The following is a 144,179-nucleotide window of genomic DNA, read 5'->3' as shown; positions in this document are numbered from 1 at the left end:
CTACAACAGTCTAGAAGGCTATGGTCCATCACTCCCTAGCATTTTATGAAGTTACATGTGTCCTTCTGTGTTTTACACAGAATTGTCATTGTCTTACTAGCAGCCTGCAACTTGAACTTTAACATACATCTTCACCATGAACTAAACTGCAGTGTAGTGAAACAGTTCAAATTTATACAAACTCTGTTAACAGCCAAAATATAATGTAAACACATATTCATCTTGAAGAATCCTCAAATGCATTGCAGAAGCACATTGCGGAGATCTACCTGTACCATTCCAAATAGAGACCTAGAACGGAACAGACTGTTTCAGTTCACTATAAACCTCCTCTGGCACAGCTTTGAACCATTCTGATGCATCCTATCACTGGATACCAGTGAGAAGAGATCAGTGTCTCCCTCTCCACTTCCCCTCCTCAGGAAGCTGTAGAGATCAACGAGGTCGGTCCTCAGCCTCCTTCTCTCCAAACAAGACAAATCCATAGTCCTCAGCTGCTCCTCATAGGACATTCCTTCCAGCCCTTTCACCAGCTTTGTTGCCCTCCTCTGGACACATTCAAGGACCTTAAATTGTGGGGTCCAGCACTGCACACAGTACTCCAGGTTAGGCCACACCAACACTGAATACAGCAGGATAATCACCTCTTTTGACTGGCTGGTTATACTGTGTTTGATGCACCCCAGCATGTGGTTTGCCCTCTTGGCTGCCAGGGCTGCATCTGCATCTGAGGTAAGAAGTGGCCAATCCTTTAAATAAAAACATCACAGACAATGGATAAGAAAGAGCAAGAATGAACCTTTCTACTGTTAAAACAAGTGCTTACAGAACATTAATGTTAGCAAGAACACAAAAATATTCTTTTATGCCTCGTCTGCAGACTCAGATAGATGTGTTCAGGCAATTTAGCTGTAGTAATTGAAGATACTGTCCTCCCATCCTAGCAGGCTATGCCAACCTCAGCTGGATATTTTAATATTTTTCTCAAGGCTGGTATAAGAAATTACTTTCTGCATGTTAGTGGCTTGAGTTCAGAGTCTGGCATCTTACCTTAAATTGCTAATGAGATGAGTGAGCAGCAAAGGCAATCTGAAAGGTAATCTCAGGGAAATCAGAGTAGTAGTAGTAGCCTCTTTCATAAAAGAGCACATCCTCACGGTGTAGCCATGATAGTCCAGATATAATCAATGAACTGAGGTCACAGATATTTATGTGCATGTTCCATTCTCCTGAACCTTACACAGCAACCACCCAAAGGAAGTTGACAGATAGCTATGGGTTCTAATTGATCATACCAAACAACCATTTGCCTGAATGTTTGAATGAATATTTGCTTGGTGTTAAGATCCTCAGATTCTGGGCTTTGTATGGAAGCAGCTGAGGTGGGAGCACATGTTTCCTTATTCCAGCTTTGCTATGGCAGCAGTATGAGCTCCTCTGACACGTGAAGCAATCATTTGGGTTTATTAAACCACCACTAAGATTGGGCAGATTTGACCTGTCAACACCCTAAAGACTAAGTCAATATCAACTTTATCTAGTGCATGTCAGAAAGCACAGGGTTTAGTACCTATAATTCCAGTAAAGGAAAAAAAAAGATCAATAAAGAAAATAAAAATATATTTTGAATGGGGGGAAAAGTAATAAACAATGAAATCACTGTTCTTGTTTTCCATTTTTCCTCTGTATTGAAGTGGGGGTTAGGTCCAATGTCAATAGAGATAGATCCATTTTTTTCTTCAGTGCTTCATTTGGCTTTACACATGGTGATGAAAAAGACAGCATGGATTAAGCACCCATTAAAAAGAACAAAAACAAGTCATATAAGGGCAGTATAAAGCTCTGAGATTCTCTAGTTGCATGTTCTAGACTACTTATATGCAGAGTCACTGCACTTACAGCTTAATCTTTTAATCTAACTATTCTAGATATTGCTAGGATGCCTGTTCCTCTTTTTCCAGGAAGTTCTCTATTTGTCTGATGTCGAAGCATTTATCAAAACCTGACAAGCTCCTTTCAAAAGTCAATACCCAGAGATAATAAAATATGTCAGTGCTAATCTACAACTGCAAAGAGTCCTGTACAAAGCAGAAACATCTGGCAACTAGAAAACACAGGAGAGCTACAACAGTTTAAAATAGTTAGCTTTAATTGCAAATTTCTGAAAACAATGCTGATTACCCACTTGGAAAATTTCCTTTTAATATGCTGATTTTCTCACTGAATAGATTATTATAAAAAACGGGGGGGGGGGGAATGATACATTTAAAAGCAATAAATTACAGTTTCCTTTCATTTTATTCTTAGCATTCTGTATAAAATATGGGAATCTGATTTATATATAATTAGGTAATTATTGCACTGGAACATATTAAGGTCTTGAAACACATCTTGAAGTCATTCTAAATTCTGCTGATTTTGTAGGAATTTCTTTTACATACATACTATCGTGTAAGCATGGGACTGGCAAAACTGTGACTTCTTTAGTAGTATAAACTCTTTAGCCTAGCTATGAATATGGATTAGGGAAGACAACTCAGCCTCTCTGAGAAAATAACCTCAAAAGGAAGAAGACTAAGATACAATAATATTTTTATAAGACACTTCAGTTTCTAAAGCATCTTAAAGACAGACATGAGGATGAAGTCCTGCCTAAATTAAACATAGATAGATGTAACTGAATAATAGAACTAAGAAAATACTCTTCATGTCCCACAGTCTTTGACTTTTTTGAAGGTGTACAGTATGGGAAGGAGTTAGGTTTGGCTTTTAGTTTTTGTTTTTTTATCCCCAGTGACTGCTGAGTAGTATTAAAGTCCCCCCAAAATGCATGTTATGTCCAGGAAATGCTAAAAGGCATAAACATTTTGCCTTCCTTCCCACTCAGACTTCCTCGCCTTCAGCTCCACTCCCTATTCCTCCTCATCCTTTCTTCACATAACCTCTTTTCTCACCTGTTATCTGTGCTTATTTTGTCAGCTCTCCACTCCTTTATTCAAATGTTTTTTATTTATGCCGGTTCTCACTTCAGACTTCCCAGTCCTGCTCTACTTTGGCTGACTATTCTGCATTTTTGGGGACAAAAAGTTAATGAGGAAGGGAAGGTGTTTTGAAGGTTAAAAGCCATTTTACTTTTCCTTACCTAAAGGCAAACGTACTCTATTTTTAGAGAACTACCCACCTCATACAAGGTTGATAGGCACCTTCAAAATAAGTGAGTCTTCCAAATATATCACCTCTCTATTCTCAAAGAAAAACGAATGTTTGCAGCTTTGCTTAGAGATTGTATTGCATTTTCACAAGCCTTACAAGATAAATACAATTTTAATCTAGTGGGGAACCTAGGTCAAACACAAATTATAAAGCTTAATGCATAAGGAGAAATCTGGAAAATGTATTTCTCATTTTAGCTTCATAAAGACTTTCTCTCTGTATGTTACAGATTCTGCTTTTTTTCCTCTGCCTGCCCAACATGGTGTACTTCTTTCAGGTAACCTATTACTGATGGTAATTTGTTACAAGTTATGCCATTAAGCTTTTTTTTCATTATTACTTATGGTCATAGCATGATAAACCTTTTGGGTCAGAAAAAAGGCCATCCTCTCCGAGTTGCTCATCCCCCTTTCTGCACTTTCTTCCCCCTCCTTGTGTTCACACACAAGTTGTTGCTTGTGCAGTCCACGCAGAAAATCAAATAGGAGAATTAGCTGTGTTTATTTGCCTTTTCTAGCTTAAAGTGTTTGTTGAACAACTGTCTCAGCCCATAGCATAAGAAGTCAGATGTCTGACTAAGCAATTTACTGCTTTTAGATTTGTATTCTGGAATACAGAGTCTAAATATAAAACAGAGACAGAATTATGTGGGCTGAGGGAAATACACAAAACTGATTTGGGGAAATACGGGTGTCTGTCAGGTGTTTTTTGCCTTTAGGCAGTGGAGAACATTTTTAGAAGAATTGCTTGTCATTGCTCTGTCCTATATAAAAACAGTATTAAAAGATACTCCGTACAAAAGAAAAAATAAAGGCAAGTTTTTCTCTAAGTATGTGGATTTTTCTCCTTTTTTTTGAAATGCAGATGGCCTCAAATCATTCCTTTCTTTTCTATCTTCCATTCTTATCTTCTTGAACTAGTCTTCATCTTACTCCCTGAACCATTCTGATGGCATGCAGGGAATGCTTTCTTTCTAACCTTGCCTCCACAAAGCAAACTATAACAAAGACCTTTGTCTTTGGAAGCTAGGAGAATGGTGATGGTGTAAGAATGTTAGGCCTACTTGCTTGCTGTTTAACAGTCAGCTTTGATAAAGTAGTCAATTTGCAAAGCATAGATCAATATCTCTGAGGTGATCCTCACAGCTGCTAGAGACTAACTAGTGCCTCCAATCTAGTGCTTATTGCAGCCATGTCCTGCTCTCATAGCTGAGCTCTGCTTTGTGGATAACTCCTTGTTTGCATAGTTGCTCTGCCTTCCAGATGGTGCAGTGACTGGGCCTCTTGCAAAAACTGTAAATGAGCCTCCCACTATTGTGCATCCCCAGTCCATGGAACTGTGTAGCCTGGGCTGTAGTAACCATGAAATGGTCAAGTCTGAGATCCTCGAGGCAACGACGAAGGTATGCAGCAAGCTGACCACCCTCAACTTTGGGAGAGCTGACTTTGGCCTCTTGAAGAATCTGCTTGTTATGGTGCCATGGGATGAAACGCTGGAGGGAAGAAGGGCCCAAGAAAGTTGGTTAATATTCAAGGATCACCTCCTCCAAGCTCAGGAGCGATGCATCCCTACAAAGAGGAAGGCAGGCAGAAAAGCCAGGAGGCCTGCATGGACGAACAAGAAGCTCCTGGACATGATCAAAAGCAAAAAGGAGGCCTATAGGGAGTGGAAACAGGGGTGGGTAGCCCGTGAGGAATACAGAGGAATTGTTCGAGCAGTCAGGGATCGGGTTAGACAAGCTAAAGCCCAGATAGAACTAAATCTGGCCAGGGACATTATGACATAGAAAAATCCTTCTTTAAGTATGTCAGCCAGAAAAGAAAGACTAGGGAAGATGTGGGCCCTCTCCAGAAGGAAATGCAAGAGCTGGTTACCTGGGACAGAGACAGAGCTGAAGTACTCAATGTCATTTTTGCCTCAGACTTCACTGGCAAGGACTGCAGCCATACTGCTCATGATGCAGAATGCAAAGGCGAGGAAAAATGAAGAACCGCCCACTGTAGGTAAAGATCAAGTACGAGACCACCAAGGAACCGGAAGGTGCACAAGTCCATGGGACCTGATGAGATACATCCACATGTCCTGAGGGAACTGGCAGATGAAGTCGCTAAGCCACTAGCTATCATATTTGAGAAGTCGTGGAGGTCTGGCAAGGTTCCTGCCGACTGGAAAAGGGGAAACATAACCCCAATTTTCAAAAAGGGAAATACGGAAGACCTGGGGAACTACAGGCCAGTCAGTCTCACCTCTGTGCCTGGCAAGATCATGGAGCAGATCCTCCTGGAAACTCTGCTAAGGCACATAGAAAACAAGGAGGTGATTTGTGACAGCCAGCATGGCTTCACCAAGGGCAAGTCATGCCTGACAAATCTGGTGGCCTTCTACAAAGAGGTTACAGCAGCAGTGGACAAGGGAAGAGCAACTGATATCATCTACCTGGACTTGTGCAAAGTGTTTGACACTGTCCCACATGATATCCTGGTCTCTAAATTGGAAAGACATGGATTCAACAAATGGACCATTTTGTGGATAAAGAACTGGCTGGACGGTTGCATTAAAGAGTTGCAGTCAATGGCTCGATGTCCAAGCGGAGACCAGAGATGAGTGGCATTCCTCAGGGGTCCGTACTGGGACCTGTACTGTCCAACATCTTTGTCGGTGACATGGACAGTGGGGTCAAGTGCACCCTCAGTAAGTTTGCCGATGATACCAAGCTCTTTGGCAGGGTAGACACGCTGGAGGGGAGGGATGCCATCCAGAGGGACCTGGACAGGCTGCAGAGGTGGGACCAAGCCAACCTCATGAAGTGCAACAAGGCCAAGTGCAAGGTTCTACATCTGGGTAAGGGCAATCCCAAGCACAAATACAGGCTCGGCGGGGAATGGCTGGAGAGCTGCCCTGAGAAGGACCTGGGTGTGCTGATTGACGAGAAGCTCAAGATGAGCCAGCAATGTGCAATCACAGCCCAGAAGGCCAATCGTATCCTGGGCTGCATCAGAAGAAGTATGGCCAGCAGGTCAAAGGAGGTGATTCTGCCCCTCTACTCCACTCTCGTGAGACCCCACCTGGAGTACTGCATCCAGCTCTGGAGTCCCCAGCATAAGAAGGACATGGACCTGATGGAGCGTGTCCAGAAGAGGGCCACGAGGATGATCCCAGGGCTGGAGCACCTCTCCTATGAGGAGAAGCTGAAAGAGTTGGGGCTGTTCAGCCTGGAGAAGAGAAGGCTCCAGGGAGATCTTATCGTGGCCTTCCAGTACCTAAAGGGGGCCTACAGGAGAGCTGGGGAAGGACTTTTTACTAGGGCATGGAGTGATAGGATGAGGAGGAATGGCTTTAAACTGGAAGAAGGCATGTTCACATTAAACATTACGAAGAAATTTTTCACTTTGAGGGTGGTAAGGCACTGGAACAGGTTGCCCAGAGAGGTTGTTGAGGCCCCATCCCTGGAGGTGTTCAAGGCCAGGCTGGATGTGGCCTTGGGCAACCTGGTCTAATGGGAGGTGTCCCTGCCTATGGCAGGGGGGTTGGAACTCGATGATCTTTAAGGTCCTTTCCAACCTAAACTGTTCTATGGTTCTATGATTCTATAACTACACAGGGCTCTTGTCAAGCACACGTAGAGTGTAACAAGTTTAGGAGACATGAATTGAAATTATTTACTGTTTATCTCTATTTCCATTGAATTCTACATAAATTTTTAGCATAGTTATTAGTCAAAAGAGGTTTGGATCATGTGTCAAGTTTTTCCTGAAGTCTGTTGACTGCAAGGGGATACTTTAAAAATAAAAAACTGCAATGAAATTAAGATCTGGATCTTTAGATAAACTGTACTGGCTAGTGTCCAAGTGACATAACTGTTCTCAGCTAGGAACAAAAAGAATACCAGGTCTCTCTATGCATGTACCATTAGCTCATGGAATGCTGCAATTAGGAAAACTGCTTAACTCAGGTGGAATGGTTTGTGCTTCTTTGTTTGTGACTGTCATGCTACAGATGACTGCAGATCTGCTGCATGTTCGTTGGCATCATTGCCTCCGCATTTTAATGCAAGAGAGTTTTGAGTGGGCTTGCAAACTCTTAACAAGCAATAGTCAGGATTTTCTTAGCACTGCTGTTTACTGCTACTGTTTTCTTGGATCGTCAGGTACAGTGCTGTGTGCTAGCGTCATGCTGTCATTGGGCAACTCTGGAGGGGCAGAGTTGGCCCCAATACAATGTTGCAGTGAAGGATCCAAGTAAAGCGATGTCTGGATTTGAAGTGAAAACTATTTCTAGCTTGTCAAGGTGTAAAATGACTGTCTGGTCAATTGAATTACGGAATCAGAAGTTCATGGCTTTTCATGCACTGTCCAATGATCTGGAATCAGGATAGATCACTTACGGTCTCTCTCTAATGTGCTCCAGTGAGTTTTACCACATCCAGATTGAATTTTAATCAGTATGCAGCTACAGTTCCAGATTAAAAAGGTTCTGGAAGACAGACCCAGTGCTTTCACTACAAGTTTTTAGTAAAACAATATGTGAAGTTTAGGATTTCCAAAGTAAGGATTGAGACAGTGCAGGCAGTTCCATTAACATAGCAATTGTTGACCTAGATATGTATGTCTTCATCTCTGTCCGTATATCAGATATTCAGTCTTATGCAGTCTGAGGAAAACATTCAGCTAAAGTTATTGTAGAAAGATGTACTAACTGATTTTTAGAAATAATTATACACAGCAATTCCTGCTAGATCAATGATGTGCTTAGCTGATGCTCTCAGTAGGTGTGTCTGAAAGTCAGTTTGTTACTGTTTAATAGCTTTTATTGACTATGTGAAATTGTATGCAGTTCCATAATTGATTTTTTTTTTTTTGGCATTCAAATCTGATTATATGTCATCGTTATTTTTTGGAACAAAAGACAACTGTCTTGTCTATCAAGAGAAACTGAACTGAGAACCATGGAACACGTTTTTCACGATGTAAATATTGAGAAACAGTAAACAATATAAATTCACTGTGAAACAGTCAATGTAAAGTACTAAAATCAGAAAGTAACTGTTGGTTCACTTAAAGCAAAATGAGAGCCTTGATGTGTATGGACTCGTGAACATTTGACGTAGTAAGGAAAGTAAGAAATATGAGAAGAGTAGTCCATTTTTAAATGGACATGGATAGCTAAAAAGTTTTTACAAAACATTTTAACTAAGCTGGTATCAGGGCCCTCAGTGAGCCCATAGATTCTACTTGCCTTGACCAGCCTGTAACCGTCTGTCTCTGCAAGCCTCCTCAGGAACCCTTTCCCCATCTCCCAGGCTTTGGCTGCCTCTGTGCACAGGCAACTGTGGTGGGGCGCAACTGCGCAACACTGGATCAGACTGCTCTGTAATCAGCTAGGTCATGAGAAAGAGCTGTGAGAAACCTCACATGGGACCAGGATGCGCATTTCTGTTCATGCACACTCCACCCATTGGCTCAGGAGATGCATTTCAGCCCAGGCCTTGCTGTTGGTGCCTGAACTATGGTGCATGTATGTGATGCCTGGCCTTGTACCTTGCCAACCCTGATCTTGCCTTCCTGACTTGTGTCCCTAGGTTGACCTTGGACTTGCCAGGTATCTGCAGAGTGGACTTTTGGCTGAACCTGGTTACTGTCACTGGATGTGCTTTGCTCTTCTTGCTCATGTAGTGTGAGACTACGCCCTTGTTAGGGAGGGCATTGCTCCCATATGCTGTCATCCTGGCTTGTTCCTCTTGGCTCACCTTCCTTTGCACAGCAGCTTATTCTTGCTGTTTCCTGACCACTAAAGCTAGAAATATTTTTCTACGCTAGCTTTAAAAGCTGTAAATACACAGACTTATGTAGGATTCACTCAGCAAATGCATAACTGTTTTCTTAGTTATGTGGATGCACCTGTGCAGATCCTGCATTGCAGAGAGTAGGGTTAAGACTAATAATGGGACAAAGATCAGCTGCACAGAAAGGCAATTTACTTGTGTTCCTGTCTGACTTCGCTCATTTGAGCAACCGCAGAGCCAGTTTATTTGAGTAAAGTTATGCAGGATTAGGGACTAGGGCCACAGTAAGTAACAATTAATACATGACTCACTCATACGAGGAAGGTAAGTACAAAGGGCAAGTTATTCCAGCTTACAAAACTATTTAAGACTGAAAGTGAAAACATATTCTATTCCCTTGTTGTAGAATTGGAGCAAATCACTCTATTATTATGTGAGATCATATTAAAAATAAATCAGGTAGGATGAACAAAATCTGTGTCTATCACATGTTATCTGAAAAATACACTCGACATGCCAAGTGAAACTATTATGGTATTTAGTAAAAAGCAGCTTACTAACTCTTCAGGCAAAATGTACGAACTCCGGCAACTATGCCAGCCAATGTTTCATTAGCCACAAAATATAGAACAGACATAGAAACACTGCCTTAAGAGATTCTTGGGAGACAAGAGAATCAGCTTTTCCGATGGCTCCACCTGGGCAGTCAGGCTGGTTAGTTAAATCTCAGGTGATGTTCTCATAATGGGTGATTCTTTATAGCAGGGAGGAAGTTTGTGAGCCTTTGAGCTGAGTACCAAGCCAAGCTGTTTGGGGATGAAGACCAGGTTGTGGGGTAGGTCGTGGTGTATGGTGTAAAGCCATACAATCTGCAGGAGTTCTACTATGTGGGACTCACAGGGTGCCATTGATCTCAGGAAAAAAAAAAAAACAAACAACCAAGTATAGGCTACAGGAGTAAGAAAGCCAAATAGTACTTGGTAGTTGCACTGGAGTGGACATGTCATTTCTTGGCCCCACTGTCTCCACCCCTACTATCTGCATTGTAGAGACCCTAATTCTCTGTATTCTGACTTTGTGCTATTTTAGCTTGTGCACTGTACAGAAGTCTGCCACGTTGCAATATACAGAGACATACCTTGCTGCTATGGATCTGCATAAGGCATGTATTTTGCCCTGTGCTTGTCTGCTTTTTAGTGGCTACCACATACACTACCAGAGGGGCAGCTTGTACCTCAGCTTCTGCCCTTAAGACAGCAGAGCAGCTGGTTGTTTCCTGTGTTCATCCCTTTTCTGTGTAGTAGGTCATAATAAGTGAACCTATAAAGGTTTAAAACCGCATATTTTTGGACACCAGATCGTTATCTAAGTTTTAGAGCATTGTAACAGGAGTTTCTAGTGAGATCTTTTCTATAAACCCCATTTCCTATTCTTTTCCACCCCTAGTGCTTAGTGTATCTTGTGGAGGGAGGGCAGCTCTAGCATTGCAGGCTAGTCACCTCTCTGTGATGGAGGTAGGAGAGCTTTCCTGCTGCCTCTGGTCACCTTTAATGAGATGCAGTCTTATTTCTCACCAGCAGTGGGCTGTTTTTTTGCCTTTACCACTAACATTCGTGCTTTTTCATTGCTGTGCATCAGAAAACAATGCAAGCTGTGCAATCCTAATGTGTGCAAAGCCTCTCTGCATCAAGAGTGACAATCTCCGTAACCTTTATGTACAGTATGTGCAGTCAAATAGTACCAGGAGCATCCAAACCCTGTTATCAGCATACCAAGCCAGCATGGAATGTCCCCCGTGGAACCGATCTGCCACAGCTAGTTTGTAACTCAAGGGCGTAGGACTTTATTTATCTTATCTGCAGAGGATAAAAACTCCCATGAGGGTGTTCCAACTTTCTGTTTTGTCATTCTGTGGTAGAGTCTATGCATATTAACCTCCTGAGTATCAACACCTAGGACAAATTTAGCATCCAGAGTAACTGTGACTGATTTCAATGTTTTTGTTTAGTTGGAAATCATACACTTGCCATAAATTGTGTAAGGCCAAGGGGTTCTGAAACAGCTTTCAAAGATGGCAGCTAGCCAGCTTTAGTGCCAGTCTGATAGGGTCTGAATATGTAAATCAAAGCTTTTCAGTGTTCTTAATATCATTCGTTTCAAAGAAAAACATCATTCGTTTCAAAGAAAAAAATCATCAGTGCCCAACAGTATCCTGCTTTGCAAGCACAGAAGTGTTTTTTTCCATTAAATTTTAGTGCCTGCTAACACTTGTGTTAGCAGATATAACAAAGCCCCATAACAGTAGAAAAGACTCCCAAATGAAACTTTGTAACAAGAACACAATATTAATCAGCAAAGAATGACTTTCACTGGAGATTAATTTAGTGTGCTGTGAAGGAGGAAGCTCCTTTGGCTCTAGAGGGAGTTGCTGATTCCCAACAATACATCCTATCCCATGCAGCTAAAGTTCGAACATACGAGCTTTTATTTACTGAGTTTGTATGCAAACTGACTGAGCAGAAGACCAAGATGGAGACAAAGGAGGCATTAGATTGAACATTTCTGCACAAGATGTGGCACAAAACAAGTTTACAGCCAGTTAATGTCAAGTTTTTACTGCAATTCTTAAAATTAGTAAATAATTTGAATTAATCTCTGACTTTGGACCTAATTTGAGTCTCCACCCTTTATGTTTAAGAAAGGCTGGGATGTTCTTCATAGCAAAACTATAAATCTATAGTTTATGGATAACTTCATTTGTTTTAGCGGCTAGCTTAGGTCCCTGCTCAACAGAAGTGTTTCCAAAAGAGCTGCTAGTTCTGAATTCCTGAGTGATGCCTCAGTTGGTTACTTGGGTGTGGGAGAAGCAACAGGAAAAAAAAAATCACTACAAGTTTTAGAAAAATAATGATGAACTATGATGATGTTAACAATTTTACCACAAGTTTTGATTTTCTTTAATTTTGGGTAGAAAAACTTCATTGTTTGTAAAGCTTATGTGTATCAATGTGGTATTCAGATCTAAAATAATGTTCTAGAGCCTGAAGTACTCATCCCCAAAGCTCATGCAACTTAGTTGCGGTGGATAGGGTGTGCCAGGCGTAAATGATGGGTGTATAAGTTGTAATCATGGTGTTTAAGAAACAAGAGGAAGAGTTGAGTTTTGATCACTATTGGTAGGAATGAAACCCAGTAAATATCAGTAGATAGATATCAATAGGTATCACCAGATATCAGTAAATATCAGTGGATATCTTTCAGTAGAATTATTTTAATTTTGAATGTGCACAAGGGATAAATCCACTTCTATTTACATAAATCCACTCTGAGAGTCAACAGCATGCCACAAACTACTGCCTCAAAAAAATAGCTGTCTTTTTATGTAGACACTAGCACTGTTTGACAGTCTAATTTGTATCCATTTGGTTAAAGAGGAAAATTCTTTACAATTATTAGCACAAAGAGACTATCCTCCATATAGTTATCCCCATCTCTGCAAACTTGTCTCCTCCGCTCTGATATTCTAGTTTATACCTAATACGTAAGAATGGATACCAGGGTGGTGTAAAAAACATTTGGACTGAAGAATAAATTAACACAGTAGGTGATGAAGCCTCTTCTCATTTATATTTGTTTTGTCAACTGCTATAAAACTTGCTGCATCTTTTAGAAGAAATATTATCAGTTCTCTTGGAGATCCAGATCTTCATATTTGCTGGTAGTAGAGATGATGTACTGTCTTTCTTTGTCTGTGCACCCATCAACTCTGTTGCATGACTAATTAATCTGCTGTAATAACAGTGAACTTAGTAATGGAGTTTATGGCTTAGCTTTCAAGTTTGCAAGAGTATTTATTTGAAAGTTTTTAATTGTTTAGTGTGTTGACCTTGAAGGCACTAAAATGTGTGGAACGCATTTTGACCATTCTAAATTCATCAGTAATACAATTAGAAGTCTTCTGAAGTGTGTAAGCTATCCAAATTATAATGAAATGGAAACTTGACTTTGTAGTCATTAGTTACCGTATTAACTGGCCACTTTCTTGCACCTTTAAACCTTGGAGATTTTATTAGAATATTGGATTAAATGAAAATAAGATTTAGTCTTTTCTCAAAGGGAAAAGTGAAATACATGAGCTTTTCAGGATAGGAAGGTTTTTGAGAATGCATTCAGTGAAGAGAAGTCCTTGGCATCATGTTCCTTGAATGTTCCTTCTCTTTGAGGAAATGGAACATGTTCCTTTTTTAAATATTTGCTTAATTCTTTGGAATCCATGCCTGCCTAAGTGGAATTTTTTTTTTATATGATGTTTAAATGCATTTGCTCTTTTGGTTCTGTTCGCTCTGTGACTCCAAAATAATGCATTCGGGTTTTCTTCTCATGCTATGTTAGGCCAACAGGAACTTTCCTGGAGGCATGAAATGTGAAGGGCTTGAATTTCTCCAGCTCTTTTCTACACTCTGAGGACTTCTACATTCTTTAGGAAGGTGTCTTCATAATAACCTGAATTATTTTGCTTTCCCTTTGCCTCTGAGTGTGGCCTCCTTAGTGAGACCAAGGATGTTACTTACTTTTAATCCAAAAGCTGGGGCTATTTTTCCTTTGACGCTGTTTTAATTCATAGAAATGTAACCTAATTAATATATTATGTATGTGGGAAAAGCTAACCACTGTGAGATCTAGGTTCTATTGCTTATTTTCTATTATTAGTGGCATTTTATTAGAAACACTGCAGTTCTGGCAATACACTAGTTTTAAGCTGAACACTGGTGCACAAAGCAATACATTTCCCATTTGCTTTCTATCTGACAGTCCATTCATTTCCTGGTACAACTCCTGTGAGGAATTAATCAGACTTAATGGGGCCCTCATCATCTCATTTTTGATGTTGTGCACTCTGCTGGTGCACCCTTGCAAAATGACATAACGTATTACATTTTTTGCTTCTCTTTCTACATATGTTTTGTGACATGTTTTCCTAGATTGTGCTGGCTATCACAGAATGTAAGTCTTCTTGTGTTATTTTGCTTGACCTTGATTTTGAGCTTTGTATGCATATTCCTTATTAGCCCTGCGGATGTAAGCTTCATACCTGAGTTGTCCTTTTTGCTGGCATTTTGAATTTTCAGACATGTCTGCTGAATTAGACTGCCATCCATCTGCTAGAAAAGCGTTATTCCAGACTGAGTAGATCTTGAGCTAACTCTAAATCTGCCAGTCTTTTTAGTGTTTTCTGAAGCTTTTTAGTTGTGTCCTAGATGCAATATTTTTTTCCTTCATGAGAAAACAAATTTGATTCTTCAGTTTTCATTCAACCACAGATACTTCTGATGTAACCTTGCACCATACATAAACCCACATTTTTGTATTTTATTTTATGGCACAGCTATTGTACTTCTTACATTTCTATGCTGCCATTTCACTACCTCCTTTGACCTATATTAACAGGAGATGCCTAAACATACCATGTGTTTCAGCACCAACCACCATAAAAAGGTGACCTTCTCAATTTTTTCTTTTAATGATACCTGTTGCTTTTGTACACACAGTATAACAGTGTTTTAACTTCCTTCCATTGTCTGCTGTATTTCTAGAGAGTTACAGCTGTGACTGAGCCTTTAGGTTATGTATTTTAATTTTATTTCTGATGTTATGCGACATTAAGCAGACTCTGGGACACAGGATGCATAGCAGGAATCAACTACATTACTAAGTGCTTTGATTCCAGTTGGGCTTGAATTTCTTGATATTCTCTATTATATAGTACAAACTTCTCAGAGGCGCAGCTCTTCACAAAGGGTGCCACTAACAGTACAGAGAATGTGGGGGAAATTCAGAAGCCAGTGAAACAGGAAGGTACATGCTTCCTGGTCAGTCCTTCCACGTGTGCATTCCCAGGTAGCTAAGAACAGCATTAGTGAGAAGAAAATAACTTTATTCTCCAAGGAAGAAACATCAATTGCATTGTGCTACAGATTGCAGATGAAAAGTGTACTGCCTTCACTCTTTGTTACAAATGGTTATTCATCCCTTTTTTGTGAACTGATACTGTATATTGCTTGCTGTTCATTTCTACCTCCCCAGTCCAGGTTGAAGCATACTGCTCTTGGCCAAAGAAAAGGTTGGTAACCTTAGGTCTCTTGACTTGAGCCAAAGTGGAGAATTTTCCTGAGAAAGAGGCTGATGCATGAGTGTTTTTCTATCTTTCCCTCACTTTTTTTTTTTTTTCTTTTAGCAAGACTCAAGCCTGAGGACCTGTACTGCATTTAAACAACTTCATTGAATTTCCACTTTTGAGAACTGTGCTAATTTTACTCTAGGGAAATGTTAGGAAAAAACAAAGTGGGAAGAAATTGCTTTGTGTATTTCTTCCCATACTTATTAATTAATAAGGCCATTAGTACCTCTGAATACACATACACCATTCCTATCCTCTGTGAAGAAAATTACTTCAGCGCAAGGAATGTGTCAGAAGTGTTATGCATAAAATTTGTGTAGATAGGAGTGGTATTTTCCCTCAAAACCACTAAACTAAAGAAAAATATTCTTAAAACCTATGGCATCGGGGCATGAGTTTACTTTCATGCAGGGAAAGCTTTTTTTTTTCCTTAAACCCTTCTCTTTTGTTGTGCGATGGCTTGAGTTGGCTTTCTTAGGTCCGCTTCCCTTTGTTATATTTTCCTAAGATTCAAATTACTCTCAAATGCTTGGTTATCTCTGTCTGTGGTTGATGACCTCTGACTTATTTCTGGTGCACGGCGTCATCAAACAACATCAGTTCTCCTTCTGAAGCTCTATGAGAGTGAGAAAATCCTGTGGTTATGTCCGGAGACTTGTCTTCTATTTCTCCCTGGGTTACAAACTTCCTGGCAGCTAACTTCCAGGATTTTGACACGTGTGGTTTATGTGCAGCCTCTGAAGGCTGCATCTAACCTAGCCTTTTTTGGCAAACTCCCCATTACACTCTTAGGCTGACACTGGAGCAGCTCCACCTCCACTGGGAATTCTAAAGTAGACCAGCCGCTTGCGTTGCTATCAAAGTGTTGTCTAAACTTGGTTAGAACAGATCTTGCTGGCAAAATAAGGCGATAGCAACTGCCAAAGACCTTGCTGGTGCTTCAAATGTGGTGTGACAGTTCTCATTGTCGTTAGCAAAGAAAAAGTCTAAACCTCTTTCAATCTGACTGATTCTTGTCTTTGTTTCTGCCTGTAAGTCCCATTTTTCCCTGTCAGCAATAGAGATCCACACCTTTCTCTACTAAAAGCAATATGGATTTGATTTCTGACATGAAGGAATCTGGGATCAGATTAAATTCATAAATTAAATGGGCTATGTTTTCCTATAATAAGACCCCATTCCAGTTTATGAAGCACATGCTCTGTATGAGTTTATTTATAGCTTTTAGATGATGATTTTGTTCAAAGTCTTCCCAAAAAAAAAAAAAAAAGGAGGTGCATGATCTTTTGAAGACCTTTCCTGTTCCCTTTGATATGTATACGAAAACCTCAGATCCTTTCTATTTGTGTTTCATAAAGTGTTTTGAAAATTATGTGGAGAATTTACGGAACTTTTAAATCTGACATCAGATCATGCAAAGCCTAATTTGGATGGGAAAAGTTCTTATTGAGACCCTTCAAAGCTTTGTTATATTGTTTTTTATTGAAATTTTTATTTCTGATGACAGTTTCAAATATTTGTGAGAAGATTTTTTTTTAGAGATCTAATGCCTGTCTTGTTAGTTAAGGGTTGACATCTCCTGATCAGGATTTCAAGGTCCCCCAGAATTGGTCTCTGTTTTTCCCCAATTGGATAGTAAGATTAGACATTCCTTCTTCATTTCACACAAACAGGATGTCAGAAAAATTAAAACAAATTTCTCCAGTCTCCTGTGTATCTTCTAAAGAAGGAAGAAAATCATCTGTGTGTGCAAAGCCCCAGATTCTTCCTCTTATTGTCATTTCAAGTTGTTAGCGTCTGGAATCTGTTTTATTAACTTTCATAACTTTAATGCTATCTCATTTTCTGAAAGCATAGCCCTATTTTTAGGCTGTAACACAGTATCGCTATAGTAGAGGGAAGTTTATGATTGATCGAAGCTGGCAGAGCTCAGAGTTTAGAATGTCTGGATTTGTGAAACTGCAGCGAAGGAACGCCTGTTCCAGGCATCCTCTGTGGCAAAGACCAAGGTCAGGAAAAGCTAAACTGAAAAATGACACTTTCCTGAACTTGTAGTTTGCTTATTCTAGAAAATTAACATGTTTCTACCTTTGAAATCATGGCAAATACTCTCATATCAAGCCACGTATGAATGCACATTCAGTTTTGCAGAATAGGCTCTCAAAAGTCAAAGATCAAAGCTGACAGCTGAGTTTTAGAAACCAGAGAGACGGAATCATAATTCAGCTCTTTGCATATTTGAGGTTATCTCCACTGGATACTCCTGTCAAGGCTGAGTGTGATATGAGAGAGCAAGCATTACAAGTAAATTCACTGGAGAAAAGGGAGAAAAAAACATGGCTGTCTCTTTCTGTCCAGCAACCAGAAGAGGATTAGATAAATGACCTTGTCAGGCTTTTATAAACCTCAGTTTCTACTGTTCTTCAGAATCAGTGAAGATAACAGTCAATTCTGTGCTGTGGGGTCCTGCTGAACATAATGTTGCCTATCTGTTACATCAGCATTAAACATGCAGACCACAAAAGAATTGGCTCAGCATTTGCATGAATTAGGCAATATGCAGCACACTCCTTTTATGTTTCTTTTTTTTAACTAATCTTATTTATTGTAGTATGTAAGATTTTTTTGGTTCATGTGTTTTTCACAAGCTATTATAATTTGTCTCTTATCAGCCAAATTAAAATCACTCAGTGGTGAACACTGGCAAACAAAATGTCGTCTCTAGCTTGGGATAATTGCACACATCACACGTTCTAGAGTTAATCAAAATATAACCCCCAAGACTATAAACCCCCAAACTGTAAAAAATCTCCAAATTTTACTGCCTTTTACATGCTTATTGACTGGTTTTATTGTTGAGAGCTAAAATTTAGAACTGAATGGCAAAATATATTTCAGTTGTTTATTGAATTTACAAGAGATTTATTTTGAGAGTAAAAAGCAGTTAAAATATAGGTATAACGATTTGCTCTAAGGTTCTTGCATTTTGTGTCAATATTACTCATACAAGAACTAGGAAATCTCTGCAATCTGCCCAGCTTCTAAAACATTGTCATGAAAAAGGGAGTGAACATTATGCTTGTTTTAATATGAGGTTCCAGTTTCAGAAAGTGTTTCCAACATACTTTGTCTTTTGTCATGTCTATGTATTTCAGTCACACATATTGAAATACCTACCAGTATTTTTATGCAGATTTGTAAGTAAAAAAGGAGTCAGTCATGTTGCATTAGAATTTTGTATTTGTTTCAATTAGGTTTCTGTAGATAAAACTGTTTGCAGAATTGAGTCTAAAATTAGTAATCTAAAGTACTTTCTGCATAAGTAGTTGTTAGAAAGTTTTATTAGCTGAATTTTTCTCCCTTTCTCAGTGTGAAAAAAATCTTAGATGTTTGTGTCTTGTTTTTAATTTCCAGTGCATAGTTCCTTCCTTTTTTATTAAACTGTCATCCCAGTGTGTGGTGGATTCTGACACTACCTAAATAGTATTTTTACAGATGACATGAGTAAAACACACCTCTGCTGTGGGTGAATAAGGCGATTAGAGAGGGGTCCAATTTGAATGAGACTGGTTCTTAAGCCATAAGATACTGCATGCTATTATCAAACAAGTATACAAATTGATGTTGGTGGAGTATGAGATCAGAGCCCAGGTGGCATAAGGTAGCATTATATTATCAATAAATATACACTCTGCAGTGTAAGTGCAATACTTTTTGGATGTAAAAAAAGGTTTTGCAAACTAGGCATAAGGTTACAGGTGCATAGATATTTCATTTACAAATTGGATGGACATTAAGCTGGGGGTTTTTACAGTAATATACAGCCTCATGCCTTATGAATAATAAATGTTGAAATCTGATAGATTCTGCTGGAACCACTCAGCTCTCCCAAAAAGGGGGATAAAAGAGAGCTTGAGCAGTGGTTTGAGATACAATATAAGAGAGTGGCATTGAGTAAACTCAGCCTGGCCTTGAATCTGAATTTGACCCTTAGTGGGCTTGCGTACTTTTCAAATCTCTAAATGTTTAACTATAGATCTAGAAAAACAGTGGGTAAAAATGTCTGCATACTGTTAAGGTTCGATATATCAACATTTATTTGTAATTCCAAATCAAACTGAAAAGGGTTGCTGTTATCCAGCAGGTTATGGTAGATAATCTCAGTGTTTTCTTCTGGCCTCAATGTATGAATGAATCTATTTTTAAAAACTGTATTTGTGACTACCTATAACAACTGCTAAAACACTAGCTGGCACAGAATAAGGCTGTTCCCACTAGCTAAAATACACAATATATAGTGTCAGTTATATTTATGCTTACTTAGTTTCTTACGCTCACTTAGTTTCTTTATGTGCTGGCTTTCTATTTGTTTCCAGTTACAGTTCAAAGGGTTGATTCTAGCTATGCAGAAAATACCTTTTGTCATGGTTGTTGTACACATCACTTCCTCATGCACATTTAATGACATCCAATGCAAATATATATAATACGCATAATATAAACTAATATTCTCTCCAGATAACCATCCCGAAGTTTGTATTGCAGAGGCTCAGACATTTTGATCAAATTTTGTTTCAACTGGTCTAACCTGCAAATTACAGACCTGTGCACTGTAAACAAGCTATGAGAGTCTAGCTGTGGCAGCACAAACCTCAGTCCAAATGAATTTGCAATGCCTTGTGGTAGAGTAAATTACCCTGCATGCAAGTCTCTGTTTCTTAGGCTCGATTGTTTCTGGCAGCCAGGGTTGTCTGGGTACTTTTGCCGTATGCAGTTTTGACTGTTTCCCTGTCACCAGCTTTAAGTGAAGTGAGGTTTAGGAGGATGGTTATGCTAGTGGATGAGAAACCTGGATGAGAAGCTGCTGACAACAGGATGAAGTATGGCAAAGAAGCATGTTTAGCATAGTTGCAGGCTTACAGGCACCAGGGAGGGAGGATAAGATGCATACTGATTTAACAAAGCTAATGCTAAAGTTGGTAGACTGCAAAATTAATGGTAGTTTCTCTATGTTCTTGAAATCCTCAGGGCAGAAGTGTTTTACTCATAGATGGCATGCTGGCTAAATTTAAGTGAAACCATTAGATAGAACATAGTAATTGTATTACAATTTTTGTACCGTGTAAAGAAAAAGGTCAGATTAGAGGGGTCACTGCCTCTTTTAGACCTTCAAGTCCGGGAATCTATGGAACTGGATCTGAAGAAGGACCACAGGACATGCTGCTGCTGTGCACTGTTCCACCTGCTGCATTCACCCTCTGCCAGTTGCTGTAGATAATTGGGGAAGCATTACTGAGAGCAGGCTCGGTGCAGGTGTGACTGTGGCATGAACTGAACTTTAGGAAACGTGTGTGAGTCATTCCACTGCTGACACCTTTAGACAGTGGTGATAGAGGTGCACAGTGGTATGCTTTTGCCCTAAGTATTGCCTGCAGTTTAGTGACAGATGGCTTTAGTCTCCAAAGCTCATGGGAAATGCAGCAGTGTATATGTGTCCTAGGGACTGTAGGGCAAGAAGGTGGTGATGGTAAAACTGAGCAACCCTTGGGGCATTTCCACAGAATAGGTTCAAGGCTTGAATGTAGACTGGGCAGAAGTGTTTCTGTGGACCATATAGTTAAATTGCTCCACATAATTACGATGGTAAGAAGTTGTGTGGAAATCTGGTGGGGGGAGGAGTTGGAAAAACAAATTAGAAAGTAATTCTAGAAAACTGTTTGCTAGGGGAGCATTACAATGTATAGAAAACCAAACCAAGATGACCAGGAAACAAAAATTGGCAAATGGATTGTAAGCTGACCTTGTTCTAGAAGCTAAAACTGTGTAGTTTAGCAAAGGATGGAGAAACGTCTCCATCTCCTGATAAGGGCAAACAGTATTGCATGTTATCTGACCAGATGTTTTGGTTTCTAAAAGGTGGAATAAACAATGAGTTATTTTGGTTCTTTTGGATACTTAATGAAAGAGGCAAAATTTTGATTTGGCCAGAGTGAAAGTAACATTCTAAAGGAGGACTGTAACATAGCAGCTGTGTTACCATGGAAACAGTGAGAACCTTCATTAGGCAGGTTGCTGTTAATAAACACCTAATTAAGAATACGTGTAGCAAAGCATACATCATGCAGAACTGCATCATGCTATGTCAGTGTGTATTACCCCAGTCTAGCTCTACTGGGACAGACCATTAGCTAGTAAAAAAAGATAAATACAGGTTCAGTCATTTTGAAGAACATTAATAACTTTAACTGAGGATAGGGGCTCACTGATACCAAGATTGCTATGAAAGGTCATCCAGCTCTGTTAGATTGAAGCAGTAGGTATGCACTGGCAAGGAAAAAGGGACAAGAAGAATTACATATTCTTGTGCTTAAATACAATTGAAAAGATGCAGATAGTGCCAGTGTTTGACTCAAAAGGACCTCTGGTTAACCAAAGGGAAGGAATCCTTAGTATATGAACAGCTGCACGACAGGTTAAACCAGAGGTCTGTCTAGTCCAGTACTTTATTCCTTCCACTAGTAGGTGCTTAGGGAAAGACTCAAGAACAGGGCAGGGATTTTTTTCATCAATAATATAAACAACGTTCAAGGAGGCAGAAGTTTAGGGCCTTTCTGAACTTCAAATATGTCCGAAACACTTTGGTCAACCTTGTTTAAAGGTTCTTCAAAAACAACTGCTTTTTTAATCTTTCTAGACTTTTGACATCCAAACCCATCTTGTAACAATGAGTTTTACAAGTACAAATCATGTGAAAAAGCATTTTCTTGTGCTTGTTTTAAACCAGCTGCCCCATAGTTGTTATTGAGAAACAGTGAAGAATCGTTCCTATTAACCAGAATACCATTTTGTGTATTGGTTGTCTCTTTTCCAGCTGAAAACCCTGTTCAGTTAGCTCTCTCATCATAAAAAAAGGTGGGGTTTATAACTTTTCTATTTCTACTCTGTCCTTTTTGAAGGCATATTATAAATGCACAGTATACAGACACTGGCTGTACTATAGATTTATACAGCAGCATGCTGATATTTCTGTTTTCCTAATGAGCTCATCACAGCTGTTTGCTTGATTACCCTTGAACACCAAGATGGGGTTTTCAGAAACTATTTAAAATGACTTCAAGATCTCTTTCCTGAGAGGCTATAGCTAATCTATAGATCATCATTATGCATGCATAGTAAAAGCTATTTTCTCGCTGTGTGTTTTACTTTGGTTTTTTTAGCAACATTAAATTTCAGTTGCCATTTTATCAGTTATTTAGTCACTACTGTGAGATCCTTCTGCTACTTTTTGCACTTGATTCTAGTTTTAACTATGAGTGAATGAAGGGATTATGATTTAAGAAGGTACTAAGTAACATAGATCTCAACTCTATAGTAGAGTAGTGGTTCCCCCCTATTTGAAAAGCAGCCATTTATTCCTGTTTTGTTTCCCACCTATTAACTAGTTTATAATCTGTAAGAGGACTTTCTATGTTATCACATCACAGTAATCCTTCTAGCAGCAGTGAAGAATATTTTGGGATTTTTGCGAAATTCTCCTGGGAACATAATACACTTACAGCCTGTTGTCCCTTCCGTTTCAGAAACTCCTTGATGACCACACCGATGTTATTTGAGTTTTGTTGTATAGAAAGGTATGGAGAGGCTTCTCTGCACCTGTGTAAGAAGGCTTCTTTTCCTGACATAATTCCCCTCCGATAAATTCTGTGGAAGGCAGAAAAAATTACATTCATATAATGTAGAACATAGATAGGTAATGTGTTGCAGGGCCTGATGTGATGCCGCTTATTTCATGAAAGCATTTTGTTCTACTGTTCTTGGCTGTCATTGTAACTGATTATGAGGAGAAATGTGGGGGTCTCATGCTTATCTCAAGTGAGCAGGGTCTGAGCTTCCTTGAAGGAGCATGCCTTGCTCATTCCAATGTCTTCTGAAAACTGTGGTCATCAGAAGTAGTGGAGTTGAGCCTAAGAATGAGGATTTTCAGATTGCAGTCACAGAGTTTCTTTCCATGGTAAACAATGATTGGGGAATTTTACATGAACATCTTAATAATAGCTCAGACTGGGAAAATCAGTTACTCTAAAATATTTTGTTTCAAAAAATAACTGAGTTCATAATCTTTGTCTGTGCTGCAAGAGATGTGCATTAAATGTTCCGCCAATGAAATACTAAATTAAAATTCAAGTTTCCAGACTGCAGTGCCTCAGTATTTAGCTACAACATGAGAAGTTTAACTACCCAAAACTCGGGATCAAATTGCCCAACATTTCAGCTACCCAACCACAACACATATGGTAGGATTTTCCAGAGATAAAACTGGGAGAATCTAAGTTAGGAGCCCTCCTCTCTATGATCATTTATATGGGGAACGAAGGCCTCTAACTCTATGTAGATTCAGATAGTTCGAGTATCTACTGAGGTGCAGAACATAGAGGGCGCATGATATTCAGTGCACTCCAAAAATCTCTAGTGCAAAACTTTCCACAGGATTAAAGCACAGGAGTTCAACTCAGTTCATATTTTGTCATAGACCTCTATATTTAACAGTCGCCAGTTATAAAATGACAAGAAGAATAACTACATCTCCGGTGCGCTCTGAAAATATGTATTGTAACAAAACTGAGGCGCTTGGCAAGGATGGCCATAGAATTGATTTGAGAGAAGAAAACCACATAGCTTTGTGCTGAACTGCCTGTGCAAGGACTTGCTTAGCTTTTTGCAGTGATCTTGAGGTTATGTCCTCTGCTGTATTCAGGAGATGTGACTTAACCCACAATATTTTCGCAAAGTCTGGATGAATGATAGGACTGATGTGGTATGTTGATATACATTATGTGCAGCAGTATATGCTGTGTGTCGGGCAAGACTGTTGTGTTCTTGACTGCTGGTCACACCGCCTACCTACCTCTCGATTTTTGGCTGTCTGCGGGGACTGCCCTGTGCTGCTGGAGTACTGTATCATGGACACTCGTCTCCTTGGTGTCACGCTCTGTGGTAACGAGCAGCGGCGTGCATCAGCCTGTCCCAAGAAATCCTCTGTCCAGTGCTACGCTTTGTGCTCCGGTGGACACAGCTTTTGTGAGTGACAGTCCTATGCTTTGCAGCCTGGGCATCCTCCTCTCCGGTGGTGTTTCTGTGCCTATACCCTGCACGCAGCCACTGCTTTCCTTGCCGGGCATGCGGCGTGCCTGAGGCCTGGCAGGGATGGAGACGGTGTTTGCCCAGCTCTGTGTGCTGGACTCTCTCCTCGCCCGCCTGCCACACGCCCGAGGGCCCGGCAATGTGCCTGCAGGGCACCCTCTCCCACTGCCATCAGCCTGCGCGCGTGTGGGTCCCCACGTCCGCCCCTCGCCCTGGCACGCTTTCCTGTGGGGTCCCCTCTCCCGTGTCACACGGCACGCGTGTGCCTGGCACCGCTCGGGGTGCGTGGGCGCTCCCGTGTGCCGCCTCGCCGCACCACGCGGTCCGTCTGTACGTCTTCGCTTTTCCCCCCTTCGCCCTGTGTCTCCGCGCCTGTGTCCGTGGCACCCGCCCACGGGCAGGGGCCTGCGCGGCTCCCGCCGCCGGGGCAGCGCCCTGCCCCCCGGCTCGGGGCAGGCGGGGCGGCCGAGGGGGCGGCCGGGAGCCCGCCGAGCCGCGGGGCACTAACCGCCGCCCAACTCCCCTCAGCGACTCGGGAGGAGGCGGCGCGGCGGTTCCCTCGCCCGGCGCGGCCCGGCCCCTTCTCCCTCGGGCGCCGCCCCTCCTCCGAGCCGCCTGTGAGTCAGGGCTTTGCCGGGCACGGGCGGCAGCCGCGGCCGGAGCGGGCTGGCAGCCTCCGCCGCGGGGCTCCATGGAGAAGGCGGCAGCGGCGAGCGAGGGCGGCGGCAGCAACAGCAGCAGCCGCAGCAGCAGCCGCCCCACGTCGGCGGGCTCGTCTCCCTCGTCCTCCTCCGCCAGCCGCGGGTTGCCGGGCCGGGCGGCGGCCGCGGGGAGGCTGGATGGAGGCGGGGGGGCCGGCGGCGGCAGCAGCAGCCCCGGCTCGGCGGCGGCCAGCCCGGGGGGCGCGCAGGCGCCCGGTGGCGGCGGCAGCAGGCGGCGGGAGCCGGTGCTAGAAGGGACGCTGAGCAAATACACCAACCTCCTGCAGGGCTGGCAGAGCAGGTAAACGCTGCGGGGCCGCGTCCTACCCCAGCGGGCGCCGGTCCTCACCCCCAGCCGCCCCCAAGATGGTGTCCGGGCTGTTGGCGCCGCCGCCCCGACCCGACCCCTCCCCGGCCGCCGCGGGCAGGTAGGCCGGGCTGTGCCGCCAGCCCTGCCCGAGGCCAGGCTGGCTTCCCCTGCCCGCCCGCTTTCCTCTTTTTTTTGTTGTTGTTGTTTTACTTGTTTGTTTTCCCAACCAGGGGAGCGGTTGGGCGTAAGGACGGGGCGGGCGGGAGGCGGGGGGGGCGGCGCGGCCGGAGCGGTGGCCACCGGCGTTGCCGCCGCAGGTACGGGGGGGTGGGGGGGGCTAATGCTGCACATGCTGTTCTGCCGGCGGCATGCCGTTTTTAAGCTCCTTTTTTGTCACGTTAGCCTCCCTTCTTCTGTGAAGTTATCCTGGATAACAAAAGAATGAAAAACTGGGTGAGAGCCTCCCAAAATAAATGGGGAAAACCACCGCGCTTGTGATTATTCCCATTATTTTTATGCTACGGGGTGGGACAGTGGAAACAGTTACCTGTGTGTTTAATAAGATTTTTTCTGTTGGTATGTCCTTCCTGTTTGCCAAGTCCTAATTTATGTTGATACAGTGACAGGCCCTGGTCCTGCAATTTGTTGGGTGTGGACAGGCTGATGTGCATCTGTGGAAGTCCCGGGGAAGGTCTGGTTTTGCATCTAGTGTCTCAGTGCACAATTTTTTACAGAGTTGAAGCCAGGCTCTGGAACTATTAACGTTGTATTGGGATCTGTTGAAATCAAGAGGGAAGATTTTTTATTAGCGTTTTGCTTTTCATTATTAAACTTTGTCCTCTTAGTGGATGGAGGAGGATGAGTATCTAAAACTCGACTTTTTAACATAGGGTATGACAGTGGTGGTTTTGAAGAGAAGCAAATGCTATTGAGAGAACATTTACAGGACTAGTTACAAATCTCCACACAAATCTTTAAGAAACAAAAAAAATCCCAAACCTACCAAAACCTGCTGTGGCTATATTAAGTGATCCCGAGCAGTAAGAACATGGGAATGGCTGCGTCCTCGATGTTCTAACAGTAATTTTAAAACATTTGTAGGTGACAGAGTAAAATGGCACAAATGCCGATGAAGCTATGATGCTAACTCACATGGGGCTAAATCAGTGGTAGGAGCACTGCAGCAATACTTCAGAAAAGTTTCAGGGGCTGGTCTAATTCCATACACTGGAGGGCATGCATAGGTAGGCCAGCTAAGAGTGCTTATGAATATGTCTGGTACGATTTGGATACATGCTCATCTCTGTAAAGCTAGACTGCATCAGTGTTGGCATAGAGAAGGCCCTTGTCTATCATTTGGTCACTTCAGTTTTGTGCTAGATTTACATTAGACTTGTATCTGTTTATTGATTTATGCAGTCCTCCTGTAGTTTTGTTTGCAAACCAAATAAACACATTTTTATGCCTAAAATGTAGGACTCAAATGCATCACTAAAAATTAAAAGCACAAAAGCACACCCTCCTTTCCCCCCCCCTCCCCTCCCCTCCCCGACACTTCCATCTCTTTTTGCAGAAACGGTAACTCTTTTACTAATCACACGGGTGATTTTAAGGGTCACTTTCATGTAATCTGATGAAATTCCAAAATAGAGGTCTTTGGGTCTAGAACTGCCTGTTTGATGTGTTTGGGCACTGATTAAATCTCTGATAAGGCTGACAGCTTGAAGTAGCACATATAATCTCTGTGTCCAAGGAATTTACCTGAAAACATCATGGAAAGAAGATAAATGTCACTTAAACAATTCTACCATAGCACTTGGAAGTCAATGTCCATTTACTTTTAGCAGTCTTTTCTAATACTGCTTTATCATGCTTTGTCAATTGCTAATTTTATTTTCTGTACATCTGACTGTTTCAGCAAGTGGTTTATGATGACACAGAGCTCTTATGCTAGGTAACCTTAGTTTTTTCAATTATTCCGTTCTGTTAATGGATGTATCAGTTGTTTGGGATGGGGTATCTGATACAAGTTCTAAACAGAACAGTTGAAACTTGAGGCTTACCAAAGTTGGTCTGATTATAACACTCAATAAATGAAGTGTGATCTGTGGGTTTGAGCGTGGTTGTCCATTTGACCTTCTGAGTACTTGTCGTAGAGTATGTTTTGTGTGAATTGGAAATCAGTCTGTAAGATTTGATAAGTGACTTCATAGCTGGCACCTGCAAATCTATCAAGAGCGTATGTGTTATTGAATGATCATACAAATTAGTTTTGAATTTACTTAATCTGAAAAAATACAAGATTGTTTAACCGTATGATCAATACAGCCAGATGGTGTGGATATAAATAAAATGGAAAAATAAAGTGAAAACTGACAGAGTTCAGCGATCATAGATTTGGAATGTTCTTCTTTAAAACTCCTTATCCATTAGCCTAAATAATTTAAACGTATTTAATGTTAGTTTATGCCATGTGGTATTATAGTTGAAAGGCTTTCTTGGGTTATCCAACACTTACTGTGCAGAGTAGCCTCCACAAGTCTAAAGAAATTATTCTCATTTGAATTACAATAAATTAGTGTAACTTTTTTATCAATTGTCCTTTAACAGGTGTATGCAAAATACTCTTTATTTTGGATGAGGCAACTGAGTATGAATATTGAAGCATAACACTGCATTTATAAGCATTAACTGAAGTAATTGAAGGCCTTAAATGCAGTCAACCTGGAGAGCTGCATTCTTTCTTATTTTAAGAATTTTGGACAGTTTGTTGTTTATTACTAAAGAAATCTTATTTGTTCTGCTCTAGCAGGTCATGAACAATCTGATCTGGAAATGAGTGAAGTTTTTCACCTTTATAAGGAACAGAAGGAAACACTGCTTTTTTTTGTTTGGTTGTTTTGAGACAGTTTCTGTGATAAAGGTGCTAAAGGGGATAGGCATCTAGAGTGTCTGCACTAAAGTCTAACTTTTTCTGGATTTACACCAATATGAATGCAGAGAGCGGAGCTTAATCTAAAACACAGACACTTTGACATAAGAACACTTGTGTCTGGTCTGAGACGTCAGGGCATCTGACTGCCTTTACTATGAAATTAGAAATAATTATGTTATCAGAATTGAAGGACTGTTACAAAGCATTTCTATGGGGATTTACTTGTTCTACATGTATGAGGAAGTAGTAGCTTGTATTTTAAATGGGAGTTGTGTGGGTTTGATGGACAAATACGTCTCTGTAGAATCATCTCATTTCATGCAAAACCTATTTTGTATGAGTTAACTTGGTATAGTGAAATATTTATTGCCTGTGGCATTATTATCCTGCTTTTGAATAGAGCGATAAGATGTTGTAAAAATTTTTAAAACTCCGTTTGCCCAAGGTAGTGTGGAACTCACATGTGGTCTGCCTCCCTCTCTCTGCTTTTTCCTTGAAAATGTTTTTAGTACTTGTGCTTGCAGTATTTTGTCCTGCAAGCATGTATAAGCCCTTGGATCATCTGCGTTTGGGCTGGGGCTTAAATTTGGATTTGTAACAACAACAAATGGAGTCCCAGCTGATGGCATGTTGTTGTTGCTTTTCTGAGCTGAACTGCTCTGTGTGAGTTATTCTATAGCTCAGGTGTTTTCTAAAGCATTACTTTGGCCTATTCCTGTCTCCTCATGGTTGAGAAATATATTGTGTTACCAGTCTGCGTGAATCATGTCCGGTGTACTGCTTGTGTTTGGACACTTCTTTTGGGAGTTAGCTGCACTCCTTGGATATCAACAAAAAGTGTACTTCGGGACAGTTTGGGGATTTTTTGCGGTCAGTCTCTTGACTGGGCTTCACAATGCTGTAGTGTGGTCTCTTCACTTGTGTAGTTGCAGAGAACAGTTGCAATCTGACTGCTGCCACCACAGAAAGACCCTTCCTTATTTCCAGTGTCCCAAACAGCAGCTAGGATACCATCAGAAGAGAGGATGACTTCTTTGGCTCCCAGAGGTTATGCTGCTCTGGCCATAGCTGTTACAGGAGGGTTGTTTTCTAAGTATGTCAACAAAATGTGTCAACTATGTTTTGTGCTATAGCACCTACAAAAATCTGCATGTAACGTTTTTGATTTTTTAAAAAAATTATATATATATTCTGGAGAAAGCGATTTAGACCTCTTAGAAGGGGAATTGATGAAGATACTTCAAACAGTAATAATCCCCCTCTCCCTCCTTCTGAATTGGCTGGTTTATCTTTTGCAGAATGTTGGGATTGACAAATCTGCTTGTGGAGCTCTGGGGTAATTAATACCTCTAATAATTGCTAATTCTTCAGTGGTTCCAGTCAAGTTGTACTAGTGCTGAATTGTGGCCTTTTTCCAGTGTAAGAAATGAGTAGGTGGTTACTGAACAAACTAGATGGCTGTAGTTGTACAGGTATACCAATATAGCTGCTGGGAGGGAATTCTGTTGTAGAGAAATAAACTGTTTTTTTTTTAATATAAAATAAATCATACTGTCAGGATTCTAACAGTAGATAGTGTCTGAGAAGGAGAAAATAACCATGTCTTATTTAATATTTGTGAAGTTTGCTGAAATGGGAATTTTTTGTGTTTTTACTTGAATCACATTAACACCAAGCCCTCCACTGCGTATCTTTTAGTGTGTTTCTGACGTATCTATATGGGGCTTTGTGTAGTGTTGTAATACCTTCAAGGATTTATTTGCAGAGTTTGGGAAGGGGGAGACTGTTTTAAGGAGCTGGAGATGCAAGTCTCTCTCTCTCTTCTGTTGCAAGTCTGCTCCTTAAATTTTGGAATCTGGTTCATAATTTGTTAGGAATTGTGGAAACACTTTAAATTTTCAAGACATTTTGATAATATCGGGCTAACATTCTGTTAAAGATTTTACTCGCAAAATAGATTTTACTAGAAACTCTCTTGTCCCTTTGCATGTAGATTCTGTTAGCGGTAGGAGGCAATGTGGAAAGGAAGAAAACTACTTAAAAGCGATGTGTTTTAGTTCTGTTGAACAAATGAACAGGATCTTTTCCATGCTGAACACTCAGGAGTTGCATATCTTACGTTATTGAAATTAAGATCTATGTTATTAGTTTCAAATAAACTTGCAATTTAAAATGTCAAAAGATCAGTTATTAGTAAGTTCTGTTCTGCATTAAGGCACTAATCTTTTTTTTTTTTTCTTAATCCTGAAATCTCTGTAGTAAAAACAGTCTCATTGAAATGTAAGCTTTCTTTTTTCCTCTTCCCTTTCCTTTGCTTTTTGCTGTTGAAACTTTTTCCCCATAAGTATTTATCATTAATGTTCACTTAAAAAAGAAAAAAAAGGGAAAAAAAAAGTAATCTCTTTAATTGTACATCCCTAATTTCTTTGTAGGAAAATTGGAACTTTCAGTTAAGATGGACTTTGTCTTTGTTTAGTTAGTGGTTGATTAAACCTAACTTTTAATCACGAGCTGGTTGGTTTAGTTTGAATAGCTTTTGCTGTTGCCTCTAAACCAGCTGGTTTGGGAGAATGGAGAAGGCCGTTCAAATGGTAAAGTCAGAGAAAGAATTTCAATAAGTTAAGAGGGAGGTGGAGAAATCCATCATTCTCTGCCCTTCAGTGATGCTTACAAGAAACATTTGGAAGAAGACAACTTTGAACCTCAGGCTGAAATTGAAAAGGATGGTCTTGTGGTTAAGGAATTGGTTTCCACTGTGGAGATGTGGATTCTGGTTGGAGAACTGCCATGGACATTTCTCTTGTCCCCAGGCAGGTAACCCAAGTTCTTTGTTCCTCAGCTGCTTGTGTCACATGGTGTCAGGGCTGCTTATGCCTATGCAGAGGATAAATTAATATAATGTATAATAATCTGATGCATAAGATGCTTTATGGTTATGCAGGAAAAATCTGTTTAAAGCAAATGAGACTCGGGCATTTTCACCCGATTTGGGATTTGCAAGTGCACTTCAGAGCTGAGCAGCAGTCTTGTACCAGAGGGAATGAAGTGACAGGCAAAATAGAGCGTGGTCTTCCTTTCACCCAGATGTCACACTTAGCTTTCAGACAGTGAAAAGAAGTGGCAGTTGGTGCTAACACTGAGGCACTTACTTACCCTTATCTGGGTTTTGTTATTACTAGCTCATCTTGCTGCTAGCTTTTTGAATGGTGATTTCTGTGCTTACCAATGCAGTGATACATGTGGTTAGAGGGAGCACACATGCACTTGCTGGCTCATTTAAAAAAATCAGCCAGTTTATGAATATGGATTTTGTCTTGTAGGAGAAGTGTTAGTAAGTTTTTAAACTAAGTAATGTGCCTGGAGTCTTTCTATGAGTATGTAAGAAAAGTATTTGAAAGACTTCTCCAGTCATTTTATATTTAAAAGCAATTGTTTAATAAAAATAATTTATTTGGGCTTTAGGTTCTCCTTGGTGAAGTAATCCTAAAATTCTTACTTCATCCTTTATGATGTATTTAAAAGACTGAACCTTCTAAGTGAACAGGATGCTAAAAATTGCTGTAACTGTTGGTTTTAATGTAAAATTATATTTGTTAAATCCATATTATAATGAATGATGAAACAAAAAGTATTGAATTGGGTTCAATTAAAAATGCTGAGTTTGTTCTTTGATCCTAATGCAGTTCCTCAACTTTATTTTCAAATATGATGGCATTGTGCTTTAGATCTTCTAGGCTTTTGTGGATATCTTACCGAGATGTTTGATTACTTTTTGGAATTTAATCCAGGGAGGCACAGTTTGCTTAGTATTTAACTGTTGCATATAAAAATGTTTCAGTAAATGCTGTTTGAATGCTACCGCACTTCTCTTTCCAGGGTGGCATGTAATTAGTAGGTAATTTAAAGTTGAAGAATGTAGGTCCTTAACTACCTGTTTCTATAGCACAAGCCATAGAATTTGTTGTGGTTTCTGTTCCACTTAGACTTGCGTTTCTCTTTGGATGTCTGTCTGAGAGTTTTTCTTCCACTTATAGATGATTCTTCACCTTAGCCCTGGGAACAATTTGCCCAGCTTTAATAATTATTTAAAAAATTGCCTGTTGTTCTTAATACACGTCAGCCTTTGACTTTTCACTGAATCTCATTATGCTGGTTGTGTACAGGACTGAAGATACCTCTTATCAAATTTAATTACTGTGTGCAGTCTTTCGGGGCAGGCTGTTATCTTTTGTCTGTACTTGGAGTATCTAGACCAATGGAGTTTTCTTGCTGCAAGTCAGATCTCCCGTTAATTTTAATAATTTATGGGAGTTCTGATAACTATTGGGTATTTCAGTGTTTTTCTTCACCTGTGGACAGAACTGTGTACACTTCAGTTGTGGTTGTAGTGGGGATTGAATACAGGGGTAACGCATCCCATTGGATGGGATGATCTCCATTGGACTAGATGATCTCCAGAGGTCCCTTCCAACTCTGACCATTCTGTGATTTCCTCCAACTCAATATTCCCTGCTTAAAAAGTTCAAAGACCATTAGGTATTTAGCTCCCCATCATTATTTTTTTAAAACTAGGTTGTTAATTTTGCCTAATTTTGTTTGTTAGTCTACTTACCCTGAGACCTCATGTTCCCTGGTTCTGCCTGGGTTCTCCAAACAGGTATCTTCATACCCACGCTCCTGGTTATTTCCTGCTTGCTTTGCACAACACCCTGGGGCTTGTTGTGCTCTTTTCTCCTGGCACCCGGTGTACTTCTTGATCCAGTAACACATGGCATAGTACAACCAAAATGAGTGCCAGAAGCGTCAAAATGAAGAGTAGCACATAACTATCCTTTTTTGGATGGGGAAGGTGATGAAAAGGAGTGCCGTGGGAGCTGTCTCCCTGCAGTATGCTCTCTCCATGGTTAGCATGATTTTGCATATACCCACTGATACTTCCTGGGCTTTCCTATGGTGTGAAAAGGGTAGTTAATTACTTGTTTACAGAAGACAAATATAGTTGAGGAAACTGATTATTAGTTGGAAGTATTACTTGGACAAAATAATCAGTAGATTTTCCTTACCCTGAATTTCTATGAGTCAGTGCTTTTCCAGGTAAATCCTCTATCTTGTAATTATGACTTTTTTGTCACTGGATCTATGATTTTATTTTGACAGTATTGGGATGCACGTTGTTTTTTGATGATAGCTTGTTTTCATGTCATCAGCAATCTTTATGGAATTTTTTTTCCATCTGGGTCATTGCTAAACACTCCAAATCCAAGAACTGATTGCCAAGAAACCCTCTTAGAAATACATTCACTCAAAGATACTAATTTAGTTATATTTTGAGGCTGGCTCCATCTTTTAACTGTTTTTCAATGCATTTAATGTGTCTTGTTCATTTTTTTTTTAATTGTACTTAAAACCCAGTGCTGCCTGCATTAGAACATTGCTTCAATGTTGTTAATATTATGAAACAAAGTTGTGATATCAGAAACCTAGCAGGTTTACTGGAGGAAATTTGTTTTTAGTAAATCCATACTGACTGGTGTTAATTATCTTGCTTTAAATATCTTCTGTTTGTTTAAAAATGTACTGTATCAGCTGTTGTGTTATTTTATTGAGCATTGGATAGGCTGAGAGGCCTATGCAATTAACTAGACTCTTGCATTTATACTTTCTAAAATGTTTGCACAGTGTAGTTTCCTTCCGTTTCTTTCCCATTGGTTTTGGCAGAAAGGAGCTGGATGCACCACATGTTGATGAACATTCAGTATGTGTTTGGTGAAACCTATCGATTTTGTTGATAATATCTTCCTGATAAAATTACGCTTTAAAATTTGGAGTACTATTCTTCAAAATAGAAGATTGGACTACATTGCTAAGTAGTATTAGTTGCTGTATGCTTGTTTCAAGACTCTTCCACAGGCTAAATGCGGTTGCTATTGTGTGTCTTAGTCCAGTGCATCCACTCAAGAGTGTTGTACAGCAGGTGCCTTAAGGTATTTGACTGAAAAGACCTTAAGCTATCAGTTGGATCATTCTAAGTTGAAATCCCTAAATTAATATTTTTCTGTGGTTTTGAATGAGTTACTACTACATGTTCATATATCAAGTACATATTTCTCAGTGACCTGGGAAATAGCTTTGTTTCAACTACACAGCCTTTTAGAGATTACCTGGTGCAGTATTAAGAGTTGCACCTTATATAGTGTGCCTTTTGTCAGGTCCCCGAGATTTTTTTACAAATGAATGGACTTGGACCACAGTTAAGAATTGTGACAGGACAACTTGTCTAGGTCATTCAACAGCATATTTAAAAGTTAGAGGAAGTGCATAAGTATAAGTTGGGACTCTGTGTTGATAAAGCTTCTTCTCCTTAAATTTATAAAATAAAAAAAAAAAATGGGGGAAGAGGGAAAATGGCCAGTTTTTTGTCTTTTGCTGTTATTTGGAACTGGCAGGGAATTGAAGAAAGGTTGTATCGGGTTTCGCCATACTGCTTTTATCATGGTGATAGGAGGAAGATAATCAACTTGATCATGAAAAAGGTACTTAAATATAGGCAATATGGAGAAACAAAAAATGTGTTATTCAGTGCTGCAAGCAATTGGGGATTTTGCACTGGCAGAACAACCTTTCGTGAAGGTGTTTTTTTTTGGTGCCCTATCACAGTAAGCTTTTTATAGAAGCTTCTACTCTTGAAAACAGAATAAAGAGATTTCTCTCTCTGTATTCTTTTTTTTTTAGCTGGAAGGTTTGCCTTCCACACCATGAAATGTAGTGTGGGTTTTGTGTGTTGTATTTTTTTTTCTTTTTTTTTTAAACTTTTTTTTTTTCTTTTCTTTTGCCCGTGTTTTATCTTACCTGGTTAGTAGGCTTTGATTTTTTGACTGTTGGGTTCAAATGTCAACCTAGATCTTATTTTTATTAAGCAAGTGCACAGAAAGGGTGGTTTGGCAATAGAACAAGGGAGGAAAGAAGAGATGTAGAATGGTGGGAGAAGTTTAGAAAAGGAGATAAAGCCTCTGGAGGAGGACTGAGGGAGGGAAAGGAAAGCGAAGAAACAGAGGAGAGAAAGAAGTAGATACTGAACTGAAGACAGCACAAGGATAGACCTTTACCACATTTAAAAAAAATAAAGTCTGAAAATCATATAACATGAATTCAGAATGAAGTCTTGGAAACCCAAGTGGGAGAATTTGCTCTTATTTATTAATTTTAATCCTGCCATTAAGGATGGAACCCAAGAAGTAGAGAGGAAATTATTATTTTCTAAATTGCAGAACGTGTAGTGCAGTGAGGATTTTTCTGGTTTTGCTTTTTTGCTTTCTTCCCTTCGCCACCTTCTGTATAAGAGCTCGTTGCAGGCTAGTAGATGACTGATGTGAATAGCAGCCAGAGGAAGCTACTGACAGTGTCCACCTGGATATATATTAACGTGCCAGACTTACCTTTGCCCTTTTAAACACAGTTTTGTTTATGTGGGAATTCAAGCATATGTGATGATGAAGCTGTCTTCCTGTTAAATGTTATAAGTATTGTTTCTTCATTTTTTATTAAAACAATGAGGGTCTGGATTTTTGTAGAACAGTGTTTTTAGAAATATGCATATAAACCATCAACGTAATGCTTTGGAAGTAATTGTTGCTCACAAATCTAAATACGCTTTCTTCAGAAGGATCATGGCTAATACACTGCATATCTCACAACATATTGATGAAACCACCCTCTCATGGACTCTGTGGACTCTATACATATGTTTCTAAGAAACAGTGTTGACAAGATACTCTGTTGTGAAGGTGGCTGCATATCAACTGTCAGGATAAAGACCAAACATAGAAACTTAAATTTCTCATTTCACTCAATGAGTTGATAGTCCTAAGAGTAAAGGCAAGGCAAACCCTATTGAACTGCAAGGTATTGGCGCAGAAAGCTGAAAAGTTCTAACTATCCTAAGATGATCCAGCACGTAAGAAAGGTCTGGTTTCTGCAAAGCTTTTTTTGAACTAGCTGGGGTGGAGAAGAGATGGACATGAGCCACCAGGCTGATCTTGCAAGCAAGTTCCTTACTTTGTATATTGTATTTTCTTCCATATGATGCATAAAGAAAATAATACATCGTCTTGGATATGTTTATTCTTTCCAACCAGGAACTTTTAGACTATGGATTAAAAAAAAAATATCAAAATTCAGAAGCTAAGAAGGACAAGCAGAAAGGAAGACATAAAATTGAGAACTTAAAAAATTCCCAAAGCAGGAGCTTAACTTGCCTTTTGCATTTTTTTTCTTCTATGTAAATATATACTAAATATATATGCAGCTCACAAAAAATGACATTAGTGTAACATAGGTGAGTTTTCCTCCCCTTGTATATCAGAGTGTGAGTTCTCAGCCCCTTGTATATGGAGTGAGTTCTCAGCCCCTTGCATATGAGAGGAATGAATATTACTTGTTGAACAGGTTCTGTCAGTGAAATAGTATTTTAAATTAAACTTGCAGCTGGGAGAAATGCCAACATTCATGTTGTTCAATTTTGAGAACCTAGATGATAAATTATCTGCATCTTGAAAGTGAAAAATAACAGCTGCTATAAACACTACGGTAAAAACACAGAACAAATTTAAAAACAGATGTTTTATTCCATCAACTTGCACAAAAATTACTGTCCAAACAGATATGTTCAGAAAGCATTTGTCTGCTAGAAAGTGTATGGTAGTCCATGTATTCACTTAGAATATATCATAATAATTTGTGTCTAGAACAGCTATAGAGAATATATGCTCAGTGAATTATATAAGAAGTAGGAATGAAGAATTGGTTTGAGGACTGCTGTCTCCTGGCATCATGTATATGTATTTCTCTACCTTTAACATTTTTGTGTTGCTTTTTCAGGTGGTAATCAGCTCTTGTTATTATGTGTTTCTTCCACATAAATTATATGAGTAATGTACATATGTGCACAAGCCAAAAGCAGCTAGGTGAATGTGACGCAGTTATCAGAAAAAATCAGGAAGCCACATTCTCGAATACAGAAGCTTTATGCTGGCATTGTAACTCTGACCTAGACTGATGAAGACAAGCATACTTCAGCTGAAAAGAAGTTTCAAAGTGTTTTACTTGTATGTTTTGTTAAAAAAGCTATTAATACTTTGAACACATCATAATACATTAAAGAAAAAAGCTGTCAGTGGGCTTGCATCCTTGTCAGTATTGGAGTACATTACTCAGTAAAAATAAAATACTTACTAAAACAAAGCTGTAGCACAAAGGTTCTCTTTTTTAAACTTTTAATACCATATTTTATGGAGATAGTGTTTTCTTTTTTAAAAAAAAATTATTTTGCATCTGCGAATGCCATGGCTATTACACAAAATTTGAGCAAGCCTCAGATGTGATGCTTACAGTACTGAAGTTAGAGGAAGAGGTGCTTGATCTCTAAGCATGTCTTTCCTCATTAAATCATTGCGATGTGCAAGGTATAATTTTTTCTTTTCTTGGTGTAAAACTGAGATCTACAAGTGGCTTTCATTGATTACAAGGTAATTTTCAAATCTAAACATTAATCTTTCAGATTACAGGAAGGTTATTATATCTTGAGGTCTCTTATTCTTTGATATTTTTAGCTGTGGACTAGAAAATAACACTGAAGAGTTGCTGGCTCCTGGCAATGATTCTTGCTGCGGACAGGGCATTGCAAAACAAGGATGAGCTATGAAGGTCTGGCAAAGAAGTCAGTGAACTGTGGTACAACCTCTATAAAACTTTGCTGACTCAAGGCAGCTAATTGAAAATTTATGCTATAATATCTGTTGATGGGATGTGGTTATGCTTTGAACCTCACTGGATTGCATTATTGTAATACAGTACAGTCAGTATCTTTCTCTTTATATGTTCTTGTTCTTAAGAAGTTGGCTTCAATAAAATAGCTTCTGAATATTGAAAAGATGTCAACTTGAAAGCTAGTTGATCTAAAAATAAACTACTAGTAGTTTTGGGTATAGTTGAAACTTTTTCTGCCATTTTTTAAACATACAATGATAATATGAATTACTTATACTGGCCAGTCCTTAATATAATGTGTACTGAGGAAAAAAAAATATTCTTACATAGTACAGTAATCTTTACTAATACAGTTACTTCCTGTTGTAGAAGATATCTTTGTAAAAATTCCATGGATTTATTTTAAATGGACTGTGCAATCATGCTTTACTTCCTTTCCATTTCCACTCCTCTGCTGCCAGTGCCTCTGTGCTCTTTGGTTTATTCAAGCTTTTTTGTACATGCTAAGGCATTTCTGTTATTTTGTTTGTAAAAACTACTGCTATAATTGATGCAAGTCTGGTCCAGTTAAGTCTACATATACATTTTTTTTAATGCTTACCAGGCTTCATACAGTATGTCTGCAATTGTTCCACACCCAGTAAGGAATGCAGTTTAGCGTGCCAAGTAAATTCATCATCAGGGAGATAGTGAAATGCAAGGGATCTGAAGGTTACTGATAAAATGTGTGGTTCACATTTTTCTTTTACTTTTTTTCTTTTCTCTCTCTGTCTTTCTCTCTGGGAGAGCACTTTAATCTAAACATGCTTTTGATGCTTATTTCAGAATATCCTCTTCTCTTCCCAAGTCCCAAATTGCTCTGGGTAGGGGAAGGTTGGTAATTTTCCCCAAAACCAAAAGCCAGTGCACCTGACCTGGGGGTGGTTCTGTCTAGCTGTTTCTTTACTCCTGGATGAGAAAAACACAACCAGAGACTGGAATACCTGAAACTTCTAATTACTCAGTTTTCTTCTGTCATTAAATAACTTGCTTACACGACTGCTAGTTTTCCCCCAGTTATATTTTGTTAGTAAAACCCTAGTGAAAATGTAATTATGCTGGGAAAATGATGACTTCAGTGGTACTCGTATTCTTTTTTAATTAAGATACTAATACTTGATAGTCCTAAGGAGCTATGAGAACAGCCAGTATCTTGAAGCAGAGCTCTCAGATGTGAGTACAAACGTGAGAATCAGTTGCAAACAGTAAACAATTGATAGCCTGTCGGTTATGACAGCCTCATTTGGCTGCTCTGACCTTCCCAGGGAGTTGGAGGTTCAAATTGCAAGTTTCATTCTGCAGCTTTCTGGAAATCCAGTGCTTTTCCATCCTTTATGTCCTCGCGTGTCCTGTGCTGCTGACAGGGCGTAGGCGGGTGATACTTGCGTTTTGGGACACTCTGGGGTGTTTTATGCGGTGGTTTCTGACAGCTGGCATCGACGGCTGCCCAGAGCCCTACTTTGGTGTGCTTAGCTCTACGTGGCCTGAAGTTCATCTGTGCCCACGGGCTCAGACTGGTCTTAATTGTTGAGCTACACTGCATTAATTCACCTGGGCCCAACAGCAAAGGACAGGTTGCAGGTATGGCATAGCTTACTTCATTCAGTATGGTGATTTAAATGTCATTGGCCAAAAGAAATCCTGTAATATGTGTTGTATTTTTGCTATGCTGTGGATTGAAGGCTGGCAGATCGTTCAAACCTAGACAGAGCTCAGGGCTCCTCATAGCACGCTGTGCTCCTCTGAGTGTGGTGTGGGAAAAGTGTTGGGAGTGCAGGACCTTCTGTATAGGGGTCAAGAAGACTATGAAAGCTGGCAAGGATGCTCCTTGGGCACAGTGGTTCTGGTGGGGATCTCTGAGTTGAGGGATGGACCTTCTAGGCAGACTGTAGCAGCTTCCAACTGTTAGCCTCATAACTTAGGCTCTTATCTTTTCTATATGCTGTTTTTTAAATGGAAGGGTTACAGTCTTGAGGAAAAGGGCTGAACAGATGCCAGGTATCATCTTGCTGCTTCTTGCACTGAACAAACAGGTTAGCAGTTGAATATGAAGCTTTTCTGTAGGATCACGTAAATGGTATGAATCTACCTGTTGTTCTTCCCATGTTCTAAGGATCTCCTTTGCTATTCATTTGATCTTGCTTTTGATACTGTGATAGCAAGTGTAGGGGCAATGGTGCTGTAGGAGATGGACTGAAGAGAAGAAAACATTTGAAAGTATGGAGATCAGATATGAAAATGTTACATGTGCTAAAAATTAGAGATGGATGATCTGGGACCTCAGGTTCCAGAGAGGAGCCTAATGACATGAAGCCTTTTTGGGTTTTGTTCCCGTTGAGCTGAAAAAATTGATTTTTCAGAAGTGATATTTGAACAGATTGAACACAAGAGGCGTGGAATAGGTGTCTCAACTGAGGGAGCTGGAAAGCTTAATGGAACTGTCAATAGTAATAGAGAAAGCAGCTGGTATAGGAAGAAATATAGTGCAGTTTCTCACAGATTGCTTATTTGAGATGGTGTCAGGACATCAGGAACAGATGTCTGAGAGACTGAAAATACCTACTCTGCTCATGTTGAGTTTTAACTTTCATTAAATAATTCCTTCAACTGGATTTAATTATTGGAATGCTGAATTGCATGCCTTTCTAAGGGAAAATATCAGAAATACAAGACTAATGTAGCTCTGGAAATATGAAAACTACTGGATCTCTGCTCTGGCAATTTATTATCTCCACTTGTTCTGTGTTTACATTTTTGTTGTTGTTTTTTTTTTTTTTTAATTATTATTTATTCCCCCCCCCCCAATGGCATTGTCATCTACTGGGTACTTGGACTAAATATGATGGATCTCCTCTGTTTTAAAGGGTATTTTACACTTATGAGTAGGTTTATTGCCCCCCTGCGGCCCCCTTTCTTTATGTATTTTCCAGTGCTCAGTTCAGAGATTCAGTTAAGTTGTGGCATGTTTATACTGCTGAAGGAAAAAACATCTTTCCCTTCAGGGGAAGAATTTCTGTTTCTTGAAATCCCTGCCACTGAATTTCTTCCTGAAATTCTTTTTCTGCATCATTTCCTGCTCTGTCATTGTTTTAGAGACTGCATAGTAGGCAAGCTGGCTATTGCAGTTCTAACAGCAAGCATGGGTTTACTAGAGGAGTCTAATGAAACACTTAAAATTATTGCTGGTGTTTTAGTCTGCTATTAAGGACTTTTTCCTCCAAGTGTATTTAGGTTGTGGGTTTTAGGTTTTTTATTATGGTCCTTTTGTCACAGTGTTGGCTTGTCACTGCTCAGAATGAAACGAAAAGGAGAGAGGGTGCCTTGTCAAATGCTGCAGTGCAGGACCAGTGTGAGTACTGAGGAGTGTGGTGAAGGCAGGTCGTAAGGTACCAAAGAGTGCTGCAGAGCAGAAATGACCTTCCAATGTCAAATCTCTGTTAGAAAACAGGACTTACAGTTCATGCTTCCTAAAGCGAAAGTGTTATACTTCTTTACAATGGTTTCTTTTCAGAAATAGTAAGTTTTTAGAAATGGCTGTTAAAGAAGAAAAGCATCTCTGTAGTTACAGTTTTCAGTTGAGACTAACATTTCTTTGGGGTTTTTTTCCCCCTGTTTTTTTGCATTTCTGATTATAATTTGAGTGTCTCAGATACAATGAGTGAGAGGAGTTATTTTGTTGGGGAAGGCGAATAATGGTATACATTCTGAAACTCAAATCATACCTTGTCTGAGGTACCAGGTAAGAGAAACTAACAGCTAAGCAGCAGGTTCTATTAAGACTGTTTGCAAATAGTTGGTAACATTTGGGAATAAACTAAAAGAAAACTACAAACAAGTGGTTAAATAGGGAAGTACACAGCATTGATTTTTATCATAATTAGGGACAAGGGAAAAAGCTAGAAGAGAGAGGTTTTTGAACTGCACTTGAGGGAAAGAAATTAAAATAAATTCTAAGTCATTACTGAAAAAAACTTAGTGCAGTAGAGTAATTTTGCTTGCTTCTGATATTTAAAGCAGAAGACTTCTGGTAACTGAAGGAAAACATACTGCTTATAACTGCTAGTTGACAAAATGATTAAGGTGTATCAACTTGATCTTTCCTTCTTCCAAATCTCCCTGTAGCCTTTCATTGTTGTGACTATGGAGGTTCGTGAGGATGTTCGTAATGTAGCCTAAATATTCAGGTAGTAAAAATAAGATTTGGGGTTCTAGCTGGTGTTGGAACCATTAAACTTCAAGTTTAATAGAAATCTCACAACTTGATGTTACTTCCCATCACATGGAAAAAAGCCTGCTCTTTTGCTATAATATATTTGATGCTGGTTTTACCAAAAAGAAGAGAGCACAAACCTGACCTGAGAGAATCTACAAAAATCTGAAATTGAACTAGAAGCAGACTCTAAAAGATGTTTTATTTGTCTCATTAAGTTGATTCATTGTTCCATGGTTTGATCTTCTACAGGCAGGTGATTCAGCTTTATACCATTGATAAGCAGTACCATTGTCAGCATGTTTAAAAGAAATTGGTTTTGCTATAATATTTTAATTATTGGCATTTATTACAAAAGTGAAGAATTCAAACTTCTCTTTTGCAGCTGTTGGTTCGTAGTTCTTCATAGCCCAGAAGTTCATAATTTCAGTCATGGCAAAGGAGCTCTTTTTATTTGTGTGGGAGGGTGGATTAGATCAGCAATTTCTGAATTGCTTTTATAACTAGCATGATTGTAACTATAGGAATGACAACAGAAATTATGTTAAGCTTTTAAAAAGTTACTAGTATGTTTGTGCCTCACTGTAGAGCAGACTGATTGCTTTTGTATTAAGAATGATGTCAAATTTTATTTAAAAGTACCTGTTTGCCAGCTGATCAGCCAATATGACTCTTCTCTAATTCAGTAAGATGTAACAAGGGACTTGGCAGAAACGTATATAATGTAGGAGACTCCTGAAAAATACCATTTTTCATAATTTTAAAATTTAAATTTATGTTGTGCTAAGTACAGTGGAAACTAATTTGGCAGGACTGCTAGTGCTGAGTGGTGTGAATTGTTCTGTTTTCTTTGACCATCCAACTAAGATTTGTATTAGTAAAGTAGTTGCTAGTGTGGGAGAAGCTGTGTTTTCAGCCTGGGAGAAAGTTGTTGTGTGTAACTGCATAAAAGCTTACTTTCCAGGAGTTTGGAGTAGTTGAGAGTTGATAATGGGGCAGCAAGTGAGCTTCTCTGTGTGCTGGACAAGCTGTCCAGTCAGGACTGCTATGTATGATGACTAATGTGTGCGACCTTGTTGTGAATGAGTGGAATGCACCTCACTCAAAAGAGAGAAGTGACAGTATGTTTTATTGAGGTAAAATAATCATTTGACAGAGTTCAGTAAATTCGATGAAAGTTAACAAGGTTTACCAATGGTTTTACAAAGTTCAGTAAGTTTGATGGCAAGGTTCACCTTATTAATTACTGCATGGAAGAAACATATAAAGGAAAATTGAGTTACAATCAAATTAGAATGATTCATAGAGATGCAAAGAGTAAGGAAGACCCTCCTATTGAGTCATGAGGTTCAGAGTGGATCCCCTTGCTTTCTTAACTCTTTATAGAGCCTAAGTGTGTCTAGGTTCAATCTTAGTCTCAGACAACGGTTTATGTCTAATGGAATTATCTATACAATATTTATAATATAATTGAGTGGCTGCATGGAGCTGTTGGAGCGAGTCCAGAGGAGGGCCACAAAGATGGTCAGAAGGCTGGAGCACCTGTCCTGTGAAGACAGGCTGAGAGGGGTTGTTATGCCTGGAGAAGAGAAGACTCCAGGGAGACCTTCTAGCAGCCTTCCAGTACTTAAAGGGGGGCTTAAGGGAAAGATGAGGAGGGACTCTTTATCAGGGAGTGTAGTGATAGGATGAGGGGTAATGGTTTTAAACCGAAAGAGGGTAGTTTTAGATTAGATATTAAGAAGAAATTCTTTACTGTGAGGGTGGTGAGATGCTGGAACAGGTTGCCCAGGGAAGTTGTGGATGCCCTATCCCTGGAAGTGTTCAAGTCCAGGTTGGATGGAGCTTTGAGCAACCAGGTCTAGTGGAAGGTATCCCTGCCTGTGGGAGGGGGGTTGGAACTAGATGGTCTGTAAGGTCCCTTCCAACCCAAACCATTCTGTGATTCTACGATTCTATGATTAGTAGTGTTTCATTAGTATTAATTCAGCACTCTATCAGTCAGTTACCAGGGATCTGTTGTGGGTAAGGGATCTCTCTGCCTTAGGTAAGGAAGGATCTCTTAGTCTCATGTAAAGAATCTCAAACCTTAAGAGGCGTCCTGCTCAAGGGGAGAGTCACCTGGTGTGCAGTCCAAGTGCAGTTCAGGGAGAGGTCCGGTTGGGCCCATCCTGATGGTAATACTTACAGAGTGAAGTAGTTGGCTGCTAGTCAATAGTATAGACAAGATAGATGTCTTCATTTTAGCTCTGGTATCTCGTTCTGTACTTTGGTTATCTTGCATTTTGGGGTTTTGAAACCACCTTTTAAAACCATCTGTGCAACTTGCTCTAGGTGAACCCACTTTGCCAGGGGCTTTGGACTAGGTGATCTCCGAAGGTCCCTTCCAATCCCTACCATCCTGTGATTCTGTGAAATATTTTTCCAAGGCACCTTCACTCCCTTGTACGTGAGCCAGGAGCTTTCCAGCTCTTGGGTTCACCACAGGGTGAGGCCTGTTCCTCCTTTGTCAACGTGAACCAAAGTATGGCCAGGGGTCACGTGTATCCGTCGCAGACCTACAGCTGAAAATATTGGCCAGTGATTTCCATGTAATGCTTGTAGCTGCTGAGGAGATGGATCTCTTTCCTGCTGGATGGATGGCTCTGCAAAGTTCCTATTCTACCCGCAGACTGATCTGGCTGCTTTATTCTTCAGCTGACTACAACTCTTGTTATTGTATAGGCTATACTGGGATGTGGTCCTGAGTACTGCTACTGGCCAGTGACGGGAACAAAGAAATGAAGATGACAGCAGTAGTTCTGATGTGACACCAAATAAGGAAAGGCTAGTTCAGCTGAACTAGGTTTTTAAAGTGCGAATCAGCAATTCTTGAGGACGGAGAGTGAGAAATTGCAACTGATTTTTACTTGTGCTTTCTAAGGGTAGCTTTTTTCACTTTGTGCAATTATGTTGATGTAACAATTTACTGAGGGTTTGAGGGAACAATTGCTGTTTAATTGCACCATGGCTGTGGACTGTGGTGTAAACATGCAAGATGTATTTCTATCTAAAAGTAGGTGATTTAGAGATTAAAGGACTCGTATCTAAAGTTTAACTTTTTTTTTGTTTTGTTTTAATTTACTGGTCATAAAGCAATTGTATGTATTGAGAAATACCAGAGCTACTTTATGTATTTTCTTCAATTAAGTAGTTCTGGAATGGAATTTTTCACATAGAATGCAAGCAATTATAAGAGGATGTCTGTGCTGATTTCCTAAGACTTCATCCATGGAAATGCATCAAATGTAAATCAGGTTAAATATAATTTTTGGAAGGATTTTAGCTTCCAGAGGAATGTCATGTTCTTCAGAGTCTCCTATCAGTAACTTGCACAGAATTAAACATCTCTGACTTTCATCCAAACAAATAACAATGTTTTGAAAAGCAGATTAGGAGAAGAAAATGTAAAAATTATTGCATAGTTAAGAGGAAAAAATGAACATGGCTTTTGTCTTCGTAGGCTTTTATAATGATTTAGTAGTTCCAAATTATTTCACATATTCCAGTTGTTGCCTGCTGCTATAATTATCATGAATGTATGTTGTGGTTTGGGTTGAGCTGGTAGATGGTGTCTGAAACGACCTCTTTTGCTTTTGTGGTAGCTTGTACCAGTTGCTGCCAGTACCAGACCAGAAGATGAGCCTCTGTTTCGCATTCTTATTGCTGAATGAGGGAGACCCTCTCCCAACTGTCTGTTCCATCTATATTTCCCCCTCCCCCCCAATTCACTTTTGCAAATTGAATTAGGCCCCACTGAGTTTGATGAGCACTAGAGAGGATCCAAGGGGTGGGTTGTGACCGTGCAGCAGGGGAGGAAGGAGGGAAGAGGAGTGGTGGTGAGCCCTAAGTTTGGATGAGACTTTACAAGCAGCTGAGCTGTAGACACGAGGTGAGGTTAACTGTGCTGTTTTTTGTGAAGAAAATCTAAGATATGAAAATGTAACTGACATGTGGCGGTAAGCCTAGCACACCAGTTTCTGAGGGAGAGGGAAGTGATCATTAGTCTCAGTTAATACTCAACCGAGGCCTGTTTCTGATCACTTGTTTACCACTTATGCCTTTTCCTGAGTCATTTAACCATTGTTGGTAGAGTTTGTGAGATAGTGCCATCCGTTGCTGTTGTTCATAACGTGGCAGAGTGATACACTATCCTCTGCCATCAGTTCATCAGTCTTAGTTTGACTGAGCATGGGACTTTGGTGTAGGGTTACTGCTCTGCAGGGGTGGTGATCGCTGGCAATGAAGTGAAGAGGAGCAGACAACGGGAAGACATAACAGCTTCTCCTGCCACTGCATGCATTAGTGGCACTTGTAATTTGGAGCCTGCAGGTATTCAGTGAAACGTGACTTTTAATATTATTATATTACATGTCAGAAGTTTTTAAAGATTAAGAATGCAAAAATATGTTCTGAGAAAGCACATACAAAAGATGGAATACCTTTACAGTCTCATTTAGATTCTTGTATACTTTTGAATGCTTGCTCTACTTGAATGAATTTTTGTTTATCTATTTATCTGAAGGGCGCCTACAAGAAAACTGGAGAGGAACTTTTTACAAGGGCATTTAGTGATAGGACAAGGGGTAATGGCTTCAAACTGGAAGGGGGTAGATTTAGAATAGATATTAGGAAGAAATTTTTCACTAGGAGGGTGGTGAGATGCTGGTCCAGGCTGCCCAGGGAAGCTGTGGATGCCCTGTCCCTGGAAGTGTTCAAGGCCAGGTTGGATGGGGCTTTGAGCAACCAGGTCTAGTGGGAGGTGTCCCTGCCCATGGCAGGGGGGTTGGAACTAGGTGATCTTTAATGTCCCTTCCAACCCATTCTATGATTCTGTGATTTATTATCTTGTGGTAGTGTTTCTGGCACATTACTCTTCCAGAAAGACTAGGGAAAGATGCAGCTAATATCTCTAGGCTGATATGACCGGAGGAGAGCATACTAGGTCTCTCTCATAAATCATGAAGGAACAAATATGGTGCTTTTTCTGCCTGCTGGTGACCTTTAAGAATAGCAGTAGTGATATAACTAGACCTGTACACAGCATGCCTGAGAGTGTCGAATGCACAAAATATAGTAGATTTGCATTTTCACTTGTAGGTTTACTTTTACCATATACATAGGTTTTTATATTAGCAGGTGGTAACAAGAATATGGTATAAAACAGAAATGAATGAGAAAAGAGTACTATGGTTATTCTTCTGTAATTGAAAAATAAACCCTCAAACCTCAGACCATACACTATCACTTCTGATACTTGTTGGAACTAGAAAAGATCAAATGAGAGTAACTGAAGAATCAGAATTCTCTACAGTTTTATCCCTGCTGATAAATACAATAAAGTACTATGTCATTAAAATAGCCCTCAGAGGGTATGGTTTAATGAGGTTTCTTGAACTGAATTAAGAACATGTTGTCAACAAAAGGGGGGCAACCTCCTTGCATATTTGTCACTGCTCCTTCCTCCCTTGTACTTTGCCGTGACTCGGGTGTCCAGTTGGTTGCATGGTAATGGAATTCAGCTCACTAAAATGGCAGAAAATTAACCTGGCCAAAAAAGATGAAAAAATCTTAAACTAAGTATATATTGGGTGTTGATATCTTTCTTACTAAGTACTCCACTTACATCTTTGCTGCTTCCAGTATGTACTTGCTTAGTCTACTGAAACTATGCAGCTGTCAGGAGAAAGCGTAGCTCTGTGTAGCTTCAGAGAATGATATGAATGTACTGTCATGGTGTGGTCTGATGTTGGCTTTTCTGTCAGTCACCTAATAAGCCTTGGAAGAAGTAATCGACTAATTCTTTTCTTTAAGGCTGTGTTCGAGATGTTGATGAACTAATTTTGGTGAGAAGTAGGAAAAAAATCAATCTTCACTAACCTAATAATTAGCCTATATTACATATATATAGTCCATTGTGGGAGAGTGTTTTGCTCTGGATGGTGGTTGGAAGTCCAGCTAGTAGAGTTCATTACTCTTGACTGTAGTGTCAAATGATTCTTCATATTTCTGTTTACTTAGTTTTAGGTAAATTTACTGAAAACCTGTTAGCACTTCCTGTTGCCAAACTGTTCTGCTTGTCTACTCCTTCATCCCTTCACTTCATTTCCTCTGTAAATTGTCCTTGTTGGCAGCAGAGTGGTCATAGTAAAACTGAGGTTCTGTCTCCATAAACCATTACACATGTGACTGCTAATTAATTTTCAGCAACATCTTTCTATTGAAAACTATTAGGTTGGTGACATTTTTATTAAGAGAGTTTATGAATCCTGTCTAACCTTTTCTATTTCATGTTTAATAGTCAAAAATGAGGGAAGAGCTAGGTAACAGTGAAAACAGTTTAGTGATTTAGCTATTTTTTTTAATAATTAGTATATATAAAATACTGCAGATTGCATAGCGTAGAATTTACAATTCAGTTGCATGACTTAAGGTACCTTTCCTGTGACTTTGGGGTTTTTACAGTCTGTCTTAAAGCAATCTTGGTTTCCAGTAAGCAGTAATAATGAATTGGAAAGACCTCGGATGGCCAGTTTGCTTGCATCGACATTAACTCTTTTTTATTTATATGCAGGTCAACTCCCTGAAGCTCTGTGACTTAGCACTACAGGCTATTACTGTTGTGCAGGGGACTGTATTCACCTGTGAGGAACAGACTCATTAGGGTTCACCTACATAGATAATTACCCTTGCTTTTAACTTGGAGACATGCAGCCCAAATACTTCAGGCTGAGACAGTAGACTCCTTTTGTCTGTGTTATTGGCTCAAGATATGACTTGAATGGTATTCCTAATTTCCGTTCTCTTAAATTGAGCAAAAAAGCAGCACTTAAAGTAGTTGAACTACTCTACAGTCACTCTAATTGAAGCTAGAGTCGTCTTGTAATTTGAGCTACTTCTGTTGGCAGTCTGTTTTGTGGTCTGGCTACCTGAATGGTTTGCCTGATATTCCTACCTGGAGGTGTTTGGGCCACCCCTTGGTTTGTCATCCAACAATTGCCTCTTCCTCAGCATTCGTGATGTTGTTCAGGGTCACTCTCTGTGCCTGTATTAGTTGTTTCATTAATGTTTCAGTCCCTCAAAGTATTTTATCTCCAGGTGAAATCCTAACTAGCATCAGGTCTGGCATAAAAACTCAGGGTTGTATTTGTTGTCTCATAGCTGAGTGTTTTTCTGTACACAGTCTGTAATTTTTGGCAGCAAAAGAGAGCTCTGAAAATCTGCAGATGTTTGATGTATGAAGGTGCCTCCCCTAGATGGGATATTACAGTAGTGCTGCGTTGAGGTAGGGTTAATTCTTACCAGTGAGGAATACAAGTTGTTGGAGAAGAGAGAGGAAGAGTTGGGAGGGACAAGTTAGAGAAACATAAACCAACTTTACCTCTGCAAATAAGGGTTTGATTCATCGTTGGTACATCATAAGAGGGAATTAATGCAAAAGTTTAGGATGGGGCCAGTGGAAGATACTGTGTAGTAGACACGGGGTATGTATGAGTGTGTGAGGGTTTACTGCTTCCTTCCTACATTTTCTGTCCTTCTAGTAATAGTATCCGTGTCTCTTAATGTAGTTCAGAGGGCAGGCCCTAGTTGCTGAAGGTGAAGGGGAGGGCTGTGGGGGTATTTCAATTGAATAGATTTTTTTTGTTCAGCAGCCTCTTTTGTGGGTGTGTATGTTTGGCATTGCCAAAATTTAGTAGCTGCAAATTGTAGAGAATATGGATTATGGATGATAGTATTTTGAGATAAAATTGTGATTTAGACGTGGCTGACTCACGCAAATTCAGTGGGATGTGGTGTTCTTTAAACGTTGTTGTGTGGCAGTGCTGATACAAACCCAGCAATTCCAGGCTACCTGTGAGTGTGTGTTGTGGGGGCATTATGTGGGGGGTGACTGAATTTGCTGCACTCTCATTATTTTGCATGAGAACCAGGCTGGCAAATGGATATATTTGATTCATTTATGGATGTTGTAATAGCAAGTACCAGAAAGACCAAGCTAAGGCCACATCTTCTTTCAGTCTGAAGTCTCCTGCAGAATGTGGCAAGTAGCAGACAGAAATCTTTGTAAAATATCGCCCTTGGTCAAATTTCACTTCATTATTGAGCTGTCTTCACATATGACCTTCCTGGAAATGTGTTCTCTGTGTGTGTATGCATGTCCCTACTTTAAGTAGAGACTGCTGAAAGAATAATATATAATAGTGTCAGTCACTGTTGGACTCATTAGTGCTCTGAGCAGCTGTGTTCACAGTGGCTACATTCAGTGCAGCCTTTCCTTCAAATAGGTTTGTGGGATGCTTAAATTTTCTTAGTGTGTGGTGCACTTCGGTTCAGCATTTCAGGCTTTCTGAAATTTGTTATTTGGCTTGTTGGAGAGTTGTATTTTTGGTATGTTAAACATCTTCTAAACTATTTATTTCTAAGTACTTTGTGGAAGATGAGCTGATGCTGGGCACTAGGCAATTTTTGATGTGAAGTGTGCTTGCCAAACCTGTCAAATCTTATGGAACTCATTGCAGAAAGCGTCAAGCAAAAAAGCGACATGTTTTTATGGAAGGTCAGATATTTCTGTATCACTTACAATTTTGCTGTGGTTTTTTATTACAGAAAAGAATAGGTAGTAAGATTCCTGGTATGACTGGCATTGTTTTGGGAGATGTTTAAAACTTTGTAGTGATGCAACTATTTGCTCAGCAGCAGTTTTGACAACTGCTAATGTGAGTTAGAGAGAAATACAAAGGTAATATGGAAAAGCTGCTTTCACAAGCTAGACGTAATCGAATGTCTCATTTTATATATGTATTTTCTTTGTTTTGGGGAAGAAACTCAGGGTATTTTTTCCAATTTTTAGTTATTCCCCCTCAATGTTTAGTAATTGGTTTTTTTTAGGTGGTTTGTTTTGGTAATGAAAGCAAATGAATCCCTTTTTCTCATTTACTTACTACTTCTCACCTAGTCTGTGTATAGGTTCTCCTAATAGTTGTTTCTCTGAATAGACTTAAGGTACTTCTTAAGGTACTTTCCAACTAGAATATTCGGTGACTAAGCAAAGTACATGGATTCTGCTCCTTTGCATCCTCTTGGGATGACTAGGTAAAATCTACACTTCTCAATATAAAACCCAGTTTAGCTAGATTTTGGGAAAAGAGAGAAAATGAGAAAATTGACTTCTGATAGCTGCCTTGTTTATTGGTGGGTTTTGGTGTTTTTTTTTTTTTTTTTTTTTTTTTTTTTTGCTAGTTGGGTCAGACCAATACTGCGTAAAGACCTGACGAGAAGGAGAAGCAGTTGTCCATGCAGGCTCCAAAGTAGGTCTCTAATTTTACTTTCTCAAAGGAGCAAAGCTTTTCTTCTGAAGAGGGTGGAAAGGTGGGATCGAGAGAGGATAAGCTAGGCAGGTTCCTTCATTTAGGTGCCCACATGACTGCAAATTATGATCCTGTGGACCTGGCTTCAGTGAGAACCAATTTAGCACCAGTCTTGTGTCATACAGAGCACTGCCTCCCTCTCAGGTGTGGAATGGAGTTGGTGTGCGTAACTAGTGGTCTCTTGTACGTTTCCTGTATCTTGTTTCAGAATCACATAAAGTGTGTCTTTCTAAAGCTTAATGTCCTTCTGTGTCACTTCTAATAATTTGTATGTAATGAAAGTATTCTTTTCTTGGTTTGGTTTATGTCTTGGTTGTTTTTCTTATGAAGGAAAATGTATTTTCCTATCTGGAAGCTCCATTTTTAATCTGTGACCTGAATTGAGCTGGATAATAACATTGCCAGAATTAAGATTGCACTGGCCCATTTATTCCCCCAATTATGTCTGCTAGCCTTTTCTCTCTGATCCGCAATACAAAAATTGGAGTCTGCTTAATTATTAAGTAGTAGTGAATTGAGAGCAAATAAAAAGGAAGGTGGCAAGGACTACTAAATGGCACAAAGTAGCATTAGGCAGCCAGCCAATTTGGTGGGATGTGAGCAGTAAGTGCTGTTTATGGTATCAACCTCAACTGTGTACCTTTTGTTTGTGTGTATGCTCCTAAATTCCAATTGTTACCCCTCAATGTGGCCATGTTGTGCTAAAGCATAGATTAGTATGATGAATGTACTTTTCCACAAATCTGTATGAATGGGTTCAAGCCAGGGTCAAGCCTGATGGGTTAAAATGGAAGCATTACTTTTAAGCCTGTTTTTCCTCCCTAAAAAGCAACCCCTAAGCAACTCTGAGATTAGAAAACTAATATTAATATTTATCCTTACTGTAGTCTCTCTTTACTTGAATAAAATTTGGGCAGCATGTCTATTGCTCATTATCTAGAATTTCAGACCATTGAAAGTGATTGGCATAGCAAGCAGAAGTTGATGAACTGATGAGCTGGTCTGTAGGAATTGCAGCTTCTGCAGATGCTGAGAAAGAAGTGATATTTTGGTTCTTAAAATGGGCTTGCTTGTAAACTTAAAGATTGGCTGCAACTTGACAAAACAGGAAGAGATTTCTTTTAAGATTTTATGTGTGAGAATTCTGTGGATGTTAAAATCATGAAGGGCATGACGATCAGAAATAAGCACTCCATATATTAGCTGTGGATAATACTTCCTCTATTTCTTATCTCCATTTTTGATGTGGAATGCTTCTAAAACTATCCAGCAAATTGTATTTCAGCCTGACTGATATGCAATTATAATAATGCAGAGAGATTACTGTTTTAAAAATCTAGTTTTCACTCAGATATGCTCAAAATCAGTAAAACTTTTAATGAATGCTGTGGTTCTTACATTTTCTTATGTTAGAAAATGATAAATTGAGGAACCTCAATGCATAAAGGATATTAAACAGTTACTGGAATGTAAGCATGTTGTCCCAACCACCTGTCTTTACATGTCAACATTAGAGATGGTTTTTAATAATAAAGTCCTTGACTTTCAAATGTGTATGCCATGCTTTATCTTTATTGGCACGAATAATTCCATTAATCTTATGGCTCAAGGTAAAAGGGGAAAAAAAGAATTAAGCAGTTGCATAAATGTCATCTCCAAGATGGCTTAATAAGGTACGGTTTCCTAAAAATGAAATATATGTGACATCTCATTCAGCTACTGGAACCATAAACTTTGCTTTTCTTTGACAGAGTCATTTACTTTCTGTACTATAATTCTTTTCTAGTATTTTTTTAACTAAAAAAAAAAAGAGAATTATAGAATAGTTGGATTCCTTATTCTTGAAAATGAGGATTATGGAATCACTGATGAACACACTCTGGCAGTGACTGGATGAAAATCAGAATGAAGTGAAAGGAAAACATGTGTTTGGAAACTAAAAAATGTTGAGAACAAAGTGGTAGAAGGAGAAGGTAGTGAAATTCTTCTGTTGGTGAGCTGCGTCTGTTCTTGAGCTAATCTGATGCTGAAATGTGTAGTGGAACATAGTATTTGTCACATTGTCTGGAATAAGAAAGTCTGAGAAGGGGAAATACGTGAATTGTTACATTTCTAATATGATAGAGAAGGTGACGTTGCCTACCAAGGTTTTAAATCAGGGTGAAGACTTTGTGCTGTTTTGAATCAACATATTTTATCTGAACAATTTGCATTTTTATGCCTAAAGCAAAATAAAAAGTAGATCATAAAGTACGTATTATGAGACTGGTTTAGAAGAAAAAGTGTCTGTGGATGATCTGAAGTGGTGTTTAGAGATAAAAGCTCCTCTGCCTGTCAATGAGAAAGTAACTGGGAAAAAAGAAAAACCTCCCAAAAAGCTGAAACCAAGGCTAGCCTGCTCTAGAAACCCAGCATGCCTCTCCATCCAGAAGCAGTTACTACATTAGGTCATCATATAATGAAAACTGTTATATTGTTTGGAGATTATGGAAGGTTTTGTCTTTAGGAAAAGGATTTTTCTATGCTACTGTGCAGTATTCGAGCATCCATACCAATTTTAAACGTGAGTTCTGGGATTAGACACAGTCCAATTATGAAGCATGGATTCCAATGTAGGCTAGTTTATGAACCCTAGGAAGTAATTAATACAATGTTGCTTTCCAAAAGAGGTCTTTTTTTTTTTTTTTTTTTTTTTTTTTTTTTTTTTTTTAGCAGACTGAGTCCGTAATTGAAGATTTGACTGGGATTGCGTTTGTCCAGTTGCAAAAGTCTTTATATAAAAACTTCTATCACATTATGAATTCAAACAAAATCTGGTCCAGAAAACTGACTTAACTGGGGAAGAAGGGTGTGGGGAGAATTCAAATCACTAGGAATACATTACGCAATGGAAAGATTTGGCAGTCCTACCTTGAAAACTTCTTGGGATTACAGAGTAGTGAAAACTTATTTTGAGATGTGTTCAGAATAAGGGGAGAGAAGAAAGTTGTTTTAAGAGGTGTTTTTTCTGCTGAGAACACACCTCTGGGTGCATTGCAGGCTTGCATCTGAGTGACAGCTTCAGTGAGCAGTGCACCGTGTTATAGATGTGCAATTGAATGTTGAAATGCCTCGAAATGTTTTGATTTGTTCTCTATAATTTCTTTTAAAAGCTATGCATTTCCACTGGAGAATATGGAAATGCTTAATTTGACTGGGGATGGGAAAATGAAAATTCGTGAAGTGAGTAATTTACATGGGAAATGTTCATATTGTGTAATTCTGATAGTTTTGGGTGTCTTTTTAATTTTTTATTTTAATTGCCTTAAAATGGGATAGTGCTGGAAATGTCAAATTTTCTCATTGAAGATGTGTATAGCTGCTGTTCTCTGTTAGCAATATCTGATGGTAGACCATTGTCATCTCCTACTATACTATCAGCATTTTATCACTTTTTAAAACATAGTAGTTGCTTTTTCTTATTCTTATTGAATACAGAACTAATAACAAAATATTATAATATTATATAATTATTACTATTTTATAATTATCACTATAATAAATGATCATAACAGTGAATGCAGAATCCAGTTGCAATAGTTTCTTAGTACAGTGTTTGAGTCTCTGTCTTCCCCTCCAAGAATTCAGAAGGCAACATAGTTATGCTTCCTAATGGATGTCATACTTGTCCTGTGTGACTTTTTTTTTTTTTTTAATGGCTATCAAAGTGGATGGATAAAGGAGGTAGGAATGAAACATGATGAGTGTTTAATGAAGACAGATGATTACAGAATTTATAAGACTTAGGATTTATTCTAAGAGTGCACTGATTTTGAAATGGGGGAAGTAAAACAAAGTGTCATCAGGCCATATTGATAAACTCATGAGTAAAAAAAATTCTGGTAGCGTCAGACTGCTTGTTTTATTATTTTTTAAACTTGATGGAACAGCAATAAAATCCTAGTTTGCTGGGTGTGGCTGAATGTTTTAGCTTGTAATTGATGTCAGTTGGTAATGCATCTGCATTTGTTTGGAATGGCAGAGGGGAGTATCCCAGTGAATCCCAGGAGCTTGAGGGAGGCTGGGCCAGAGGAGTGGGAAGCCTGTAGTCTCTGAATATGTTTGAGTTTAAAGTGAAAAATCCATTAGCCAAGGCTTTTCTTTTGTGAAATTGTGTGCTTTTTCTTGTCTGTAATTTTACGTGTCTACTTTGAACACTGCTTAAGCAGTTAAAACTGCTTAAAATGTGTTAAAGTGGTAATTTTCTAGCTTACCATTAGATGGACTTTTTAATAAGTATTAATTTAAAAAAAAATAATGATTTTGACCCATTTTGGAATAACAGGAAAACTTAACTGTCTTTTGGAAGTGTCTGTCAGTAACAGTTATTTCATATTTTCTGTATAGCACTAATTGTTTGTATGTCTAGTACGACATGACTCTGCTACCTCCTGCCTGACTGTTCTCTAAAGAGTATGTTATTTTTCATCACTGTTAGTCTGTAAATTAATTACAGAAATATGACATCACGGGTAAACATGCTCTCTGTGAGCAAAGCCAGTAGAGAAATACAGGATAAGTTGGCAAGATTAATCAGTTCTAGAGAGGTTAGTGCTGTTACTTCCCTGGTGTGTAGAAGAAACGACTTTTGGAACTTGAGTTAAAAGATATCCCTGTCCTTTTGATACAGTTACATGGGGCTTCTAAAATGGGACACGTACCATTCTCTTGCTTCTGTTCTGCTTTATATATATATAATGCTTTTCCATCCTCAGTTAATGAAAGAATCTGGTCTCCATTTCTTCTGAGTTTTTGTGATGGTCTGAACTGCGTCATTACTTGTTCTGTGATGCAAGAAAATGTTTTTGAAAGCTGCTTCATTTCTTTTCTCGTTCTGGTCCTCCCTTCCCCCCTCCTTTGTATGAAGTCTTGCGCTGCATGATTTAACACTTAATTCCTTATTCCTTCTGCTGGTTTTTCCTATCCTTTTAGCAGTTTTCAGAGTGCATTATCCCCTTGCTTCTCTTGTGAGAGAGACTGTAGTTGTCTGTGCAGTTTACTTCTGTCTTTCTTTTTCTGTGATACCACTGTGCGAAATGTGAAGAGTGAAGTTGCGCATCAAACCATAACCCTTGAGAAGCAAATACTTGGTTCCATGTAATATGAACAGTATCATGGTCTGGCTGCCTGTGAAAAGTTCCCGAGCTTTCCAGAGTCACAGGAAAGCTGTTTTGTTGACTCAACCATTTTTTGTTGGGCATTTGGGACTTACATTTCTGTAGATAATTTTCTTTTCTGTTACGACTTTCAAAGTTGGCAGACATAGATGCTGGTTCATCTGGGACAAGAAGGAAGGCAGGATGCTTGAAAAGGGCGATGTGAAAGCCTGTGAGAACTGGTTGTTTTTTCTTTAAGATTACTGCTTGAGTTGTACTGGAAATATATTGCATGCTTTTACAGGCAACTAAGACATCATCGCAAGTACTGAAAACTGAAGGTACAAGGCCAGTGATAATGTTGGGTTTTCCTGAGACTGTATAAAATAGGTTATGGTTGGCTAGAAGGACAAGTTAACACTACTGCTGTAGCTGTGATAACAAGGATGTGGAAGGATGCTGTCTCGGCACATTTGGATTTGTCAGAAGTCGTTGCTCTCTGATGTTATTATGCTGGTAAACGTGTATTCTGTACTTGAATGGCTGGTTTCCCTCCCTGGGGTAGCTTTATGGCAATGCAAAGCTCATCTTTGTGGAGTTTACGGTCGTTCTGGGAGTGCTTTGCTGGTCTAGCATGCAAAGGTTTCTGAGTTGAAGTGCTCATAGTGTTTATGTAACGTAATAGATTCTGTTCTAATAGACTCAGAGGAACTTTTTTCCCCAAATCCTTTGGTCTTGATAGGAGAAGGAAAGATGATTTTTCTTGTCTCTTTCTTTTTCTTTTTTCTTTTTTTTTAACTGTTGTTCTTCCTGTTGTTAATTGTAGACCTGTACTGCAATAGCCACAATGATGACTTCCAAGGTACTAATCGATAAAAGATGGTCTGATAACAAAAGCTGAAATAAATGATTTATACCTGAACAATAAAAGGACAATGAAATTATAATGAGGATGGCACAGGCTCAGAATGGACATCACTGCATCTGAAGCCTAGATTTGTTTGCTAAACCCAAAGAGATTGCTAAAAACTTGTGAGCTGGATGGGGAGAAGTGCTAGCTTTAGGGTCAGGCTACTGTATTGTTTTCTCAGGGGTACAGCATTACTTTTAGTGCTCTGCTTTTTATCCTGAATATGTAACAGCTATTCCTAAAATGGACAAGGAAAACTGAGAATGAGCAAAATTCACCTTTACTATGAAATGTGCAAGTCTGACTTTTTTTTTTTTTATTGTGCGTTTTCCAATTCTGCTGTTTTCACCTGCAGTTAAGTGCATCATCTTTCCCTGCTAAGCAACCTGAAGATAAAAAATGCTTTGTAAGTGGGAGAACAGTATTATAAAATCATTTAAAAGTCAAACAAAACAGCAAGGTTATGGACTGGTATAATACAGGTCAATAAAGTAATCTTCTGAAATTTTGGCCATTTCCATTTAGGGCCTCCTTTTTAACCCTACTGTTGAAAACACTGTGGTGGTTGGCGTTCAGCTTGCCATTTCTCTTGTCCTTTTTTTTTGTGGTGAAGGTAAACTGCAGAGGGAAGGTGAAGAGATCGTGCTTCAGGATTATAAAAGGGAGGCTTTCCATTTGTTTTGTGAGGGAAGGGATGCAGAGGCACTTATGGAAGATGTGGGAGATGGAGTCAGAGCAGAAGTGAGGGGTGTAGTGATGCACTAGATTAACACCACCTGTCCCAAATTATTTTAATCTGTAATATTTTGAAGATAATTTTATCTTTGTTCTGGTGCAGAGGTGGTGGCAGTATGCCTAAACGTGGCAAAGGAAGGTTGCCCAAGCAAAGTGTCCAAATCTCTGTAAATCTTAGGCAATGATTGCTTGCATCATGTCCAGGTTTATTTAGCTTAAAAAAAAAAAAAAAAGATGAGCACAAGAACACCAGTAACTTCAACAGGCTGTGAAGACAATCCTGGAAATACTTTGTCATGGGAAAGGTTGGAGGCGTTCTGCATATGGGGATATTGAAAAAGGGGGAAGAAAAAATGTCACTTAAGTGTTAAATAGTTGTTCTATGTTCAGAACAGAATTAAAGATCTGAATTTAACTGAATTTAATATCTGTACTGTTGTGAAAGATGGGTTTATTTGGAAAAAAAAATACGTTTCTAACTCTTGAGACTGACATACTAAGTTGAAAGATCTTAACTTTCATTTAGTGCACTTGGAAAATGCAATTAGTTTATTTTTGTTTGTATGATCTTGCAGTCCTAGCAGTTGGTTTGTTGTGGAATGGCTTGCGTTTGTCAAAACTTTTTTTTTTTTTTTTTAAATCTTTGTGGTTACTGGATTTTCACTGGCTGAGCATTTCCTGGTCCTAAATATATGATTAGCAGTAAAAATGTTTTTTCCTTCTTAGAATTTGTTAGCAGAATGACCAAATAGAATTTAGACCTTACTTCTCTCTCCTCCTAATTGTTTTCTTAGACACAGGTGTCCATACTTCCTACCTAGTAATTATTGGGAACTTAATGTTCAATTCTATTGGCCAGTTTTCAAAATTACACTCCACATCTGTATGTGAAATAATATCACAAAGATGAAAATACCATGGCATCTTTAATTGTGGTCAACCCTCTGCAAAAACAGCATCGCCCTTTCAAAAGACTAGTTGTGCGGAATTAGCATGCCTTTCAAGGTTATAAATGGGAAACGAAAGGGGAGGGGCCAACCACCCCAAAGCAGCAGTCTCATACTTCTTCAGTGGAACCTCTTCAATTAAAAACTCGTTTCCTTGCTTTTATGTCTTGTATGTGAAACTCACCATTAATCTGAAAGAAACATGAGTAAAATAATAGCTCACAAATGACCTTGAGAAACAAAACCTAAGGAACAAAACCCAAAATCTTATAAAATTGAGTTTTGGTTAAATGAATTTAACCACATTTTTTTATTTATGATCTTGATTTATGATCAGTCTGTGCTCCTCTTTGAGTAAACACATGAAAAACATTAACAGAAATACTATATGATTACATTTTCTTTGAACAGGTACTTTGTGCTGGACTTTGAGACGGGAATTCTGCAGTATTTTGTGAATGAACAAAGTAAAAACCAGAAGCCACGAGGAACCTTGTCTTTAGCTGGAGCTATAATATCACCCAGTGATGAAGTGCCGCACATGTTGGTGGTCTACTCTGCTAATGGAGAGATGTATAAGTTGAGAGGTACAGTGCTGCTTAAGTGCTAGCTGGGTCATTCTTCTCTCCCATTATTACCGCTTCTGCATCTCTTCTGTCCAATGTCATTTCTCTTTTACTTCCTTATGCTGTCAGAAAGTAGTGATTATACAGCTGTATTGTTACATGCTATATTATAAAACAGTGCAACAGTAATCTGGAGTTAAATGTGTGTGAATTTACAATATATAGACTTCCATGGCTGGAAGATACCTCAGGATGCCTTCTATAAGCTGTTAGTGTGACATTTTGAGTGTACAGTATATCTTATTTGTTTCCAAAGGAAGAAAAATCTGCTTTCATTGCTGTCCACAGCACAGCATTTCACTTCTAATATTGCTGTCCCCTGCCACCACCCTGCAGATAATGTGCAGTAGTGAATGTGCTGATGGGTTGGAGAACGGAAAAATGCTAGTGAAAGCCTCTTAAGATACTCTGTTTTTGTCAGTCTTGGAATAATTGGATGCACCTTTAGCACAAAATTTTGCTTTTCTTGCTCCCAAATGTAAGAAAGGCAATATAGAGTATGTAAGAGTTACTTTGGAATTTTTTTTTTTTTTTTTTTAAAAAAACAAGCAGTATTCTGATTCTAAGGTATTTTCAGTATGGTTGATTGATCAGGATACTTTCATATCAAATTAGTTTATAAAAAGCTAAACTGACAAAAAAGTGACATATAATACAGTAACAAAAGTTTAAAATTATGTTAGTTTTTTCTGACCATAGTTTATTAGTTGGCTAGCAGGACGGAGTATGCAGGACTCCCCTGTGGTACAGTGTGTTGCTGTTTTATGTGTAGAACTGAAACAGAAGAACAACCAGGGAGAGTTTCTGTTAAAATGTTTTGGAATTTGCACAGCTAGAAATCATGAACACTTGTGGTTTCATTATCAAGCTTTTCCAATCACTTGAGATTGTAAGGTACTTAAAATGTGCTGCTTTTAATTTAACATGATCTATGAATTTGATTCAAATCAGTAAATAATTTTTATGCTGAGTCAATAACCATTGAGATACTTAATAGCAGAGGAAGTAAGAGAAAATATTTACTGAAATTATCCAGTCTGTATTGGTATTCCTCATCAGGGTTGCTGTAGTAGTGTTTTGTTTAAAAATAAAAAACACAACCAAACTTCTTTCCTAACTATACTTATTAATATTACACAGGAGTGACCTGATATGGACTGCAGACAGTCTTCTCAATAATTTTAAAAGCTGTTTTCCAAAGATGTATGGGGGAAATTGTGTTTTTCATTCTTGTGTCTTTAAGTTGCATGCAAATGACACACAGGTTTAAAGAGAGATTTAGTTGAACTACATTAAAACAGAAGTACTAAAGGATCTGGGGAACTGGTAGCTTGTCTGCTAGCTGATTGACAGCCTGAGTGTAGAGGTTTCACTGATTTAAATGGCATGCTGTGGCCCTTGTCCTTCACAAGGAAAGATGAGTAAAGTAAAAGTAGATTAAAAATAAATACATAACAAAAAGTAATTTTGAGGTAATTCTGCTTTTAATAACACTTGGAGGAGATAACTATGAAGAAGACTCATAAGCTTATCTCTTCCAACTGGCCACAGCATCTTAAGTTCAGATTTAGGTGTCTTGTACTAATGAACTTATATATACTTAATTTAAGTAGCATAAATTAGAATTTATAGTGCACCCTAACCAATAAATGATCTTCCTCCTCCCCGCCCTGACCACGTTACATTCTCTTATGCAAAAAAAGAGTATTGGTTTATGTGTGATTCCCTGCATTTTCTTGTTTCTGTTCTAGCTGCTGATGCAAAGGAGAAACAATACTGGATAACTCAGCTTCGATCCTGTGCCAAACATCACAAGGAAGGTAATTCTAAGGTAAATAATTAAGAGGGCGAAGTAACTATTATTTTTTAAGTGGTGTAGGTGGAGAACAGCATGATCTGGATGATAGACTGGCTGCTGTAGTTAGTGGGCTGGTGTTTAGATGTTTATGAATAAAAGCAGCAAGTTGTCATTCCTCACTAACTGGAGCAGAGTTAAGTCAATTGGGCAATCTTACTGAATAAACATTGTCCTATTTATGAGAAATTAATGAAGTGCATTTTGGATGCTGTTAATACATGGTTGATTGGATCAACATTTATTAATAAATACCCGTGTGATGTGCTGATTAGTACTTAAAAGTGTTAACTGGTATTAGTTTTATTTCATTTTACAAGATTTAATGGCTCTTACTATAGAAGCGTCAGGTGGATGTTAGCAGTGGTCAGTCTTCAACTTTACCAAATCTGAAGAGGTCATCATGTGAAGATTTATATTATTTATTTCTCTTTGGAACTGATGTCAGAATTTTTGTCCTCGAACAGATAAATATTTTTGACAGGTAAAAAAACATCTGGACTTTAAAAATAGTAGAATGATGGGTTGAGGGTGTCCCCTGCGTCCAAATAGAAATGACCCGAATCTCTTTAAACTAGAACACCCTTTGAAAGTGGGAGGTATTAAAAATTAACAACCAACCCTATTAGAAATAAATTATTATTGTATTTATTTTAAATATGCTTTTGGTGTTAATACGAAGTCACAAAAAAACCACCACCTCCTGCTCTTGTCTTCAGTCTTTCAAGCACTTCTATTGATATCTTTACAAGAATGAAAAAGATTGCTTTCCTCATGACTAATTATTTGCTATATTAAAAAAATAATGCATATAACTGCAAGCAGAAAATATTCCTCCCTGCCCCAAGATGTTGAGAATATCAATCTTATATTAACTGCAGTCAGAGTCATGATCCTGAGTGTCTTTGAAAGTAGGACTTTGAAAAGATGGATGGTATATTGAGGAGAATGGCATTCACTGAAGTGTGTGAAGTAAAATAAAACCAACTTTTTTTTCTTCTTTTTGAGTGATGTGGACTTGTCAGGAAACACTTATGGTATAATTAAAACCCTTTTTAAAGGAGAATAAGTGACTTCAGTGTTTCAGTACTCTTTCAATTCTAATGCATGACAATTAAAATAAATTGTTTTTATATAGCTGTGGCTCAGTACTATTCAGAAAGGTGCAACTCTGCCTGGTTGGAATACTTGTACAGTTGCTGTTGATTTGCAACTCAGGGACTTTCTGTGCTAGATAGAGACAGTGACTTTTTATACTCAATTGCCATCAGTGAATTATTCCTCAATAAGTTTTCTGGTCACTTCTGGAACCCATTTAAATGTTTGACATCCACAATGTATTGTGACAAGGTAATAGAACTGTTTTTGAGTGTATATGGTGTCAGAGATTTGTGCAATGGAAAATTAATTCTTATACTGTCTGAGAACTGAGGAACTAAACAAAAGTTTATGTCCAACAGCAGGAGGATGATTCATGCATTTTTCTTGGAAGACTGATCAGTTACAGAAACTTGACATAGGACACTAGAGTATAGGTTCATTTTGGTTGGTACAGCCAGTCAAAAATTTTAATTAGCTTGGATACATTTAGTATAGTATAGTGTTACAAATTTACATCTAAAATCAGGCTAGGTCACTTTTCAGTTGATGTTTTTGCTAGTGAAGCACTCCTAATTCTCCACTTTTGTAAGCCACAGAGCAAGTAAAAATACAGAAGATATAAATTTTCTAAGCTTAACAGTCCAGTAAATGTTGGGTATTTATGTGCTTCAGATGAGACCGCTGATGACTCTGCTTTTTAATCCAGAAGCATGCTGTACTTGAAGCAATGTTGTGCTTACCTGTTCCTAGGAACCTTTCTTTTGACAAGATTTGTCTCTTGTTTTTCAATACACTTTTTTCCTTTTTTCCCCTCCTATCTTCTCAGAGTATTATCGGAGAGACAGATTTTCCCTGACTTTAGTATTGCATATAGTACTAACTTGGATTTTACCTACAAGTAAGTTTTAAAGCTTCTCTCTGCTTTTCTCTATAAAAGCAAGTGATCAAAAGCTTTAATGCTACAATGATTAGACTTTGGAGATCAGATATTGGTTACAAGGAAGTGATGCTTCACAGAGATTCCAGAAACTAGAAAAAAAAAAAAAAAGCATTTATGTAACTTCTTTTTTTCTTTTCCTCTAAGTTTCTTACTTCAAGACCACTGCCTGGTAGGAGGTAAGGGAAGCAAAACCTGCTGCATTTCTTTGTGATTTTTTTTTTTCTCTCTCTTGTAGATGGAGGTACTTTAATATAATAATAATTATTAGCATGAGAGTGGAAACATGCTGTTTAAAATATTTTAAGTTTACATAAAGAAGCAAACTGCTATTTTAGCCACCTTACTGTTTCTTTTGTGTTGGGGTTAGGGACTGGAATTGTGTAGGAAGGTCTGTAATTACACAGAAAAGGGTACATGTTTGACTTCCTTTTGCGTAATTGAGGACTTGACAAAAATATGTATTTTTGGATTTTGTTAAATCGCCCTACCATTGGTAGGACTGTCATGATGTGATCTGTTATTCTACTGGCAACAGGGCTGGATCTGTCTCTTCCCCTGTCTCCCCGTACTTCGAGTAGTAAGTGATAACTGCCAATTGTCTGTCTTTCATAGTGCTGTCATGAACCGGCAGACAGATACTTGTGTTTTATACTTCTAGAGCTTGAACAGAATCCAAGCTCTATCTCTGCTGGGAACAGGCATGTTTCTGCATCTGGAAAGTTGGAGCCTGAGTGTTTGCTCCCAGCTTCTTCTAAACTCATCTTTTTCACAGGAAGAACGAGAGGCAGTAATTCATAGCTATTTTTTAGGAGTTATACACTTGAGAATGAAGTGGAATGGGAAGTGTAAAATATGCAGTGAGGGGTATGTTTTATCTTATGCAAATGGGATATAGGTGAACTGGGGAAAAATAATGGGATAACCAGGCAAGTTTCCAAGAATACCAGTGAAGCAGCTCTTAGCTACAGGTCTTTCATATTGGAGAGAGAACACATTTTTGAAATCTTGAATAGAAATTATTGGATGGAGATTCATAGGAAAACATGAGGATTTGGAGAATGTTTTTAAAAGTGGAAGGTGTGTCACTATTTCTGTGAAATATTCATAGGAGAGCATTCCTTCTTCCTGCACTGGATCCAGATCAGCACTGGTTTCCTTTTTCAGAGGTACTGTCTGCTTTAAAATGCTACTGTATGGCTTGCTGTCCTTGCTATCTTTAAAGCCTCAGCTGGGGACTGGAGTGGTGGAGGAAATTAGGCAGAGCAGAAATTAAAAAAAAAAAAAACCCCCCCAAAAAAAAAAAAAACAAAAAACCCACGTTGTATACTAATGACTAAATTTAGTTGCATCCTAATGAATGGTCCAAAGGTGAGTGATACAGCTAACAAGTGGATGTAACACAAGCTAAGTCTGTCACTTCTCTTTAATTAAATTTTACATCTTAATGATAGAAAAGCAGTAAAGGGATAATGTTCTCTGGCAAATAATTCCCATGCTGTAAGATAGCCTTAATGTTCTTGGTATTCCCATACAAGTCTCATTTGGTTAATTACAGATTGCTCAGCCTCCACAGAGTGCCAAATCACACTGTATTGGAGAAAGTCTTCTATGTCTGGATAGGATTGCTGGTTTTTTTTTTTTTTTTTTTTAGACTATTCTAAGTGAATATTATTGTACAAGTTTTAATTAAAGGATTAGTCAAATTGGAATTCAGTGATATAAAATGCTTCTAAAAAGAAGTAGGCTTATGCATAATTTCTGTGGTAACTTCCAAGAATAATTTTATATCCATAAATTGTCACAGGCTTGTTAGTTCTTCTGTTTCATACCCCTTTTTTCTTGACAGTTTAATGATGGTGGCTGTAAAAGCACTACTAAAAGCAAACTCATGGGTTTTTATACCAGCTCTTAATTCCAACATGTAGATCAGTTGCTGGATTGGGATATGGCCATTTTATTTGTCAGTGCATATCAGGAATGTGGCAGGGAAAAGAAACCTTTATCTTGTGAAGTAGCTTCTCTTAAATTGTGCTCAGATGGGTTACTGTCAGCTTAGGTCTGTGCTAGCATAAGGAGGTAGATGACTCCTTGTTCCAGCTTCTGGTTTGGAGCTGCACAAGTGAGCTGCTAAAAATTGGATGGTGTGGCTTCATGTTTCAGCTGAACTCATCTTCTGATTCCCTGCAGTTGTAAACAGCAATCCAATTCCCTTACTTCTGCTGCCACCCTTTGTGCAGGCTCTGTTGTGTTTCTGGTTCTCTATTAGCTTGGGCATCAGAAACAGAAAAAACAGCATCCTGCTAAAGTGACCTGAGCAGCTCACCGAGGAATCGGATGAGCACTGATGTAGGGGAAGCTGGACTCTGCTTCCAGCAGCCCCTGGTGGTAAAGCCCTGCTCTCTTCTTTGTCCTGAATGGAGGATGGGTGAAATGGATCTGGTCAAAACCTAACCTTTTTCTGGTTTAGTCTGAGGCTTCGTATTTAAAACTGAGCCAGCCTAGTGACTGCATACCTCTGTGAGGGACTGTCCTGCTTGCTTTCCACTCAAACAGTGCCCCTTGTGCTTGTTATAACCATCATCCAGCCTTTTGGAAAGGCAGTTGGGGGAACTAAATCAGCAGAAAATTCTGTATGTGTGGCTACATCTCTGTTTCTCTTCTGGCTTAACTCCCTGGAGTGGCTCTCCATGAGGTCAAATGGGCCTCAGAGACAGCATGGAGAGATGGTGGAGAAAATAGTCCAAACCTGCCCCTTTCAGTGGTAACTGCACTAGCAGTTTAGCTGTAGTAATACCTGAAAGTTTGAGGTCAACACTTGCTGTCAAATCATGTTGAGGCAGATGTGTAATTTTTCTCCACAGCGGGAAGAATAGCTATCAGATCTTTGGAGGCCCTTATTCCATTTTATCAGGTTTCTTCTTGCCTTATTAATGAATGGCCATGGAGATACCTTTAAATTTCTAAATGCATTATTCACTGGGTATTTTTAACATCTGCTTGAAGCTTCCACTAATCTGGCTTTATGGAAGCAGTTTTCAAGTCTTTGAGAGTGTTGTTTTGGTTCTTTTATACATATCAAACCTCTTTTCCTTTTGAGCAAGTTCACTCTTTCCTCCTCTGATACGCTTGTCTGCTTCCTCCTCTTGTCCCTGACCTATAGAAGTCAACTAAAGAATGGTGCTTCTAGTTAAAACATGCTTTGGAAATCCTCACAGTGGTGAGGCTGAGAAGGAAGCAGTGCTTGGCTACAGATACATCTGTGTTGTCACCTTTTTTCCTCCCTTTGGAAGCTGCATGAAGATAAGAGTTGTTCACAGCTCTCTGCTTTCAAAATCCTTCTACAGAAATGGAAAAAAACCCCCAACATTTAGGACTGAACATGGGCTTGCTCAAATGATTCTTGATAAAGAATAGATTTTTTTGATGGAATGATTATCATAGTCTCTTGCTTAAAAGCAGACACATGTATTGCCTTATTGAAGATGATGAAGCACTATAATATTCTGTCAGAAAAGTTAGTACTGTAGATAATGCTTTACAAAAATGTATAAAGCATATCATAAGCTGATCCCTTTGCAATGCAGAAGTTGGATGTTATGTTGTCCTGGTTTTAATATTTGTGAATGATTGTAATGTAAACTAAACACATCTCCGTGTGTTTTTTCTTTTATCAATGTTTTTTTTCTTAGGATGCATTGGAAAAGAAGTAGATGGGAATTAAAATACTGAATGGTGGTGTCTCAAGATCATAATTGCTTTCTGATAGCATGTAACTTCTCCTTGCTCCAGTGCTGCATGCAGGGATTGGTTCTGGGCTGTATATGCAGAGGAGTAAAGGAACGTCATTTCAGTATTTATTATTATGTAGAAAACATCTGTGGCACAGTGCCTGTGAAAATTATGATTATCAGCCATAAACAGATATGACAATTCACTTCAGAAATTATTTTATTGATCTCTGGAACATTGCATTTGCTTTCCAAAATACACAAAACTGTTTGGTGAAAAACACTTCAGCTTCTTTGTGAGCAGGAAGGACCATCTCCAGGGAGAATGAGTCATGAAAACATTAGTATAGTTGGAACTTACTGTTCTACAATTACATTATTTTAATTGTTACAATTTTTGATATCCAAATGGAAGCATTCATTATACTGCTTTTTTTATCTTGGAGATGGACAGTCTACTAAAATAAAAATTTTAACCCAAATCTATGTTAGCTAAGCGTACGTTAGCTAGCTTTAGGTCATAAACCCAAGATGAACACAACTTACAAATTAATCTTTTATTAGCTTCTTTATTATTCTTTTATTAGTTTGATTTTATTAGCAGGCAAACTGTTGGAGCAATGGTAAAGTGTAGCCTCAGGAAAGAATACTTGTAATCCTTTTGGGATACTTCGGCCCGTGGATTTTTTGACTCGTTACTGGTACCATGCATTACTAATTGTTGAAGAGCTTATGTCTTCCTTTCATCAGACTTTTCACTATCGTTTTGTTTATTTGCAAACCAGAAAGCAGTCGGACCAATGAAAATGGGATATGATAATAGAGGGGCAGATCAGTGATACCGACAGCGCTAGGGGGAAGAGCAGGGGATTAGGAATAAAGATCCATCAGTTACTGTCGTTGCTTTGATTTCCTGGGAGAGTGACTTTAATGACTGTTGTAGTATGATGTGTAACTAATGTGGTTTTAGCTGTGGCAAACATCACATAGGTTTTAACATTTTAACAAAAATGGAAAATTTTGATTTTTGCACAGCTGTATATAAATGTGAAAGAGATGCTTGTCATTCCCAGTGTTTAATCAGAAAAAGTTCTGCAAAAGAGGAGTCAAGTATTTGGCTGGGACATAGGTGTTGACAATGTGTTGTAAAATTCAACAGTGCCTAAGGAGCTGAGTGTGTAGCTCCTGGAGAGGCGTCTTCTGGCAGTGGCAGGAAGAAACTGTGAGGAATTAGCTGCAGCCCCTGTCTCCTTGGATGGAGCAGGGACAGCTCTCTGCTGCTGTTCTCTGTGGCTTTTAGGAGTGGACCCCCACTTCAAAACGTTTTGAGTGGTAGTAGAAACTGCCTCCTGCAGACGTTGACCTGCGCTTTGTGTGTGACTGCTTTTGCAAGTTGTAAGTTGGAATTTTTTACATTTGTCATGCGGGGTCTTGCTTAGGGATTGCTTCATGGGTAGCCAGAGGTCCTGGTGCTGAGCTCATTTAGAGTTCGTATGTTGTAGATGTCCTCTAAAGCATAATCCCAAATTAGATGCTAGAGGATTTGTGTTGTGGGCTGGAAACATTGGGTCACTGGGTAGATGAAGAGTATAAAGGGACAGAAAATGAAGAGGTGAAGAAAACTTGCTTATAGAAATGTAGGAGCCATTCAAACCAATGTATTTGGCTCTGATATTTGGCACAGACTGTGGCTGTATGTGCTAATTCAAGATTGCCAATCTTCCTGACTCGGTGACCTGCATGGGATTGATAACTATCTTGTGCTGAGAGGGCAAGGAGAGGACTCTAGGAGAGGCTCACCAGCAGAAGTGATCGCTCCCTAGAGATCATATAGCACTATTGTAGGGCAAGGCATGCAGCTGAATCTCTGGCACACCAGGCACTGTGACACCATCAGCCCTTGGTAGGCTGTGGCCTTCTGTACATAGAGATTTGAGTTTACCCAGTGTCCCTGTAGCAGGACAGCCTTATTGAGCACCACCTGCTACTGAAACTATACATGGGCTTTTCTTCCTGATTTTTCTCTCCTGCTCCACCAAGTCCCAAACCCCATGCCCTACGTGACTGTCCACCACTAGTTGCTGTGAGCTGCCACATGCCTTTGCAAAACTATGAAAAGCCATCTTAAACACACTGTGAAAATCAAAACATAATAAAACTTCACTTCTCACAGAATGTTGTTTTCTTTCAAGCAAAACTAATGGCTTAAATGTTTTACATTGCTGTAGTTTATCTGAGTTTTAGGATCAGTTTAGCTATGAAGGTAGCAGTTGTGTATTTTTAATTTCATGATCACATGCTATTAGAATGTCAGTGATTCTTAGAAGATTTCATTCAAAAAACAAAATAACTTCTATCAAACTGGAAGATAAGTTGATTTTATGGTAAAAAAAAAATAATAATCTTGTTCTTCATCGGTGTCCTGTATTTAGTTTCGAGGTATTCTGATGCTAGTCAGTTTAAAAAAGAAACAACAGGGAGTATATTCTGCTATTACATACTAGGGATAGCCTTTTACTGTGAAACTTCTATTTAAAAAAGGAAATTCAATCACACCCAGCGTTCCTCATCCCCTTCCTTCTCCCAAATACCTTTTTCTCTGGCTTTCTTTTTTAATTGTAGTTCTGTCTAAGCAATGCTCTTTCAAAAGGAAGATGGATTAAAAACCTAGCAACCTTCTGTGCCCTTCTGACAAATTCCACCCTCCCGTGCTTTTTTTTTTGCCTTAGAGTCAAATCCAGTTTTAATGCAATTGTGAATTATCAGCCAGGATGGATAGTTTTTGAATGTCTGGTTCTACAGCTGCTTATTATTACCATCTTATTAGTCATGGTATTAAAGAATATGTTTGTTTCAAAAACAGAGTCAGACAATCATTCTTGGAAGTATTTGTAAATGTAGGTCTGGACCAATGGAATAATGCTTATTTCTATTGAGTGTAGCAGCTCTTTGCAGGCTGGGAATGTGATAACCCATTTTTTAAACATTCAAATGCCTCAAAAAGTCTAAAGTCTAGTTTTGTGTGTGGGTGGCAGAGGGATCACGTAACTCATTTCACTCTTTCTTGGCAGTGACAGATAATCTGCCTTGTCATTTACCGTCAGTGTAGTGGTAACATAATGCCTGACTTAATTCCAGTGCTAGTTGGAGCCAGTCCACCTCGGATTTAAGGTCTTTTAATGAAATTACCGCAGAATTGCAAAGTTTGACCTGTAAGGGATAAGGAAAGAGATTGTACCCAAGTAATATTTTTGTGCACTTGCTAGCAGACTCCAGAGTAGTATCCCATGTAACTGTCTTAGCAGTGTTAAAGGCTGCCGTCTCTACTCGTGCAGGGTTTGTATTTCACCCATAGGGCTGTATGTTTACCTCACTTTCTTGAAGTGCTGCTAAATGTCACTTCCTGAAGTAGTTTGTGTTTCATGAGGTAAGAGTTACTCTGTTTCAGTTTTAACCTTACAGGTGCAATCAACAGTTCAAATAGAAGGGAAAAGCTCTTTTGTATTGCAGTTTTATATATGATGTCCCATGGTGTTCTAGTGCACACCTGAGTTTGATTGAGGATTACTGTCCTGAAAACCTCCAGGAAAACTCAGGTTTGAGGGCTGCAGAAAACAAACCAAGATGGCAACGCTGACAAACGGTTAGATAAGAACAGAGAAAGTGCTTGAATGTGTAGTCTCATATATTTATAGGTTGTATGTTAAGAGTATTCACGCTCCAGATACTGTTGGAGACTTATTTCTGGTCTTTTTATTATTTAGGGTTTATCCCAAGCTTATTCCAAAACCTGTTGACTCTTTAAGCCATGTTTTGTTTTAAATATTTATGTTTAATTGGTGTGTGGATTGGCCTTGCCAAAATTGCCACTCCTGTAATGTTGAAAACAGCACTGCACTGTTTCAGAAGTTCATCAGGTGAAAACATTAAGATTTCTTTTTCTTCCTTGCTGTTCACATCAGTTTGAATTATAGGTCAGTGGCTTCCTAAAAAATATTTGTGTTGGCATTGTTATTACTTTGTCTGCAAAATCCTTCCTAATCTTTCCTAAAAAGTATAGTTGTAAGAACTTAGCAGCATATTAATATGTAAGAGTTCGTGAAGATTTTTGTGAAGGCCAATTTCAGACAATCCAAGAAACAAAGGCAGTAGCTACAACGTTTCCAAGAAGATCCCTGCTGAGCAATGCAGATGGTTCAGAAGGAATAAATCAGTCCTGGGCACAGTTACGCCTCCAGATTTAGGTTTGTGAGGAAAGTAGAACAGCACAAATCCATAGCCTGAATTGTAAATTATTTACTTGTGTAAAGGTTGTTAATGTCAACATCCCATTGCTTGTTCTAGAGCATTTCATCCTCACGAAGTAGAAGCTCATCTCTGCTGCCGCCTGGGACAGTCAATTCTGCATCTCCTAGTGGCCAGAAACATATGAATCAAAGTGGGCCAACTGTTGTAACCATCACACATCACAAATCACCTGCAGCTGCTCGAAGAGCAAAGAGCCAGCGTTCTGGTCAACTCCATGAAGTCAGAGAGGTAAGACATAAAAATCTGCTGTTTTGTTAGAACTTCTAGATGCTTAATTTGCTTTAGAATAAGCAATCAAGTCTGACACGTTAACAATTCTCTTTGTTTCCTGTTTCATGTATGACTGCTTTGTTTTGATCCCCTCGCTGAGCAAAAGGCGGTCTTTAGTTCTGGTTCAGCTTAAAGTTTGGTGTATACAGGCTTTTCTATGCCAATGTTAAAATCAGTGTCTGCACATGCTTAGAAGAGGAAGTAGGTTGGCCACAGCTCCCAGACTTCCCAGTGATGCTGCAGTGCTGGAGGAACATCGTCTTTCAAGCTGCATGCAGCAAAACCTTTCAGTTTAGAACAAGGGCCCCGAAGCATTTAAATATAACTAGAAAGACAAAAACTTGAGTAAGTCTGATGAATGAATGGGAAAGAAGGCACAGCTCCCCACACTCAACAGCGTGTTTCTGTATGGCTATAGTCTTAACTTTGTTTTCAAGTTTCTATTGCTGACATTGTGATGGAAGAACGCTTTGTCCGTATTAAACACATGAAAAGCAAGCAAGAAAGCATGTTTCTTTAAAAGCGTATTTACCAGGGTTTAAGAAGTATAACTCGTACACCGATTTAAGTCTGTCTTCCAGATCACAAAAACAGTACAGAGTTTTAAGCTTAAATAGTATGGCAGAATTTCACATAACTCACTTTCATCTTTCTTTCATCCTTTGTTATTTTTGGTTTGTCTGAATTTCTTGCTATTCTCTAATAGTGCATTTGTAGGTCCCCCTTTCCACCCCTTCTACCAAAGAAACTATTGCCAGCCTAGCTGCTTTAAAGCACTCTTTTATCACATGGGTTTAAAATATCTACCTCAAACCCTCAAGTTGCAATCTCAAGAGTCTGCTTTTAAGTTTATGCTCTCTAAATGTTTTATGAATGGTAGACCTTTCATATTAAAGACTTTGAATAAATTCTTAGTGTGTGCTCACAATGAAGACTCAAGTTACACATCCTGATGAAGAATGCTTGTTTTTATTCTAGTAACATTAAAAGTGAAAACTTCCCTTGTATCCTCTGTATTAACATTCATTCCTTGCTCTGAAGAGTGCAGTCACCCACATTTTCTTTACGTTATAGGAAACACACGTGTTTGTTTTTCATGAGGATGTCTTGTCTTTGCCTACCAATCATCTCCTCCAAGTTGTTTCTACCTTACTAAATGTATTTGCTCTCATTGGTTGAATTCAGAGTGCACCTTAAACCTATTAATAAACAGTGGGAGCTGTTGCAGCTTTGTCAAATGATGATGGGTAGGGCTGAAAGGAATTAAAAAGAGAGTATTAGTAGATGTGCTCATCATCATAATTTTGGAATGAAAAAAGTCAACAGTTGCAAAGAACTGCACTTGGGAAGGAATAAATAAATACTAGCCTATAGTTAAACAAAGAATAAGTGGCTAGGTATCACCCTGCAGAAAAGGCCTGGGGGTTGGTGACTCATTTGTTTGCAGTGTATTGCAATGTGATGTCATTCCAAAAAAGTAAATATTACAGGACGTACAGAATCTGTAATCATGGAAGATAATTATTTTGCTATGTTTGATGTGAGTGATACCGCAGCTGCAGCACCAAATCCTGTGAGAACAACTTAGAGGGCTGCAATAAAAAAATCTTAGACATTGAACATGTGGTAGTGATTGAAGGTTAAAAGAAATGAGTGTTTTTCAGGGAGGGAAAATGGTGCTAAGATAAACAATGCATAAGAAAATTTTATAACGAGGTGTGTGAACTTTACCTTTTTGTGTATTGTGTTTTATCGTTTGGTGTGCTGCTTCTTAAAAAAGAGCAGTGGAAAAATCAGTCCTTCTGCCCTCTTTCCCAGTCTTATGTAAAAAGTGGCTGCTTGACTGATCTTGTTTCCATCTTGTGAAAGGACAAGTCTGTTTTTCCAGATTAAGGAAGCAAACAGATTTCATTTCAATGGCATGCTCTGTGCATTTCCTTCTCCCCCCCTTTTCCAGAATGAATGCAATAGACTTAAATATATGCTGCCTATTTTTCAAGGAATATTCTTGTTCCCTATATCAGTCAATGGTGACTGTTGATCTACCCTCCCTTGTTAAATTTATGAATAAAGAGATGGGGCCAGATGCCTTCACAAAAGTGCACTTAATTCTGTTCTAGTCCTTTTTTTTTTTTTTTTTAATCTGAAGTGAGGAGAAATAGGAACTAGAAGTTCAATTATAGAGAGAGTTAGTCCCCTCCTCAACACCCAAATCTTTGCTTTTTATCTGGGAGTTGTTTGGTATGATTTGGATGAAGCAAAGAGAATGCAAAAGGTTTCTAGATCTGTGTTAGTGTTTCCCTTACAGAATGAAGTCATTGAAGCTTTGACATGCAAATAAGCTTTTTTTTTTTATTGTACTATAAATAGGACTGCATTAACTAATTTCACATCTGGTGAAATACAGTAGTTGAATCAATGGAAAGAGTTGATATGCTTCTGAAAAATGAGAAGCAGCATGTATGTTTTTTACATTTTAAAACAATTTTATGTTAAGTCTATAATATTATATGGGAGATCTGTGGAAAACAGGAATGCTGCAAAAGGGTCATCTTTCACTTGGGACATATGGTCTTCACTAGCTTGGACAATGTCCCCGGGAAATGCTGAACTTGAAATTTCTACTCAGTTTTGGACCAGTTTTTCTTGATATGGCCATGTTATTTCAAAACAGTGAAGTGTATCTCTATGTTGCAAATAGGACAAAATTTACTCCTATATTTAACATAATGCAATGGTATTTGGTAATATTTAGTTGTCCGTTTTTCCCTTTTTTCTTTTCATAGTAAGAATAAACAACATATTGTTTCCTTCTGTTCTTTGTTCTGGCTGTTTTTGTTTTTTTTTAAATACAGCATGGAGAATTTTGGTGTAAAACAGATTATAGCAAAAAGGTCTATTTAGCACTAAACTGACATGCAAAATTCTATAAAGGTAGTAAAAGCAACTGCATAGGTCTCCAAAATGACACATGTAATAAGTGTTTCTGTTGTGAAATTAGAACTTTAACTTTTTTCAAAATTTTGCTAAGTTAAAATTGAGAATGAATATGGAGCTTTTGACTGGTGTAAAAACTTTACCTTTAATACTGAAACTACCTTTGTATAGCGTTGAATTGAAAAAGAGCTCAGAAGCATTACTTTATATCATAATGTAATTTTTTTGTTTAAAATAATATTTTTCTCTTAAATTAGATTTTTGCTTATATTAACTTGATATTAATAGTCCAGTCCATGCTGATTGATGGAATGGTATTTCAAAACTAAAATTCACCATACATTAATTTGGGATAGCTGATCTGCCACGTGTTGCATTTTATGCAGAATTAAATTTGAGATCCTACCTCTTTATTTGGGCCATAACTTATCATTAAAGGGGTGCTTTCAGCCAATTTTTTTTTAGTAAGTGATTTTATGGTAACCTAAATGTGTGTGGTCTTGAAATTGAATTCTGTTTTTTAAACTATGCATATTATTATCCTCTTAGCAATTTGTGGTAAGACTTATGCTTGCAGAATTCTTTACTGCAGGCAGTTAAAATTAACTGGAACATAAAGCCAGCTGACCACATCACACTTCATGTTAAATTTTATCTATCACTGAACTAAATAACAGTGGCACACTTCATCCTGGAGTGGTGTTTATTTTAGCTGAGAAGGTCTAACTATCGTATGACCTCTGCCAGTGTTACCATTGTTGTTAAAGAATCAAGAATTGCAGTATGTGAACATTTTGTAGTAACCTACATTAATTATTTAGAGAAGTTTAGAGAAATTAAATGGAGTTAACCAAAAGAAGTCTAGAGAAATATTTCTTTCCAGAATTTAAAAAAGTTTATAGAGGAATTTCTGACCCCATTGAAATATGGTGTTTGTTACAACTTTTGATACTCTACAGTGGAGTAGTCATCAGCATGTGTTTCTGAACATCTGGTACAGTGAGATCCAGATTTCATGGGACCTCTACCAGTGTGACATCTATTTTATGTGCCAGTGGGCAGTTCCAGAATTTGGAAAGGATTGCTTTTGGGTAAGATGACAGTCCTACTACTTCTTGCATGTCCTTTGCCATATATAAACATGGATACTATTTGATTCCTGCAGGAATTATGCAACTAGCTGATAGTTCTTGCTTCCTGCCTTACAATATAGGAAAATCTAGGACTTGCACCTAGGGCTTCATGGAGTGAGGTTTACCTGCAGTTTTGTGGGGCTGCGATTGTCCAATTTTACATGGTTACTAAGAGAAAGAGGTGATACTAAACCACTTTGGGAGTTTTTCAAGTGAGAAGTGAACGTCTTCAAGTCATTGTAATATTTGGATAGCAAAATTAGGAACTGTAACTAGCTACTGTTAGCGAAAAAGGATGCTGTTGTCCATGGAGAACTGTGTTCTGTTACAGAATTACAGCATTGCACAGGCAGCCTTGTAGGCGAAAAAGCAGATGCAGTACTCAAACCACTTGGGGAAACATTCAGACTTACAGGACTTTCACATATGTGAACACACAAAGACATACATTAAGCTGTGAGTATGTTGATGGTAAAACTTTGTAATTGGTGTTTAAGCCAATTAAGTAGGGGAAAACCTGATGATTTTCATTCTATGCCAAATTTTACTTTTCAGCTTGAAAAAGTCAAGTTTTGCATTTTGTTTCAATTTTTTAGTCCTCCTCTTTTTTCTCTGGAAGTGTGTACATAAAAAGGTCAATGGATAAGGTTGATCTAATGCCAGTTCTAGCAAAAAGAATGCTGTAGCTCTTGATGTTTGGCATAGCATTGACGTTATGTGAGGCTGTGTGATGAGGGTGCATGTAAAATAAATTGATTCGAATCCTTGAACAGGACATCAGGCATAAACAACGTGAAGTATGCACAAAAAACATTTTAAAAAAATCCTGCTAATAATAGAAGCGTTTTTGAAAGTATGTGTATAATTTTGATTAGTTTGCACTTCTGCCTACTTACACAGAAGTGTTATATATTAGATCTATTGCTTTCACAATCATCTTTTTCACAAAATCATCTTGATTTTGGAGTGTAGGAAGGTGAGAGCTAGCTTTGTGACAGAGATGACCTTCAGGACTGCATGGCTAATCAAATGCTTGCTTTTAGAAGATGAAAATGATCGCACGTTCACCTAACTAAAAGGTGTGGATGTAGGATGGGCTGCTGAACTACGCTAACTTCAGTCTTTCCAGCTGTGCTAGTAACCATGGACTGTAGCTGCAATAGCACTGCTGAAGTCTGTGCTGCTGTGCCTTTGCTAGGCAGGTTTAAAACTAGTTACCTAAAATCATCCCCCATTTTCCTTCTGGGCGTGTTCCAGTATAAAAGGTAGCTTTGTGGTGTTTTCTTTGTGGCAGTTTGTGGTTAATTCTTTTTAACTAGAGTCTTCCTGCACTTCAAAACTAGTATAGTAAATACACTCTGTAGATTTCTCACTTGGACTGAGCAGGGGGCTTCATCTTGGTAGTTTAAAGATAGACTTCAAAAGTGAAACACTACAAACACTTTCCGTACTAAGTATCCTGTTTTCTGTTCGTTTGGAAAAATAATATGGTGGTACAGTGAGTGCCAATTTTGGAAAGAGAAGGGAAAACACAGAGGAAGAACCTTTGTTAGTTATAGATCTCCAGTTTTTCCTAGGCTTGTATTTAAAATATCTTCCTTCCACCTTCCGCTATACATAATAAATTAAAGGTAAAGGGTCATCCTTTTGATGCTCTTTAATCAAGTGCATCATATCATACACAAATTAGGTAGTCTGTAGCTATAGATGGGTGCTGGTCAGAAAATGAGATTCGTTACTTAATAGGTTACATCTTAATACCATTACACCTATACTTTATGTGTATTGTATGTATTACACTTTCATTTGTCTGCAAACTCATTGTCACAATTTTTTTTTTTTAAATAGCAAGGTGTGGAAAACAGGGACTAATGTCTCTGCTCTAAAACAGATTTCTTTGGAGGCTATTTGACTTGTCTGTAGAAGTCTCATCTCCTCCTACGTCTGTTTATTCTACCTCAAGTTAGTACTGCAAAGATCGATAAAACCACGTCTCCTTGGGGGATAAATGGGATGCTTAAATCTCTGGGAGTGTCAGTCTGTTACCTTCCAGAGTAGGAAATGTGCATGTGCTTATAAAAATTATTCAATAAGTAGCATTAACTGTTTCACTTTTGGGGATAAGGAAATGTAAATTATTCTAGTACTAGAAACCGATAGTTATTAAATCACATAATCATGAGTTGAATGCTCTTGTATTCTCTGAATCTTTACCTTGCCTCTGCAATATCTTTGAAGTCGCTGAGTGCATATAAGTTTCGCTTTCCTAAACTACACCTTGTTCTGTGCACTTGATTTTGTAATCATGCAAAGGTTGAGTCATCCTGGATTCCAGATACCCAGGCAGGGAGAATGAAGGTTGCTATGGGAATCGGAGAGCAAATGTTCTACTAAAATTATACCATTTGTCCATGTGGGTTATGTCAAGAGTGAACCTGGTTCATTATTTCTGATCTCTCCCCCCGCCCCCAATCTGAAAAATATAAATGATGCAAAAATGGCTGCTTTTAATTAATTTTTTTTCAGCCTGTAGTTTAGTAGTAATTGAGCATGTGCAAAGATGATAATTTTCAGTCACGTAATACATGGCAATTTATAAATTAGGGCTAATACAGTGCCTATGATAGCTACATTCAGAGACTGCTGCAGTATTCATTTTCTTAAGCAATTGCAGAGAAGTTAAGATTACTCTTTATTGTTATTAAAATATTTCATTAAATTTTAGGTAAATGGTAGGTTCCCAAAGGAGCTTGAGAGAAGTCAGATTTGAAGCAAATTCAGTCTTTAGCTTTTATATGCCTTCAAAACTGTCACTTAATTTTGTACATTAAACAGAATTCAACTGTTCTGTTTTATATGCATATGTGTAACAGCACAGCATATTATACACTCACCTACATTTTTTTTGAGAAGCTATAAGGCTGTTTTCGTTCACAATTAAAGCACGAATACTGCAGGAGTTTCAATTCAGAGTTGATGGTTTGAAAATGAAGCTTTAACGAAAACATAATTCAGTAAATCTTTTCTCAGATTAGGGTATCACATCTCATTGCTGCTTGTTTAGTGGCCTTGCTTTCAGCGCTGGTTTCTGAGTGTCTGGCTGGGGCAGCAGTGATCATAGCAAACCCTGAACGCGACAAGGTGCATTTACCTTATGTAGCTCTGTTTATAATGCAAATTACCGCTTCCAAGATACACGGGCTGTTTTGTTAACCCACACTTAAATGCTATTTTTATTAAATTAAGTAGAAGATATTTTTGCGTGTTCTCAGTGTTAATATATGACAATGTAATATTAGGTGGCTAGCCAAGTTTCAGATATTAAGTACAGAAAGTACTTACATAAATACCCTCCAGGAGAAAGTAACCATAGAAATGCCATATATATTTTAAGCATGCCATTCAGTTTACATTATTATACAAGTTTATCGAGGGACTTATTATGATCTTCAACTCCTTGTGCAACACGCAAAGTGCTGCATGCTGCACTAAGAAATACAGGAAACATTTTGATTTTACAACAAATGGGAATAATAAACGTTATAGCTCTCATCAGTTATTTAACAAAGACCTGATCTGTAGCAGCTCTTGCTACATGTTCTTACTGTGATCTCCATTTCTTATGCTTGGCTTGCAGGTTTTGAATGCTTTAGAAAATTTGGTTGCATTACACAGAAGCTTTTAAGCAGCTACTTACCAGCTTATTGTTTGCAATTCTGATTTCTGATAATATGCTTTTAAAATATGGCTGCTAACATGACGACTAGCAGCATTTCATCCAAAAAGCTAAACTGAGTTATATCTGCCTGAATTTGACATGTACTTTAAAGTAGCTTCGTATTATAGGTACTAGATGTATACCTGCAATTGATAAATTCTTTTTAATTTTTATTATGGTCCATGCATTTATCTCTTGCTCATGAAACATAGTCTTATGTTCTTGCACATACTGCTTAGCATGTTCTTCCAGTGGTATCTACTGTGTTCTGGGATGACTGACTGCAGTTTTTCTCACAGAGATCGCCGGTTATTTAATGGCAGTTTTATTGGTAGGTCTAGGCTGGCAGACACAAAACACATGAATTTGTGGTAAAGTTGTTGTATAAATGCAATTCAACCATATTACAGCATGTCATAAATTGGCTACTTGAAATCATGGTAGTGTATGTTGACTCACTTCAGTGATGTGAAGTTAATGTCAACTTAAACCAGCTGACAGTCAGCTTTGGAGAAGCTTTGGGAGAAGTCAAAGGGGTGGATTTGGAATGCTTTGTCACAAGTCATAAAGATACACTTTATTCAAGGCTCAGGAATGGCAAGATTTGGTAGCCTTGGTAGTTAAAGTTCACTTGCTTTTCAGAAAACATGAGGTGAATTGACTGTAAGATAAGGAAGTAATATCTACTTTGATTAAAACTGTACGTCGTTCCAGTGTATACTGCATGCCTGAGAGTTGTTAAAATGACAGAAATAAAATTTTATTTTATACTTGGACACTACAAACTGGGCGGCTAACTGGGAGAGGGGTGAAAGGAAGTATAAGCAGTGTTTGGAAAGGGAAGAAGAACTGGAAGAGTCCATCAGAAATTTTAATAAGTACTGTATGGGATATTGGACTACTCTGAATGGCTTTATGTGTGTTTATATATTCCTAGGTGGAATGGAGTAATTTAAAAAAAACAAAGACATTAAAAAGTATTGAGTTGCGTTTTCTAGCACCGTGTGTTCTGAGGGAGAACCCCTCATCCTTGAAGCCAAGCATGTTGAAATGTGTAATTTATGTTCCAGTGAAACATGACCTTTTCCCTTCTGAAGACTGATTTCACTCAAAGTACAAAAACCTCGTTTTATCAATAGTATGCTATATTGTGGTAAACTAATAGAATTTTCCTGTGATTGCTGATGCTGACTTAATGACTAGCAGCAACCTTTTAGGTGCTCTTTTGAATGCTTAAAATTCACAAATTTGCCTTAATTGCTGATAATTCAAAAATATACTTTCCAGCTCTGTGCTGTAGCTATTAACTTCACCAAAGTGATCCTTCTGAAATGTGTAAGAAAAACTGCTACTCAGAAGAGTCCATAGAATAACATCTGCTTACGAGCAATGTTTAGTCACTAAAATGAATGACTTTTCTTGCAGATTTTGAGGTAATTTTTATAAGTAGAATTGCGTAAGAATTATTTCCCGCAAGGTGTTTTTTATAAGCTGTGTTCTCAACGCTGCATTCTGTGGTTTAAAATCCAACTGCCTGCTTCTTGCTTGGCTAGATGGCAGCCAGTTGCCGTCCAATGTTTACTTGAACTTGCAAGCTCCTTCCTTTTGCTTCTCTAATATTTGGTTCTGGATCACTGGAAGTAACTCGGGGTGAGGGAAGCAGCCTTGGAAGCCACTGTCTGCTGTTTCTCTTCTTTGTGTTTTTACCTCAAGATCCCAACACCCTGCTCCCCTTGAGTCATCTTTGATAGTAAATGGTAAGTCTTAGTAGGTGACTATTAGGATATGGTTAATATAGCAGGTACATTAGCAAATGCTCAAGAAAAGAGCTCTTGGTGGGGGAACCTGGCGCTTACTATTTGTGTGTTGGTACAAACCTTACACTGGTAATAAACGTCACGCATTACCTACATGTGTGGAGTATCCACAGGGAGCGCTAATGCAAGAGGCAAAAAAGAAAATCTGTCATGTCTCCTGCAACAGACCCCGATCCCCAAACATCGTCCTCCAGTGGCAAAACAACCAGTGCTAGATTCATACTGATCATTTTGCAGAAAATGTATGGCCCACTCATTCTGATTTGTGCGGAAAAGTAGTGCTCATTGATACAATTTGTCTGAGTCACGCTCTTTCACTTGAGTATTTATTATGGCAGCCAGCTCTTTACTAAACAGCTTTAACTTCTCATCTAGAGACTTGTGGAGTGAAACACTCTTTAAGATAGCTGACAATATCAGAGGAATTTTATTTTCCTCCAGTGTTTTAATACTGTGTTTTGTTTGTAAATCTTCTTCTTCCACAGGGAAAAGAACCTGAAGTTTATGTTGGTTTGGAAGGGAGAAGTGTTCTCCTCTTCAGATCTTAAGCAGCAAGAAGGGATTCTCAGAATAACTAGCAAATTTTGGGAGGATGACAGGAAAAGCTTGCTTTCCCCCTCCCTCCCTCTCCCCCTCCATAAAATGTGAAGCCATTCAAGGGAAGCTGAATATCTCAGGGTATTGATTAAAATTAAAAGCATTCTCCAGTTTAGAAAATCCAAGATTATCTGTCTGCTAAAACATTGTCTGGCAAGATTTGAACTTTTTTGTCCTAGTCCATCTCAAAGGACACAAGGTCTTTTCTGTAATTTCTCCCCCTGCCCTGTTTCCTTTTGGTCATTCACTAACTCATTTCTCAGGTGAGAAGGACAGATTGAATGCAGAAAGCGTGCATTTAACCTTAAGTCTGGAATTGTGTTCATAAAGAAGTGTGGTAAGGAGTCTGCCTGAGATAGCAAAGGGAAGCATCTGATTTGTTTTGGCCTGAAGTAGGTGCTCCATTTTGCTGAGATTTCTGGAGGCATTCTCAGGGGTTCTGCCAGAACTACTAAGTAGCATGTGTGTTGCAAGGGCTGTGAACCTCTCTCTGGTGTCTCTCTATTTGCCCGATGTAAGAAACGGAGTTCCGTAGAACCTCAGAGTGGATAGTCAGGTTGTGCCTTGGGAGTGTTTTGCATCCAAATAAAGTGTCTGGCAGAATCCCAGAGAACATTGACAGTTACAGATGTCATATGCTCTTAGGTATTTGAAGATAGATCTGTTAAGTATATGATGTCTCTTGTTCTTCTGAACAGAGAGGTGCTTTTGTAAAACAGGTAGTTAGGTCAGCTCCTTTTCTTGCTGAGCTTCTGCCTGTTTTAAAGCATAGAGGGAAAGGAGGAGCTTCCTCCCCTATACCTGAGTTTCAACAGACAGAATTTCTTGGGAAGGTAGTTTACTTTTTCGCCAGTGATACTGGAAGGAATATCTAAGGTTTCCATCAACAAAAAAGATCCCTTCTCCCCTTTTTCCTCCATCCCCGAGATCCAACAACCTTATCGGCCAAAGCAATAGTATGCAGACCTACAAAATGCAAAGTCTGATTATCGTAGCTGTGCAACTAACAGCCAGGGAGCTTGGAAGTGTGACTAGTAAGCTACTGGATGGTAGACCAATGAGTAAGAAGTCTGTAGTCCATCAAATGATTATCTTCACAAAATAGAAGAGACTATGTTGTAAGGATGTGCAGCAAGTGTCCGCAAGTGAGAGAATTTAAAGATCTAAAATAGGAATTGAATGTGTAAAGAATGGAGCATAGGATTATGGCTAGTATACGAATAAATTAACTAGCCAATTTAAAAAGTGCATGATGGGTTGGTAAATATCAGCTGCTCCCTGCGGTGTAAATCCTGTGCTGAGGTCCCTGGAGAGCTCATAGCCACTGGAGGTGCTGTTGGCAGACCAGTGGAACAGCAGCAGCATCAATGGAAGCAGCAGACTGGAAAGCGTACCTAAGAACACGACACAGTTGAGCCAGACTGCCTCCTTCACAGCTTGTTTTCTCGTGGTTGTCTTAGACTTGTCCTTTAGAATCAGTCCTAATGACATTTGCTCTCTCTTCTGTAAGGTTTTTCCTCACAAGGAACCACCCTGTGGAGCAGGCGATGAGAAGGCTGAGGAAAAAAAAAAAGCCAAAACAAAACCCCAAAGGGAATAATGTTTTGTTAGCTGAGACAATAAAGATATGTAGCAACTGGCTTTTCAGTTGTTCCCTTCACAGAGATTATGTGGATTCCTGATTAGGGAAAAGAGAACAAAATAGTGGATGGGGGTGGGGGGAGCTTGTTTTCAGTCTCTTCTGAGGAGAGAAATAGAATTGTGAAAGCAGAGGCAAGGACTGAAAAGAAAAAGAAATGTGCCCTGGTGATTAGCTGCCATCCTGATTGTCAGAGGTATAGTTCTGTTTGTTCCGTCACTTTTTGTGTCTCTGTCTGCAAATTACATGCCAAGTGAAAATTAACTCGCTCCTTTGAAGCTTCATTGGTAGGATGTATGTGTCTAAGCCTTAATAACTATTATATAACAAGTCATTCCAATTTTACTGTTCGTTGTTTGCTTCTTTAAAATAATTGAGGTCAAGCTGGCTGCTACCCTGAGGTGACAATAATGGAGAATTATGTGCTTATTCTCTGTAATGGGGGGGAAGCAGTAATCAAGAAAGGACAATTGATATGGATCTCATTATCTGGTCCATCTTTCCAAGATGCTTTCAGAATATCTCACTTTGTGTTCTAGGATCCTTTCTTAAAATATTTTTTTCTCATTAGCATAGTAATGATCACAGAGACTCCTGTGGGTCTTCATCCAGATTGAAGCTTTGTGGATAGAATTCCTTTCTGTTTGCAGATCAAGGAGGTTCTTTTTGGTCAAAAGCTCAGGTTTTATTGTAAGCAAAGTGTGCAGATAAGTTACACAAGTAACTTAAACGTGTTTGTGGTCATCTGGTCTTGTATGTGTTTCTACACTACACTTTTAAAGCCAAAACGCAAAATTCTCTTTAAGAGATTTGTGTTATATATTGCAGTACTTCTAGCAGCAACCTCTGTGTATAGCTCTTACACTTTAGTTATAGATTAAGCTGCCATCCTAGCTTGCATGCTATTGATGGAATCCCATTAAGAGATCTATGGACTTGACTTTACTGAAGAAAGGACAGAAGTCTATAAATCCTTATCAGAAAATTTCTTCTGTCGAGTAGTAACATGCACATAGCAGTGACCTTGAGTAGTTCGAGAATGCTTTTCAGAAGTTAAGCCAAAGCAAAAGTTCTCTTGCTCTGCAGTGGTTAGTTATAAATACTTAACTCAAAACAAAAATGCATTCAATTGGGGGAAAAAAACACCTTTTATTGCAGCTGCAGACTTCTCAATTAGAGAGGTATAACTTTTGAGTTAGTGATTAACAGTATTTACATAGTCTTTTTGCATGTGTTTATGGTCTTTCCTTTTTCAGAATGAATAGTTGAAAGTAGGAAAGTTTCATGGAAATACTAGGTGGGAATTGTGAACTTGAGCTGGATTAGTAGCTAGTGTGTCAAATTAATGACTGGTATGATTGCTTTAGTGCTCCAGGTATTTATATCTTACATTTTAATATATACTTGATATATACTTCCACATATATTGGTTGTCTGTTTTAACTTTTAATTTTTACAATATGACAGTTTGTGGTGGTGTTGATGAAATACAGGTCAAGACTGCAAGAGGAGTCCATGCTCAAGGTCAGAATTGATGACTATATTAGGTTTACATGGCAACCCAATGTATTGGGTTTACAATGACTTAAAAGCTTTTTATTTTTTGTCTGTGGACTTTCTTCTCTTCTGGCACTCGTCTGCTTTTGCTTTTAAGAAAAGCAGTGTCTTATATTAAAAAAAAAAAAAAACAAAACAAAAACAAACCCCTGTGGTGCTTGTTTAACAATGAGAACCAAGATCCTGACTCATATCATTTATGACTTGTTCTAGGGTGATTTGAAAAGCTGATCTCTCCTTGTGTCCTTTCCTAATGTCTTCTGAAATGTTTTTCTTTTCATACTGTTGTCTAAAAGCAAGAAACTGGTATTTCCAGAAAGTGTATGTGTGTGATAGAGAGAGATACAGTGTTTTCATATAACACTTTAATAAATTAAAAACAAACAAACAAAGCAACCTACCAAACAAACAAACAAAAAACCCCCAAACAAACTGGCTATTCCCCAGCCTTTGAAGGCAATCAACTTCTCACAAGGGCAGCTTGACTTAGAGACAGTAAGAAAGTGGTCTGTGTTGCATTTCTGTTACTATTTAAATGTCTAAAGTTTTTCCCACACAACTGTTTATTTTTACAGATGCTCTGCTTTTCATATAAGCACTGTGGTGTTTATTTTCCTATGTTTTTAATAATTGTTTTCAACTTGCATGCAGTCAGTAATGGAAAGGATTTAAAAATAAAAATCACTGCATTAAATCTTTCAGAGGAATTGCCTAGAGATAAGTAGGTAGGCAATGTACTGCTAGTGGTGGTGCGCAGAGAATACTACAGCAGAGAAAAGAGTTATTAACTGATGGAGCCAAATGTTTCCTTGATGAATGATTTCTAGCACGTCACAAAGGAGCTTGACGATGCAGCATTTTTATGGGTTTTCAGCACTAAAAGAATATTTTCCTTTTTCTCTGGAGTGTTTTGGAATTCATTTCATACATACGGGTAGGCGTATCTTAATACCTACTCTAAAAGGATTTGATATGTGTGAAGATTGATACCAAAAAAGGAGAATGCCACACAATTGTGGCTGGGGAAGTCTGAAGAATCTTCCTCAGGTTTTATATTCCAAAAGAAGGGTGGGAAGATGTGAAGTATTTAAATTCTTATATAGAAAGACAGGATTGGTGACACTACTTTATTTTCTTGGCCAGCTCCACATGGCCTGTATGACAAAGGGACAGTGTCTGCTTGCCCTTCGAAGTAATATGGCTGGTGTCATTCTTCCTTTGCTTCAGGGAGCTTGAAATCACTGTGTCCTGGGAGATGCCCCTGAGACAGCGGTGGATTGGGCAGTTTTGTAGATGGCTTAAAGCTGGTGTTTGCTTTAGGTTGTTGTGATGTGCTGTGTTGGGTGAAATCCTGTAGGATTAGTAATTCTAGAAAGAAAGATGTTCTGATTATCATAATACCCATCTGGGCTGGACAGACAGAGTTAGGCCTGTTAGTCCTGGAGTCTGGATAACAGGAGCATTTCCACTGTAAATAAAATCAGTCATGTCTGCTTACCTATTTGTTTGGGACCTTGTCACATGACCTTTTGTTCCCCTACATCATGGTTGGCAGTGTGTTCACTAACAGGAAGATGCAGGAGGTGCAATTCCAGCTGCGAAGGAGTAGTTAGCAGTTGCTGTGGCTGGGGTGAGCAGGGAAAGCAATCACCCAGGATTTTAAGATTAGCCAGGGAGAGGATGAAGCAGGCAGCAATAGAAGCTGTAAATTGGCTGTTTTGGAGCAAGCAGTAGAGAGCAGATGACCTACTGAGGAAAACATCAGAGATGATTCCTGTTGTAATCCAGTCTTCTGTGAGGCTGTCCTTGGGTGGCAAGTTTCTTTTAGGGTGGTGTTATTCAGAAGAATTTTATTGGGCTTGTGTGGCAAGGTTTTGATAGTGTGGGGGCTCCAGGGGTGACTTCTTTGAGAAGCTGCTAGAAGCTTCCCCCATGTCCAATAGAGCCAATGCCAGCTGGCTTCAAGACAGACCTGCTGCAGAGCAAGGCTGAGCCCATCAGCGATGGTGGTAGCACCTCCGTGATAACACATTTAAGATGGGGGAAAAAAAAAACAAACCACAAAACTGCACAACTGCAGCCAGAGAGAAGAGAATATGTGAGAGCAACAACTCTGGAGACATCAAGGTCAGTGAAGGAGGAGAGGGAGGAGGTGCTCCAGGCACTGGAGCAGAGGTTCCCCTGCAGCCTGTGATGAAAACCATGGTGATGCAGGCTGTCGCCTTGCAGCCCGTGGAGGTCCACGGTGGAGCAGATATCCACCTGCAGCCTGTGGAGGACCCCACAATGGATCAGGTGGATGCGCGCGAAGGAGGCTGTGACCCCGTGGGAAGCCCACGCTGGAGCAGGCTCCTGGCAGGACCGGTGACTGTGTGGAGAGAGGAGCCCAGGCTGGAGCAGGTTTGTTGGCAGGACTTGTGACCCTGTGGGTGACCCACGCAGTAGGATTCTGTTTGTGAAGGACTGCACGCCCTGGAAAGGAACCCCGCTGGAGCAGTTTGTGAAGAACTGCAGCCTTTGGGAAGGACCGACATTGGAGAAGTTTGTGGAGGACTGTGTCCCGTGGGAGGGATCCCGTGCTGGAGCAGGGGCAGAATGTGAGGAGGCAGGAAGCGGCAGAGACAACGTGTGCTGAACTGACTTCAGCCCTTTCCCCGTCCCTGTACGCCACTGGAGGGGAGGAGGTAGAGAAATCAGGAGTGGAGTTGAGCCCAGGAAGAAGGGAAGGATGGGGGGAAGGTGTTTTAAGATTTGGTTTTATTTTCGCATGAATCTGCTCTGATTTGATTGGTAATAAATTAATCTAATTTCCCCAAGCCGAGTCTCTTTTGCCCATGATGGTAATTGCTGAGTGATCTCTCCCTGCCCTTATCTCAACCTATGAACCTTTTGTTGTATTTTTGCTGCCCTGTCCATCTGAGGAGGGGGAATAACAGAGCGGCTTTGGTGGGCACCTAGTGTTCAGCCATGGTCTACTCACTGCAAGACTGTGGACAATACCTGAGAATTTCTGGCAGGCTAAAAGGTTTGAATCTCCTTCAAGCTTCAGGAACAGCTGTCAATAGGGAACGCATAATGTGGTCTGCTTATTCTGCTGCAATGCTGAATATGGAGAAAGGAGCAAACCAGGTATATGAGCTGGTCTCTTCCTAGCCCAAGGCTTCCCCTTACTGAATGTTTTGCAGTTAAGTAAATGCAGGCCTACTGGTGTTAGATATATATGCATGCATGTAATTCCTTTTGAAACATGGGGTCCTGATAGTTCTTTCAGGTTTTTTACTTTATATCTAGCATAGAGTTGTATTTCTGATGTTTGAGTGCATTTGTGGGAATATGTGGTTTCTTTTCCATATTATGAGAAGCTATTTATAGGTGAAGAGGGCATCCAAAGCTGAAACAAGAGTGGAGAGAGAAGTGGGTTTGAGACTTGGTGAGGAGACTGGAGCAAATAGTCTTTGCTGTTGTAAAAAGTAGAGAACTACTAGTTTGAGCTGTCTGTATTTGCAAATAAGGAGGATGGAGAGCTGTAATGTACTAAAATAAACCTCTGTAAGAGCAGACTAATTCAAAATTAAGCCAGTTATTTCACTTTGGAAAATGAAAGTTAAATTGTAGCTTTTTCCAAATCAAAGCTTTTCATTCTGGCTTTGAAACCAGCTTAGAGTGCTGATAAATCAAGCACTCGGCTTCCCCTCTGCTTGAGATAGGAAAAAGTAGACCCACAAGTAAGATCGAAGATAATGGTATAGCTGCATGGCCTAGTGTCTGTCCTGTGAAGGGTAATGTGTTTAACGAGTTTCGTCTAGCATGGTTTGGTGTTAGCTCCTCTTTGATTTATTCTTTTTAGAACAACCACACTCCAGCTCTTCTAAAATCTTTCGTCAATGACTTTTAAAAAAAGATAAAATTGACAAGCGTGTAAAAAAAGTTCAGTTATTTCAATAATAGATGTTATTTTCTTCCCTTTTTGCCAGAGTTCTGTGACTGTCTGGAATAGGGAACATTATTCCTTTTTGTTCTGTTCATTCAGCGCCTTAAACAGAGTGGTTTTGATCAGTGTTCGAGCAGCAAATGTTCAGCAAGTTCTAATGCTTTGAATCCTACACAGAAGTTGCTGTTCCTGGTCTCATATACTGCGTCAGGTCTGTAGAACAGCTGCTGGTACCACAACTATAATGTGAAGTTAGGTAGCACTGGAAGGATGAATCAAAAAGGCTTCTTTAAAACTATCTTAAGTCAGCTAGAGAATAGTACAACTCAGAGCAATACATTGTTTTGGCTAAAGGGAGAATAAATCATTGATTTTATTTAAATTTCTCCTAATTTAGGAATAATATAGTTAATAGAAGACTGTAAACCTTTGGGCTAGGTGATAGCTGCAAACATTTAGTTAATTTTCCAAATGTTTCCTAAGCGCTCTGCTCAGTTTGTCTTATGCTGCTGTCCTAGCTGCAGAAGAATATAGCTGCTGTTTATTAATGGAGAAGGGAAAATGGAAATGTTTAAAATTTGAAGTTTCCAAGTTTTATTTTGGATTTTATTTCCTATGGAAGCAAATCTTTGGAAATAAGTGTTTCTCACAAAAAAAAAAAAAAAAAAAAAAAAAAAGGTAGGAAAACCAGTCACTTAGAAATGAAAATAGAACATTTCTGTCGCAGTGAAGCGTGAGAACGTCAGCTTTTCAACTTCACATTCTTATTCAGGATGGCAAAAGGAGGGAAGCAGTTTTCCATAAAATTATATTGTGCAGTCTTCCAGGGAGAAGATGATCTTTTTTCTTCTAGCTGTCCCTTCAACTTGCCTCCCTGAGCTCTTTTCCTGAGGGAGGAGTATTTGCATGAGTGGTGTGTCTGTGGTGTCCTTGTTTTTGTTTTTGCTTTGAAGCAACCCTCTGTCTGTGCTGTGAGCTCAGTTACACGGTGTGTGACGTCTGAAAGCAGAGCACTGCTTGGGATTCAAGCAGTTCCCTAAAGCTGCATATTGTGGGGTCTGTGTCGCCTTCTGACTGATTTTGTTTTCTGTCAAAGAGAATTAAAATTGACTGAAGCTTTGGCCTCTGTTTTAAATGTTGACTATTAAAATATCATTATTGTAACCTTCAGCAAGGCATTTAGCTAAACTTCCTTACAAACCTTGCAACAACAGCTTTTCGTTTAAGTCTAAACTTGTTTGCAGGGATGGTTATTTGCATCTTTGAGTTCAGTTTCCTTTCTGTCTTTTCAGTGCACTCAGCGTATGCTTTTTTAAATCAGTCTGTTTACCACAGCATAGGGAGGCTACAGGAAGCACACCGTACATTGAAAATATAATAATGACAATAAAAAAGTCATGGAGTTCATAATAATACATTTTTACAGTGTAGTAGCTTGGACAAATGGCACTTGAATCTTTGTTGCTTATGAAGTCTTCGGATATTTTTTCTGAAAGCTTTGGATACGTCAAGTATGAACTTATAAGTTTTTGCAATAAGTTTTTTGCAAGGTAAGTGTAAGAAAAGAGGCTTGTCATGTGCATGTGTAATTTCCTACAGGCTGTAAAAACAGGGAAATAGTTTCAAACATCTCCTTTTTCTTTTGGGTTTAGGAAGGATTTTGGAAGCTTGCCAATTTGTTTAAAGAACAGCCTGCTCAAATAGCCTTTTTATATCTGCTATACAAGCATGCGTTTCATCTTCATCTGGATGGTCCAAATCTAGAAACAGATTAACTTTCTCCCTGACAGCTGGTATTCATATCTGATAGTAAATAAGTACTCTTAGGTTGCATCCTATGCTAATGTCTGTAAACTTACAAGTTACCTTATTTTGTAAAAGCAATTCCTTACTGATGCTTGAGAAATGAAAAATGTATGTTCTTAAACTGTGATTAAATATTTTATGTAGGAAAGAAGGAGGAGGGACAGTGTAGCTTTCTTGAGTGTTTCAGGTCACATATAAAGGAAAGACAATCTAAGCGTAAATTACTAATGGAGAAGGAAGTAGTATTTTCATACTTTTCCTTATGAAGACTTTCAGAAAGTATGAGTCACACTATTAAACCTAATATGAACCTACTATTTTAAGAGACGATTTTCTCTAACATAGTCTTGACATTTTTACAGGCCTTTGGTAGTCTCAAGCCCTTCGTTTTTGTAGGTAAGTGTATGGTATGTTTGGATCAGAACATTAACATCCATTTGTGGTAGTTCTTCACGTTTAGTCACTATATCAACCCATAAGAATTTAACAGCTACATAGTGATATTTTGTATGATAGCAGATGTTTTTGGATCTTTACAGATGATGAGCCAAGTTGAGGGACAACAGAAGAATCTTGTACAAGCCATTGAAGCTCTCCCAAGTTCTGGGCCTCTTTCTGCCTTGGATCAGGACTTGCTGCTTTTAAAAGCTACCTCTGCTGCCACCCTGAGCTGCCTTGGAGAATGCCTGACTCTGTTACAGCAAAGCATGCATCAAGTGGGCCAGCATCATAACAGGACACTGTCATCAGGTGAGCACAAGCTCTCTTGGGTATTATTTTCTGTGCCTTGGAGTTTTTTATTATGATACTGAAGCAGGCAAAATTAACTGTTCCTCAGAGAGGAGTTGGGGTCAGCAGCTTGTAAGCTTCTGCAGTCTCAGGTATTGTAATTTTTTACTTTGCCTAAAACAAGATGCAAAATCTATTGAAATCAGAAGACAGGAGGAAAAGAGGTTGTCCTAAGTCTTCTCAGAGAAATCAGGTTCTGAAAACAGCAAGACAAAAAAAAAAATAGGTGGGCATGGAGAACAGGTAGATAAGCCTATATTCTTAATGACAGTGCAGAACCTGTTTGGTTGGCTTGTTTTGCTTTTTTTTTTTTTAGAATTAAATCACAATACAGATTTGTTTGATAAAAATACATACAATATTATGCAATGCTACAGTGAAAAATCATATTTCTAGTTTTCTAATGGAAGGATGCTGCTGAGGCAGATTTATTCCAGTCTGCTTTTTTTTAATCTGGAAAGAGTTCTCCATGCTGCTATTTAAAAAAAAATCTGTGGCAAATTTCTATGACCCTAAAATGTTGAACAGTGTGATTCTGCATTGAGCTCTGCAGGCATGAACCTCTCATTCCCCGTGCAGCTTTTTTTTTCAGTTCACCCAGTTCTGTGTCATAGAATCATAGAATCACAGAATGGTTTAGGTTGGAAAGGACCTTGAAGATCATCGAATTCCAACCCCTCTGCCCTAGGCAGGGACACCTCCCACTAGATCAGGTTGCCCAAGGCCATGTCCAGCCTGGCCTTGAACACCTCCAGGGATGGGGCCTCAACAACCTCTCTGGGCAACCTGTTCCAGTGCCTTACCACCCTCAAAATGAAAAACTTCTTCCGAATGTTTAATCTGAACCTGCCCTCTTCTAGTTTAAAGCCATTCCCCCTCGTCCTATCACTCCATGCCCTAGTAAAAAGTCCTTCCCCAGCTCTCCTGTAGGCCCCCTTTAGGTACTGGAAGGCCACAGTAAGATCTCCCCGGAGCCTTCTCTTCTCCAGGCTGAACAGCCCCAACTCTTTCAGCCTCTCCTCATAGGGGAGGTACTCCAGCCCTCCGATCATCCTCGTGGCCCTCTTTTGGACACGCTCCATCAGGTCCATGTCCTTCTTATGCTGGGGACTCCAGAGCTGGATGCAGTACTCCAGGTGGGGTCTCACGAGAGTGGAGTAGAGGGGCAGAATCACCTCCTTTGACCTGCTGGCCATACTTCTTTTGATGGAGCCCAGGATATGGTTGGCCTTCTGGGTTGTAATCACACATTGCTGGCTCATGTTGAGCTTCTCATCAATCAGCACACCCAGGTCCTTCTCCTCAGGGCTGCTCTCCAGCCATTCTCTGCTGAGCCTGTATTTGTGCTTGGGATTGCCCCGACCCAGATGTAGGACCTTGCACTTGGCCTTATTGAACTGCATGAGGTTGGCTTGGTCCCACCTCTGCAGCCTGTCCGGGTCCCTCTGGATGGCATCCCTCCCCTCCAGCGTGTCTACCTCGCCAAAGACAGCAGACTTGCTGAAGGTCCACTCGACCCCACTGTCCATGTCGCTGACAAAGACGTTGAACAGTACAGGCCCCAGTACGGACCCCTGAGGAATGCCACTCATCTCTGGTCTCCACTTGGACATCGAGCCGTTGACCACAACTCTTTGAGTGCGACCGTCCAGCCAGTTTTTTATCCACAAAGTGGTCCATTTGTCGAATCCACGTCTCTTCAATTTAGAGACCAGGATATCGTGTGGGACAGTGTCAAACACTTTGCATGTATCCAAGTAGATGACATCAGTTGGTCTTCCCTTGTCCACTGCCACTGTAACCTCTTCGTAGAAGGCCACCAGATTTGTCAGGCATGACTTGCCCTTGATGAAGCCATGCTGGCTGTCACAAATCACCTCCTTGTTTTCTGTGTGCCTTAGCAGAGTTTCCAGGAGGATCTGCTCCATGATCTTGCCAGGCACAGAGGTGAGACTGACTGGCCTGTAGTTCCCCGGGTCTTCCTTATTTTCCTTTTTGAAAATAGGGGTTATGTTTCCCCTTTCCAATCGGCAGGAACCTTGCCAGACCTCCACGACTTCTCAAATATGATGGTTTCTGTCCACAATGTTGGAATTGGACCTTTAGCTTTCTGAAAGGGTGGTCAGTGTTTTTCCATGCACACACTGCACTGCCTAGTATAAGAACAGGAACAGGAATTGATATCAGAGGAGCAGCATCAGCAGAACTCTGGATGTGGGGTGGCTTTTTATGTTTCCTTCGGGTGCTTCAACAACATACTCCCCAACCTGTCCTTCCTTACAGTAGGTATACTATGGGGCAAGATATGCCCTGAGGGCTGCTGAGACAGCTAGGTAGAAAGCCCTCTGAAAAGTTCCCATTGTGGGTAGAATAGAAATGTGAGAGGGTCATCTGAGAAGTAGGCAAATGATGTAAAAAGGGTTCTTGGGAAAAACAGTGTAAAAACTCTGACGCTTAAACTATGGTATATCATGACTTTCCTGCATCCAGATTCTGATATATTTTGTAAAGGAATATAAATAAACAAACACTTTTCTTATTTTCTGTATTCTGTTTTTCTCGTAGAAAATGCAAAAAAAACCTTGCACATATTTAAATAGTAATAATAAAGTGCATTTAATTGAATTATTTGATATAATTTTATTTCAAAAGAGAATGGTTTGGAAGAAAGATGAAAAGCATCCTTCAAAGAAAAGTCACTTTCTAGTTTCAAAGTCCCTGAAGGTTGTTTTTCATGTCCGTGTGATCTAAGCGAACTGTCAGAGACAGGTGACTTGAGTTGTACGTGTCCTTGAGTCTGTGTCCAAATAATCTTCTGTTAAATCAATGTCTGTATTTTGACTTGATAATGATTTTTGAGGATTTGTGCACAAGAACAGAGAAAAGCAAGCCTAACATTAGTAGTAATTGCTGAAAGGAAATCCCATATTTTTTGAGAAATAAAAGTGGAAAGCCAAAACTATAAAGTACTTAATATAATTTAATAAGTGTTTTTGTTTGTTCCTCCTAAGACTTGTTCAAGAATCCTTTCAGGAATCAAAATTCTGTAGCACTGGTTCACACCAGCATCTTTGATGTAACTGTGAGAACCTGAATGCAAACAGTTCATTATTCAGGGTGTACGTGTGCTTATTCTTTGGTATGTAATTTAAAAAAAAAAAAAAGAAATGAACTAAAAGCTGCTGAAATATTTAGTCTCTCCTTCCTGACTGAAAGTCTGTGAGATGATATTTTTATTTTTTTTCCTTTTCTTTTCCCCAGGCGTTGTTATGCAACACAGTTGCCTGAAAGAACCTGGCCTACAAGTCTTGATTACTGATTTTCCTACACATTTAATCTTGTCCAGGCGTACTTTGATAGACTTAACATTTCTGCTGAGTGGGTGGTGTTTCAGAGTCATCAAAGCTGCATAAACTCGTACCTAATCAGACTAATGCCTTTAAGTAATCCTCTAGCAAACTCTAATTCTGAGACATGATATATTTCATTTCAATTCTGTGTCCTCCAGGTGATTTTTTTTTTAAATTCATACCCAGAAGGTGCAACCAAAAGATGACCTTTACTGTCACCTGTTGATACTGTCAGGTGAAAATGACTCTTGTTAGTTTAAAAGCCGAATGTTCTTCTGACAGGAAGTCTCAAACGCCTTTCCCATGAGATGTGATGGCCCTGTGCAATTTATTGCCAAATGTTTCCATCCCAGTGCAGTGTCATTACTTGCTGCATGGTGTCCCAAGATGCTCATGGGCATCGTGGGGCAGGATCCACAGAATTTTGTAGAGAGAGACAAGATTGGGATTTGGTAACATTTTCTTGCTTCTAGCCTACAGTTCGTGAAAGCAGTCCAGTCCAGCAAAGCAGCACAGTCCTGCTCATGTGGAGTGTGAGGAATAATCAGTGGCTTAGCTTTGGGATTTGAACTTACCCTTGAGTTTACCTTCCTTCAACATTAAAAGCAGTCACTATTATGCCATAAAGCGAGAGAACTGCCTGAAAAGTAGATATCTCTCTACTTTCTCTGTTTTCTCTGTACCTTTGCTCTGCTTGTATCCTTGAAGTCTTTATGGCTGATTACGCAAGGATTTCTGACAACTTCTCTGTGCACCGTAGGCCTTGCAATCTTACTGCTTCTAAAGCAAGGACATAAAGTTGCTGAGAGTTTCTGACCTAGTACTTATGGAATGCACTCATGAAGATTATAATTAAATAGTAGCTTTTAAAAACAGATTTACAGACCTTTATTGTTTTACACAGGAAAAAAAGTCTCCTTTCTTTTGATGTAAATATTTTTATTGCTTTTTTTTCCAGTAAAGTGACTAGAAAGAAAGCAGCTTGGCATGCAGTTTAGTGGAATCTTATCCAGAATCTAGGATTGTGTAGGTCTTGACTTTAAATATTTTTATGGCATCCTTTGTCATGGAATAGTTTAAGGATGACATGATTCTTCCTCTTCGCTTTCATGTTTCACACGAGTTGTCACTCTTAGACCTCAAGCCTACAAGCAGACATGAAGATTAAACTGAAGTCTTCAATCTTGTCTTGAAGGGTAGTCAACACATGTTTTATTTCCACTCTAAAGCTTCAAGGAAGGGTTTTTGTGATTGTCTTTTTTGTTAGTGCTTGATTTTGGAAGTGCATAAACAAGAACCATTAGTGAAGCAGAATCCTGTCTGTGTTTCTACTTTTGAGTCAAAATAATGTCAAATAATGTAAAATTCATTTCTAGCTGAGCTGGAGCACCTCTCCCATGATGACAGGCTGAGAGAGCAGGGGTTGTTCAGCCTGGAGAAGAGAAGGCTCCAGGGAGACCTTATTGCAGCCTTTCACTACTTAAAGGGGGCTTTTAAGAAAGATGGGGACAGATTTTTAGCAGGGCTTGTTGCAATAGGGCAAGAGGTAAGGGTTTTAAACTAAAAGAGGGAGGATTTAGACCAGGTATAAGGAAGAAACTTTTTACACTGAGGGTGGTGGAACATGGGAACAGGTTGCTCATAGAGGTAGTAGATGCCCTGCCCCTGGAAACATCCAAGGTCAGGTTTGATGGGGCTCTGAGCAACCTGATCTAGTTGGAGATGTCCTTGCTCATTGCAGGGCGGTTGGACTAGATGACCTTTTAAAGGTCCCTTCCAACCCAAACCATTCTATGATTGTATGATTTTCTTATTGGCCAAGAATGTCACCACTTGGGTACATGTAAAGTATTTGCTAATCAGCATTAAGCGCCTTGTGGCAACCTTGAGGTCATTTAGCATGCAGATAGGAAACAGGCGCCTTTTAAAATAAAAATGCGGAGAATAAACTTTTGTCTTCAATTCAGACTTTAAATTTTGTAGGGTTATTTTTTTCTGCCTGTGTAGCCTTTGGTAGAAGAGTGTCTCTAGAGCCCATTGATTGCTATGGTTAACATCCTCCCCTCCCAAACTGAGAACAGAGCAAACTGACTTTTTTCTAAAGTAGCTTTACCAGGTTATGTTGTATATTAAGTCTGTTTTTTTATTTTCATGTTTTGGCAGACAGAATCCTGTCTGTAGTAGCAGCCTGAACAGATAAACAGAAAAGTTTCATGTTAGCCATTAATTTACTGAATAAAGCATCTCCCTGCTAGGAATTCCCTCCTATATTTTTTCTGTTTCTCGCTTGCCCACTTTTCCAAAGTGTAAAATAGAATGTGTTTTTTTTCCTGAGGATTTTTTCAAAACAAACCCCAAACTGATCCTCACTATAGATTTTTTTGAAGTGCAAATGCTGCTTATTTTGGCTCCCATAGCAGCAAATGGTTTGAAGTTGATTCTGGAGTTGGGGACAGTGTACTTGACCTTTGCTTTAGCAGATTCTGTTGCCTCCTTTTTGGAGAAAGTAAATGAACAGGAAAGATAAAATCTAGATGCTTTCAATTTGGTGACAAATGACAATTAGGGATTCTCCTTGCAGCTGAGATGGCAGGAGGAGAGAAAATTAAGCAGAGTCCTCCCCTTTCTTGATTAACACCCCACCCCTCAACCCCCAGAAATGCTTGTGGGCAGGGAAGGGTGAGAAAAGATGACAGGGGAGACCAGATTCTTTGTTACTGGTGTAATTTACTAAATTTGGCATGGTCAGTCAGGTCTCCCTTAAATACATCATCACTAGACTTGCTTCTGTGGAGAATAACCAAAATAATTTGCTGTTCTATCTAAATGCTAATACATTATTCCTTATAATGTTTTTCTTTCTTTGGAAGATAACGTTATTGCAGAGCATTGGCAAGTACAATGTTATCTTTCTAATCTGAAAAGCAGATGTGCAGGTGCCTTTTGCTGTTGCTGGTTCAGCCTGCAGTAGGATTTAGCAGAGAGACGAAACTGTCGCATCCATCCCTGGCAGGGGAAGGAATTGAGATCTAATCTTGGTCTCTGCTCGAGGCCTACTGCTGTATAGTTAAGGGGATATTTGTTAGAGTATAGTTACAGTATTTTGTAAGAGTTCTGTCAATAGATGTTAGTTTAACAATTGTGCCAGGAAAAAATGTAGGGTTTTTTCAGTCTATAAACCAAGACCAGAGGACTTAAAAATAGAAAGGTTTTTGTTATAGAATTGAGGTGGGTGTTAAGCATACTTCATGCATCAATTATCATGCAAAAATGTAGTTTGAAGGTACGTTGTGTACCTAGAAAACCAGAACCAACAGAAGAAAGTTATCAACATTGCTTAACTGAAAAATCTCCTGTAAACCTTCTCTTTGTGGACAATTTCCCTCCCTCCTGCTGTGTGCACCTGTGAAAGGGAAACACCTGTCTCCTGAGGGCATTTGTGTGGGATACAGACTATTGTGCCATCTGAAATAGGTGTGTGTTTTGTGAACTATAGCATTGCTATAGGAAAAGCAGAGTAGGTTGGGTCTGGATGCTGTAGAATATAGAAGCATTCTCCTGTGCCTTGGTGGATTTGTCTACTCCTGTTCATCACAGTAGAAATTGGTATTGAGGAGAAGTGGGGAAGAAGCTAATTTTTGGGCATTTTCTATAAGAACTCTCATTTTGTGTGTACATGTGCACTGGAATTCCAGAGGAATCGGGCTTGGGTTTTCAATTCTGGAACCATAGAACCAACACCGTGCAGGTAGAAGAGTTCTGGCTGATTTTGCTAGTTGTGCGTTTGGTACGTTCTTTCTAATTTTTGTGTAGTTCACTGCAGAAATGGATATTTTGTTTTAATTAGTGTAGTGTTTTGCATAGTCTTAAAGCAAATAGTAAAGTATCTGTGTAGCTGTGAATGCTTTTATGTCATTTGTGACTGACTTTCGGGAGAATTTCTTTAGAATTATGAAATGTATCAAAGTAAGAATTGAATTTACCTTTCTGTCAACTGTCTTTGACTATAACTGAGAACAGAGCAAAAAACTGACTTAAAAACAAAAACCAGCAACAGCAGTGTCTTCCTGTTCTTATCCAGCTCTGAAGATAAACTTTCTTTCTCATAATATTAAGGTTTTATGTCTTTTTTTTCTTCACAAAGTCTTTAAAAGAACAGGAATTGAACTACTGATAGAAAATTTTGAGTGCCATAAAATGGCAAAGATGGCAACTACATTAGAGTGGATCACGTTATTTACAGATGGCAGCTTAGTCTGCGGAGAGTAAATTCCAATAAAATAATTTGATTTGATGTAGAACAGAGAACAACCACCTGTATGATTTTGTAGTAAGAGTAATTTCTGCTAGTGCAGGTGAGAACATTTCAGATGTACAACTGGTAAGGTGAGTGAAGTAGGAGCCATGTTGTTGTGTCCTTTCACTTTCTGTATAGAGATTGTATTCTGATCTTAGTTGATTTTAAGATTATTTCTGATGAGTTCTCTCTTCATACTTTGCTTTTGCCTGAGAAGTAGGCTGCTATATTAGGTATATGGCAACTCCCTTGGGATGATAGGAGAATGCTGACATCGCAGAGTAAGATTTGTAGATTAAAGATCATCAAAGGTTCCCCGATGGCACTTTGAAACTAGGCATGGAATTTTTTCAACTTGTTCAGAGAGCTGACTTTTTATTTATTTAGGTTTCTGTGGTGTATGACTAATATCTTCTACTGCATATGTCTCTTCGGCAAAGTAGTCAAGTTCCAGGCAGGCAGAGTTTAACCAAACAGTTTTTCTGATATGCAGAGGTGTTGAGGAAACAGATGTGCTTTATCCTTTGGACCTTAACTCTTGGCATCTTATTGGTGTTGGCTAGGTCATAATGTGTTGTTAAGGTCAATTTAAAAATTGATTAAGCTGACAAGATTTGTTGTTTTGTGAGGGTAGCCTTGCCCTTGGGACAGGTGGAAAAACATACTTGTATAGTTCTAGCAGATTCTATTTCTGTAAGAGAGTCTCTAAAATGTGTGGAGAAAGATGAAGTAAATAGTCTTTTTACAGTGTGCTTGTACTGAAGAGTAAAACTAGTATAGTGCTTTTAAAAATATGTAAGTGATGGTGAAGTAAATGTTCATACTTAAAAATTTCCCCTGAAGCAATGTGTTTATTCAAGTCAGAGCTTTTTCTTGTGCTTATTTACAGACGTTTTATTTAAAAACAAATTAATTAAAAAAAATATTTACACTTAAGGCCAAATAGATTGTGTGTGCAGAGAGAAAATTAGTAGCCCAAGGAAATGATCGGATGACTTATTTTCAAAGATTGCCATAAAGAGAAGTCAGTTCAGTTTTATTTTTTTTTTTAGTGCTTCTGTAGTAGGAGAATAGCAGCAATAATCCAATATTCAGCTGTTTGACAGGGAGAAATAGAAAAATATACTGAGATTTGTTACTGCGAAGTAACAAAGAGTGTGAAGCATAGGCACACTCCATAAAAGTCTTTGTGGCTATTAAAAAGTGAAACTTTTGAATAACTTCTTGCTTTTTGTTTCCTTTTTAAAATCTGTAACATGAAAATGAATTAACATGAAAAAGAGTAAAATTTTTTTAATGGTTTGCAGACATGTGAATTCCCTCCAAGTAACCACCATTTTTATTTTAAATTTTCCAATTTAGTTTTATTGTTTATGCTGATAGTAGGCTTCCTTCCTCCCATTCAGCAAGAGTCCATTTTCGATCTGCCAAAACAAATCTTCAGATTATCCTCTGAATCAGAACTTGCTTTGAGGGATCCGGGGTTATCCTTTGTTCTTGGCAGCAAATTGTTCAAGAGCTGAGGAGCAAGCAAACAGATACTATGACTATAGTCACTGTGCTCTTCATTCCTTGCCATGTATACCAACGTCATGTGTTGGTTTAAATCTATCTTTGGAATGTGGGCAGATGTTAGTTTTCTGATGTGTAGGACCAATGTATAGAGCTAATCCAACAAAATGAACTTTTGTTTGATACTTGAATTCTTTCTCTCATGGTTCACATAACTTGACCAGGACTTATTACATCTGCTGGCATAGTCCTCAAAGTCAGTGAAACCCTAAAAGCTTTGCCGTAGGTGGCCTGACAGCAGAGCTACAGAGATGTTCTTCGTTTGGCAATGGGAAATTTGAGTCATTGTGTGAAAGATACATTAAAAAAAAAAAAAAAAAGCTGGATTTTTTTTCCCTGTTGGTTACTGAGATCTTTGAAAATCATTTTACACTTAACTATTTACTTATGCTTTCTCCAGCAAAAGATGGTGCCACAAAATCACACTAAGCAAGTAGACCTGAAGTTGTGCCATGTCATCATAACTTAGTGCCATTTTAGATGAGAGGAATGTTCTGTAATTATTTTATCTTTAGAATTTGGTAAGAGGTTAGCTATAGAATTCCTGGCCCATTTATTATAACGTTACCTCACCTGATCAGACCATTTACTTTAATTAGGAGGCAACCTCTGGTAACTCCTCTTGATATAGAGAACAGAAAATGCTTGTTCTTTAATGTACTTTGTGTTATCTTAAAAAGTTGTCAGTCGTGAGAGGAGATCCTCCCTGTGGCACTAATTGTATTTTCATATACAAATTATGGTAATGACTGAAGAGCTGCAATTTTCTTATCCATATCTCTGCATTTTATAGCAGTGTGTAATTAATAGCTGAAATTTAAGACCTATGCTGAGGGCTACTGATTTGAATGTTGATACTATGTTTTAGGGCAATAAGGCAGGAACAACTCAGCCTTAGCTGATCGTTCTTTCTGTCTTGGCATCCTTCAATACTAGCCCATCCTGGAAATCAGGTGCCCCCAGAAATAAGGGTTGTTCTGTTGTCTGGTTCTGTTTGATTCATGTTTAATGTGTATCTTTCTAATGAGGCCTCTTCTCAACTGTGGTCTCGGGACCAGTAAAGCATTGTAGCACTTAGTCTAGAAAGAGCTTTTAATAGTACAGCCAGAAATAAAATACAGCTGCTAAACTTAAAACTGATTTCAGGCAGAAGAAATGGAGGGTTTACTTGGATGACTTCATAACTTTGAAAATTGTGGACAGAGAATACTTGCTTAATTACCAAGGTGTGCCACATTGTATAATCTTTATGTATAATTCTGTCTGGTGGTAGGAATAACATTTTAAAATCTTCCTTCATTGACTTTTTTAAAAAAATCACAACTTATCACAGATGAATTGGCATAAAAGATGCTAGAGTATTTTCGTTATTAAAGTAAAACTGTGCATTGAAGTAGAGTAGAGATAGCAATTAATTTGTATTAGTTGAATGATGAGATGAATGGAAAAAAAAATGTAATCTCTCTTGTAAGTTGACACTCATTTTCTGCTTCAGAAGGTATCCTGGGATGGCCTGGGCCCAAGTCGCACTCCACAGAGCAACTGAAAAACGGTGCCCTCAGCTCTTTGTCATCCGCTAGTGCCAACATTACATGGGCAATAGTACCATCTGCAGCCCAGGATGGACAGGCACTACAACCAAATACAGAGGTAAGCATGCTGGGTCTCTATAAGGCCATTTCTTTTGTATCTAAGGCTTGACATTGTTTAAATGCAAACCATGTACGATAATGGATGCTTTTACTAATTACTTAATGTACTTTTTTTTATAGTATCCTTTTTGTTTGAAATTAGTTGTGAAAATGCTAAGTTTCATGCAAAAGTGCACTCAACTAGAAAAATACATTGATGATATCGCTGTGTGCTTTTGCTTCTCTGAGGTACTTTGGATACTGGCGAGCATACAGTCTCTTTTCTAGTCATAAAAGCAATTAACAGACTGTCACTACGCACTTGTATCTTCTGGTGAAAGAAAAAGCTGCTTGTTTTTTGTGCTGGTTTGAGATAGACTGGAGACTAGGACCATAACATTTGCTTGCTACTTGTTCTTCCATGTTGCTGTTTGCTTATGGGCATCTCTTGAGTATAGCTGACCGTTCTTTGAGTTGAAAAACCCTGACCCCTTTTCCTGTTAAGTGATTATGGGCAGAACTTGTCTACATCATCCTGCACCAGTCTGTTGATTTGTGCTTTTGTGGCATTTACTTGGTAAAGGGCAGTTCTGAAGCATCGACTCTTTGAGGAGGCTCACAGCTGCGTATCAGGCATCTCATGCACTGAAAGTCTCTCACCATGCCAAACTTCTCCAGCTTCTACTGTCTGCCTCGGTTACCAGTGCTGCCCACCAGGAAAACACTTCACTCTGAGACCCCACAGATTGTAGGGCACCTGGAGCACATGAGACCTGGAGAACTGGGAAGAAGTTTTTGAGAGAGCCGAAGAAACTCTTTTTCTACTAGTGAATGCTCTTTGGCAATTGGAATGGCTTCATTTAAATTATATCCCCTTTAACAAAATGTGTAATGTCTGGGCACATCAATAAAGCTGTTTGTTTTTCCAGATCTTTTGTAGTATCTTGAATTGAATATAATTAAAAAAATCCAAGGATAAACTAGATTATTATTATTATTATTTTAATATTATGTGTTACTCTGGTCCTCTTCCAGATCTGTCTTTAGAAAATAATTTCAAATTCTGTTACTCCTAGTGTCCATTAATCACAATGTTTAAATTGCCTTTAATTGATTTTTATTAGGAAGTTGTGTAATTTCTTTTTCAGATGAGTCAACTGCAGTTCTTATAGTGTGTTTTTAAGACAAGAGGCTATTTAAGAATATTGTTTTGGGAGTTACTACTTTACTCACCGATACACTGCAATTTGTTTCACAAGGTTTTTTTAGATGTTTTTATTCTTGACCACCTGGTAAAGCCAAATGGGATGTGGAAACATGGGCTTTGCAGCAAGAACATAAGAGCAGGAGCTGATATAACTCATGTCCAGGTATCAGTTTGCAGTTGAGTTGAGCCATTTATGACTTGTTTAAAATGACAGGGTTTTTTTTAAGTCCCATCTCCTCCCCTTCGCTTGCTAATGAGAGATACTGAGTTCCGCGTGTGGCTTGAGGTACTGCTTTGCATGTGGAACTCATGATTTATTGAGAAGGGAGTCCCCTTGAAGAGTTGGATATACACAAGGAAGCATATCAGTGTTTGCAGTACAGAATCCTCAGTGCTTTGTGGGCAGTCTCCTGAAATCAGCAGCCTGTGTTTGAAGGCCTCTGGGCCACTAGCACTTAAAAAAGAAGAAATAAAGGGAGGGGGAAAAAGAGTGAATGAGATTTTTAAGTTATAAAAAGCTCAGCTGAAGATGGTGTTTTTGGCAGAAACGCTAAGTGGAAGTTTGTGGATTGGTGGAGCAACAAGAAGCAGCTGGACTCATGTGTAATTTTTGTTATGGTAATACAGTTTATCAAGCAGAAATTTGGTTTTGCCCTGAGAAAGTGGCCTGAACCAGGATTCATTCCTGGAAGCTCTTTTCAAACCTGCATTTTCCCTTCCACTGAGTCCTTGTGAGCTTCATGTTGTCCGAGAGCGATCCTGTTGGAATGCAATTTGAAGTGCTCTTTTAAATGTAGCTGATATATTTTCCAGTTTTGATCATTTTGATCAAGATATCAGTGGCCCTTTGGAGGGCTGAAGCTCAAAATCTGGATTGTGGAAGAGGTCCGTCTAACATAAGTTGGAGCTTTTGTGTTTTCATATTCATCTTCAGGTCAAGCAAGTTGACATGCCCTGTTACAGAGGCTACACCTCTTGTCTGCTGTGGTCCGATCCTTTTCTGGGAGAGGAGGTAAAGTTTTAGAGGGCTGCAAATTCTGCCCAGCTGTCCACAGGGAGCCGGAGCTTCTTGGTATTGTGACTGGAGAAAGGAGGGTGAGAGAGCAGACTTTGAAGAAGAGAAAAATCTTTTGAGCAACATAACTGTTACTCTGCTAAGGATGCTATCTGAGCCAGGTAGTCACCCAGGAGATGATGTCTGACACCTTCAAAGTTGTCAAAGGTGTTTGACACTTTAACAATTCTATGTGCAGGAGATTTAACCATATTTTTTAATATATTCTGGCCTGTTGTGTGTCCAAGGAAGGAGCCTAGGTTTGGTACTGAGTAGCCAGTTCATTTTCAAAGGTATAAAAGCACTGACTGTGCTTAATTACTTAGTATGTGTAATTATATGTAAAAGCAACTGCAAATCATCACACTCCACTTGTTTCGTAGTCCAGATACATTGTTGTTAATAGTTGTGGTGGCATCAAATAGAGAATGAGAAAATGCATCTAGATGTCATTGTTTGACAAATTTTTGACATGGAAGATCCTGATTTCTTTATTTCTTTATCTGGTAGCTTCTTTTAGATGTAGAAGAAAAGAGGAATCCACAAGTGTCATTCAAATGAAGCTTATTTCTCATGATGATTTTTGTTTAAAAAACCCCAAACTGGGTACTGGATGATTCTCATTAGAAGAGAGTGCTGGTTCCTCTATCAGTGCTATCAAAATTATTTCCAATTTCTTCTTTGACTGAGCCTAGATTTTTATTTAAAAAAAATAAAAACCTGTACTTTTTATGACATAACCTCTATCTCTTAGAAGCTATACCCCAAAGGAATGGGAGAGAGCTTTTTGGCTAACGCTGAGCATAATATAGTAGATGTACCAACCAAACAAATTGTGAATTGACCTGTAGTCTGAAATAGAAAAAGCCATTAAATTACTACCCTTGAGGAACAAGCGACTGAGCTGCTTATATTATAGAACATTATTTATAAGGAAAAGATTATTTTAGGTGGTGTTTTTAAAAAGAAAACAGAGATTTAGGGGGGGGGATGATGACTGCTGAGGAATCTTTCCCATATAGCAGGCTGCCGGTGGCAGCAGTTTCCTGGCAACATGACCAAGTGGCTGAATGTGTTTAGTGATAGCTCTGTTAATTCGCAGCACAGCATGTAGACACTTTGCGGCAGTGCATTAAGCAACATCATTAACAAACCAATGACTTGTTCTCTGCTGTGTTTTTTGTATGTTTATGAAGAAGCACAGATTTCTATAATTCTCCTCCGGAATAACAAGGCTCATCTGATACAATTTTCTTTGACCGCTTAAGCATTCTTGAGGGATATAGTAAGTTCTGGAGTTGAGTTTTGATGCCATAGATAACTAATGTAAAAACTTTCTTTTTGGGTTATGTGTGCTGACGGAATGTAACTGCAGGCCAAATGCTTCCCTTTGCAGCCAAATACAAATGGGAAACAGGCTGTTCTTACGCAGGACCTGAGAGAGAAGGAATCATTTTCTTCTGATCTACCAGTTTACTTTATAATTATTAGAAAAATCATGCTGTATCTACATCTGCGACTTAGCTCTCTTCATGTGATTTTTATGCCTTAAAATGCAATGCCCTGCCGGTTGATTCTTTCCATCCTGCGGATCTATGCAGTCTCTCTGTTCCTGTCCCTAACTTTCCCTTGCTTGTGTGCATGAGAAACTGTACACATGATCCATATTGAAGTGTCTTTTTAATAGGATTGAAGTTTAGCTCTGTAGGATTGAGGCTTTAGCTCTGATTATCTAACTGCTAAACCAGGTTTTAATTGTGATAGTGATTGCAAGGGCAGTCAAGTCCAGGTTATTAAAGATATTTCAGTCCCCTAGATGGTTTTAACCTTGATGTTTTCAGCTGTAAGAAGGAACTGTGCTATTTACAGGAGGTACTGTTTAGAGGAACTTGTTTAGTTCTTAATTTTAAAAGATTGTGTTTTTGTCCAATCTCTTCAGGTGATAGTCACTTTCAAGCTGAAGTTGTTTTCTATCTGTAGGTTAGTTATATATCTTAATATGATGATACTTTACAGAGGATGTAATAGCCTTTAGAGCTATTACAGAATGTGTTAGAGATGCTAAGAAATAGTTTTAAAAGTGCTCCTGCAATTTTAGAAACTAAGCTAGATACAAGAAATGATTTCTAATTTAATATTAGCTTTTCTTTATATATCTGTGACTTGTCCAGGACTGTGGACTGTTTCCTAGCGTAAATTGTTCCTAGTGTTTACTGGTTCCTTTTTGTACTTGACGTAAATCTGTGTAATTGATATTGGGAGATCAGCTTAGCCGTGAACATACAGTGCTACCACAAGTGCTGTAATAGAAAGAGAACATATCAGGGTGAAAAAGTAACATTTGCAGTATTATATTCACTGTTCAGTACAGACATTACAGGATTTCTGAATGTGGTCTGCTTTTTGCCTTCTTCATGATTAAGTACTTTTTGGGCTGAAGAGCACAGTAAATGGCCTGTAATGACTTGGACAGATAAATTAATCTCGAGGCAAAGATGGTTCCAGTTAATCCATTCACTAGCAGACCATCTGAAAAATGAAATCTGAGATAATCAATTGAAGGTATATTTAAGGATAATCAAGGGAAGGTATATTTAAGGATTAAATGTGCAATTACACTAAAAGTAGAATTAAATGAACCTAAGCCTGCTACAGCAGCACTGACAATGGCTAAAATAATCTAGTTAATTTTGATTTTATTTTTTTGCTAGCTTTCTGGAATAGTTATTCTGTCAGCAAGCAATCTCCAGTAAAACTGTTTATGGAAATAATTACTAAAAAGTTAACTCCAGCCAAAGCCATTGCATTTTGTTGAGTCACTCCCACCTCCAAAATGCATGTATACCAGCTGCTATCTATATAATATATTTGAGAGTAATAGTCTGCTTAAAATGAAAATAGGAAGCTTTAATAAAAATTTGCATCTAATTTGCATCTAATTTGCATAAAACGAGGCTCTGATTCATATGGCATTCCATAATTAATAGTGAAATTCAGTGAAAACTAATCATTGGAATATAAAGAACTCAGGTTCTCTTGCAGTAAGGCTTAAAAATTGAGTTAAAATGGATCAATTGCTTACTCTGTTCATTATAAAACCTGTGCCCTCTGCAAAATGAACTCTGAGGCCAATGTTAATTTTATTTCAGGATTGTGCGCTAATTGATTTGTTGTGTGCCAATTGATTTGCTTTGTACTGTCAGTTTTATTTCTTAGTATGTTTATATATGTGGGTTTGGCAATACTGCTCATTAGTAAGCTTACCCATCTCATTAAAACTGTCAATAACGTATCTAGACTTTAGTAAGTTGGGCTGAACTCTTCTACAACGAGTATTTGTCTCAGGTTGGAATTGCTTTATCTTGCTTTTTGAAGCACCATCCAAACTGGCTTCAGCTATTCCATCCGGTCTTGCTAGAAAAAATTAGGGTTTTCTGCTTGTGGTGATGAATTCTAATGATTCTGTATTTGAAAAACCCGGAATGTGGAAACAGCTGGGATGAAAGTATTTAATTATAAAACTTTTTCTCAGAGGAGGAGTTGGAAGCAGAAGATGAAAGAGGCAGGACTCTTCCACATTATAGTGTAGAGAGACCGCAGAGTCATCTTCACAGTCTGAAATGGACCAAGCAATTCATCAGGCTGAGAACAAATCTTAGAAGCTTTTCAAGTAGAGTTCCACTGGCGTCAAGAAATTAGCTGTACAAAAGAAGAGAATCTTCTAGACTTAATTTGTTTCACATATACATTGAAAGTTTTCCTGGTATGATTTATAATAATTTATTGTTCTTTTGAAAGACTTGAGCCTGTCTTTTTTTACTATTTTTTTTAATTATTTTTGTGTGTGTGTCAGCAATGACAGAGTACATAGTGGACGGGACAAGAAATTGCAGGAAGAGTCAGGATGGTTTAATAAGTGGGTTACCTTGAGGAAAGATTGTTAATACTGCTTGTATTAACGTGTCTTTACCATTTCTTTCCTCTTATAAATATGCTGGCATGTGATATTGCATACAGGAAATGGCACTGCAAGAACTAGATGTACATATAGATTAGTATTGCAAAACCAGAGGTTTGTAAAGGTTAAATTTGTAGTTGTCCATCTTGTTCACTAATGTGGTAGCATTTTTCTGCCATAAATTTGTTTAGCTAGTGTACAAAGAGAAGAGAATTACAGCTGGCTGAATGACTTCAGCTCTGTTACTTCCTAACTTTTCAGTTACTGGGCTGACAGTAGAGTACTCCAGTTTGGAAGGGACCTCTGGAGGTCCTGCAGCTCAACAATCTGCTCAGGTCAGCTTGCTCAGGGTCATGTCCAGTCAAGTCTTGAACACCTCCAGCAGCGGAGGTCCCACAATGTCTCTGGACAAACTTTTGCCGTTTCTCTGGGGATTTTATCAATGGGAGCAAAGGTCCGTTTGAGTATGATGCTTTTCCTTATCAGTGTGCTGTACTGTCTGGTGGGTGACTAAAATCGCCTGCTGGATCCCTTACCAAAAAGTGTTTGTCTTTCCCTTCTTTGTAGGAGTATGAGGCAAGTTGCTACTAGTTCCTCAGGTTTCTCCCCAAGGATCTCAGAGGATCCTTTTTAATAAACGGGGATGTATAGAGTATAGCCTTCTGCCATACTTTCCTCCATGTTAGTCTCCCTCTACAGCCTGCAGCTCAGTGCAGTTTTTTTGTCTTTAGCGCCCCAAAAGTTACAAACATGTGACTTTCAGACCCCTCACAATCTCTGAAGTCCTGCCTGGCCGGTGATGAGAATCTCTCCTGCGACACTGTGTGGTTTGTGAGCTAGTAAATTGAGTAACTTGTTTTGGATGGTGTCAGATGCTGTATTTATAGCCATCTTGCTTCTGAAAAAATTTATTTTCAAAACCAAACTGGGTATCTTTTTAGGAAATTCTTCTTCATTGTATCCGTATTGCATTAGGAATAGGTTTTGCTAAGATTGTTTATGATGTGATACGGTATTTCTTGTGGTTTTAGGATAGCATGAAATTTACTGTTGTGATTTATGCTAGCCTTCAAGGTTTTTTGCTTCAATTTAGGACAAGTCTATGGGGCTTTTCTCTTTGTGCATTTTTTGTAGTCTCATGTTGCCCTTCCTTTCTGATGATACTAGTGATGAAAAATATTTATTCTCAGTTCTTACTGAATTTATGCAATACTGCAAAATCCTCTTGTGTTTTAGGATTCAGATTAAACAATGCTGTACTTCAGTAGCCCTCATTTAATGAAAGATGCTTGCAAGATGGTGCTGGTGCTGGTACTTAGTCTTTTCCTGTGGAGTCTGTGCTTGGGGATTAGCTACTTTTCAGCCGATTTCCAGAACTGGCTGCCTTAGGTTTATGAAAATAAAAATTTGCAAGAGGAATTGTCTTATGAAGAAGATATGAACATGTAGGGAAAAAGTTGTCTAACAAACATTACTTGGTGCGTAACAAGATTACAGTGCTGTAAGTAACACAGACAAGGATCTATTTTTAAAAGGATGTTAAGTCACTGATTGATTCTTTATTCTTAAACATAATCACTTGTATGGTTAGTTTCTGATGTTTTTTCTGAAGGCTTACACAGGCTGTACTACAACATAATCATAGATGCCCTTTGTTTTATGTTACATGCATTTTTTTCGTATTCCTTAAACAACAAATCAACCCCTTTTCTTCTTAAATCTCTTGTTATCCTCATCCTCATCACTGCTGTGTTATGTTTACCCCTAAATTTGGTCACAGGTCAGTTAAACACATGTGCAGTGTAGGAGAAGGGAGCTTTCTGAGCTTATTCTTTAAGAATGAAAAGACTTCTGTTCCCAGAGATACTACTGCAAAACATTAACAAAAAGACCCCATTAGTAAGTAGTTAGTTGGAATAGTTAAGATCTGTATAATGTGCTTACCTCCAGATGCCTGGCAGATTGGTTTTGTTGGGAAGGAAAAAAATTGCAGACCTATTTGTCACTTAACATAGAGGTTTTGTGATTATTTTCTTGGCTTGCATCATCTATATGTCAGCTTGTCTGTATTTACAAAATATTAGTATCAAGATGTGTTTCTACTTTGCTTGCTTGCTTGGCGGTGAAGGAAGGATCTCTTAAAGAGAGCCAGGTATTACTTGGTTTAGTAGATGATTCTGGTATTGCATGTTGTATCCAATAAACCTTGTGTGATAGACAGATTGCTCACATTGCCACGCTTTTATACTTGCACCTGACCCTAGCTGGAGATATTTTCTGAACATCCAGCATATTTAGCATATTCAATTAAAAAATCCCAAACAACAAGCCACAAAGTATATATGTAAATTATTCATGCACAAAAAAATGAGATGTTTTAATGGTCCTAGTTTGAAGAATTTTATTTTCTCTGGAGACCTGAATTACCAAACAAAAATAACAAATTTGGTAAGAAATTAATTTCTGATAACTTTTTAGACATTCTTTCCTTATGCAAGCTTTTTCTACCAAATGTTCTATGGTTTGATCTGTTAACGATGAACAGTGTATCCAGGATTACATAAAAGCTTTTAACCCACTCTCACACACCCCAAACTCAGATGTAGCAGTTACTTATCTACTTATTTCTCTTGGTATGCATAGTTTAAGGTAAGTAGAAAATCTGCCTGTTATGGCATTTCTCCTTCATCCAGTTGTATGGAGGATGAACTAACTGTCTTGCCAATTGGATCTCTATGTAGATAACAGCAGCAAAGCAAAAAGAAAGTGATATTTTGCATGTAGTGTTGTTGTGTATAAGTTATAGTGTGCTCACTTTTTAGTTGTAAAGTCCTTCTCATTTGATTGTCATCCTCTCTTACTGGCTTTGATATTTTAAAAGTTATCTTTAATTTTGGTTCATCATTGTTATATCTAAGCTATGATGATTGAATGCTAGGAAAAGTGTGACTGTGGGGGTGTGTGGTGGAGGACAGGGCTGAAGCAGTGATCTGAGTTCACTCTACCACAGCTACCACAGAATCCTTTTTTCCCCCCTTCCTCTGCTTACATTGTGTAATGGTATTCTGGTAAATGTTGAGAAGAGTATTTTCTATTTTGTTTTATTTGAACTGTCTTGAAGAGTAGAAAAGCTTGTATAAAGAGATACAGGAGCTTGTTGAATATAAAAAAAAAAGTGTTGCTATCTTAAAGTTGCTAATCTGTAAATGACAATGCATTTGGATGTTGGAGAAGTGCATGGATGAGGATGATGATTTCAGTCTTTACAGTGGGTTTGAAGTAAATGTGCTTGAGGTTTTTGTTTCAAGATTTAGGTTGAAGCAAACTGAAATTTTTCTATTTAATTTCTATTATATTCACTTTAATTTTCTATATGTGAATTACTCCTCCTTTCACAGCTGTATTGGGTTTCATGGCAAGGCTTTGGCAGAGAGGGGCTCCAGGGATGGCTTCTGTGAGAAGCTGCTAGAAGCTTCCCCCATGTCCAATAGAGCCAATGCCAGCTGGCTTCAAGACAGACCTGCTGCAGAGCAAGGCTGAGCCCATCAGCGATGGTGGTAGCACCTCTGTGATAACACATTTAAGATGGGGGAAAAAAAATCCAAACAAACCACAAAACTGCACAACTGCAGCCAGAGAGAAGAGAATATGTGAGAGCAACAACTCTGGAGACATCAAGGTCAGTGAAGGAGGAGAGGGAGGAGGTGCTCCAGGCACTGGAGCAGAGGTTCCCCTGCAGCCTGTGATGAAAACCGTGGTGAGGCAGGCTGTCCCCCTGCAGCCTGTGGAGGACCCCACGATGGATCAGGTGGATGCATGCGAAGGAGGCTGTGACCCCGTGGGAAGTGCAAGCTGGAGCAGGCTCCTGGCAGGACCGGTGACCGTGTGGAGAGAGGAGCCCAGGCTGGAGCAGGTTTGTTGGCAGGACTTGTGACCCTGTGGGTGACCCACGCAGTAGGATTCTGTTTGTGAAGGACTGCACGCCCTGGAAAGGAACCCCGCTGGAGCAGTTTGTGAAGAACTGCAGCCTTTGGGAAGGACCGACATTGGAGAAGTTTGTGGAGGACTGTGTGTCCCGTGGGAGGGATCCCGTGCTGGAGCAGGGGCAGAATGTGAGGAGGCAGGAAGCGGCAGAGACAATGTGTGCTGAACTGACTTCAGCCCTTTCCCCGTCCCTGTACGCCACTGGAGGGGAGGAGGTAGAGAAATCAGGAGTTGAGTTGAGCCCAGGAAGAAGGGAAGGATGGGGGGAAGGTGTTTTAAGATTTGGTTTTATTTTCGCATGAATCTGCTCTGATTTGATTGGTAATAAATTAATCTAATTTCCCCAAGCCGAGTCTCTTTTGCCCATGATGGTAATTGCTGAGTGATCTCTCCCTGCCCTTATCTCAACCTATGAACCTTTTGTTGTATTTTTGCTGCCCTGTCCATCTGAGGAGGGGGAGTGATAGAGCAGCTTTGGTGGGCACTTGGCATCCAGCCATGGTCAACCCACCACAACAGCATGCTAATATGCTACTCTGTATATAAAATAGTTTAATAAGTACAACGTAGTGGACAAGCTACATTGGAGTTTGAAATCACTGCTAATGAGGGATGGGTGCAATAAGCTTGTGTGTTTTTCTAACAGGTGAATGCCACAGCTGTTAGTAAATGCCATTAAATATTTTGAAGGTGTACATGCTGGAAGAAGAGAAGACAAGCGATGCATGCAAGTTAGTGCAGATTTGTTGATTCTGATATGGTGACGAGCCCTGCAAGAATCTAACAGCGCTCTTACTGTATCTGCTTTACAAAGAGAATTCTAACTCTAGTATGGAGACTGGTGAAAATCTTATGGGGCCACTTTGTCACGTTAGTGTAAATGTGCTAAAGCTCTCTGACCTTACAGAGCTATATTTAATCTTACACCTACAGAAAACCTGTTTGCAAGCTCTCAAGTTACACAAGTGAAAGTGTAAATGACGCTTGCAAACCTATATCATTAACGAAGGGAATCTGAAAATCAAAATGAGGCCTTTGACTTTTATGTGCACTAGTAGAACTAATTGTAATTAGATGACTCTACAGAAAATATGGCAATCCTTACGTAGTCTGAAAATGCTCATTCTGCTTATGTTGCTTCTGAACAGCCCTGCAAGTAATTTATTCCATCCTTCTCTCAATGCAGAAATGTTTCATACAGTGTAATTTGTTTAATATCTTTCGCAAGTTTTTTGAATGTAAAAGACTTAAGGACTACTTCCCTTGGAATATTAGTAAATGTTGTCATTTTATCTGGAAGTTTTAAGTTCCTAGGATTCATCCTCTTGCTCCTGACTACAGTCCTTTTTGTACTACATAAAACTTTTTCATGCCTTAATGAAAATTTGTAGAATATTTTGGTGTAATTATACGACGAATTGCCTTATATATTCTATACAAGTCCTCAGGGTGTCCCTGTCGGGACACGTGTGGTCTCTACTTATTACTATGGTGGACAAAATGTTGGGTTATGCAATGCCTTCTTTGCCTCAGTCTTTATTGGTGACATCAGCCTTCAGGAATCCCAGGCCTCTGACATCAGAGGGAAGACTGGAGCAAGACTTACCCTTGGTGGAGGAGGAAGAGTTTAGGCAGCACTTCAGCTGCACATACGTACATCCATGGGGCCTGATGGGATGCACCTATGAGCACGGAAGGAGTTAGCCAGTGTCATTGCAAGACCACCATCTATTGTCTTTAAAGGGTCATGGTGTTTGGGAGAGGTTCATGAAGACTGGAAGAAAGCAAATGTCACTTCTATCCTCAAGAAAGGCAAGAAGAAACATCTGGGGATGTTCTGGTAACATCTGGGGAGCTGCAGGTTGGTTAGCCTCTCCTTGATCCCTGGGAAGGTGGTGGAGCAACTAATCCTGGAAAGCATTTCCAGACACATGAAGGACAAGAAGGTGATTGGGAGTAGTCAGTATGGATTTACAAAGAGGAAATCATGCTTAACTGATATGGTGGCCCTCTACAATGAAGTGACCAGCTTGGTGCATGTGGGGAGAACAGTGGATGTTGTTTGCTTTGACCTTGGTATGGTTTTTGACCCTATCTTCAGTAACATCCTCATAGACAAGCTGACAGAGTATGGATTAGATAAGTGATGGTGGATTAAAAACTCTCTGAATGGCCAGGCCCAGAGGGTTGTGATCAGTGGTACGAAGTCCACTTGGAGGCCAGTCACTAGTGGAATACCCCAAGGGTCAATACTGGGGCCAGTACTGTTCAATATCTTCATTAATGACCTGGGCGATGTGACAGAGCGCAACCTCAGCAAGTTTGTAGATGATAAAAAACCTGGGAGTAGTGGCCAATGAGCCAGAGGGTTGTGCTGCCATTGAGAGGGACCTTGAGGGGCTGGACAGAGAGGAATCTCATCAAGTTCAACACAGGGAAATGCAAAGTCTTGCATCTAAGGATGTCTGAAGGTAAGCCCCTGCACCAGTACAGGCTGGAGGCCAACTGGGTGGAAAGTAGTTCTGCAGAGAAGACCTTGGGATCTTGGTGGACAACAAGCTGACCATGAGCCAGCCATACACTCTTGTGGCAAAGGCGGCCAACAGCATCCTGAGCCACGTTAGGAAGAGTGTTACCAGCAGGTGGATTGAGGTGATCCTTCCCTTTTAGTTGTCAGAGGTGAGGCCACATCTGCAGTGCTGTGTGCAGTTCTGGGCTTCCCGGTGCAAGAAAAAACATGGACTTACTGGAGTGAGTCCAACACAGGTCCACAAAGATGATGAAAGTTCTGGAGCATCCTTCACATGAGGAGAAGCTGAGAGAGCTGGGACTGCTCATCCTGGAGAAGGCTCAGGGGGATCTTATCAATGTATAGAAACACCTGAGGGGAGGGAGTGAAAGACAGGAAGATGGAGTCTTTTAAATAGTGCCCAGTGACAGGACAAGAGGCAATGGTCACGTGAAAGTCAAAGTGGACATTCGAAAATGCTTTTTCACTGTGTGGATGATCCAACACTGCCACAGGTTGTCCAGAGAGGTTATGGAGTCTCCATCCTTGGAGATACTGAAAACTTAGTGGGACACAGTCCTTGACAACTGGTTCTATATGTCCCTGCCTGAGCATGGCGTGGGACAAGATGATCTCAAGAGGTCCATTCCAACCTAAATAATACTGTGATTCTGTATATTAATTTCTCTTCTCCTCTAACAAATAAACAGGATGAGATCCATGTCATGCATGACAGTACTGTTGCATGATATGTTTTGTGAAGTATGTTGGAAAACCAAGCTATAGGCCTTGTAACTGAACTAATTATCTAAAAATTAATTTCCAGCACAGCAGTTAATTTGAAAAATTAACTTGTGGAAGATGCTTTGGAAGGACAGAGGCAGGCTTGCCCTTTGACAGAAACATAGCTTTTAACCCTTGTGATTCTATCCCAGACGTGTCAAAGTTGCTTTTTCCTAAAGACTTTTTTTAAACATGTGGAATGATTCTTTCAGAAACAATTTCTTTCCCTTACAGATTTCATCTGTTAAAAAAGAATCAGCGTGTTTTCTGATGAAGGATGCTGACTAGAACATCCGTTTTGTTTCCCAGCAGATGATCTCTCTAAATTAATCGATCCCAGTTCTAATGAAGTGACCTGTTTTAAATAGATCTCTGCCAGCATGTGTTTCTGTGTCTTCGGCCTTTAAACTTTGAAGTGGATCCCTTCATGGGATTTCTAGAAATGATCTGTTGGTTTCCATTCAGATTTTTCTGAAAAATCCTGGTGCTTCAGCCCAGTGTTGGGAACTCATTTTGATTAAAATGATTTTAAATATAAGCCCCTTTTTGGTGCTTGTTTGTAACTGGTTCAGTATTTGATTCTGAGGGTTAGCACCCCAGACTAGCTGTGCTGTTCATTCCCAGGCTGAGCTGCGCACAGCTCAATAGCTTTTACGTGATGCTCTGACCACGTAGAAATGGAGCAAATCACTGCTTTCCTAGTTCAGCTTTATTATATTTTAAAGGGGGGGAGGGGGGGAGAGATATAAGTCTCTGTCTGATAATTCAGAAAAGCTGCCATTAAAGGATAATCACTCGATATAATCTTTTGCTTTCTACTGAATGCTTACACATCGGTTACTACTAAACTGCATACTATTTCTGCGGAAAGAAAAAAGAATTAAAAACCTGATTGGACGTTTATGACAGTTTAAAGATACAGTAGCTTTGTATTTAGTGGCTGTATGTCTACACACCCTGTCTTATGCATACATGGTTGTTTTTTAACTAATGCATATTTTCTTAAAAAAAAAGAAATGTCAATTTATATGCTCTTAAAAAGCAGTTCAGTAATTACCTGGAACAGAAGTACAGAAAGGTTATTGCTTACTGAAGATGACTGCTGTTCGGTTCCTCTGACATAAATTGTAAACTGCTACTTAAGTTCTTATTTTCTTGGAAGGTGAGAAAAGATGCAGATAACTGATGTCATTCTACATGCACTGAAGGTCACTAGTATGTTGATAACTCTACTATTAGAGTTGTGGGATTTTTGGTGCCCTTGCACATGTTCTTAAAGTAGAGGATAGTTAAGATAATTAAAATTATAGTCCTTATTGCAGAATGGTCATTAAACATGCTTGATCCTAATGTTATATTGTACTTATCCTCCTTGATGAGCACAAAGTCCTTCAATTAAAACAATGCAAACACTACTTTCCTGGGCACCTAAACTGTGTGTGGGGTTGCTTGCCCTCACTGTGCACGTTTTGTAGAGTAGCAATGAGAGGCAGTTGCTATTTTGTTAGTAACACTTTGAAAGGCATGGAAAACCTAATACCTATTTTAGCAGGAAGGAAAGAAGGATTTCTGTCCCTGCTTGACCGTGCAGTCTTCAGGAGAAAAGGAAAATTCTTAATATATAATTTAGTATGCGAACTTGTCGATGTGTAATTTGTTTGTTTTCTGATACTGTTAACAACTAAAGATTACATAGCTCCTATGTGTTCATTTGAAAGTATGTTATCTTCTAGCATGTTCTCTCTCTCTTTCACGCTTGTACACATTCACACACGCTTATGCCCCCTCCCTCCTGCCCCCCCACTTGGAGAACAGCCCACCCGGATATTCTTTGGGAAACAGCAGCACCTTTTCCCAGTTGGAGCTGTGCGCGGTTAAGCTCACTGATGTCAATGCCATGTGACTTGAAACACAAGGAGCAGACTGACATCCGGTGCACACTCTCCAACTTGTCAGATAGCCAAAAAAAAAAAAAAAAAAAAAAAAAAAAAAGGCAGTGGGAGTGAGGAGGGGAGGTTCCCTTGCTTTTTTTTTCTAGCGCTATTAATTCCTGCTGGAGCTTGTTTGCCGCGAGCTCGGTTCATGGCAGTAACAGAAGCAGCAGTGCTTATTCGGTAGCTCAGTGCTCTCAATGAGGTCAAGCTGGATCAAAGGGAAACCTCCTGTGGAAGCATCTACTGTAAGTTCTGATACTGCTTTTTCCATGCTCCCTCCAAATGAATCGTAGTCCGTACAACTGAGCCAGGCTTCAGTGCTTTATGTCTCCCTGACTGATAATTTTGTATGAGGTTGTCAGGTTTTATGTTAGTTGAACTTGTCAGTAAGGCATCAGTTGGATAATAATGCTGTGCGTTTGGGGAGGAAAGGGCTTATTGTTCTATCCTTTTATTTTCTGAGGGAGTGGGAAGAAGAAAGTCTGGTTTTGTCCTTTTGAAAAGCTCCAAGCTGTTGGGGTTACAGCTCACCAGATTCTGTTTTATGTAATCTACATATTCTACTTTCTAAATAAAGTAATTGTAAAGCGTCTTTCAAATGTCCTTGGATTTCACCAAATAGCTATTCTTTTGGGAATAGCTACCTAAAGAATTATTCAATTAAAAAAAAAAAAAAAAGAGAGAGAAAGAGAAAACACTATTCAAATCCTGGAAACGTGTAGTAACTAAATTTCAGAGACAATCTCCTTACACAAGCTGCTGTTCACCTGAGGGGCCTCTAGTGTGATCATTCAGAAATATTTATTTGAAACCTAATTCTGAATATCAGCTGGTTTTAATGAAACTTTTCAATTGCAAAGACTTTCACAGTGAGATGAAAAATTTCTCGTTTTATGTAATGAACTAGCTGTTTCTGCAGAAATGGTATTTAGCGTGAAGGAATGCTAACTTTTGCAGGTCGTGTTGTCTCGTTTACAGCATAGAGTCCTTGGGGAATACTGAAATGCTGGGCTGTAAATTTTTCAACTCCATAACACAACTTCTTTTATTTTAAAGTACAAAAAACTTACCTGAATACATATCTGGAAGGCTTGCTGAGTGGTTTTGATGGATTGAACAAAATAACTACTACCTGTTTGGATTATTGTTAGTAACATATTGTAAGCCCTGAGGAGAAATAAAATATCACAAACCATTATCCCTTTCTGCTTTAAAGTTCCTCTTGAAGGGGGGTGGCATGATGCCTCTCTCTTGATCTTCAGCTTGTATGTCTGGAAACTGGGCAGTTGTGCTGTGAAGCAGCTTAGTGTTACAAATGTCATAAAGACTCATGGCATTGCCTTACCCCCAAAATCTAATGTCTGTCTTTATTTTTTTTCCCCAAAGGTCTGTACTTCCGTGGTAGTCTTTTTATCTCCTTCAGTTAATAGCCTTGACTTTCTTAGGTATATAACTTGTACGTTGGGTAGAGGAAAGAAAAAAAAAAAAAAAGTGTGAAATCAGGTGCATGCAGCATCTGGGTATGAAGTGTAAATATTTGCTGGAGAGATTTATGAAACAAACTCTTGAAGAATCATTTTCAACTGTGTACTTCTATTTAATAAATAGAACACCCGTTAATTTAATATGCTATGATTTTTGTCTGGCATCACTGCAATATAAATATGAGAAGTTAACGTGTAAATTAGCATCTGATACTTACCACTCTTGTTCTGAGGATAGGATCAAAATGCTCTATGAACCCAACACTGGATTTTACTATTTTGAATTTGTATCTTTTCTTGGTTTTAACAGAGGCTATATTTGGTTCCATTGAGACAGCTCCATTTTTAAACATGTATAGTGGAAAAAAACATACTGTATCTTTTTGTCCAGATGGTGATGTTTCTTTTCATTTCAGCATTCAGCTTCTGAGTTGATCTTAGTTGAAGATGAAATGACAGATACTGAAGATAATGAAGAGGAGGATTTAGGAGTCATGGATGATCAACGTAGCGTAATTCTCCATCTCATCTCTCAACTCAAACTTGGCATGGACCTTACCAGGGTACGGACACTGTATCTTTTTTTATAGTTGTTCATGAATTTTTCTTTTTCTCATCCTTCTGTGTGTGTGCGCACGCACGCATGTGATTGCTGTGAGCATGTTTTGCCCCTGTGGACTAGGAAGTTTGCCTCTTTATAAAGGTGTGGATCCAGAGAGCTATGGAGGGCTGTCTCCTGCCAGGCAGGCTTTCACATGAAGTGACCACATCGCATATTTTAGGCATGGGGGAATGGGGTGGGGGCAAGGGAAAGAAAAAAGAAGACTGACCCCTGAAACTCTTCCTTATTTTTTTGTAAGTCTTTCAAAGCAACCATATATTGTGTTTGTATCCCACATGTTTGTTTAGTCAGGGTGCAGTGGGTGTTTGAGGAACAATAACGGCAATTGTATGGATGAAGGAGATACGTGCTCAAGTTACTGCTTTGTGGATTGGAGTCCATTTAATTACTTGGCAACTTCCAAAAACCATGATGGTAAAGAAATTACAGTCCTCAATGTATCACTGTTCTTGACTGTGCTAAGCTGCTCACCAGTTTAACCTTCTGTGCATCCTTCTGGTCCTGGAACCAGTATTGTTATGAGCTTATCCCTTCCGATAAGATCAGAGAAGTTACGGTGTCTGAGAAATTTCCTATAAGTCCTTAGAATTTTGGAAATTAGGTAAATATTCTGGAAGCAGGGAATGCCTCTTTTTGAATAGTCCTACATTTCCAGTGAAACCTTCTCATGGGGCTTAAAAAAGAATCACGTGATTTTCAACTTAAAAAAATCACCAAATAAAACCCCTATAACCCACTTCTCACAAATAAGAAGAGCTCATTCTGACACACCCTGCACAAATAAATGTTTGGAATGACGAGAGAATTTCCCTTGTGCATGAAGTAGCTTTGCAGGACATTCTTCTCATAGGCATTCTGATATTCTGAAGAGTTCATCTGCTTTACTTTTGATCTTACACATTAATCTAAATCTATTTTTACTATCACTTTTTTTACAAAATAAGGCTTTCTCAATATAGTCTTTTGTGCTTCGTCTGGAACAATTGACAGTGTTTAAAAATACTTACATTTTTAAAGCTAAGCAATCCCGTGATCTGTTGCTAAGAATAGCTATTGAATAGCTGAACAGAAAGTAATGTTTTGTTCTAAATAGAACAAAAGTTTCATCATTTCATTTGTGAATAATTTATACCTGTCACTTCTTAGTCTGTCTGGGGTTATGTACAGTTCACTTTTGGTTTTGTTTTTCTTATATTCCTCAATTTTTCATAGCTCTTCCTCTTTTCTGTGTTTGTTTGCTAAGGCTGTCTGAGTCTATAATGTTTAAACTAGACTAAGATTCCTTGTCTGTTGTTCCTCTGTCTTAGAAATGTTTTGTCTTTGGTAATGAACAAGATTTTTCTTCCCTGATTTGCAGTGTCATCTTTTTGTCATGGCAGAGGAGGCCAAACCCAAAGACATACATTTAATATAAATAAGAGAAATTCTTGTAAATACGAGAAGTGTAGACACTTATAAGAAAAATAGGAAGGTAAATATATATGATAATCGATTTCTTACATAATGTTCTGAGAGCACAGTTTTTGAGGATAGTGATGAATACCATCAGATCTATAGGATGGCAAAATATTAGCACGCATGAATGTGTGTATATAATAGCCACAGTCTGAAAAGAGGAACAGGCATATGGCAGATTAGATCTATCTCTAGTCTGTGTGATGCACGAATACACATATGATGAGTATTAATGAGACGTGCCACATGTGCACATCACTTTTCTGACCGTTTTGAGGATTAAAAAAAATAATTACAAGACAGCTGGCTGCTTTTTTTATTAACTTCACTTACTGACTTGAGGCCCTTTGGGCCACAGACGTGTGATGATAAAGCTTGGTTTGTTGGCTGCACCTCTTCTTGTTTTTCACTATTCCTCTGAAAGTCAGATTTCAGATAGCCTTGATGCTAGTCAGCTGGAAGTGGTTGTGGCACAGTAGTTGCTAATATCGGGGGATGTTTTATATGTTTTCATTTTCCTGTGCCTCTTCCCGAGGGTTGTTTCTTTGGTTCATTGAGCTATGGATTGTAACACGCTACACACATGAACAAAGAGCTCTTCTGAGCCCTTGGTGGCTTTGAGTTCTGAATGAGTAATCATTACCATCACGTACCATATCAGAGGAAACAGCATCTTTTCCTTTTCCTACGGGGTGATTGCTTATGTTAGTCTTGGCCTTGCCTGTGCTGACATCAATTTCCCACAGTGATGATAGCCACATTTAATGTTGCAGAGGTGCTTCGCTCATGAGATGTGTCATGCTGCCATGCCTTTTAATGAGGAGTTAAACAGTAAAAATCTGCTGTGACGGAAAACACCCACAATGAAGTATTAAATCTGTGTGGGGATTTGCTAGAATAAGATAGACTCTGTGGTGGCCAAATAGACTTCCACAGCTGCTAGAGAGAGAGGTGGGTGGGGGAGCAGTTCACAGCAGGAGAATATAGTACAAAACTAATGCCTTGGACTAGGCTAGGACTTTAAACCTCATTTAAAATTGGAATTGCTGGGGAAAAAATAAGTTTCTAAATTGTTTGTTCTTTGGACTTTAAAAAAATGAAAAATAGCGCCAAAATCAACTGACAGCCCGAGAAATTTGTTGGCAAATGGCATCTAATGGATTGCAATTAATGCTAACAGTTTGTACAGATGGGTGATCACTCCCCTGCATTCCCTCACCTTCCCTATGCTGTTTATATGTGCTAAAAATAAAGGGCTACCGTTCTGTGTAAAAGGGCTGTCAGTAATTCTGCAGAATAACAACCTTTTGTAAATTAACTTCGTAGTTTATTCACGATGTCATACGTTTTTAATTTGCTTGTCAATATACTTTTACCTTGTAATTTAAAAATATAAGTGGAATGAAAATAGCTTGGTTTATTCCCACAGTGACACAGATGACAGTGGAAAGCTTCTGTACCTCTAAGAGAAGGACATCTCAGCATGGGGTACCTTGGTCAGAATTCTGAAAAAATGTAGGGAATGGAGCTGACACCCATGGTTTGCTATACAGTAAATGGTAGGGGGGATAAATATCTCTGTTCTTAGAGAAGTCATGCTCTTACTTTTCTCACTTGCCTTCAGATCTAGTTAAGTATAGGTGAATTCAAACCTAGAAGATTATGATCAAGCTTTGAGCCAATATCCTCTTTTTAACCTCAATGAAAATGGAAGAATGCCTGTTAAACGGCTTCCTTTTCACCTGAAGTCTGAGAAGGAATAAAACCAGAGATTATTCTAACATTTTAGAATGCAGTCTCATTTTTTGCTTCAGACATCAGCAACTTGGTATTTATTCTAGAGAAATTATTTTGTCCATTTGGTTGTCATGTTGACTTTTTCTCAGAGGAAAAAATTAGGCAGTTTTGACTTTTTATGCAATTACAAAAAAAAAAGTTGTAGTCCAGTCCAAAACCCATATAAAGCACATAGGTCCTAAGTGTATTTTTCTGGACAGTACATTCTGTTTGGCTGCAGAAGAGTTGATAAAGTCATTCCTTTGGGAACTAGAGGACTAGCACAAGTGCATGGCAGTCCAACACTGGCAAGAAGAATGCCATACGTTTCCAAATTTGTTTATTTCTATTTTGCTTATTTCTGCAGAAATCAAGATAGGGCCAATTAAAAAAAAAAAATTGACTGGCTGTGATTTTTTTTTTTTTTTGGACTATATTAGCGTGTGGTGGTGAAACTTTGAGGCTATGAAATTATTTATTAAAAGGCAGTGTTTTCTTGGCATATTTTATAATACTGGAGTTGTGTAAGCTTTAAAACACAAATATTTTTCATACGCAGTTCTTCCTCCTTTTGTGTAAACAATTCAATTATTCTGTGTTTTGCAGTAGATCCTTTCCTGCTACGATTAAGGATGAAGTTTCCATTTTAGTTGGGCTTTTAAAGCAAGATCATTTGAGCTGGAGTTCAAGCTTTATTCAGATTTTAAATTGATTCTTGAAACTGAATGATAAGAGTCCAGTGATTCTTAACATCTCACTTAGTGGTTGAGTTGTAGCTCAAAGCACACAGTTAGTACTTGTCAGAACAGATACGAGGACTATTAGGATCAAATCAACAGGATGAAACCACAGCAGTCTTAATGTTGTACCATAAAATTTGCATCATCTTAAGTATGGTCTGTAGTTTTCTTCTCCTCCATTTGTGCTAATAAAGGTCGCTCTTTTTAGAGAGAGACACTTGGACATAACGAGATGCAGAGTGCTGTTTATTCAAATGAGTTTGCCCTTTCAAGCCCGTGCAGTGAAATGGTGGTCACTACTAGTATTTCTAGACAGAGGTGATGGGTTGGTTTTTTTTCCATGTTTTGCTGTCTGTTTCCCCTTTGATAACCTGGTCTGTGAGCATACAATTTATATTCAAATGAGATCCTGTATTGAGGGTCAGTAATGCTGAATTGCATTTTTTTTAAGATTATCTTGGATAATGAATATTTGGTCAGAATGAGAGGGCTGCAAGTAAGACGGAATTGTTTAAAGAGCTAAAAATACCGTAAGAAAATCTACTGCCTTACCACTTTGCCTTCCAAAGTTTTAGATTGTCACACCACCATGGGGACTGTAGGTTGTCTTCAGCACTCAGTAGTTTGGCACACATAGCGTAAAATTAAGGCCCTACATCTTTTGGGGCCTCATTAGATTGGTAACAGAGGCCATGTAGAGTCCTCAAGGCTTACAGAGTAGAGCCAGAGGAATGTTACAGGCAGAACTTTGCTTCATTTATATCTAAACTTGTGAAAATTATTAGCCTATAAAAGACTGTATGTGTGTAAATAATACACAGAAGGAGAGAGTGAATGAGAGTGTATGTTACCAAATGGAGTGGTTATATTTTTTTGCAGTTGTGGTATGTTGACTTCCTGTGTAGCTGCTAAGACTGTGTTTGAGCCGTTGTGGCTGGATTTTTTTATGTTCACAAGTTTTCTTTGAAAAGAACTAAATTATTAATAAAAGTTTAACAGCTTCTATTTCATTATCCATGGGAATCCAGAAGGACTGAACTGAGCTTTGGTCCCGCTTAGAATAGCAAGCTGGGGCAGCAGGGGGGAAAGCAGATGTGTTTATGATTGAAGGGTGGGTCCCTGCCTGCTGTAAATAACCCTTGCTTTTGGGAAAGGGAAACAGTAAATGCAATGAAGAATGAGAGGAAAGCAGAACTGCTTTAATAGAGGACAGCTGTTGGTCTGCATCTGGCATCATTGAGCCACTTCGATGCTAGGCAAATTTCTGTGTGCCAGAAGTTCCCTGTTGGTCACACAGGAGTGACCTCTGAGCTCCCCTGGGATGGTCTTGTACAAGGTGCGGAGCGTGGGGGAGATTATTTTAGGTCCTGTAGCCCTTGTCTGTCTTGCAATGCACTCCAGGATGTTTCTCTGGAAACTTTTAACAAAGTGTTATCCCTAAGAGGGTGACTTTGGCAACATCTGCCTTGGTAGATGAGCCACTTGGGGCTGCAGCCAAATCGCTCAGGGCTGGCTCCCTCTGGTGCAGACTGCCTGGTGCTTAGTCCCAGCTTTTTTCTGGGCCCCCTGGTGCCTCTCTAGTCCCAGGACACTGATGTAACAGTTGATGCAGTTTTGTTTGTTTCAACTTGTCTGAAATAAGGTGAAGGCATGCAGGGGCCCAGCAAAGTACATCTGAAACCAGGGGGACATGCTGTGTGTCCAGGGGTGACAGGATAGTGTAGGGGCGGCAAGGGATTCGACTTGGGCGGTGGGAGGGGACATGACACATATGATGACACTGTAGGGCAGAGGGACTGAAATGGGGAGTGTTCTCTTGCCTGTAGCCTCTTGGGAAGGGTCCTTGGCATGGCTTTGTCCTTGGAAACACACCCAAGATTTGGTTTTGGTTGGATCTGGTGGGCTCAGTTTGTTAGAGGCTGGAAGGCACCCAATACATACGCAGCGGGTGGTGAAGGGCCCAGGTGCGAAATTGGGAGCCCAGATGTTTGACAAAATGGGTAGATGTACCTCTTACACTCTCCACTACTTACAGGTTGGTGATGTGTATGTTTATAAAAAATACTCATCTTCTGGTGGTTTGGGAGGGTCTGCCCCTCCCTTTTTGGAGGGTTATGATTAGTTTGATTTGTTGATGTTTGATGTAAATTAATTCACATCGAAGTACACTTTTATGTCCTGTAAACAAGGAGAACAATGGTTGATTTGTTAGAGGAGAGGAAAAGGCAGATTTCCACGTGAACGGAACAGCCCATCCCTGTTGTGTGAGCTGCTGGGGAGAATCGTAATGAAATAGGAAGCAGCCTGCATGGCTGTCAAGGGCGCTGCTTTTTCCTTCGCTCATTATTTACACTGCAAAGAAAATGAAATTGCTGTGGCAGGGGAGGAAAATACACTGTCCCAAAACTTGGCAGGGCCAGAATTGCAGCTGTCTTAACTGTTCTTCCCCCCCTTCCCCTGTGGTAGTATGATCATGGGGAAATCATATCTGCCTTTGTCTGCTTTGCATACAGGTAGTGCTTCCAACATTTATTTTGGAGAAAAGATCCCTGCTGGAGATGTATGCAAATTTCATGGCCCATCCAGACCTGTTTTTGTCAATTGCAGCTGGAGCCACCCCCGAGGAAAGAATTATCTGCTTTGTGGAGTATTATCTAACAGCTTTTCACGAAGGCCGAAAGGGAGCGGTTGCCAAGAAGCCCTATAACCCTATAATTGGTGAAACGTTTCATTGCTCGTGGGATGTGCCTAAAGATAAAGTGAAAGCATTCAGAACTAATGGTGCCTCCACGGTTTCTAAGGACCCGAGCAAGGATTTTGGCCAGGACCAGTCCGCGTGCTACAAGCTGAGATTTGTAGCTGAACAAGTGTCCCATCATCCGCCGGTATCTTGCTTTTACTGTGAGTGCAAAGAGAAGAAAATGTGCGTGAACGCTCACGTATGGACCAAAAGCAAGTTTATGGGCATGTCCATAGGTGTTTCTATGGTAGGTGAAGGTAAGAAATGTGCTTTTATTTTGGTTTTTTTTTTGAGCTAATGTTGTGGGTGTCAACACAACAAAAATCCAGGTATTTTCCCGCTTGCACTCCCTCTGACCTTTCATTTGAACCTCGTGGCTATTTGCTTTTGTGAAGTTTGGAATTAAAACTGTAGGGTTCGTATAACTTCTGTCCGGGTGTAATGTGATACACACATTACCTGTATAAACATGTGTTTATGTTTATGTGAGTCTGTTAACATATGACTGTACTTCACCTATAATTAAGTTGCAGTAGCAAATGGCTACTGACAGCATATTCTGTAAGAAGATTTTTGTTTGTCTTTCTCGCTTTTAAAGTAATACGCGATTTGGTATGGAACAGTTTCACAACTGGAACAAAGCTATAGGAAAAACCCATATTTTTACTTAAGCCTAACATTCTTTTTTCACAGTTTCTGCAAAGAATCATGGTTTCTGTAGTGATTGCAAAGTTAGTGTATTATCTCAAGCTTTATCTAGTTGAGAGATAAATTGTGATTTGCTGTATCATACACACGCAGGCTGCTTTCTGATAAGTCACTGCTCAACGTGAATTCAGAAATACAGGGAATCATACCAAATTCTTAATGGATGTTCTGAACTGATAAATACACCTGTACCAGTGTCGTTACTGACTACTAATGTATTGATTTAATGTTTATAAGCAATTTAGTCAGTCCCTTTTGCCATTTGAGCGTAATTTCCTGTTTATGTTTTTTCTTAACTAGTCTTTAGACTGTAGTCTCAGAAGTACCAGGACAATTTACAGTAAATGCTTCTTTTTGTCTTCATTATGTTAAATACTATGATATTAACGGTAGTAAAAAAAGGAGAGTGGGAAATGTAGTGATTTGGTTTTGCTTATTAATAACAACAAAACAATTATGATGACAACCTACAGATATGTTCTGCTATAGAACTAAAGAACAAACTCAAACAGTAGAAAGGGCTAAAGTAGCTTCTTTTCTGATGGCAATATATCCCCTTTTTTGTAGAAAAGCCATGAAACTTCCTTACTACAGGATTTGATACTGTTGTGATAGTTAAATCTAAAACAGCATGGCTGTTTCTGTATGAGGAATTAGGTGTTTTGCTTTTAATATGGAGTTAAGGAAGTTGGGAAGGGAGTGTCAGAAGGGAAATTGGTCTTTCTGTCTGTCTCCTGACTGTACTACTGCCAGCCTGAGTCACTGGTTCAACTTGCTGCATTTTTCCGGTACATGAATGTTTCTCGTACTCTTTTTCTCAGTGAAGGGAGCTATTTAATGGAAATAAAATTAAACACAAAGTCACTTATGATTATGTAGGAGTAGGGAATTTCTTTCTCTTGCTGCTAGCACACACAGTTCCCTGGGATTGGGCGTGTCTACTGTGGGGATTATTTAAGACTTCAAAGTCCTGATGTGTCCCAGTTTTGTGAGAGAAAGGGTCTAGGAATTAACCACTTCCCTACCCCAAGGATTGTTTAACATGTGTTTGTGCAAATAAGTTCTCCCCTATTCCCCCCCCCCCCTTTTTTTTTTTTTTCATGGTCCTGGAGATATCCCAGGAGTGGACACAGTCTTTGGGCAACATCTGCAATGGTAAACTCTTTTATTGCAAGGTTTGCTGCTGTCTCTCTTTTATTGCAAGGTTTGCTGCTGTCTTTACGATGGGCATTTTGGGAGGAAATTTGGATTTACCAATTTATAGTTATCATTCATCTTTTTTTTGTTCATGTAAGCAGTGCAGTACCACTGAAGCTTTTCTATCATCTGAAAACACCCAGCCTAAACCCAACAGCCTCTTTTTAAAATGTTTGCTTCATGGTGCGGTTTCTTCACTTGAAACTACACTTTCTACAAATTTTTTTGGTTTAGTCCTAGGGAAGTCTTCCTAATTAAGTTGGTGTGTAGGTTTGTCAAGCTGTGCAAACATTACAATCTACTGCAGACATTTATTTCTCATGTGCTGAAAAAGTATGAATTCTGTATTAGATTGAGGTCAGTGTGAGTACTGGGGAAAAGATTGCTGAACCAAAAAAAAAAGTAGCCACTGGACTACTGTGATGTGTTTTGAAACTTTGCTCTCTACTGAATAGTTTTGTGTGTGTCCTTCAAACAATTTATTGAAGCTTTTACTACTGCAGTTGGCTATTCACAGAAAAAAATAGTAGTACTGAATTTTGGGACCGATATTGTGTAAGGAATATGCTGGTAATGTTTCTGTGGTGCTTTTGAAGTGTATTTTTTTTAACTTGTCATAATGCCCTTGGATGTAGAGAGCATGTTGCTTTTTATGCTTTGTTGTTAGAAGCAGCAGTGGATATGCTGAAATAGAATGTCATGAAGTACAAAGGCTTCTATAAGAATTTAAAGAATTAGGGGATTTGAGGACAGTATGGTCCTTTCATACAAAGGATACAGCTCAGTGTCTTAATTGTACCATTTTTAGTGTATGTTGCACCTCAAAGTGACTAAGATTTTTTTTTTCTATCTTCGATTTTTGTTTGTTGATTCAAAGTAAGTATCAGTTGCAGAGATGCAGAACAGAGTAGGAGAGCACCGCTGGAAATCTGTGCGAGAAGCTGTTTTATATGCTAGCCCTTCATCTGTGGTTATGAGGGGTCTAAATCTGGTTTGCTAATGAAATGTCTCAATTTTTTCTTCACTATGTAACAAACCCCCCATTCTTCAGAGTATTCAGCGTTGAGTTTCCTCAAGAGAAAGCTACCCTCAATAAAAGAGAGGATATTTTGCATAAAAGAATTCATGTTGCATGCACAGTCCCTAATTCTGGTTAATGTTAATTATGTACTAATGAGAGAGTGAGGGAGGAGAAGAGGGTGTAATGAATAGGATCACATTAAGATTTAAATTAGCAAGGGATGGGAGAGTCAATGTAAATATTTAATGGGTTTTGCGTGGTCCAAAAGAATTTTCAAACAGATACTGGTTGTAGGATAAAGGATGCTTTAGTGGAAAAGGCTGTGATGAGCACACCTCAGGCTAGGCTGTGCATTTTCCTTTTCTGCTCTTGGGTTTTGTGCCAAAGCGACAAAATCCAACAAAAAGTGTCATCTTTGATTCACGGGTTAATTTTGTAGAAAGCATAAAGCATGTTTAAGTGGATTGATCTGTATTATCAGGTGGCTAGTTATGTCCTCTGTTTTCACTCCTGCTATTTTAAATGTTTTAAAAACTAGTGAGGTGTAGGCTTCCAAAAATTATTTTTTAAATTGAAGTCAACCTTGAAAAGATTTGATAGGTAGGGATAAGGTTCAGTGCTCTTTCCAGGGTAAGTCTAAATGAAAGCAATGAATGTTTTTTCTCTTGTTTTTGTTCTGTTCAAATATACGTATGTGTATGTGTTTATGGATGTACAGGTCTATAACTTCTATTCCTGAGGCATTAGTGACTTTTCAATTTCCCAGTCCCAAAGACTTGACCGCTCCATGCAACTAAAGCTACCTAAATATTTCCCTAGTACTCGTTTTTGTATTCATATTTTTTAGCCTAGTGGTTTCAGAACAGTTTCCGTATGGCACTCATTACTTAATTTAGCAAATGGCTGCAGTCTTTGGAAAATGAGCAGTGGAGCGCAGCTCGCTGGAACGTTTACGAGATCAGAACATGGTTCTGTCATCTCACGTTTTCCTGTGCGAGTGCGTGCGGCTGGTGATGCACTACACCCGTGTGGGGTTCATCCCATACACAACTTACTCCTGTTTGTGCCGTGTTACGAGTAATGCGGACAGAGTGAAGAGCCTGTTAAATTAGGAAACTGCCCTAGGCTGTTTGTGTCCCACGTACCATTTGTTGTTCAGATTGATCTCCATACAGTCAGTGGGAAGCATTAAATTTCACATGCCTCTTCTGCAGCTTATTGATCCAGAGCCTCCTCTGGGTATTTTATCAATATGTGTTACTGGAAAATCAATTCACAAAGCTGCAGCATCAGTGAGGGACATGTAATAGTCAAACAGGGCAAGTTATATGCTGTGAACATCCCTTCCTTTAATGCAGGCTGAGGAGTTGTGGAAAGGAGCATGACTGTGAATACATTGCTGTGGTCAAAAGCAGGAGTAAATGGTGTTGAGGACATTTCAGGGGTGAATTTCAAAATTCTGCACTTGATTATGAAAAATTCACCCTTCTCTCTTTTCCCCAGAGTACTTACCTGGTGCGTCCTCCCATGCGTAATAGCTGCCTATAAATTCTTAAGATTTTTTTTAAAAAGAATTTGCAGTTTCTGAAATAATTCTTTGATGTGAGAGGAGGAAATGTTACTGAAAATGGGACAATCTTCTGCAACTTTTCATGTATATTTACTTACAGCCATTTTTAAACTGAAAATGAGTAATCCCTTCCAGTGGGGAAGCAAGGGAAGAAAAATAGCCTGTGTATTTTCCAGCAGATATTTTTAAAGATCAGTCACAGTGTAATGATACTTATAAGCAGATGTTAAAAGTACACACCACTTTTAAAAAAACTGTTAGATTTTAGTTTTATTGCCTTCAATTTCTCAAGATTTAAACTTGGCAGGGTGTGAATTCAAATTGTCGTAGCACTTAAAAATGCTGACTCTTGGTGTCATTTTGGCTTCCTCTTCCCTAAGAGAGCACAGGTCTCAGTTCAGACATGGTGGTGGAGCTACAGTCTTCATGGTGCTTCAGTTAAATGAGATTTTGCGTGTGGACTCTGCAAATGATGGCATGTAAAACTAAGTCACATTAATACTAAAAGTATTATCAAGTTGTGGAGATTTCAGATCTTCCCTTTATTCTTTTTTCGTTTATAATTATTGAGCTGGAGGGTGATATTTAAAGTGAGATAGCACTTAATTAAAAATGTATTTATTCAGGTGTTTAAGGAATTCAAAAAATATGTTACCAGGTGCTAAAAATAATTCTAAGAGAGCTGGGTTCAGTTTTTAATATCTAACCTGCTGCGGCGGTTAAATATTTGCATTGAAGGTCACTGCTGTTATTTGCTGTTCACTTTTCAGTGTGCTTGGCAGCGTTTGTTAGAGCTCTCCGTCCCTCCCACTCGAGTATGGAGGGGAAAACAGCTATCGATCCCATCAGAGAGACAAAAGCAAACCTATACCAGCCCAGAAGGAAATAGTGTTTATTGTGGCAGTTTCCTCTCGCGTGGGGACATGCAGTGATGGTCAGAGGAGGGTGGCTGGGCCCGGGAAAGTAGGAGGCTCTGGAGAAGCTCATGTGAAGGTGTGGCTCGTGCAGTGAGGTTCTCCACCAGTAGTGAGCACCACACCTGCCCACCGTACTGCTGTTAGACCTTTTGTCTTTAAAAAAACCCAACAAAACAACCACAAGATCCTCACAACAACAAAACCCCCAAAACTGTCATGTTGGAAGCTGATGCTTTCGACGGACTGTGCTTTTTGACTGTGTGAGGATTGTGTCTGTGCTTTGACCATTAAGACGGGGAAACGTGACCTCATAGGTAGCACCACAGGCCATTTCCCACAGCTGGTAGCTGCTACATGTCTGTTGCCCATTGACTGTAATGAAGAAGACAGAAAACAAATGGGAAGAGGAGGAGAAAGGAAAGCTGACAGACTTGAATCTAAAACCTGTTGTAGTTCTCTATGTGGAAAATGCCCAACTACAGACTGTCAGGTTTCCTTTCTGCTTTTGATCAGTACCCATTAGCTTTCTTTGATCCTTTTTGAATATCATCATCCAGTTGAAAGGCTTCTTGATTGTTCTTTATTAATTTATTGTTTTTATAGCATCCATTTAATGAGTCTGATAAGCAGAGTCATCTTTTTGAGTAAAAGTTCATGGGTGAGTTGGGTAGTTCAGCCTTTGTGCAGTGTGCTGAGTTTGGGTTTACCTGCAGGTATGGAGCCGAGGAAGCTTGAGACAGAATGTGTGTGTGTGCGCCAGCTGTGTCCTGGCTATTCCCGGCTGGTCAGGGCTCAGCATGTCACACGAGGAACTTGTGACTTGCCGAGGCAAAATGATTAGAAGTCCTTTTAAGACATTGCTTTTCTGTGTTTGTGCTTTTGCACTCTGCAGCTCATATAAATGAGTCAAACTTGCTGGAGCAGAAGGGCTGTCTGTGCCGTTGCTGGCAGGCTGAGGTTGCAGAAGTCCTGAGAACGACTGCATAAAACTATTCTGGTTTGCAAAAGATGTTTTCCTGTGAAACAGTTTGAGAAGGCAGAAGTGACAAGTTGCAGAGCTTCCTGTGCCTGCATTTAGTTCTATTAATTGGAGCCAATATTTAAGATGATGATTCTGTTAGAGCTCTGTGCTTTTAAATTTTGAATGTTTTTTTAGGTTTGTGTTTTCATACAGTGTTAAGGGCATATTTTTATGTTGGCAGTAGTAGTGTCTTGTTTCCTGTTTAGTGCTTTTTCATCATTGCATGTCAGATCACTTTCCAAAATTAGTGTTGTTATTCGCTTAAACAGATAGACAAAGTAATCAATACCACTGCCAATGTGTTCTTCCCCTATCTGCCCCAGGCAAATTGGCTCAAGCTCATCTTGTTTCTAAACAGATACTATTACTTTTTGAAGATAATTTTCCTGATTTTTTTTTTTCCCCAAATATTTCTGGGTTCTAAGTGCTTCCTGTGATGGGTTATTTTCAATCTCTGTTGTGAAAAATTATTTTCAAAGCTGTAATTTTTGCCTTGAGGCAGTTATTAAATGGGACACAATCACGGAATCACGGAATTTTCAGAGTTGGAAGGGACCTCTATAGATCATCTAGTCCAACTCCCCTGCTAAAGCAGGATTGCCCAGAGCACATTACTCAGGACTGCATCCAGGCGGGTCTTGAAAATCTCCAGGGAAGGGGACTCCACAACCTCCCTGGGCAGCCTGTTCCAGTGCTCTGTCACCCTCACCGTAAAAAAGTGTTTCCGTGTATTTGAACAGAACTTCCTGTGTTCTAACTTGTGCCCATTACCCCTCGTCCTGTCACTGGGAACCATTGAAAAGAGCCTGGCTCCATCCTCCTTCAACCCACCCTTTAGATACTTGTACGCCATAATAAGGTCTCTCCTCAGCCTTCTCTTCTCCAGGCTAAAGAGTCCCAGCTCTCTCAGCCTTTCCTCATAAGGCAGATGCTCCAAGCCCTTAATCATCTTAGTTGCACTTCGCTGGACTCACTCCAGCAGTTCCCTGTCCCTCTTGAACTGGGGATCCCCAAACTGGACACAGTATTCCAGTTGTGGCCTCACCAGTGCAGAGTAGAGGGGGAGAATGACCTCCCTCGACCTACTGGCCACACTCTTCCCTATGCAGCCCAGGATTCCATTGGCCTTTTTGGCAACAAGGGCACATTGCTGGGCCATGGATAATTTACTATCTACCACAACCCCCAGATCCTTCTCCTCCGAGCTACTTCCCAGCAGGTCCGCCCCTAACCTATACTGGTGCCTAGCATTCTTCCTCCCCAGGTGCAGGACCCTGCACTTGCTTTTGTTGAACCTCATTAGGTTCTTCTCTGCCCAGCTCTCCAGCCTGTCCAGGTCACGCTGGACGGCAGCACGGCCCTCTGGGGTGTCAGCCACCCCACCCAGTTTGGTATCATCAGCAAACTTGCTGAGGATACATTCTGTCCCCTCATCCAGGTCATGAATGAATATATTAAACAAAATTGGACCAAGTATTGACCCCTGGGGGACACCACTGGTTACAGGCCTCCAACTAGACTCTGTGCCGCTGATCTCAACCCTCTGAGTTCTGTCCCGCAGCCAACTCTCAATCCACCTCGCTGTCACCTCATCTAGCCCATACTTCCTCAGCTTCCTAATGAGGATGTCATGGGAGACAGTGTCAAAAGCCTTGCTAAAGTCAAGGTAGATGACATCTACGACTCTCCCCTCATCAAGCCAACCAGTTATAACATCATAGAAAGCTATCAGATTGGTCAAGCACGATTTACCCTTGGTAAATCCATGTTGACCACTTCCAATAAGTTCCTGTTCCTCAACGTGTTTGGAGATGACATCCAGAATGAGTCGCTCCAATACCTTCCCAGGGACAGAGGTTAGACTAACCGGTCTGTAGTTCCCTGGGTCCTCCTTCTTGCCTTTTTTGAAGATTGGAGTGATGTCGGCCTTCCTCCAGTCCTCAGGCACCTCTCCTGTTCTCCATGACCGTTCAAAGACGATGGAGAGTGGTCTAGCAATAACATCCACCAGCTCTCTCAGCACTCGCGGGTGCATGCCATCAGGGCCCATGGACTTATGAATGTCCAGCTTGGCCAAGTGGTCTCTGACACGGTCCTCCTCAACTGAGGGGAAATCTTCCTCTCTCCAGACCTTCCCCTTTGCCTTCAAAGTATGGGATTCATGAGGGACAGCTTTAGCAGCGAAGACCGAAGAAAAGGCATTCAGTAACTCTGCCTTCTCTGTGTCTTCTACCACTAGGGCACCTGTCTCACTCACCAGTGGGCCTACATTTTCCCTAGTCTTCCTTTTTCTATTGATATACTGAAAGAATCTCCTCTTATTGTCTTTAACTGCAGTGGCCAAGCTGAGTTGTGATTGAGCTTTGGCCCTTCAAATTTTCCCCCTACATAGCTTTGTTATATCTTGATAGTCCTCATAAGTTGCCAACTCCCTTTTCCAGAGAATGTAAACTTTCCTTTTTTTCCTGAGGTCCAGCCAAAGTTCTCTATTTAGCCAGGCTGGTCGTCTTCCCCGTCTGCTCATTTTTTGAGACAAGGGGATGGCCTTCTCCTGCGCTTTTAAGACACCTGCTTGAAGTATGCCCAGCCTTCCTGGGCACCTTTGCTCTTCAAAACTGCCTCCTAAGGGACACTCTCAACCATGCTCCTAAACAGGCTAAAGTCTGCCCTTCGGAAGTCCAAGGTGGCAGTTTTGCTGGCTCCCCGCCTTACTTGATCAAGAATTGAAAATTCTATCATTTCGTGATCACTCTGCCCAAGGCGACCTCCAACCTTTACATCCCCCACAAGACCTTCTCTGTTAACAAACAGTAGGTCCAGTAGGGCACTTCCCCTAGTTGGTTCCTTCACCAGCTGTGTTAGGAAGTTGTTTTCCACACACTCCAGGAACCTCCATGACTGTTCCCTCTCTGCTGCGTAGTATTTCCAGCAGACGTCTGGGAAGTTGAAGTCCCCCACAAGAATAAGGGTAGATGATCATGAGACCTCTGCCAGCTGCTTATAGAATACTTCATTGGCTTCTACATCCTGATTGGGAGGTCTATAACAAACTCCCATCATGATGTCTGCCTTATTGGCCTTCCCCTTAATTCTTATCCATACACACTCAACACTGTCATCCACACTGTTAAGTTCCAGACATTCAAAACTGCCCCTAACATAGAGGGCCACCCCACCACCTCTCCTTCCTTGCCTATCCTTTTTGAAGAGTTGGTAGCCACCAATTACAGCACTCCACTTGTGTATGTCCTCCCACCACATTTCTGTGATGGTAACTAAAAGAGTGTAAAACTCTAATCAAAAATATACTACAGATATTTGGCATGATCTAATTCTGTGTGCAAGGTTTAAGGTCCTCTTTTAGCTGATCTTATGTCCTGTTCTTTGTCATCCTGAAGACCAAACTGCAGCTATGGTGGAGATGGAGCTGTATCCATAACCCCAGGGGAAGCTAAGATCCAATCAGACATGCAACTTTCTTTGTAGGTCCAAATTATCTTGAAAAATTACTGCTGCTCCATCTTTGTTGTTTTTAGTTACAAGCCCACAATACTGAGCGTGAAGGAACCTTTACAGAATAGAATTGCCAGTAATTCTCTCTGCATGGTAGAGACACTGGTCTCAGTGGTAATAGGCCAGAGGGCCTGGTGGCCTCTCGTTGATTACACAAGGCTTTTGCAAAGCCTGTGTGGGAAACCAGGCATTTGGAAACGAAGGAGCAAACTTACAGGAAATTTCTAGATGGCTTCCATAGGCATGTTTCCTAGTTGCACCCAGTCAGATGTAGAGACCGCCTTTCACTCCCACCAGCAAATATATCAGTAAAAAATTGGTGGAGAGGACCTGGTTGTGTCTGACTGAATGGAGAACTGAGGAGTCTTTTGGCCATGCCCGTGTTTTTTTTCCTGGAGAGAGCTTATGATATGACACTGAGTGAGCATCTGAATATTCAGTATGGCTTTTTGCAAGCAAATGTTATTTTTTTCCACCTTTAACAGTTTATTGCTTGTTGATAACACAAAATAAGTAATCCAGTCAGATTTTCTGGTAAGCGGTTTGGTACTGTGAAGGACCCCAGGGTACACATTCAAATCGTGTGCTTTTGAAAACGTTTGTTTGAGGAAATTTGTTCCAGAGGCCAGACTTTTTTCCTTAGCAGACAACACCCTCTTTCCAGGCGAGTCGCGTGTTGTGCTCTCAGTGGAAGTACACTTTGACAGTAATTGGTCAGTGACTGTCAGGTCTTATCAGTCAACTTTTATCATTTCACTTTCAACCTTTTCCCTACGTAGGTGTTCTTTACTTGATGGAACATGAAGAAGAGTATGTTTTCACCCTGCCTAGTGCCTATGCTCGCTCGATACTTACCATCCCATGGGTGGAGCTTGGAGGGAAAGTCAACATCAATTGCGCCAGAACAGGCTATTCTGCCACGGTCACGTTCCACACCAAGCCATTCTATGGGGGGAAGGTCCACAGGTATGGGAATTACTGTCTTACTCTTGTTTACCTGCTGCTGGATTTCAATAGAAAGACTCTTGGGCATCTGTTCAGTTCTTCTGTTGGAGTATTTTATAGACAGATATCTGAATTTCTTTTCCTGTTAGTGTCTAAGATGACTTACAGCTTTAGAGCACAGTTTATTGTAGTTATACATTTTGTATCGTTTAACTGACTTGGATGTATTTCTCTCGTTAAACTGAAGTGAATGTATTCTTCCAGGCTTTGTTGCTTGTAAAAATTGCTGTAAGTGCAGGATCAAAAAAAATGTACGTAGAAAAGGCAATATTTCTGCTACAGCAGCTGCTGCTGCTTCTGTGTGAGTCTGTGTGATGAACTGATGTTCCAGGTGGAGCTCCTGTAAGGAGGAGAAAAGTGAAAGTGTCGCGGCCCAGAGGGGTAGCTCCCTACTGGGGATTCCCACTTCTGCCCTGAAATTCCAGATGATGAAAATATTATGTATGTGTCTTTGGTGCTCCTGCATTAAGGAGGCGAAGAGGCACTGCGCAAGATACCTTCCTGTCTTACTTCCATGCCCAAGTTGATGACCCAATCATTAATGCACACAGACCCCTTTCTTGCTCTGCTGTGGGCTGCGGCAATGCCCGTGGCAAGGCTGTGTTGCCTGTGGGGATGGTGTCCTTTTGCAGTTACCTCTGGTTTGTTTCAGCTGGTCTAATTATTCTTCCATATGCGTGTCAACCATTTCAATACTGCGTTCAGGCAAATATCAACACGGGCTGTTTCGACAGGGGTTTTTCTAAAAGGCGTAGGTTAATAATTGGTGCCATCAGGGTGAGTGGAAATTGGGGAAGGTTGTGCTACATTAGTCTAATAATTTAAAAACTTAATTGAGTTTGCAGATTACTTGACATGGCTTGCTAAAGCTCCCGTGTGCATGTTCTTAGAGAGAGACACACACACACAAAACTGCTCCCTGCATTTTGCTTTACGTATCTATTTTGCTCACTCTCAGACCGGTTCCTGGACCAGTTAGGTAGCTTTAATCGTTGCCTCTCAGCAGCTGAGGAGTAAACTTGCAGAGCTAAAGAAGAAGATAAAGGTACCTGAAGTCTTTGACATAGGTATCTGACAGCATGATGTTGAGGTGTGAAAATAACACATGTGCTGAAAATGTCACACGAACGTCAGGAGTTGTTTTTCAGGCTGATGAGGTAAACGGTTCTGGGTTAGAGCCGAGTATCAGAGTTTTAAGTTGGGTTATTGCTGTACTTTGTGAGAACGTCGTCCAAAGGCTATTGCTGCCTTACGTTTCTTGGGCTGAGTCTTTCTTTTTGGAGACAGTGTCACTACTTTGCTTGAAAAATTACTTGGTAGATGTAGAAAGCTGCTTGTAGCTTTAGCTGTGGTAGTGCTTTCATACGCTGATACTAAATGGTACCAGTTATTTCTGTGGTCTTTTTTTCTTCCCTCTTGAATTAGGGTTACAGCCGAAGTGAAACACAATCCCACTAACACCATTGTATGCAAGGCACAGGGAGAATGGAATGGTACGCTGGAATTTACGTACAGCAATGGAGAAACCAAAGTGATCGACACTAACAAACTGCCTGTTATCAGGAAAAAGATTAGGCCGATCGCAAAGCAAGGCCCGCTGGAATCAAGGTAAGGGCAGAGGCGTTACGGTGTTCCGCCTCTGAACCGCGGATGGGAACAGAACAGGGAAGCAAACTGCAGTTATAAATGGTCCGGTTCAAAAACGCCTCGCTTCCTACAGCACATTAATCTAGGCATAAATAACTGGAGCTGTGTATTGGTCCTTTGGAACATAAATTACATTGTAGTGACGTATACATCAATTTTGTAGAGGGGCAAAATGCTTGTATGCGTTTTAATGAGCATTTGGAAAATGGTAATGCAGTGTTTCTACCGGCTTTTCTGAGTGATTGTAAGATAGGAGTCAAATTAGTCATTTTGTCGCAATTAACGTTGCATCTTATAATTTACACTGGAATTTCATGGTTTATATATTTTAGACTATATATATGTATAAAAATATGCAAAATATGATGCAGTGTGAGATATAAATACACACACACACACGGTTTCAAAGCTCTCGGCACCCACATCACATGCCTAACTATGACTAGGTACATTAGGAAAAAAATTGTTCTGTTATTCACTGTCAATAACTGTTGGCGCTTATCTTCAGAAAAATCAGTATTTTAATGGAATTTAGAACCACGAGTTAAGCTTCATTTTATTATCTGTAAATATGTTCTCTTTATTGTACAAAGGTGTGTCTTGAGTTATTGTGCAGGGTCAGGTATAATTCTCCTGCTTTCTAAACATGCTTGCTTATCACAAACTCATTTTTCCGCTGTAGTTTAGGAATGGAAAGGTTGGAGTAAATAAGGAAACCAGTAGCTCTGTGGTGTATTTATTGTACCTTTTGGGTACTAGTAAGCAAATTACAACTATCCAGTGTTTCCGCAGGATATGCGGTTTATCAGATTGCAAACAGAAACTCATTTAAACACCCTTGGAAATATGTGAAAGCTGCAGTCGGTTTCTTATTGGTATTTTTCTGGGCAAAGTTTCTGCTAGGCTAATATAGTGTGAGAAGGCATTGCACCTGAATGCAATGCGTGAGAAACAAGTTTGGTTATATACTGATAATTATTGTTAAGTGGGAATACAGAGCACAGACCTAGAAGGGCTCCCTAGAACGAGCGCATCAATTCCTCTGTTAGTAACCTGGTGGGAACAGTCAGTGTCCCAATTTAATGTACTCTTGGCTTTTGGCTAACGTTCCCTTATAATTCAAAAATTAACTGCAAATAAGCGCAGAATAAGTGCATGTCATTAGGGGGTTGAGAATCTGAACAGGAAATTATTAAAATAAATCCATCTGCTTTGAGGAAAAAAAGCTCAGGTTGTGAAGAGTCAGGAACCTGAAAAAAAGCTGTTGAGAAAGTTAACTTGCATGGCAAAATACCGGGAGCTGAGCAAATCCGACTATCCTAGGGGAGTGATGGTTCACGAGCTGGGTGACTTGCAAAAATGGCATGGAGAACATGGCATCAGTCTTCCTCTCACCGTGCTGTTGTCTAGCCAGGCTGTCAGATGCTGCAGAAGCGTTCTCACTCTTGTCACTTGTGCTCTTTCTCCCTCAACGCAGGCACCTTTGGCAACACGTCACCAATTCTCTGAAAGAAGGTAATATTGATGCAGCGACAGAGCACAAGCACCGCCTTGAAGAGAGACAGCGAGCAGAGGAGAGGCAACGTGTGGCTCTTACAACGCCCTGGAAACCAAAATATTTTGCCAAAGAGGTAACATTCCTCCAAGACCCAATAGCATCTTCCTGCAAGCGTGGGGGGTGCTTCTCTGTGCTTTTCATCATGGACTACTGTTGTTGTGTACCAACGATATATTTGTTTTTCAAATTTTATTTTTGCCAGAGTTTGGCTCTTAAAGAAGAGCAATGGGTTGCTCCATGTCTGTTTTGTAAACTTGTACACTTTCCTTCAGTTAGATTTATTTTAACTTGAATTTTTGGCACCTAATGTTAGGCACCTACAGCTATGCTTTTTACCTTAAATTAATCCACCCCTTAATTTACAAATACTGTGTACTCGCATCCCCCATGAATCTTGACCTAAAGTGAATGTCACTTTGAGGGTGAGAGAGCACTGGAACAGGCTGCCCAGAGAGGTTTTGGAATCTCCTCTGGAGATACTCAAAACCCGACTGGTTGCATTCCTGTCCAACCTGCTGTAGGTGACCCTGCTTTGGCAGGGGGGCTGGACTAGATGATCTCCAAAGGGTCCTTCCAACCCCGACCATTCTGTCCTTCTGTGAACATGATCTAGGGATATTTGCCCAATATGAGTAAGCATGGACATCTTAAACACAGTCTTAGGTTTCACCTGCTTGAAATGAAACAGATTTTACTAAGTTCGTCTTTGCCCTTTCTTAGAGGAAAGGGGGAAGGGAAATAAGACTGAGGGAATTACTATGTGACTGTATTGTTAACTTAGCCAGTATGTGCAGCTATTTAAGCCAGCAGTTCCATCCATTGTGTCTTCCCTTTGCTTCTCTTCCTCTCATAATTTTTTCCCCTCCGCTCAGATTACCTGTAAATTCATTAAGCACAGAATTTTCAGGTGACGGGGATTGTTTCTTGTGTTGATTGGTATTATTTTAGCTTTTATGTGGACATACACAGATCCAATATGTATAAATCTTGTTTGTAAACTCTTCCTAATTTTCTTGCAGGGTGATGGTTGGCTATACTTGAATCCTCTCTGGAAGACTCACTGACGGGATAGAGCAGTTGCCTCATAACTTTACCTTGAAGGCATTAAAATGATACAGTATATAACTTCAAGATGTCATTGAATAGGTCCTGTTATCAGAAGATAAACTCAAGAAGCTATATGCTGTGAATGATGCATCTCAAAATAACCACAAGCTCAAGTTTATTCAGGAGCCATTTTGTGTGTATGGATACACAAACACACGCGCACACGTCCATGTATACACACATATATACACGCAGTGTGTATGTGTTTGTGTGTGTATTATTTACACTACATGTAAACAAGTATAAACACTAACAGTGATTTAAAGACCTTTTCCTCTAAGTGTTAGGGCACAGAGCTCCGGTTGGACTCAGCCGGGGTTCCCCCAGTTTTGTGCTTGCAGGATCAGGCCCTATGCTAGTATTTAAGAAAATACTTTTTTATTAGTACTGGTTAAGGTTTTTCTATTTTTCACTTTTGCCAAAAATGTTTTGCACTTAAAATGTGACGTGTCACTTAATGGCAGTCATTCTGTCTAAACAGTCATCGAGTAACTCACTTTGACGTAAGAATGATACACTGACAGCGCGCTCGCTCGCTCTCTGGGATGCTGATTTTAGAGCATGTTTCCTGTCACTTCCGAGTGCAAATTTTCTGCCATCTTATAAGAAGTAGCAATACCTTCTCAAGAACGTTGTTCGCACTAACCCGTCGCGTCCTCGCTTTTTTGTTTGTCCATAATTCCAGCTGTTTAATAGATCTGTGCTCACCAGTGAGCCAGCTGCTCTGGTGATTTTGATCTTGCTGCGTAATGTTCTCTGGCTACTGTCCCACCAGGGCTTTTGGGTTACGTGTTCCGCTAAATCCCTTCGGGCAGACGTAGCTGTGGCGTTCCAGCTTGTTCTTGCCCCAGCTTTCCCGCCCCACGGCAGAGAGGCATAGCGACGCCGTTGGGCTGTGCCTCAGCCACCCCCGCTCACAGCCTTGCCTTTTAAGTTAAACCACTGCTCATGGGTGCACCCTAAAAAGCCCGGCTGTGCGGTGGGGTGGGTGAGCCGGGGTAGGAGTCCTGTCCTCCAGTGCCGCCGCGGTCGGCGTGAGCCTTCCCCACCAGCCCAGATGCAGGTTCCGTACACTGCTCTGGGAAATCGGACACAGCTCGTCTGGTCAGAGCCCTTAATTCCGTATGAAGGCTCCGAGCAGACCTGTATTTTGATTTCTTTTGCTTTTTGACCCAGTTGATTGGATCTGGATGAAATATTTGGATGAATAGGGATGATGTAACTAGCCTTCTCAGATGGATGATTTTCTGATGTAAAAGTAACAATTTTAGTAAATTATTACTCTAAGACAGTAACTTTATTAATGAAACAAATGAAATGGGATAGAATTTGTTTTGTAAAGTAAAAAAAAGTAAGTAAATGATCCCGTAGCTTGATCTTGCTTTGTAAGGTAACCACTGTGACACTAAGGAAGCGAATTCTAAAAGCGTGTTAAGGCTTCGTTGCTTTTTCGTTCGTAGTTGTTGAGAGTGAAGATGTTTTTGAGAGAAGTGGGAACAAAAGGCAAATGTAAAATGTGCTGACTTCTGCTCAGTGCTTCTTTCTACAGTGCCCCATAAAGAAACCACTATATTTCTAACATACAGTAGCATGGATGCCTACCTTTCTGTAGTACTGATTCATTTTGTGCCTTTTGTCTGCTTTCTTAATACAATAACT

General features: G+C 39.4%; 1 protein-coding gene across 1 annotated transcript; it reads left to right on the top strand.

Moving 5' to 3' along the window:
* Positions 1–25,005: 25,005 nt before the first annotated feature.
* OSBPL10 (oxysterol binding protein like 10) lies at positions 25,006–142,477 on the top strand (the record flags this gene model as incomplete). The annotated part of the gene is made up of 12 exons (XM_082479009.1): positions 25,006–25,316; positions 59,820–59,995; positions 61,786–61,865; positions 72,003–72,194; positions 91,911–92,121; positions 102,875–103,029; positions 120,340–120,486; positions 127,030–127,513; positions 137,983–138,169; positions 139,634–139,816; positions 141,333–141,486; positions 142,433–142,477. 12 exons carry the CDS (start codon positions 25,006–25,008, stop codon positions 142,475–142,477), a joined length of 2,325 nt encoding a protein of 774 aa, XP_082335135.1.
* Positions 142,478–144,179: the final 1,702 nt, after the last annotated feature.

Source organism: Vanellus vanellus, assembly GCF_965231255.1.
Source record: "Vanellus vanellus genome assembly, chromosome: 2".
NCBI classification, from domain to species: Eukaryota; Metazoa; Chordata; class Aves; order Charadriiformes; family Charadriidae; genus Vanellus; species Vanellus vanellus.
Note: the sequence above shows the minus strand (reverse complement) of the source record. Positions and strands in the feature narration are given on the sequence as shown.